This window comes from Lytechinus variegatus, chromosome 5 (genome assembly GCF_018143015.1).
Source record: "Lytechinus variegatus isolate NC3 chromosome 5, Lvar_3.0, whole genome shotgun sequence".
Lineage (NCBI taxonomy): Eukaryota > Metazoa > Echinodermata > Echinoidea > Temnopleuroida > Toxopneustidae > Lytechinus > Lytechinus variegatus.
In genome coordinates this window covers 40,427,949-40,555,676 of record NC_054744.1, presented here as the reverse complement: position 1 = coordinate 40,555,676, position 127,728 = coordinate 40,427,949, and the positions used below count along the sequence as shown (strand labels likewise).

At 36.2% G+C, this 127,728-nt stretch overlaps 6 protein-coding genes and 1 long non-coding RNA gene across 9 annotated transcripts; 4 read left to right on the top strand and 3 right to left on the bottom strand.

Annotated features, from left to right (window-relative positions):
- Positions 1–8,765: 8,765 nt before the first annotated feature.
- On the bottom strand, positions 8,766–21,801 carry LOC121416147 (lysosomal acid glucosylceramidase-like). Its single transcript, XM_041609624.1, has 12 exons — positions 21,712–21,801; positions 20,955–21,057; positions 20,265–20,462; positions 18,208–18,359; position 17,722; positions 17,283–17,416; positions 16,495–16,667; positions 15,755–15,992; positions 14,900–15,106; positions 13,620–13,783; positions 12,506–12,625; positions 8,766–9,317 (listed from the first exon to the last, which is right to left on the bottom strand). The coding sequence occupies exons 1-12, from the start codon at positions 21,730–21,732 to the stop codon at positions 9,212–9,214; spliced, it is 1,617 nt and encodes a 538-aa protein (XP_041465558.1). The 5' UTR covers positions 21,733–21,801; the 3' UTR covers positions 8,766–9,211.
- A 9,190-nt stretch (positions 21,802–30,991) lies between these two features.
- LOC121416144 (protein misato homolog 1-like) lies at positions 30,992–48,494 on the top strand. The gene is made up of 13 exons (XM_041609620.1): positions 30,992–31,163; positions 40,411–40,503; positions 41,082–41,194; positions 41,599–41,674; positions 42,407–42,630; positions 43,206–43,323; positions 44,124–44,258; positions 44,617–44,769; positions 45,587–45,718; positions 46,126–46,304; positions 46,778–46,873; positions 47,542–47,657; positions 47,988–48,494. The coding sequence occupies exons 1-13, from the start codon at positions 31,080–31,082 to the stop codon at positions 48,227–48,229; spliced, it is 1,761 nt and encodes a 586-aa protein (XP_041465554.1). The 5' UTR covers positions 30,992–31,079; the 3' UTR covers positions 48,230–48,494.
- Positions 31,419–34,192, top strand: LOC121416145. Of its 2 annotated transcripts, XM_041609622.1 has the most exons (3): positions 31,419–31,883; positions 32,294–32,370; positions 32,650–34,192. In XM_041609622.1, the coding sequence occupies exon 3, from the start codon at positions 33,032–33,034 to the stop codon at positions 34,106–34,108; it is 1,077 nt and encodes a 358-aa protein (XP_041465556.1). In that variant the 5' UTR covers positions 31,419–31,883; positions 32,294–32,370; positions 32,650–33,031; the 3' UTR covers positions 34,109–34,192. The 2 variants fall into 2 exon arrangements, with proteins under 2 accessions (XP_041465556.1, XP_041465555.1); XM_041609621.1 differs by having other exon boundaries at positions 32,294–34,192.
- LOC121416146 lies at positions 38,594–40,045 on the top strand. Its single transcript, XR_005970104.1, has 3 exons — positions 38,594–39,186; positions 39,597–39,673; positions 39,953–40,045. It is a non-coding gene; the product is annotated as an uncharacterized LOC121416146 (long non-coding RNA).
- A 7,568-nt stretch (positions 48,495–56,062) lies between the features above and the next one.
- Positions 56,063–63,995, bottom strand: LOC121416143 (synaptotagmin-5-like). 2 transcript variants are annotated; one of them, XM_041609618.1, is made up of 4 exons: positions 63,702–63,995; positions 58,114–59,024; positions 57,487–57,667; positions 56,063–56,911 (listed from the first exon to the last, which is right to left on the bottom strand). In XM_041609618.1, the coding sequence occupies exons 1-4, from the start codon at positions 63,721–63,723 to the stop codon at positions 56,601–56,603; spliced, it is 1,425 nt and encodes a 474-aa protein (XP_041465552.1). In that variant the 5' UTR covers positions 63,724–63,995; the 3' UTR covers positions 56,063–56,600. The 2 variants fall into 2 exon arrangements, with proteins under 2 accessions (XP_041465552.1, XP_041465553.1); XM_041609619.1 differs by having other exon boundaries at positions 56,064–56,911; positions 57,487–57,643.
- A 5,094-nt stretch (positions 63,996–69,089) lies between these two features.
- LOC121416142 (probable isocitrate dehydrogenase [NAD] subunit alpha, mitochondrial) lies at positions 69,090–95,219 on the bottom strand. Its single transcript, XM_041609617.1, has 11 exons — positions 95,152–95,219; positions 81,923–81,970; positions 79,801–79,884; positions 78,167–78,339; positions 77,740–77,869; positions 75,876–76,009; positions 75,035–75,137; positions 73,752–73,816; positions 72,908–72,992; positions 72,199–72,351; positions 69,090–70,846 (listed from the first exon to the last, which is right to left on the bottom strand). The coding sequence occupies exons 1-11, from the start codon at positions 95,176–95,178 to the stop codon at positions 70,763–70,765; spliced, it is 1,086 nt and encodes a 361-aa protein (XP_041465551.1). The 5' UTR covers positions 95,179–95,219; the 3' UTR covers positions 69,090–70,762.
- Positions 95,220–107,728: 12,509 nt separating this feature from the next.
- LOC121414949 (hyalin-like) lies at positions 107,729–121,022 on the top strand. Its single transcript, XM_041607995.1, has 6 exons — positions 107,729–107,773; positions 109,186–109,434; positions 110,293–110,541; positions 119,429–119,631; positions 120,008–120,166; positions 120,809–121,022. The coding sequence occupies exons 1-6, from the start codon at positions 107,734–107,736 to the stop codon at positions 120,992–120,994; spliced, it is 1,086 nt and encodes a 361-aa protein (XP_041463929.1). The 5' UTR covers positions 107,729–107,733; the 3' UTR covers positions 120,995–121,022.
- Positions 121,023–127,728: the final 6,706 nt, after the last annotated feature.

Genomic DNA, 127,728 nt, shown 5'->3' with positions numbered 1-127,728 from the left:
GTATAATCTGGCGAATAATGCTACTTTTTCTCTTTTTTTTCTGTCGGTTCCCGATGCGTGAGAAAAATGGGTGCTATGCGTGAGATCGTGAGACGGACACTGAATGCGTGAGTCTCACGCACAATGCGTGAGACTTGGTAGCTCTGATTTTGCAAGACTGACATTTGTCTTCCATTGTTTTAAATGGATTGTTTAACTTCATTCAGGATGTGAAGATATTTTTTCCCTTACTGCTAATGGTATAGTCATAATTGGAAATCTATAGGTCAGGAAGGAATCACCAGAGATTTTTAAGCTAATTAGTTTTTCAATTGCTAATAGTTCTTTGACTTCTTAAAATTCTTCCACAGAAGAATTACAATTTCATGTTTGTTTGAATATTTTAAATTCTGGGTAATCATGATAATGTTTTTTACTATATCTGCCATTTTGTTTTTATAATCCAAGTTATTTAAGTGTGCTTGAGCTGCTTGTTCTGTTCACTCAGATATGTCTTGTGCATATTCCTGTATTATGAGCAATTTGAATGTTAAATAGAGCGAGGAATTACTACTTAATCTCTGTGATAATGATGACTGCATCAATAAGTGTCTATATAAATGATAATACAATAATTACATTAATATGGCGCTTAATATTACATGTATATGGTGCTTAATACTACATTTATATGGGGCTTAATACTACATTTATATGGCGCTTAACCCTAAAAAGACTGGGGGCTGATTCAGCCCCCCCTCGACATTTTTCGCGATAAATCTGCCGCGCAAAATTTTTTGACCGCGTCGCTCGCTGACTTTTTACTTTCAAGTCTCGCGCAACTTTTGAGACCACAATTGTGACCCCCCCCGGGTACGCGGTTCCAAAATAATGCAACATTTCCTAAGTGCACGCAGACCCAAAATTACTCAAAAACGTGAATTTGTGTACAAATCCAATGCAAATAGTGTTCTTAGCCAAAATTCATAAATGTATCATTATTTTTCCTTTTACTGCTTAAAATCAATTAATATTATCTTGTTTATGGTCAAAATAAAGTCCCCGACAATTTCCATTGAAAAAACAATAAAAAACAAAAAGTCGAAAAACAAAGAAATACATAAGAAATTTAGAAAACAATAGAATACATAAGAAAATAAATGTGATGTTGATTTTTTTTAAATAAATTTGATCAGATGCCTATCTAGAGTATGTAAAACAAAAATGAGCTTTTCAGGGGCATTATTGTATTAATTAGAGCAAACTTATGATTTTACGCATAAATTAGCATAATTTATGAGACATGAGATTTTTTGCAGAATTTGATGTTATAGTTTTGTAGATAATGCCATGGGTAACGCGTGTGCCAATTTTCGTCGCGATTGCGCGATCGACGGCCGAGATCATAAGGGGGGGCTGAATCAGCCCCCCCCCCCGTCTTCTTAGGCATCGAAATAGCCAAGTCTATTTAGGGTTAATACTGCATGTAGTGGCACTTAATACTACATTTATATAGCGCTTAATACTACATGTATATGGCGCTTAATACTACGTGTATATGGCGCTTAATTCTACATTTATATAGCGCTTAATACTACATGTATATAGCACTTAATATTACATTTATATGGCGCTTAATACTACGTTTATATGGGGGTTAATGCTCAGTGTTTGAAAGAGGTTTACATTTTGATTATCATTACCCTGCCTGCACACAGTAAATGCACTTTCTCCTTCCCTGAGGAGCATTCCAACAAGAGTTCCAAAACTGGATTGCTAGGCATACTACATCCTGGTGGGTGTATCATAAAGCTGTTCGTAAGGTTACGAACGACTTAACGCACGACTGGAACATGTTCTCAGGTCATATCTCAATTACATAGGGATATCACATAGCACAAGAAAGGATCACCAGTCGTGCGTAAAGTCATTCGTATCTTACGAACGGCTTTATGAAACTCCCACCAGGGTGCCCATTTAACACCTGTGTGAATTGACACCTTGCCAAAGGTTGCTCGGTTACAGGGGATTTGAACACACGACCCTCTGATTTACAATGCGAGAGTTAACACTGTAGGCTAAGGAGGGAAAATAATGACTTCTTAACTTATTATGAAGATTGTGAATACGGTAATGCTTATGAAATTAAATTTTAAGGGTTTTCTCTTAAAATATTGTAATATGCACTGAGAGCAGGAATATATATATACAGGAATATATATATATATATGTGTATATATATATATATTCATACAATGTATCTGATATAAGTTCTCCAATTCTCCTATCAGGTTAAATAAATAGAAAGGTAAGCAGAGGCATACTATATGTTTTATGGTACCGAATACCATTTTCAAAGTGTTTAAAAAATGTTGTTTAAATGTGTCAGTGTGATTTATAAGCCAATTTCTACCTCATAATATTTTATCGTTTTCTATGCAAATTTCTTTGTGAGGTACATGTACCTCAAAGGAGTCAATTAAAGTGCACTCTGCACTTAAAGATCTATAAAACAGGCTATATGTACTTTTATTATTCAGTAGGGTATGATAGTTCTTCATCATGAATAGAACAGAATTATTTATTTTCATTAATTTCTCCTTGAGAGATCAATAGATGAAATATACTTAAAAAAAACAATGTTTAACAATGTCTATAAAATTTATTGATTTACTCTCTGCCAAAAATCTAATCCTGCCAATTTACTTTTCATGTATAAATGGTATGGGTAGACATGGTTTGGTTTTTCACAACCAAGAAGTTTGCCCAAGGCATGCCTGACATATCAATTAGTATGGAAACTAGAGTCCAGGCACAGAGGAGCAAATTAATTAAGAATACATGACTGACTGTGTATATGTACATGTGTTTCATGATTGGATTAAAGATTCTTCACTGGTTGTACCATGTGCTGTAAGAAAAATCATTAGTTTTCAGATTCTTTAATAGAAGCAACCAATGTAGGAGACTGGCACCCTGATTGTGGGAGCCAATTTCACAATCATGAAGCAGTCAAGCGACATTTGCTCCTCCACTGATTTCTCTGAAGAAGAAATGTATAAGGTGATCATGAGGGTTGTGATGGGTATTTGGTTCAGAATCGTATGAGGACCCGGATTAAGGTGAAGGTATTAACTCAAGTTTATTATTTGGCTTAATGAGCACATGTAGGAGCAACTATTGCAGGAGGAAATGTTATGAAACCAATGTACAGGTAACAACCATAAAACATGTGCTCTGAGAAGAAATGTGCAATAATTCAAATTAAGTAATTTACAAACTGGTCTACTCCATTTTATCCTGAATTGCTGGAGGCACAAAATCGTAGGTTATTCATTGCCAAATTCTATACACAGAGATGAAAATGCGAGGTATGGGTGATGTATATGGATTTACAAAACTGCTGGAAGAATGAAATGTTGAGAACAAAATCACATGCTACAAATTTAATTACTGCCTCTGACATTTTTTACCCTCGACACTTTTACTTCCTGATATTTTTACCTTTGATATTTTTTCTGTCTTTTTTTTTACACCAAACTGATCCCATCACCACCTATTTGCTAGGTAAAAAATTAGAAAAATTGTGAAGAATCTGGAGGAATCCCTTGGTGAATAGTTCTTATATTATCATGGTAGTACTTTGTATAATTTGTAAGTAACTCTGTAATGTTCATGGAATGATATTTCTGTAACAAATAATTTGTACATAATTGAAAGTGGATGAAGAGATGATTGCCGAATAAATATTTAAATGAAATTGTGTGTGGCATTTTGTTTTGATTGGTATACATGTATTTACTTTTTTTCTTTATTATTATTGAAAGCAAAGTCTGTAGTGTTAAGCTTTGCAATAGACCACCCATTTTGAGCTCTCCACCCTTAAAAAGTGCAATTAAAAAAAATGTTTTTCTGAATCTTTAAACAGACAATATCTTAGCAATAAAAAGTATTGTCATGAAATTGGTATCATTTGAAAGCTGGATGAATCCTTTGCCTGTATGATTCAGACCAGGATTCATTTATTGGTCCATGAAATAAACAGAAATTTGTCCTCCAGTTTCAGTACAGACAACAGTACACACATAATACATATATAAGTATGTAAATAAACACTAAAGACGTAATTTTGACAATATTTAGCCATTGAAAGAAATATAAATAAACATGTATGGCAATACAACATGAAAAGGAATTGTCAAATAATTATTAAAGTCAAAGCATGAAAAATAGGTGATAAGAGATACAGAGCTTAAAGTTAACTGAAGAGAGGATGTCCAATTCCATATTAAAGAGAATCCATGCATGATAGTATCTACAGTCGAATGGAGAGAGAGACAGAAAGTGGGCTCAGTGAAGACAGTGAAAGGAAATAGATGGAAAGAGAGAGGAAGAGGGGGTACATGAAGCTAAAAAGGAAAAAAACGTGCATGTACATGAGCAACTTATGTTCATGAAATTGGTGGAGATAGAATTCAAAATGGTAAGGGTGAGTGAGAGTTTGGATGGTATTTTCATGAAATTAAGGTCATTTCAAGAGTTTTTTTCAGTTCTGGAAATCATTAATTTGAAATAAATATTTCAAGGGCGGTTATAGAGTGGGATAAGTGACATGCTTTATACATGTATATGACTCTGTGGAAGATATTATTCTTGTTTTAAAAGGGAGTACATCTAACTTGGACTTACAATGGGCTAGAGATATAAATTTGGTGTTGATTTGTAGCTACATGCATGTATGCTTGTGACCATTTCCTTCCTGATACAATATAGGTATGCAATATTAGATTTAGGGGACTCGAGTCTGAATTTAGCTTTGGTAAAAGGTCAGTACTTTGAACTATACTCAAATATCACAGAACATGAGAATTATATCTTTAAAAAGCGTAGTTTGACTGCATTTTTACCGGTACTCATTGTCACAAGAATTTAATATGGCATTTTTCCGGCTGTAAGGATGTGAATTGAAATCTAGCTCCCTCTCTCTAAAGTTTTTATCTTAAAATAGCTGTTTGAGCACTTATTTTACATATTTAGTAATCGGACATAAGACAAATACTGACAAAGGTTACATCCTAAAATTTTCAGCCCATTTGATTTCATGCATGAGAAGTTGTTACATAATTAAACCAGACAAATAGTTTGATAAAGTACCTGATTGAATCACAAAGAATTACAATGTGATGTAAAATCATTAAATTTATCCATTGAGACTCATGTTTACTTTATATCCTTCACACCACAACTGTTTTGAGGCACTTGCATTGATACAATCTAGAAATAAAATGGAATAGTGACATGCTCTTTTCGGGGAATTTACCACAACTAAAGCTAGGCTTTAACATGGGGGGGGGGTAAGTTCAAAATACATGACAAATAGTTTTAGTTATGATACAAGGAAGATCATACAAAAAAATATTTGTTGTCATTTATGAAAATAAACAAAGTAGCAACTCCTTTTTCAAGACATACCAGGGTATGCTCTGTCCAAATTTGAATGTCACAAAGTATATACCGTTACTGTATACAGATTTGTGAATGATCCAATTAATCTAAACTATGATACGACATCATCATAAAAAATGTGTAAGTTCAAAAAGTTCTCCAACTATGATAAACACTTGTTTTATTAACACTTTATTTATTTTAGTTTTGATAATATTGCATCTATTTTGATTAAAAAAGAAAGGATGAATATATCTTAGACTAAGAATTTATAAATGACTTCTTATATTGAAACTGATTTGATCAATTGCTATTTTTTGTAATATAAAACCAGGAGAGTCACAGTGTAAAAGTTTTGATATGTTTTTTTTAATGCTGCAATAATATATTTGTCACGTTGGGTCAGTTGGTTTCTGAGAACTTCCAAACTAATCAGGTATATATGAAAACGGTAACTACTTCTAGTTTCTGTTTTTTATTGTTTTCTGGTCACATATTTCCTTATTAGACTGTGTCAATTTAGCATGATTGAAACCGAGAGTGTTCTGATCTATTAAAAGAAATCTAAACAAAGAAGAACATGACTATATAGAAGAAAAGCAAGAGAAATATGCTTGACATTGTTCATTTTCAAAATAAAATATTTATTCATATCATGATGACACAGTGCTTATTTCATTATTTAAATGATGTTTAATATTCAATATTGACTATTTTCCTGAGATTTTGAGTTGCAGTTATAAGTAATAAAACTAGACATAAACATATTACTTATAGTTTCAAATACATGTAGATTCATTCAAATTAAAATGAATCAAATGCAAATGAATTCATATTCATTCATGACATATGAACTTATTTAGTTAATGTGATACATATAAAACAAAAAAGGGAGAAATATAGTCATAAATTATAGTAAGTACAAAATTATATTTTCAATCGGACTTCCCATTAAATTACTCAAAAAGATACATGCTTTACATGTAATTTAGAACATTAATCACAAACAATAAAAAGATGTAAACCCATAACAAATATGAAACTGTATAGAAACATTCTTCAATTTAGAATATTAATCACAACCAATATATTAATCTATAATGTATAAAAGTGCAAAGAAACATAAATATGATGATAAATCAATAAAAAATTCAGCAATTCAAGGGAAAATGTCATGTATTAAAAATATACATTATCACCAATGCTTCATTCCGAAGTCAACAGATTTTGGGGGATGAAAGACATGATTGAAATAATTTTTTGGTCAGCATACGCTGTTCTATAACATAAAAAATAATTACCAAAGCCAATGGAAAAGTAGACATGTAGGGAAAATTTCAGAATCAAATTCCCAATTACCCTTCATAACCAATTTCCAAGAGCGAAAGTATCACAGAAATCAATCTAGATACATATGATAAAAAGTGGATTTAGAAAATCAGCTCACCGAAGCCTTGCTCACCTGTGAATATGTATTCATCTGTACACATGTATTTATCTGTATCACTGTTTCACATATTAATTTAAAATATTAACCCTGTAATAATTGTGCATGCTAATCAATTCATTTTCATTGATACAATACAATCTAATCTAGAAATATCATAGAAATATATGTATCATATCTCTAGATTAAAAATGAAGTATGATATATACATTGTACAGTAAAAATATTAACTAAAGTGTAAGTACAAAATTATACTTTCAATCGTACATTCCATTAGATTCCTCATAAAGATACATTCTTCGATAAAGTACAATCACAACGAAATGAACCAATCTTATGGTATATAAAAATTGAGATAAAAAATAAACATACATGTAAGCTGTATTTTGAGTTGATTGGAACACCATTATTAATCATTTACCAGCTACAAAGGAATCAAAAATCGTCACCAACAGAGCTGCCAAGATTTATTTTACAATTTCAGAATTCTTCCACCTAAAAATTAGTACTTTGGCAAAAAAATCTGCATTTTTCCACATGGTCCCCCTAAAACCCTATTTCATTAGCGCAGCGCGGCTGGGCTATGGTGGCAGCTAGGCCACATTCCTGTCTTGTATTCAAATAGAGATGAAGGCAAGAAATGAAACAGTCTTTTGGAAAAATATTAAAACACAGAAGGTAACACTTCACGATCACAACATAAATGAATAACATGGACGTTACACAAGTCGCAAAATAAAATGTTTCTATCTCCATATTTTTACGTGTAAAACAGTACTCCGGTATTTTGATTACTGTACGAAATACAGAAAATCAGTATTACTAGGCACATATGGTTTGCTTTTTCATTGGGGTAGAGAGATTTTGAGTTGACTGGAACACCAATATTTTGAGTTGACTGGAACACCAATATTTTGAGTTGACTGGAACACCCAACATTTTGAGTTAACTGGAACACCAACATTTGGAGTTGACTGGAACACCAATATTTTGAGTTGACTGGAACACCAACATTTTGAGTTGACTGGAGTACCCAACATTTGGAGTTGACTGGAACACCAACATTTGGAGTTGACTGGAACACCAACATTTTGAGTTGACTGGAACACCCAACATTTTGAGTTGACTGGAACACCAACATTTTGAGTTGACTGGAACACCAATATTTTGAGTTGACTGGAACACCAGCATTTGGAGTTGACTGGAACACCAACATTTGGAGTTGACTGGAACACCCAACATTTTGAGTTGACTGGAACACCCAACATTTGGAGTTGACTGGAACACCCAGCATTTTGAGTTGACTGGAACACCCAACATTTTGAGTTGACTGGAAATCCAACATTTGGAGTTGAATGGAACACCAATATTTTGAGTTGACTGGAACACCCAACATTTTGAGTTGACTGGAACACCCAACATTTTGAGCTAACTGGAACAACCAACATTTTGAGTTGACTGGAACACCCAATATTTTGAGTTGACTGGAACACCCAACATTTTTAGTTAACTGGAACACCAAACATCTTGGGTTGACTGGAACACCCAACATTTTGAGTTGACTGGAACACCCAATAATTTGAGTTGCTTGAAATCCTGCCATTAATAATTTACCAGCTAGAATGGACTACTTTGAACAATGCAGACTTGCTTTTGTCTGGAATAAAAATGTTGTGAGTTGATGGGAATACTATTACCACCATTTACCAGTTGAATTCAATTATCATCAATGCTGATTCACCTTTGTTAGTGAATAGAAACACTTTAAGTCGATTGGAAATACACCCATTAAATTTTGGTCAGCTTCAATGGACTGCTGTCACCAATGATGGCATGCATTTATCGACAAGAGACGACACATGAACAAAAGAAATAAGTGCCTATCTAGTTGGAATGATCTCATGTGCTTGAATCCTTTTCTGAGCATTCTAACACCATGTTTGTTTTCCTTACTACTTTTCACATTCTGATTTAGATTTAAAGGTGATCCCCATCATTTCATGGTTGATGTCACCGCCTTGGAACGTTATCTTGCAGTCTTGGGTTACATAATGCACAGGACAAACAGACAAATATGACCCTACAATAATTTACAAATAATTTTGTCCTAACATTGGGACATTATGACTGATAAAGTAGTTGTCTGTAATAGGAAACCCTCGCAGCATAAAATCACTTGGGAGGGCTAGGAATTTCGAGAAATCACCTTAGAATCACAGTCAGTAAAGAGAGAATTTGGAGGGCAGCCAGATAACTGAGCGTATGGACAGCGAAGACAATTTCTTTTATGGCCCTGGGTTTGATGCAAACCCTGGTGCAAGGTTGGATCCTGCAATGATTTTAGTTGTCACTCCAGAGGTAGGTCTGGATAGATTGTCCTGGTATCCTAGCATTGATGTACCCAACATCAGGGTCAGATATCGTCACATCCACACCTTGATCTTCCCTAATAATACACATGGAAACAACAGAACAGGATAACAATATGAATATAATAGAAGAAAAGTTACACTCATCCACAGTGTACATTAATAGTCCTAAGTGTGTCCAAAGAAAACAGGTTTTTATTGAAATGAGGTTTGTAATCACTTTGGATAAGAAGCACAGTGATTAATTCATAGTGTTGAGTACACTATTTTCGACAAATCTCAAGATTAACCCTAAAAAGACTGGGGGGGGGGGGCCTTTTAGGCCCTTCCTGTACATAAATCGCGATAACTTTTTTGCGCATGAAGCGTTCGCGCCGCCATTTGATGACTTTTTTCTCTTTGAGTTTTGCGCAACTTTTGATACCAAATTTGTATACCCCCATGCCGCGGTTGTGGAGTTACGTAACATTTTCGTATCACATGTCACGTAAGAAATTGAAATTTGTATTCGTTTGTGTGTAAAGTGTATGGTATTTGAATGAATGTTATACACATTGTTTTCTAACTACATTTTTATTTGTTTCTTTCTATATTATGTCACTTGTGAATTCAAGTAGCAGTTCTAGGATATGAAAATAATGAAAAACATTGCATAAAAAAATAAAGAAATACATAAGAAATGCAAAATAAAGAAATACATAAGAAATTAAAATCAAAGAAAAACATAAGAAAAGTAGTGCAAAATACCAGAATCGCTTGCACAACTATATTCTTGGGTGCAGGAAACACTTTGCATAAGCATATCTAATAATTCAAGCATGAAACAACACAATTCCATGATAAACAATCTCTTCTTACAGCTGAAAACCTTGAAACAGGAATTTATGGACCGCAATAGGTACCAAAATATGAAAAATTCAATTTTTTGATAAAAATTTGCATATTCGCATAATTAATTATGAATATAATTTGCATAAATTATGTGATATCTCCTATGCTTTGTTTTCACCAGCTAGTGTACATGTAACACATCACTTGTGTATCTTCCAAGATTGCTTTGTCTCATTGCAAGAGAGTGTAATGCAATAAAACATGCCAATTATTGTATTTCTCTACATAACGCATGCGGAGTACTTATTTGCATATTTAGTAATTACTAATTTGCATAAGCATATCTAATAATTCAAGCATGAAACAACACAATTCCATGATAAACAACCTCTTCTTACAGCTGAAAACCTTGAAACAGGAATTTATGGACCGCAATAAGTACCAAAATATGAAAAATTCAATTTTTTGATAAAAATTTGCATATTCACATAATTAATTATGAATATAATTTGCATAAATTATGTGATATCTCTTATGCTTTGTTTTCACCAGCTAGTGTACATGTAACACATCACTTGTTTATCTTCCAAGATTGCTTTGGCTCATTGCAAGAGAGTGTAATGCAATAAAACATGCCAAATGTTGTATTTCTCTACATAACGCGTGCAGAGTACTTATTTGCATATTTAGTAATTACTAATTTGCATAAGCATATCTCATAATTCAAGGACGAAATAACACAATTCCATGATAAACAACCTCTTCTTACAGCTGAAAACCTTGAAACGGGAATTTATGGACCGCAATAGGTACCAAAGTATGAAAAATTCAATTTTTTGATAAAAATTTGCATATTCGCATAATTAATTATGCATATATTAAAAAATACAATGAATATCAGTATTTTGACTATGTTTTCTTTTAGAGAACATGACAAAGGATGTGTGTGCCAAATTTGGTTGCGATCGGACGACCAACGGCCGAGATCTTAGAGAGGCTCCCCCCCCCCCCAGTTTTTCTAGCCTCCAAAATAGCCCAGTCTTTTTAGGGTTAAAGGTAAAAGAAAGTAGTTGCAGCAAACAATTATTTCATGAAAAATTAAGTCTTAAAAATCAAGATTAACTGCCACCCTATTATCATAGATCTACTTCTGGTTAATGGAAATAAATAAATCTTTGTGAAATCATGAAATCTTAGCTGAAAACTGATAATTATGATTACTAACACAGAAAGGCATATGGGCTTTAGTGTATTAATATTATTTGGAAAAATATGCAACATTTTATGAAATTTCATGCTTATTTTGCTCATTTCTCAGCAATTACACTTTTTTTCCTGAGCCATTTGGCACATATTTTTTATTTATACAATACAAACAGTTGGGTAGTCACTTTATTGGATTCTGCATGTTCAAACTTGTTTTGAAATCTTTACAACTGGTCCAGTCTTTTTAGGGTTAAAGGTAAAAGAAAGTAGTTGCAGCAAACAATTATTTCATGAAAAATTAAGTCTTAAAAATCAAGATTAACTGCCACCCTATTATCATAGATCTACTTCTGGTTAATGGAAATAAATAAATCTTTGTGAAATCATGAAATCTTAGCTGAAAACTGATAATTATGATTACTAACACAGAAAGGCATATGGGCTTTAGTGTATTAATATTATTTGGAAAAATATGCAACATTTTATGAAATTTCATGCTTATTTTGCTCATTTCTCAGCAATTACACTTTTTTTCCTGAGCCATTTGGCACATATTTTTTATTTATACAATACAAACAGTTGGGTAGTCACTTTATTGGATTCTGCATGTTCAAACTTGTTTTGAAATCTTTACAACTGGTCCAGTCTTTTTAGGGTTAAAGGTAAAAGAAAGTAGTTGCAGCAAACAATTATTTCATGAAAAATTAAGTCTTAAAAATCAAGATTAACTGCCACCCTATTATCATAGATCTACTTCTGGTTAATGGAAATAAATAAATCTTTGTGAAATCATGAAATCTTAGCTGAAAACTGATAATTATGATTACTAACACAGAAAGGCATATGGGCTTTAGTGTATTAATATAATTTGGAAAAATATGCAACATTTTATGAAATTCCATGCTTATTTTGCTCATTTCTCAGCAATTACACATTTTTTTCCTGAGCCATTTGGCACATATTTTTTTATTTATACAATACAAACACTTGGGTAGTCACTTTATTGGATTCTGCATGTTCGAACTTGTTTTGAAATCTTTACAACTGGTATTTATTTATCTTTAATGAGGAGCAGCGGTTCAACGATAGGGGCATAAACTTGTGCACATGAAATACAAAATGCACAATTCTCACAAAATCCCAACTCCTCTCCTTAGTACCCCTAACCACAAACATATAAGATCATCAATTCCATTGCATGAACACCCTAACCTCAGATAGCACTTACTGGTTTAGAAGGATTACTGCATAGGTGTGCTTATCTGGTAGCTGGAATGCAATGCTTAATACCTCTGTGTCTGAATCCACCGTGTGGTGTATACGATGAGAGTCAGGAACAATAAATTTGCTAAAATAGAAGAGAACATGGCAGAACAAAGATTCTAATTCATATATAATTATGATTTGTTACCTTAATTATACTGCTGCAGGGGATTGGCAGCAATATATTATGTAATACACCTATCCAATCAAGCTTCAGTGTTAAGACCTAAGCCCCGATACCTTGATTGCCTTGTCACACATTGCTAAAATATCAAATCTTCATTACTTCAGATCTTGACGAGGCAAGGTACATCCCTCCACAGTTCTATTTCATGATGCAAATTTCACAGAGAGAGCTACTCTTTACAAGCCATAAAAAATGAATCTGTATGGGATACATTGCATGGTGCCAATTTGCAACAATTTGTGTGATAAAAAGAACAATGGGCCTTTGTATAGCACCATCTATCAAGATACAATCTATTCTGAGACACATTAATGATTTCCACCCCAGCATTAGCTTGAGCTGCAATTACGTTCAACTGCTTCCCTTCAATGGCCAATCATCAGTGCTGGCTTATTTAGTCCACACTCTTCATCAACAGTGCTTTATGTACATGTATGTACCACTGGTCTCCTGTACGTGGGACCTTTTTCGAATGACTTGTCACTGTTTTCTTGTTCATATGAAGAGAGATGTCGTGCTATCTAATCATCATGGCTGGAGCAGTTTGTTAATTGCAAGGACAAATTGAGCAAAATGAAGGGTTGGATACAGAAAACAAGGTTGAAAATTTCATGGAATTTCCCTATTGTTGTTTATTGCTGCTCACCGTGGACTGTTATTAAAAACTTATGGTTGACCACACCCCCTTTGAAAAAAAACATCCAACAGCCCAGCCTAATTTCAAATATTACAGAGTGCCAATGCATAACTTAATACATTGGTAACTACCATGGTAACAATGCTCGTCAGCCAATCAGAATTCAATGATTCTATAATAGTTTTGATTGGATAGCAAAGTTACCATAATAGTAGCTTTTATGCAACAGGGTCCAGCACAGTGTAATAAACATACCTGAAGTGTCCAAGGTGATAGAATGTGGGTTGTTTGTAGAAGACATCTTTCTCTGCATCCACAATGATAGGAGCATTGAGGAAATTTCCAATGAAGGTTGGTCCACCTTGAAGATTAAGAGCCATGTTCCAATCAACCCACCCTGACACCCAATGGTTCATGTTCTGGTAAAAAAACAAAATCAGATTTTATATATATAAATAAATAAATAGTTATCTTAATAAACAATGTATTATAAAAGGCCATCAATCATTATTTCCAAACTAGGATAGTTATGTTTTGATCACAGTGTAATCTAGGAGGGATTTCTTTAATTCATACAAATATGGAGACTAGTAATAAGGGAAATTTCATGTTAATACTGTCACTTTCAATCCTATGCTGTATAATTGCTTCAATTTTTAAACAAGTTTCGTGAATTAGTGCTAAAGAGTAAAATTTTGAAATCTTACATGGATATAGCCACCATTTTCTTGATCATCAGACAGTCTTGTAGATAAAGAACTTTGAGAAGGTATGGAATCAGTCGTGTGTCACTTATTACTCAACATGATGAGCTAGGAACGGGCCATCCAACATGGTAAATTGCTCTGTGGTCTATATCCGCTTTGTCTACTTCCCATTTCATCTATTCCACCATGGTCTAATCCTAGTTCATCTACAAAATTCTTTTGATCTCACTACCATGTAGCCTATTTACCATTTTAAATCTTTGTGCACTGGGCCATGGACCCCTCTGTGCTGAATGATTTTGAGGGAGGGAAAAACTGGATTGTTTGTTTGAGCATGAAATGCGAGGTTTGCATGGCACCAAGTGTGCATTGGTGCGAAGTACGCATGGAAAGGGTTAATAAGTAATGTAGGTAAAGTGGAAATTAGTCTAACTGGGCAACAGACTAAATGATAATTAGACTAATGGGGTGTTGCAAGAAACTTGCGACCAATTGCAAGTCGATTTTCGTTCCCAAAATCAAGCATATGCCGTGCAATTAATTGCAAATTTGCGATTTATTGCTAATCTGCTCCATGAAACAAGTGTAATCTGATTTTCTAAAGTTCAAAGTGATCAATCAACTGCAAAATTGCAACGGAATATTTGAGATTGATTGCAAATATTTTCTTGCAACACCCCCTAAGTGGGTTTTAGACCAAGTGCATTGTGGACCAAAGAACAATTGAATCGAACTGATAGTAGACCAAATAGACCATGTGGTATCAAACTATCTGAGAAACAGACCAGCTGCTTGCATACCAAGTGAATATAAACCTTCAATACTTACCTCAATGATACTCTGACTGTAGCCCTGACCTTGTGCCCAGGTGCCTAAGATGGGATGCCCTCCATAGCAGGACTCTGTGTAGAGCATGAAGTAATCTGGGTAGTACATGTGTGTCAGGTCTAGCTTGAGAGGAGGAATGTCCTTATCCCAATACCAATGGATACCTATACCCGAGACATAGGCCTTGGCATCATCATCAGACAGTACCTATAGGTAACGAGAGAGAAGGGGGAGGGGAATGAGTTTGATCAATTAAATCAAATTTAAGCACTTTTATTGCCAAACTGAGATGGTACAGACACGTCACAAGATCATCAGGTTTGGAAAAAATGGTCCTCCAGGTAACCATGTAGGTAAGGAGATGCAGAAGAAAGAAATAATACATAATATCCAGGAGAGGGTAGGCTTCATGCTAAGTGACACTGCAAGGAAGGCAGAGGAACAAGGATAGCAAAATTGGTTTCAGGTCATGCCCCTCCTAAACTTACAACATGTGGTCAACCAGGAACCTTTGATCATCCTCTGCCAGGGTCGTACAACATTGTTCTTTTCTCCCAACCACAATGGCAAGTTGTGTTTTTGTATTCCCCCCTAAAACGTAGATTCATACATACATGAGATACAGCAAAGGCCTCAGTGTGGGTAAACATGTACCAAACCATATCACATCACTCACAGAACAATTAGCTGTTCTGGTAATTGTTTTTTTTTTATCTTGCCAAAGCTATTTGCATCTCTTCAGAAAAGCATACAGAAAATTCTTTTCCATTTTTTAATGAACCATTTTACCTGACCATATTTGGTATGTATGTACCCTACGAATAAGTAATGGCATACATGTACATGTATACTCACAACTTCAGGCCATCCAGGTAATTCAAATCTCTGATCATCAAGCATCATTATCTTGAGGTCTTCGAAGCCATTGGCGTGTAAAGTAGGTCCAAGGTCGAGCTTGATGAAATCCCTTTCCATCTCAGGGGTAAAAAAACAGGATGGAATATGGTAATCCTTGATTCCTCCTGCCATCGGTTCATTCTCCACCGTCACACCCCAGAAAGTCACATTGTGCTTACCGTATTCCTGCAGAAACCTAATTCAATCAATTGCATCTATTAGGAGTCACTTTCTGTTACTTTTCAGTTCACTGATACTTCAATTTAGCAAATGTCTATATATAATCTTTGAAATGCAAAAAATATCTTTTTTGCTCATGTGATATTGGAAAATACATCTTGATCTTGATCCTTACTTAAATCTAGATTTAGATGCAGCTATTGACCTGAGTCATAATCTAATGTATGAGCAATTCTGCATTATTTCATACACATACCTTCAATGTTTAAAGGTGTATAAATATATGTAGGAACAATGGATTGACCAACATTTACCAAATTGTAAATCTAGAACTATTCTGAGCACAGCCAAACATTTTCATATCAATAGAAAACAAGAAATGGCAATGCTTTTTTCCTACTTATTTCCAGCCACCTTGAGGAAACAAACCTTGTCTGTATTAATGTTACTAAGATAAATCAGAATCATCCGAATTTGCAACAGCACAAATGTACTTCTCAAAACTTCTAAATTCCTACCTGACAAAATAGTTTGCCCAAGTTTTGAAGTATTTTTCCCCGGGATTGCCAATGATCTGACCTGCTCCATGGTAATCGTTATTGGTTTTCATCCACACAGGAGGGGACCAGGGGCTCCCATAGAACTTGATATCACGACCAGATACATTCATCGCTTCTTGAAGGAAAGGGATCTGAAGACAAAGTAAAAAAACAAAATCACAATAAAATATGAAAGGTACCTTTCAATTTCAGTGTTGGTACTATTATTTATCTTAGAAAAACAATTTCAATTGCTTAATACCAAACTCCAAATTGATTCAAATGACTTTATTGACATCTCACCCCCTTGTGAGGTATAAATGTCAGACCAGGTTCATTTTAAATTTCATACTACTATAATTTTTGAAAATCTTAATTCAATAAATACCTTGGTAGAATATTTTATACAACTACTCTAAATTAGACCTCCAATAAAACTAGTTTTTGTTTTACAGCTGATTATGCACATGGGCAAAGTAATTTAGGGGACTATTTTAAAAAGGCTACGAAAATAGAACAAGAAAAGGCAGACAAGAAAATTATCATGTCACAATTTTTAATATTATTTCTATTTTAGATTTTTATACCAAACAATAACAAAATCAGTGTGTGTTAAGAATGCAAAATATTGGATTAATTTGGTGAAGAGTACTACCAGTACAATTGAATAGGCAACGTTTCTTTTATTCATGTGGTCTTAACCCAAGTCAACCGAAATGAGTTAGGCAAAAAACACTGGATAAGGTAAGGAAAATGAAAAATCCAACCTTGTAACTGAGATCCTCCTTAGCTAGTGAAAAGTTGAGAAGATTAAAGTCTCCTGGGTGATCATCATAAGTGTAGTAATGAGTAGATAAATCTGTACAGCCAATGGGAACACGGCTTACAGTATACTCAATACCTGGATATGATATAATCACAGAAGATGTTCCTAGTAAGGCGTTGGCAAATATTTTTACATAATTTTTATTCACAATTAATCCCTCCATAAATAGATTACTTCAAATATGGAAAGAATACAGAGCTGTGATTGAATCATAATAATATTGATAATAAAACAATATTTATGCGAAAGCAATTACATGATATTACAACTTTTTGTATGAGGTAAAAAGGGCGGAATTATTATTTACCCATGGTAGCCATTTCAGCTCTTATTAACTGTTCTCCAGGCAAGCCCTGCATAACATAATTTGTTAAAATTACCCTTCGCAATTCAAATATGTAAAGCACCTGACAAGAAGACAGTAGGTCCCAATTAAAGTCTTTTGTATGACTAGGCCAGGGATTGAACTCATGAACTTCATGAGACAGACACTCTACCACTGAGCCAACATGTCCAGGTAAGTAAAGGTTCATTATTTTAATCAGTATTATGAGCCTTAATTCTCCACCCCTGAGGAATAAAGATGAAAGAAATACTTGGTATGGATTTTACAAATAAATAAAAAAAAATCTAGCTATTTCCTTCGGAGAGAGTGAAACATTGTTCGCAACGTATAGGTCCTGCAAAAACAACCTAATAATAATCATAATACTCAGCACAAGTGTGTGAAAATCTGAACACAAGTCAAGTCTAAGATCATATCAATGCAATTGACCAGAGGATTTGTGTGACAGAATTAGCTCACATTTCTATGAAATGTACTTTAGGTTTGTAATGATTTTGTGAAATTCACTCTAGGTTCCTACCATTTGGGAGAAGTATGACTTGATGAGGTTCTGTCTGCTACTTTGAGAGAGGTTGAATGCATTGATTGCTGCAGCATCAGTAGTAGCTCCTCCAAACCCGATCACTGACTGGTATAAGGTGGATTTATCAATCTTGATCGTAATGGCTGAACCTGAATGATAAAAAGTTGAATCATTAAAAGAAATTTATTTTTTACAAATTGGAATTTCTATGTTTCCAAGTAGCACAAAACACTACCTACTTTTCTGTATTAATCAAATAACATCCACAAATATGTAAGCCTACACATTCTCAGCTAAGCATTTCATTAACATTTTTCAGATCTGACAACTTTCCTTCATCTTGAGTAACTGTCTGCAGTATTTTGGGTTTTTGGATGTGTACCACTGATATTCATATCTTGGGAGTGACCAACCTTTATAGATAAATGCCAGTTGTGGTAATGATCTCAAAATGACTTTTTACAGAATCCAATGACCACCCAAGTGTCTGCTTGTATGAATAAAAAAATATGTGCCAAAAGATTCTGGAAGAAATTGTGTAATTGCTGAGAAATAAGCGAGGATTCAGGCACTTCCGTCAGGTCTGCATTCCGGCAACAATAACATACACTGTCCCATGTGTGCCTATCTGTGTTGGCGATCTTCAGTGTGATAGTAATACTCAACCTTGGTTTTACAGACTTTCTCATGAAATCAGTGTTTTACTGCAACTACTTATTTAGCTTTAAGATCACCATCTGAAATCATGATTCTGAGCTCAAAGTCCCCTCAAACGATCACAAAATTATTTTTTTTACTAAGACAGCATGTAACAGGATTGTTGGTGCAGAACATAATTCCAAAATAAAAAGTTTTGAAGCATAAAGGAAACAAAGAATAACATTTAGAGACATGTTTGTGTTACATGACACTGAACACCAAGGTTTGTCTCATTCAAGATCTTGGCAAGAGAGTGTGGATGCATCACAATCACAAGTCAATGTAAAGTTTGTAAACATTACAAGCAATTTGCAAACATTTCATCCTGTATGTTGAATAATTATTAAAATTTATTTATATGTTTTCAAGTAATCTGTGATCATATCTCTTTAATGCTGCCTGCATGGCCATAAAGGATGCTATATATAATTATACTGTTGATATATTGCAAACAATGATCAAGATCAATTTTATCATGTACTCTACACTGATAAGTATGTGTACTATATCTAGATTTATTGAGTAAACAAGGTCTGTTTTATTGAACTTCAGCTCTTATCTTGAATAGTTGACCTGTACACTTATATCATGTACACAGATATGTATAAGGACAATGAATCGTGCAATGCAAGAGATCAAAGTATTTGGAATTGGTGAATCCTTGAACATTTGATAAGAAATATCTAGATAAAAACTCATGACCTACCATTGTGCATACTACTTAGTTTACACTACAGACACTGTACACTTGATTGATTTGTATTGATGCTACTTAATAATTACTATTTATATTCAAGGTTGCCTGCTAGATATTTGGAGACAAATCCCATTAAAGAGGTCTGAACTTTTAGACCAAGAGGCAAATTGGGATAATATACTAATTTACAGTATCCAAACCAAACCAAGGTGTAACTTGTCAGATCCAATTGGTGATTAAAGTGTCAATAAGGGTCTGTTCCTACAGACTATCCATATGTAGCTCAATCTCAAGGATAGTGCAACCTCTATCACAATAAAAACAATAGGCCAGGAAGATGATTTCACATTGTCTTAGACTCTCATAGCAGGTGAAAAGTATATTTATTAGCTTTGTAAAATTAAAAAAAAAGAAAAGGAAAGAAAACTTCAATATATCTCTGCTAAAGGCATTTTTAATTTTGAAATTACATACAAGTACTCACTGGTAATGAACATGTAGAACAGCTGGCTCTGACCCCCCCCCCCTACGTAGACCTATCCCTGTCCATTAAAATTCAAATCAAGGATAAACTCTGCAAGGAACATCCTCTTAGAGAGCATAAGCCCTGGACTGAAACACATCTAGAAGACCATATGTCATATTTTCTGACACTGACCTGAAGAGTTGGATGACTTTGAGATTGGATACGTCCTCTTTGCCAGACGATCTCCTGTTGTATTACTAGAGGTATAGACCGTATAGAAGCCAGACTGGAGTGGCTCATAGTTGTCTACCGTGTCGCAGTAGGTGGAGTTACAAACACATACAAAAGTATCCCCTCCTGGAAAGCGCTGTTCATGACATGGTGTGGCAGCTACAGAGGAAATGGGTCAGAGAAAAATCATAGCCAAAAGTTGTCAAACAGAGCATAAGTTTCTTAAAAATCATGATAAAACATTTAATCTGCATTAATTTCTCTATTTGATTGTCTATAGGTTAACCCTCTCAGCTCAACTATAAAGAGGGGTCGTGATTCATGCACCTGCAATAGTGTCCTGGGACTTCACAGTATTGAACTCAGAACACAGTGAAATAAAAGAAATTAGCTAGGTTAATAACCAATTAGTACAGAACTTTGCATTTCTGCCTAATTAAATAATCACACTTACTTACACTCGATTTATAATAAGAATTATTGATTTATAATAAGATTAACAATTACTCAATATTCAACAAAGAACAATCGGTGATTGAAGTAAAAGGTAACTCAAGTACTAAATTTTATATTCACCTTGGATTTTATTTTGTTTGCTTAACAGTTCTGCATGAATTTGATTGGAAAAATATCCTTAAAAAATCTACTCACCTTTGCAAAATGATAAATGTAGAGTTAGTAGAAGCAGGACACAAGTGGTTGTAATACAGTGGCAAGATTCCATGGTGAAGACACAGGGTCTGAAAAGCAAGTGCTGAAGGAAGAAAGAAAAAAAGGAGAATATCAGATGAATGAAAAAGTGTCAGAATGCAGAAAAGTTAATGATGATGAAGAGATAATGAATAAGGAAAAGGCAAGTCATCAAGAAATCATAAAGTATTAAACTATCATGAAAGAAGAATAAGATTATTAAAAAAGATGATAAAGGTAAACACAAAGACAGAGGAGAAAAAAAAAGAAGAAAAGGAAGCAGAAGAATCAACATTCAAAATTAAAAATATTTTTTTTGAATTGTTATGTCACAGACATCGGTTTTACCTTTACCTACATGGACATCATCGGGTTTAGTATGGCCGCACGTCGCGCAAAAATCAGACCCTAACAGTTAAACACGTAGTGTCGACTGTTGGGCAAAAAAAAGAACATCCTTTTAATAAAGGCTTTATAAAACAGTTTTTAATATTTTCACACCCTCGTACATTGTCATTGACCCTAAACATGTAGCTTTCGATCCTAGCAAAATAGATAGCCTTTTTTTTTTACCTAGAGTTATATTAATCATTAGTGTTTTTGACACCCTTGTAATGTTACGTACGTAACATGCCCTTTCTCAAGTTTCTGGTCGCACATGGTATCCACTTGTCAATGTAAGTGCCCCCCCCCCCGGTGTTAAACTCAGTCAACTCACAGTGCAGTGTCTGTGTGTCATCGCTGACTCAGACTCAGTCAGTCTCAGAGAATTTAAGAACAGAACGTCAGCGTGTCACACTTAGCCTGGGGCGTTTTGGGGAGTGAAAGTTATATACTGTACGTATGGAGTCACTCCCCACTAACGCCTGGGTTTCCTCCCTATACTTCCCCACATACGGGTACAAAACAGAAACTTTTGCCCCCGAGAATTCTACTTTCCATCTAAAAGATCTAGCCCTAAAACATGTACATGGGGTCCAACTTCATTTCCAACATTTCAGCGATATTGATTTCATTTTTAAAGAAGAATTCATTAAAAAAACGAGAGATTTGTTTTGAAAAGATGGAAAGAGCTTACTTCCGTGTTTACGTCGCCATCTTGATTTCTTTGTCTTCCGCTTGGCGACAGCACGCAAATCGCTGGATTTGCGTGCTGTCGCCAAGCGGAAGACAAAGAAATCAAGATGGCGACGTAAACACGGAAGTAAGCTCTTTCCATCTTTTCAAAACAAATCTCTCGTTTTTTTAATGAATTCTTCTTTAAAAATGAAATCAATATCGCTGAAATGTTGGAAATGAAGTTGGACCCCATGTACATGTTTTAGGGCTAGATCTTTTAGATGGAAAGTAGAATTCTCGGGGGCAAAAGTTTCTGGTTTTGTACCCGTATGTGGGGAAGTATAGGGAGGAAACCCAGGCGTTAGTGGGGAGTGACTCCATACGTACAGTATATAACTTTCACTCCCCAAAACGCCCCAGGCTAGTCACACTCACCATGCTCACACTCACAGACGCCAAATTTCGTCTTGACTTCGAACGGCAAGAATTACGTATCACCCTGGCCCTGCTGAAGTCGAAGCCTGTATACAACAACTAGCCCGAAACACATTTGCGACAGAGTCGGCCGGGCAGACATGAAATACAATCAATTGTCAAGAAGAGCGTTTGCCAAATGAATTACGATGTTTATGTTGTCGATCAATTCATTCAGCTGCGCTAGCCTGCCTCAGCTCAACCATAACAAAGATCAGTCACGTCACATGACAAGCCCGCGCGTGTCGAGTGATTTGCGGGAAATTCCCTGCGCACGTTCGCATTCTGCTCACGGGCGCTCGCTCTGTTGAAGAAGCGGCGCAGAGTGAAGAAGTGGGGGAATAAATAAAGATCGAGGAAGGCAACCCCCGGGAGGCACCCGGAGGGGCACTTTCATTCACGAGTGGATACCATGCGCGACCATGGGGTCTCGAAAAGCACCCTAAACACGTAATTTCCATATCCTTAAAATGCAACCCTTAACAAGTATTGGCGTGTGAAACCCTACCCTTAACAAGTTTTGGAAACAAAACGATACTCTTGGCAAATATTCCCTAACTTTGAACCCCTAAACAAGTACAGGAATGTTACGGCCGGGTCCTTCGGTCGTCGGCTTTACAGTAGTTTGGTTTAGTACGATCCCACCTTCTACACCTCGCGCAAATCGGACTCTAAACACGAAGTGTTAGGGCAAAAAGGACATCCTTTATAAAACATTTTAATTTTGTTTCATCATCCCCGCAAATTCGACCCTAAACACGTAATTTTCCTAGCGAAATGGATACCCTTTTTTCATTATTTTTTTGTTTTTGACACCCTTATCACGTTACGTACGTAATGCCCTATCGTGAAAAAGACATCCTTTTTACGTGTTTTTTGGTCGCGTATGGTATCCACTCGTCGATGTAAGTCCTCCCCCCGGGGGGGGGAAGGCAGGGGCAGATCCAGCCTTCGCCAATGGCCATTATGGGGGCGTTATTTTTCAGCTGTATTTTCCCCGATATACCGATCAAAGATGATTTTTGGTTTCTTTAAAGGGTAGTCCTAATAATCGCTTCTTAGCTTTATTCGTATATAAATCAAAATATATCTTTTCTAATGCGAGCGCGAAGCGCGAGCTAATTAATTTTTGGGGAAAATTTAATGTACTTTTTCCCTAAAATTTGAAAATTCTGGGCAATGTTTGTTATCCTGAAAAAGATGTGTATTCCTATGCAACTGAATAATTACTACGAACGCGAGGCGCGAGCAGAACATTGAAATGATGGAAAAGCTATAGGTACCTAGCTGTTAAAGACTGCATGCAGTTAGCTATGAATACGTTACATATTTTAAAATTCAAATAATGCAAGTGAAATTTTTGACATTTACCTATAGAATGGAAATTCTAAGCACTTTTTAAAAACTTAAACAGAATATCGGTATATAACTATACAAATTGATGCGAGCGGAAAATTTCGAGATTTAGACCCACTGAACGAGACACTCTATTCATGCTTTGTAAAGGATGAGTGATTAACGGACCTTCATTAATAATGCGAGCAGAAAAATTATTTATATACGTTTTGAACTGATCAAAAAGGTACCTGTTATAGGATTGTTTGCACTTAGCCATGAACTATGAAGACGTATACAGTGGCGGATCCAGAGGGGGGCGCCCCGGGCGCGCGCCCCCCTATTTTCGCCGGATTTTTTTTTGGGGGGGATGGTTATATTTACTGGATTGGTACAATGTAGTCAATTTCAAGGGCTAGATCTAGTCAAAACTATATTTTAACTTACGCTCATGGCCTTTGTGTTCGCACAAATGCACCTCTGTCATACTGTATTGCAATATGTAAATTCCGGAATTCCAGGGCGCGCAAGTCGATTGGTTGGAAAGTTGCACCACTTGTAATCGGGAGTTGCAGTGCAGTGAGTCACTAACCAGTGTGAAGATGTTGGATTGGATATCATTTTTTCCCGAAATTTTGTGTTTTTTGTAACTGTAAGTAACAGATCGCGAGAGAAAGTGTCAACGATGCGAATGATAATGTCTATCCCCGAGATTATTCTTCACTCAAAGATGAAGCCCTATATAGGGCGCCACGTGCGCAGCATTATCATTCTGCCTTGGTTATGTACGTTTTCACTGAAATGTATAGGTCAGACATATTTGTATTTAATGTAAACTAACTTTTACACTTTCTGGTAGATTCAGAGGCATATTATCCAGGGCGCCCCAACTAAGTTTCGATGGAGCAATCATTCCAACGAATTATCAAGGAGCAAAATTGTATATTCTCGATCACCAGTCGACCCCACTCCGCGTTTGCTGTGTATAGGCAGCTATATGTCAGCGTAACTTGGAGCGAAGACTTTATGTGACGGGGGGGGGGGGGGGGGGAGAATAAAAATATTTTCGTGCTGGGGAAAAACGTCCCGAGGACACATTGTGTATTGTTAAAAAGTAGAAATTGTGACATTAACCCCCCCCCCCCCCTTACCCCATTTTTAATGTTTGATAATCTATAGGTTTGCTGATTACAATATATCTTTAAAAAAAAAATTGCCAGCAAAATCGAAAACGTAAACAATAAAAATGATGAGAATCCCCTTAAGAAGCATTATATTACTTTGAGGTTGTGCAGAATGACTGGATTATTGAAGATGATTTGAAAATAATACGAGGGAAAAGGTTGATTACCAGAAGATGATGTCGTTTTTTTCTGTAGTTTGTAACAATTTACTGTGCATTTTGGGGGAAAAAGAACCAAATTTTATGCATGTTGCCATACGACTAAACAATTCTCGTTTGAAACACACAATGTAAATACACAAATGACAATAAACAGAATGGATTATTCGGAACTTATCGATTACAAGTCTCAGTTTCGTATCATTTGAATTTGACGTTTCAATCACACGATGCAAGCAAGTGAAGAGCCTTTGCCAAATGTATGTTTTGAATGACCGCTTATACGGTGTGTGACTGGAAACCAGCTCCTAAATGAGTCAGTATGTGTATTTTATTCATGAAGTTACAGTGATTTAAGTGTGCATTTTTCTTCTAAAGGTGCTCTCAAAATACGACTTTTGGACATGATTTTTTGAAAAAGTCCTTGCCGTGGGAGGGGGTATCCCCCTCCCACACCCTCCCCCGCTCGGTCGCTTCGCTCTCTCGCCGCTGGCGCCCCCCTATTTCAAAATCCTGGATCCGCCCCTGGTATATGTCAACAATATACAATGCGAGCGCAAAGCGCGAGCTGAAAATTTTTGACATTTCTACATCATGAAAGAATGGAAACTTTTAATCATTTTTTGTAATCATGAACAGGATAACAGGGGAGCGTTTCATAAAAGGACTTGTCGGACTTTTTATCCGACAAGTCCCATTTTATCCGACAGTTACTATAGTAACAGTGCCTCTCAGCCAATCAGAATCAAGGAAAGATGTCAGATCTGACAACTTGTCAGACAAAAATGTTAGTGAAACGGTCCCCAGGATAAAACAAATCTGACACAAGTCTTTCTCAGATGTGCTCGGCATTGAACCTCATACATTATTGTGTCTATCCTCTCCTCTATTTTCTCTTTCTCTCCTGTCCGCCTATCCGCCTTCCTACCGGTTATTTGTTTACGGCATCAATCACATTTTTCGTGCATTATATTCTTTCCAGGTCATTGTATGCATTTTTTCTCCTTTTATACACATCATTGAATCTCCAATTTGCTTGAGTCCACGATGGCATGTTTTATGAATTTATTCATGTAAGTTTGAGTGCCTTTTACTTTGCCACATTTTATTAATGGCACGGCCCCGGGGGGGGGCACTTACATTGGCGAGTGGATACCATGCGCGACCAAAAAAAAAACACGTAAAAAGGATGTCTTTTTCACGATAGGGCACGTTACGTACGTAACGTGATAAGGGTGTCAAAAACACAAAAATAATGAAAAATGGGTATCTATTTCACTAGGAAAATTACGTGTTTAGGGTCTAATTTGAGGAGATGATAAAACAAAATTAAAATGTTTTATAAAGGATGTCCTTTTTGCCCCAGCACTACGTGTTTAGAGTCCGATTTGCGCGAGGTGTAAAAGGTGGGGTCGTAAACCAAATAAGGTAAAGCCGACGACCGAAGGACCCGTAACAATAAAACATTCCTGTACTTGTTTAGGGGTTCATTTCAGGGAAGTTTGCCAAGAGTATCGTTTTGTTTCCAATACTTGTTAAGGGTAGGGTTTCACATGCCAATACTTGTTAAGGGGTGCATTTTCAGAATATGGAAATTACGTGTTTAGGGTGCTTTTCGAGACCTCATGGTCGCGCATGGTATCCACTTGTGAATGGAAGTGCCCCCCCCCCCCGGGGCACGGCCCCAATGTAAATCAGACTTTGTATCTGTTTGGGTTTTTTACCGTGTGAAAATAAAATTTATCTATCTATCTTCTCCAAAAAAATCCAATCCAAAATTTATTGTTCGAAATAGACATGAAATAAAATACTCCGAAAATTTGCTTTGCCCAATTGATCGTAGGCCCGGCAGCCACCGTGCAACGCCAGATCGACGAGGCTCTATCCCTTTAATTGTTGAACGCCAAACAGGGAAGCAGCAACCATCTTTTAACGTCTTTTAGTCTGACGCGGCCGGGATTTGAACCCCGACCTCCCGGTTGTGAGACAGACGCTCTACCAACTGAGCCAACACACCGGTTCTACCTATACGATCAGCAGCCCCCATCCATCTTCTCTGGGCATTCTCCCCTTTTTCTTCTCTTTTTCTGGGGGAGGGGTGGGGAAGGGTCGATACATTTTAGGACGGGTTGTTTTGTCCTATACAACTATATTTTTTTATAACTTCGTATTGATTTTGTGAGTATTATTTCTCTCTCATTAATTTTTTCTTTCCATTTGATTAAGTTTCTGTATTTGTACTTTGTTATTTGTTGTGTTATCTATTTTTTTAGGGGCCCACATTGTTTGCTTTTGAGTGGGTCCCTCCATTTCCATCTTAATTTAATTTCTATTTAAAAATAGTATACTTTCCTCCAATGTGTTGCCCAAATTGTCTTAGTGCTTTTTTTCACAACATATGTATTATTATTTTTTTTGCAACGGATACAAATATTATGTTCATATATGGTATACAATTTGTTTTTTTTTTCTGATGGAAGTGAAATAAATAAATTTGAATTTGAAAACTGTTTGTATTTCTGTAAGTTATTTGTGATGTGTATGTCGAAAATGATAAAGATATTAAATAAACCAATTCATTATAATTGATGCGAGCGGAAAAAAAATCAAGATTTAGACCTAAAAACGTATATTATATTAATTATATTTGTAATTATAAATATGATGCATCAGTTAATCTATTTAAACCATTAATGAGAGCACAAATTGCGAGCCAGTTTTGTTTATAAACTGTCATGAAAAGGGGACTTTAAGTAGTTTGTTGTATAATCAATATGGAGACATACATGACTCGTTAATCCAAATGCGAGCGTGCAGCGCTAGCTGATACGTTTTGACAATCAGACCAGTCCTGAAAAGGGATATTTTGAAAACTTTATAGAATACACGAAAATAATAGGTACATGATAAATCAAAATTTGCGGGCGCGCAGCGCGAGCAGAAAATGTTAATATTCAGAACATAAAACTGACGTTGTTACAGAGCACTTTTAAAAATCAATTTGTAAATCACATAAAATAATGAAAGTTCGATTTCCGAGGTGAAATATGTTTTGTATATTGACTTCCAAACTTGATATCTAAACTCCATATTGAACAAGATATGAAAATCACCTAACAGGCAATGCGAGCGCGAAGTGCGAGCGAAAATTTTATAGTGACATGAATGAGATTCTTTTTATTTTCCAATGCAAGTCTTTTTATCTTATTCACTCGTCTTCCTCCTCTTTTTCCCCTCTCTTTTCTCTCCCTATTCCTTTTTTCTGTCTGTCCTTTTTCCCCCTTTTTTTGCTCCGCCAATAGGGGGGGGGGCGGCGCCCTCGGCCCCACTGGATCCGCCTATGTAAGGGGGAGGGGGGGGGATCTGCCGACTGGAAGAAAGGGGCTCGATTGTCTTCTCGAAAAGCTAAAGTACTTAATCTTTCATATTTTCTCTGCTATCTTTTTTTCATTTTAGCCAAGCGCATACACTGTTGGCCCTATATTTGCAAATTTTCCAAAGAAATTTGAGTCCCACTTTTGGTGAGGATCCCCCTCCAAATCGACACCCATCGGAGTTAGATAACTAGGCATTACAATGCCTACAAAAAGATTATCAATCATGATAATGTTTCCCATATTGGTTTAGAAATCAATATTCCCTACTGAGCAAAATGGGAGTATATCTATGAAGTCTGCATATGCATGAAATTTTAAGTATCTACATCGATCCTCTATAGCTCTTATGTTTATAATCGGTCAAAGATGATTGAACTTTGGTAAACAAATTTCTCCATAGGCCACCTCTATTATGAAATTAAGCACTACTAAATTGAGGCATTCGTTAAAACTATTAACATTCAAGAACAATATGATCGATGCCGGCGGCGAACTCCTTAATGAGAGGCAGAATTCAGTGGGGCAAAAAAAAAAAAAAAAAAAAGCGAGGCGAGGCGAGGCGAGGCGAGGCGAGCAAGCTAAAATGCCAATAAATGTTTCACTTCTTAAAGGAAATATTCACCCTGAAGAGAATTTTTGTCAAAATTTACCCGTGCAGAAAAAAATAATTAAGAATATCTAGGCCGGGTGCAGAAAATACATTAAAGATTATTTTTGTGACATATATTTCATGCATAAATTTCAAAGTTTTAAATGGTGCTAATGATGACTATCGATTTTGTCGGGAGCTGATGTTACAAACTATAATACAGGAAAAACAACTTCCATGTCTTTTTTTTGTGTGGGGGGGGGGTGAAAATATTTTGATTGATCATTTTATTACATTGAAATAAAGTGCATTGAATTGATTGAAATTGAGTTGAGCTGAATTGAAGGTGCTCGGCGCACATAATAACGTCATGAAATTCTAATAATTTTTTTTTAATCATGGTTCATACGTTTTTGTTCCTAAAACGCATTCTCCAGTACATTTGAAAACCCAATTTCAAAATTGTGGAAGACTTTCAAGTTTCAAGTGGCAATGGCATTATCCTTTCCTTTTCTCATTTTGTTCTTTGGTTACAGGGGCACCTAACTTTGCCACCATCTAAGTATAGGGCATGAAGGCCTTATAATAAAATGATGAAAATGATTTCGAAATCTATAAGAGATCGTAACCACTGAGGGGGCATTCATATTAAGAGGATGATGGGTGAAATGGTTGATTATGAAAATTTTAGGCCAGACAAAAAAGTCAAAGATTGAAGGTAGAAATAATCAGAATTCAGAGACCGAGAATACTTCAAAAAAGGAATTGTTTTGAACTAAATATTGTAGGCCTACTTAAACTGGGAAAAATCATACCAATTAAAAACGGAAATATGCCATGATTCTGAGATGTGGGGGTGCTGGGTTCTGCATGTGTTATCCTCCATGTCATACGCAGTGACACCTGGAAATCAGTATGACTTGTAAAACATGAAAAAAGGGCATGAATGATCTACATGCTAGTGAAAACCCCTTTTAAATGATAGTGAAAACCTTTTTTTCAAATTCAAATCAGCAAATCCTGTTAAATATTCAATCGTTCCCGTCTACATAACTGAACAAAAAAAAACGAATGAATTTAAAGGGGAAGTTCACCCTGAAGAAAACTTTGTTGTAAAAATAGCAGAAAAAATAGTAAAAAATATTGGTGAAGGTTTGAGGAAAATCCGTTAAAGAGTAAGAAAGTTATTAGAGTTCAAAATTTTGGATTTGTGACGTCATAAACGAGCAGCTGTCCCATGTGTTATGTAATATAAAATGTATGAATTTCAAATTTGGTATGGTTCCTGATGACTTAATTTTGTTTTCTTTTCATGATCGGGTGTGAAACGATTTGTCTATTGATATACAAAAGTTACAGTAAAAACCATTGTCAATTTTCTGAGAAAATGACATTTATTTGATTTTTTACCATTCGCTATGTAGGGATGCTGCTCGCATATGACGTCACAAATCAAATAATTGAAATTCTAATAACTTTTTAATTATTTGATGAATTTTTCTCAAACCTTCGGCAATATTTTTTATTATTTTTTCTGCTATTTTTACAATAAACTTTTTGTCAGGGTGAACTTCCCCTTTAAAAAGGGGCGTTTCATCCGTATGAAATTGCTCATAGTTATCAAATTTCAAGGGAATTGGGAGAAAGCTAGGGGCATCACATGATTTTCTAAAGCAATGAAAAGGTTCTCATCTTATTGATTAAATTGTCACATTTTTGTAGACAATAACAAAGATAAGAGGGGCTCTTTATTTCAACTAACTCCAAAGTCGTGATGCTCGAAGTAGAACCAGAACCAGAATTGCCGGTACTATTTTCTATTTGGAGCTACCATATCAGGAGATCACAGAAAGAGCCCCTGTTCCAATTTTTTCCAACAAGGTTTCATGGTAAAAATAGCAAAATAAATCATGGATGGAAGGACTAGAGAGATAATTACTCTTCAATGCGGTCACTATGCTAATTTTGTCGGAACACATTTATGGAATATACAGGTAAGAAATAAACTCCGGAAAAGTGCAGTCTCGTATATATGCCAGTCCCATGTAATAATGATGTACCGGTACTGGCGAGGGAGGCCGGAGCCAGAGGCGCGGCGGGCGTGGAGCGGTGGAGCTCAGGCGCGGTGCGCACCCTGGAGGCCTGGACCCAGGCTGAGTGCGGAAGAAAAGGAAGAGAGAGAGAGGGTGATTAAAAGGAGGGGAAAATGAAAGAAAGGCATGAAAGGGGAGAGTAGAATACTGTTGTAAATTGGATTTTCCTTGTGTAATATTTCTCTAAAAAAAATCTAGTTAAAATGATACTATGTTTTATTATTTCAATTCAGTACATGTAGCATTTGAATATAAAGTGTATAATGAACTTATATTGCACATTATATCTGCCAACTTTATCTTTAGTACTCTTTCTTCCTCTCTGTACTTCTATCAGCTTTGACTTACTCTCTCCCTCTCTGCTCATTGGCTAATTCTTTCCCGCCTTTTTTGCTCATTGGCTAATTCTTTCCCGCCTTTTTTGGAGTAGCAGTAATGCCAATTCATGTACCCCCTTTAGGGATGCTTTTGTACTATGATGTGCACCATTGCACTTTTATTATTAGCTAGGGAGAGAGTCCAGTGACTCATGACACTGGCAGTAGCCAGGGCATTCCCACTGCTTGTTGTTGAGGAGGAGACTTGTCCCTACAGAAGGAAGTTTAATTTTGAAGTAGAGAAGTAAGTTGATTTATATATTCTTATTTTAGTAAATTGAATGTTTATTTCATTGATATGTTATACTTACTGTGATATATATAAATGCATGTTATATTATTTACCCAATTTTTGAATATTTAAATTGACAGAAAGCTCACCTGATGGTGATATGTTATGTGCTGAGTTTTGATTATTATATTCTAAATATATATGTATATATTGCATTACCAATTGCCACATGTATAATATTCATTTTGATGTGATGATTTTAGTTTATTTGTGTAATTCTTGCACAGCTTTGAATAAAAGATATGAGTAAAAAAGTCAGTGTCAATAGACCAATTAGAAAATCTAATGTTACCATAGCTATGTATTGCTTATAACTTGGATGTGTATATTTGTAAGTGACATTTTCAATTTCTATGTTGTAGGACTTCTGCAAGGACTTCCCTTGATGTACAATTTTACTTTAGATGTTGAAGCAAAATGCAGAATTAGTGTCTGACCGGTGAGTGTATGGTCTAGGGAGAGTGGTTCAATTTATATCATGTTGTGATTTTCTGAATACGAACATATTGTTGACATATTTTATATCTAATGAAGAAAAAGATATACTTTTTGATTTACTTTCGCTTTAATGGTCACTGGAGAAAATGTAGTTTATTGTCTTGATTGATAATGTAAATCAGTATTTGTTATGTTTAGAACTGTACTATTCATACCGCTATTATGTAATGTGTGGTAATTATATTAATCATGTGCTTGTTTATATTTTGTTATTATGCAGAGGCTGTTTTCCTTTGGTGAATAAAAGAGTTCAATGAAACCGCAGCCCTCGTGAGTCGTGTCAGTGTTGTGGTCGTCGGCGCGAACCCTTTCAATGGTGTCAGAAGTGGGATCATCAGCAACAAGGGACCATCTGGTGCGGGCTCTGCAGATATCGGACTTAGAAGAAATCTTGAGAACTTACATTGTACGTGGTCTTATCCTGGTGTCATCGTGCACAACGTAAAATTGAAATGACTTTAGACTGGTTCTAAACAGCCTCGGTCAGACTGTATGTAATGGACAACATATGCTTTTTTTACTGATTTTTGCAGTGATTGTATTGTGGTTTCGCTATTCTGTATGCAAAATTCTTTTTATGTTCCAAATTGAAATCTAGGATCATGGAAACCAGTTCGAGTTCATCATCAGCTACAACTGAGAGTATGGATGTTTTGTCCCAATTCTTCCGCCGTTCAATTGGATTACAGAGTATATTACAGAGCAACTTACCAAAATTCCGAGGGATGCCACATCATGCGGATGATATGTCCTTGTCAGAATGGCTTGAAGAATTTAATGGAGTAACTGCTAACCAAAATATGGAAATGAGTAGCAAAGCTCGACTGTTGCTAGATCACCTTTCAGGACCAGCACGAGAGGAAATAATGTGTCTCAGTGAATCAAAGAGACAGGATTTTGATGAAATAGTAAGTCGTCTGAAATTGTGCTTTGGCTATCAGGAAACCACACAGACCCTCAGTAGTCAGTTTCATAATCGCATACAGAGAGATGGAGAATCACTTTGTGACTTCAGCCGTGCCCTGATTCGCACCTACAACAAGATGGAAAAAGCTGCCACTACACAAGCTCAAGGAGAAGCTTTAAGTCAGTTGAAAAACAAGACCTTAAGTGATCAATTTGTCAATGGTGCCCGGGAGGCTTGGGTGAGGAGAGAGTTGAGGCGAATACAGATGATGCATGAAATCGATGGATTTGCCAAGATTCGTGAGGAAGCCCTCAAACTCTTTCAGGAGACTGCCACCACTCAGAGGCCCAGAGTTCGAGAAGCAGATATTGAAGTTGGAAGGGCAGTCATGAAAGATTCCATGCTTGTGCAACAGGTAGTAGAACAACAGAAAGCTATAATGACGGAGTTGGAGCAACTTAGGGGAGAAGTCGCCAAGCTGAAAGGAGGAAAACCTCAGAGAAAGAGGACTGATGGACGATGCTTCAGCTGTGGCCATAAAGGACATCTACGACGTGACTGCCCCAACATACCCACCGGTTCACCTGCACATGAATATAATTACTCTGCTGGCAACTGGCATCAGGAGAATCAAAGCTTCCCCACTTGGAGCACGGAATCAGGTACCATGCAGAATCATGGCAGTTTCAACAGGCCAACAGTCTTCCAGTCCTCATCACAAGGAGCTGCCAGTATTCCTCACCAACATATCGCATCCCAGGAGGAAAACTAGACCCCTCTGTTGTTGAGGGCCAAACGGCAGAGGACAATAGAAAGCAATATCATACAGAAGAGCCCATAGAAGGAACTGTAACCAATCCACAAACTGATATGTCATTTGGTGGTAATTCAGAGGATGTAAATGAATCCAGTGGGGCACAAGGCAGACAAACTTCAGTGGCAGAGGTTGTGCCAGCAATGGATGAGATAGTCAACACAGCTGATTTGATTTCCGAAAGCCCAGCTGTCATAGCAGAAGTTGCTGGTGTACCCATTGGCTGCATCCTCGACACTGGGGCAGAGGCGTCCATTATACCATCAGACGTGTTTCATCGACAGTTGGAAGCAGCGGTAGGAGAAGTGAGCCCATTTAATAAACCTTTGAAAATTGTTGGTGTGGGGCCAACCAAAGTACCAGTGGAAGGCTTCATCCGAACCCATGTCTCTGTAAACGATCAAAAAGCTACAATAGGATTTCTAATCGTACAACGAGAGTCATGTGGGGAAAGACAAAGAGACTTCCCTATTCTGCTGGGATGCAATGCCCTTCGAGCACTATTTCCTTTGGAGAGAGCGAAAGGGGAATTTCAGATGGTGAAGGATTGCTTCGACATTGAGACTGCAGGTAGTGCACATGTACGAGAGGTTGTTACTGGGGCAACAAGAGTAGTTTTGCCTGCCAGGACGATACAACACATAGAGTGCGCAATGAGGCCTTTCCAAGGTGGGGAAGATGCTGAGTCAAGTGTCTGGCTTATCCAGGGTAACAGCCAGTTTGGAGATTCCCAGGTTGAAGTCATTGAAGGCTGTTGTGCTGAAAATGGGGACATGTATGTTCTACTGATGAATTCTGGAGACAGAGATTTCATAGTACCACCCCATTCAACTATTGCTTCTGCCAAACAAGTGGAAGAACATTGTGAAATTTGTCTACAAGCTAAAGATGACCAGTTAGAGGTTAATATCTGTGATGTATTGATTGCCAAGACAGAGCCGGGAGTTGATGACGACGGACATGAGCCAGAGCAAGCAATGGATACCAAGCCTCCCCGTCGGACAGCATCAGCATCACAGGAGAGATTCTCTTTCACTGATGGTACGGAAATACTGCTTCCTCAGGGCATCAGCCTAGATGGGATGGCTTATGAAGATGCATCTAGGATTGCTAAACTCCTACATGATCATGAAGCAGCATTCTCTAAAGATGAATTCGACCTGGGATGTTGTGATATAGTACCACATGAAATCAGAGTGACCTCTGACAAGCCAGTGCGTCTGCCCTATCGAAGGATAGCTCCTCACGTGACTTCAGAGGTTCGTGATCTATTACAAGACATGCTGGAACGTAAGATTATAAAGAGGTCAACTAGCCCCTATGCCAGTCCGATCGTTCTTGTGAGGAAGAAATCAGGGGCATTACGCTTATGTATTGATTATAGACAATTGAACAAATTAACAGTCAAAGACTCCTTTCCACTACCCAGAATAGACGAATCATTAGAAGTAATGAATGGAGCCAAATACTTCTCTTCCCTTGACTTGTCTCATGGATATTTCCAGATCACTATGCACACAGAATCGGTGCCCCTGACTGCTTTCCGTGTACCCTGGGGACTCTATGAATTTGAAAGAATGCCTCAGGGTCTATGCAACAGCCCAAGCACATTTCAGAGAGTAATGGAGGCAATTTTTGGTGACATGAACTTTTCAAAAGTCATACTCTACCTTGATGATGTTTTGGTCTTTTCCAGAACGTTTGAGGAGCACCTCGAAACACTCAGAGAAGTCTTTGACCGCCTAACAACACATGGCCTGAAGTTGAAAGGAGGAAAGTGCCAGCTCTTCAAGAAAGAAGTAGCCCACCTAGGGCACATTGTCACTGAGAAGGGTGTCATGGTAGACCCAAGCAAGGTATCAAGGATCAAGTCATGGCCTGTACCTCAAAACGGATCAGAATTATGCTCCTTCCTCGGTCTTGCTTCATATTACAGAAGGTTTGTCCCTGACTTCACCAGAATAACAGCACCACTCCATGCACTAACTGGACAGAAGTGTAAGAAAAGGAGAAGGAAGACAGGGGACATCACTCCAGACACAAGCTTTGTGTGGACCAAAGAGGCCGAAGAGTCATTTCATGAGCTTAAGGAGAGACTGTCTTCAACACCAGTTCTTGCCTATCCCAAGTTTGGAGAAGAATTCATACTCGAGGTTGATGCATCTCTAAAGGGACTTGGTGCCTGCTTGTCGCAGAAAGATGACAATGGACATTTACACCCTATCTCGTTTGCAAGCCGTAGCCTACGTGGAGCCGAGAAGAATTATCCAGATTTCTCAAGCTTCAAGATAGAACTTCTTGCCCTTAAATGGGCAGTAGTCGAGAAGTTCAAAGGGTATTTGTTGGGTGCTAAGTGTATTGTATACACGGATAACAACCCTCTAGCCCACCTTCAAACTGCACAGTTGGGGGCCACTGAACAGAGGTGGGTAGCACAGTTGGCAGCCTTTCAGCTGGATATCCGATACCGTCCTGGAAAACTTAACAGATGTGCCGATGCACTCAGCAGGTGCCCTGGAAATGATGAAGGCGAGGTGAAGGAGATGATCGGAGCACTGACGGTGACCACTGTCCTCCCGGCAGAAGTTGTGGTTTCAGGAGACCAGTTGGTAGATGAGGAGCCGCCGAGAGTTCCTGGCGTGTACCCGTCATACTCAGTAGAAGAACTTGAAACTCTTCAACAGAGTGACAATGCACTCTCTGTGTGCAGACGTTATCTCAGGTGTGAATGGAAGTCCGAGGATGAAATCAAACAAGAGAATGCAGAAATAAAGTCCTGGTTGAAGGAGCGAGCTAGCATTATAGAATACAAGGGAGTCCTGTATAGGCAACCACCAGAATCAAAACATCCTCAAAGAAGACAGCTTCTTGTACCAAAGAGTCTCCAAGAAAAGATGATAGAAATGGCCCACGACCAATGGGGCCACCAAGGCATCAATAGAACTTTAGCAATCCTGCGGGAAAGATGCTTTTGGCCCGGTATGTGCAATGATGTGAGAGGACACATCAGGAAGTGTTTTGCCTGTGTTGCATCCAAGACTCCAACGCCAGCTATACGGACCCCAAGACGGCATCTGTTGGCATTCAGACCCCTCGAGTTGATCGCGATAGACTTCCTCAAGCTTGACAAAGGCCAAGGTGGATATGAGGATGTCTTAGTAATCACAGACGCCTTCACCAAATTTGCTCAAGCCATTCCTTGCAAGAACCAAACTGCCGCAGTAGTAGCACATGCTTTGATTGATGGTTGGATCGTTCACTACGGTGCTCCACTTCGAATTCACTCAGATCAGGGGCGAAATTTCGAAAGTTTGTTGGTACGAGAGTTGTGCAAGCTATATGGCATTGAAAAGACACATACCACTCCTTACTATCCCCAAGGAAACGGGCAGACAGAGAGATTTAACCGAACCTTGTGTGGTATGATTCGCTCCCTTGATCCTGACCGTCGAAAGAAGTGGCCTGGGCTTATTGGCCAGTTGGTATTCTTGTACAATTGTACTCCACATGGTACAACTGGATTGTCACCGTACCGACTTCTGTATGGACGAGAGCCCAACACCCCACTGGACCAACTCATAGGGAATGGAAATGCAGATTGGGATGAAGACTTTGTGTCAGAACACTCTAAGTCACTCCAACAGGCCCACATGTTAGCGCAGCAGAATATGGAAATGATACAGAATAGTGAGAAGATGAGGCATGATGCCCTCCCTATGAGTTCACCTCTCAACATCGGCGCAAGGGTACTACTGAAGAAATGCGCATTTGAAGGACGTCATAAACTTGAAGACAAGGTCTTAAGGGATCCCTTCATTGTGACAGCAGTGAATGAGATGGGTGACGTGTATAAAATCCGACCCATGTTTGGAGGACCAACAAAGGTGGTCAACAGGAGATTGTTGATTCCTGACCCGCGGGAGGAAATGGCAATTCCTACTCCACAGGATAAGCCAGAGGACAGAGTGAAGTCACAACCATTGCCCACTTCAGAGAATACTACCCCCTACTTCACCTTCTTGTGGGAACCCTCAGAGCCTGATAGGCTTACATCTGGTGAAGAGAGACCTGTCACCCTTAATCAAAATGGCTCTTGCGGAGAGAATGAGCCCACTGGTAGAAATGTTCCTAGTGAAGAAACCAATGTGGCGGAAGATGCCATACCGCAGAATGAACCCCTTGAAGACGACAGATCTCGACATGATAACATGAATCATGAGGTCGAGCGTCGGAGGTCCCGTCGGGTGAACAAGGGACAACACAGAAATCGACTACATCTCCCAGTGTCGGTATTACCAAAGTGAAGTGAAAAGATTATTTCTTTTAGAGAGACTTTTCATCTTATATGCATTTGATATAGAGTGTGATTAATATTCTATAATGTTTGACATATTTTTTTCTGCATGTTAAGCTTACTGTAGTAAGCTTAACTTTGATACTTCATTTTGAATTTCATGCAATTACCGCAGATAGCAACTATTATTGCATGGAATGTGGGGAAGATATTGTATTTTTTGTGTTTTATCTTTGTTTCAAACATTATGACATTAATCGTGGGGAAGATGTTGTAAATTGGATTTTCCTTGTGTAATATTTCTCTAAAAAAAATCTAGTTAAAATGATACTATGTTTTATTATTTCAATTCAGTACATGTAGCATTTGAATATACAGTGTATAATGAACTTATATTGCACATTATATCTGCCAACTTTATCTTTAGTACTCTTTCTTCCTCTCTGTACTTCTATCAGCTTTGACTTACTCTCTCCCTCTCTGCTCATTGGCTAATTCTTTCCCGCCTTTTTTGCTCATTGGCTAATTCTTTCCCGCCTTTTTTGGAGTAGCAGTAATGCCAATTCATGTACCCCCTTTAGGGATGCTTTTGTACTATGATGTGCACCATTGCACTTTTATTATTAGCTAGGGAGAGAGTCCAGTGACTCATGACACTGGCAGTAGCCAGGGCATTCCCACTGCTTGTTGTTGAGGAGGAGACTTGTCCCTACAGAAGGAAGTTTAATTTTGAAGTAGAGAAGTAAGTTGATTTATATATTCTTATTTTAGTAAATTGAATGTTTATTTCCTTGATATGTTATACTTACTGTGATATATATAAATGCATGTTATATTATTTACCCAATTTTTGAATATTTAAATTGACAGAAAGCTCACCTGATGGTGATATGTTATGTGCTGAGTTTTGATTATTATATTCTAAATATATATGTATATATTGCATTACCAATTGCCACATGTATAATATTCATTTTGATGTGATGATTTTAGTTTATTTGTGTAATTCTTGCACAGCTTTGAATAAAAGATATGAGTAAAAAAGTCAGTGTCAATAGACCAATTAGAAAATCTAATGTTACCATAGCTATGTATTGCTTATAACTTGGATGTGTATATTTGTAAGTGACATTTTCAATTTCTATGTTGTAGGACTTCTGCAAGGACTTCCCTTGATGTACAATTTTACTTTAGATGTTGAAGCAAAATGCAGAATTAGTGTCTGACCGGTGAGTGTATGGTCTAGGGAGAGTGGTTCAATTTATATCATGTTGTGATTTTCTGAATACGAACATATTGTTGACATATTTTATATCTAATGAAGAAAAAGATATACTTTTTGATTTACTTTCGCTTTAATGGTCACTGGAGAAAATGTAGTTTATTGTCTTGATTGATAATGTAAATCAGTATTTGTTATGTTTAGAACTGTACTATTCATACCGCTATTATGTAATGTGTGGTAATTATATTAATCATGTGCTTGTTTATATTTTGTTATTATGCAGAGGCTGTTTTCCTTTGGTGAATAAAAGAGTTCAATGAAACCGCAGCCCTCGTGAGTCGTGTCAGTGTTGTGGTCGTCGGCGCGAACCCTTTCAATACAAAGGGGAAAACGAGGCTGAGGCCAAAGATGGCAAGGGAAATTACGTGTAAAAGATGAAAGAAATGGTAAAAATCAAGTAAAGACTCGGACGAGAGTCAAGACAGTTGAGAAGAAAAGAAACCATTACAAGGAATAGGCAGAGGCCAGGCCCAGGCTGACAGGGGAAGAAAAAAAGCAGAAAGGGAGAGAAACGAGAGAAGAAAAAGAAGATCTAAGAGTAAGACTCTAAGTGGAAATGATGGTAAAACATCAAAAGAATGGAAAGGGACAGCACAGTGCTGCAGTCGGTGCAGAGAAGAGATGAAGGGAGGAAAAAAATATATAAAATTGTTTTTACCGGTATTTTATTTTTTGTTTCAGGAATCAACATTCTCTTACGAAAAGTGCCCTGCACAGATTATACCAAAAGAAATAAACAACGATGTTCTATTCAGAGAGGGGCGAACATTGCAGGTCTGTATTATATTATGTTAATCTATTCTAAGAGAGTCAAAAGGGGCCTAAGCTTTCGATCCTAGCAGAATCTTCTTCGGAGGCAAAATTACAAACATTGATCCTAGCAGAATCTTCTTCGGAGGCAAAATTACAAACATATGTTTGTAATTTTGCCTCCGAAGAAGATTCTGCTAGGATCGAAAGCTTAGGCCCCTTTTGACTCTCTTAATTTATTTACTCCATTGGCTCTTTTTTAGATAAGCAGTTTTCAGCAGCTTCTTTTTGGCGTTAATCTATTCTAATGAATATAGAAATCGCCAGATTAATATTTCTTGGTATAACTATAAGAGTATATGTGAGATTGGTAGATCTACATGTACATGAGAACATTTCTCAAAGCAACAATGTAGAATAATAGACTCCATGTCTATTAGTAGAATCATTAAGAGTATTGTGTATCATTGACAAGATTGCAAGAAAATGATTGTTATGAAGGAATGGCTCTTTACCAGCCTATACTGACTGTCTTGGTTGTGTATTCTTCATGACACAGTACAAAGAATATACATGCTCTGTTCTTACTTCCTCACAAACAGGGTGAAGAGACATATACTCCAAGACTGGTATGTCTTGATCTGAAGGGCAGTCTGAACACACTGCGGGCTGAAGGAATCTTGTATGACTTAAAAACTGAAGAGGATGTGCATTGGTATGTAAAACTAAAACTTAAATGATAATTTATGACCTCAAAGTAATTAATGCAGTACAAAAGAATTAATAATTAGTTTGATACCTAAGAAGTACATTTTATTTATTTTTTTAAATTGGTATACACACATATAAATATACATGTAAATATTGGCCAACAGCACAGCTGAAAGGGCCAATTTACAATCTCATTACAGTACAGTCTATTTTTAGGATTTAATGTAAGAATATGATGGATGAAAAAGCTATGAACTATTTCTTGTAGCCTGTGTCATGATGATGATCTTATTATTTTTTATATTTTGTTTAAATTGTTTAATGAATATTGATAATGACATGGTAATATGACATGATTAGAATTCATGCTTTCTTTCTCCTTTCTATCATTGATGTATATACATGTAGGGGTGGTGATATCACTCTCCATAAGAGTAGTCCAGCACACAAAAATCAGTTTCTGGCTGATCTTGAGGCTCAAGATGTAAGTATGTTTGGTTCTTATTGTCAAAGGGTTCTTGTGTAATAACTTCATAAAGCTGTTCATAAGTTATGCAACTGGTGACCTGTTCTTGGATACCAGTTTAACGTCTGCTTTATGTTTTCATATTTGTTGATTAAAGTTCTAAATGTAAACTATCACTATTATTACATGCAAGAAACAGTCACCAGTTTCTTGTGTGTAGCTTATGAATCAGCATTATGAAAATATTGTATTTATTTGCTCACTTTCCTGATTTTGTTCATGTATGCCCACAGTCACATATAACCCCCCCCCCCTTCTCTCTTATAATTTTGCAAGAGTGTTATTTTAAAGACATGTCGCACTACAAGTATTATTAGTAGTACTATTTTAATAGATGGCTTCAAGCCATGAATGAGAGAAAAGACAATTTCTGAAATATAGATACGCAGGAAAGTAAGACTATTCCATGACTGTTGATCATAGTGAAAAAATTGTTCTCTTGACAATAAGATATTGGTATAAATTTCATATTAACATAAATCTAAGCATAAAAACTAGGTGAAAATTCTGCAAGCTGTGTAGTTGTCCTTCTGAAGTGTAGCATCATACTTTACTCTCTGAAATCCAGATGTTAGAAAAAATGTTAAAAATTAGTGTTTAGAAGGCGATCACCCCATCTCAGTTTGGAATAAGTGCAGATAGTGAAGAAGTAGTACTCTAGGGTGAATAAATTTATTTCAATCCTGTCAGGAGTATTACCTCCAGGGAGAGCCAAGAGTTGGAGATGATGAAGATAACCTTTCAACCCCTGACATGGATACCTCAGAGGTCAATGCAGGTGACCCGAAGGCTGATGACCCTCCATCGTTGAAGCACTATTATCTTGATGACGATGTTCATGTGTGGTCTGATTATCTACGTAGTCATCTTCATCCCAAAAGCGTATCCATCATTAAAGAGTATTCACATGACAGGTACAATCAATGATGCCCATGATTCATAACTTTTAAGTGTTAATTAAAAGTGTTATCTCCTGTTGGCATCAGTTCATTCCTTAATCAACTCTTTGACATACGAAAGATGCAAATTTGCACCACTCATACACATGAATCACAAGAAGATTAGTTTTCACTTTTCAGTCATGATTTGAATATGTTATGATTGTTTTATGTATGTTGATTCATTTGTTGTATTTCATTATACAATGTAAATTTCACCCAATTCAGCCTTGGGTTGCCATGTAATTTCTAATCAATACCTTTTCAAATTAAAATTCAAAGTGCAATTTTCGGAGATATTTCTTCACTGATAGCAGAAGTGATTAATTTCATACATGCACCATTTATTTTCAAGCAGATTTTCAAACTACATATTTCTTAATGACAATGTGGAATATTTATTTTGATGTAGTCGATAGTTATAAATGGAAATTGATGTTGGAAACCAAACATTACAAATCACATAATGGTTCCTCTTCATACAGAATACTCGTCCATAAACACAGGTAGATTTTACACTACATCTTTTTCCCCTCTCTTCTGTTAAGCAGCAGTGTTGGTGGATTTGACTTGTTCACACAAGGACAGAATGTCTTCAGTAGAAAGGATGTTTCAGATGAAATCGAGGACAAGATCCACTTTTTTGTAGAAGAGTGTGATCACCTTCAGGTAAGATTTTTAGGTAACAAGACATTAGCTCCTGCAACAATAGCTCCTCCTCAAATTTCTCTGAAGATAATATTAATAGGAAATTTAAGATAGTTTGAGAGTTTCTGGTTCAGAATGAAGTAACAATTAAGGTTAAGTTTTAAGATATTACTGAAGTTTGGGTTTCTGTTTGGCCAGTATGAGAAAATGTCGCAGGAGATATTGTCATGGGACGGATTATTCAACATTTCTCTCCGTTAACATTTCCAAAATTACTTACTTTGACAAGATTCAGGCTCATAGAAAGCCCATTGTCCAGAGCTTTCTTTTCATGGAAACTGAAAATTTCAGATTTTGTTGAACACCCTTTTAAAAAAAATATTAAGCCTTTTTATATCAAATTTGAATCCTTTCTCAGAGTGCTCAGAATGGTGAACTTAGAATAAAGAATAAAGCAATACTTCTCTTCGTGCTGCGATAGTGCTATCCTTTTTTTTGTAGTTAACTGTAGATGAAAGAATTATGCCTTAAAATTTTGTTTAAATTATTCTGTATCCTTTGCTTCTTTAATGAAAAAACGGTGGAGGATAGGCGATGTTGTTCCATTCATTGAGTGTTATACACTAAATGTGCAATTACAAGCTTTCCTTCGGGTCTATGAAAGGACAAGCTAACTTGGTCTGTAGATTAGAGAAGATTAAGGAGAAGCGATTAAAACAGATGAATTAATTTAGCTTCAAAAATAGGTTTTGTTTTCTATTTTTTCTGCATTTGAAGCTATTGGAAAAAAAAATCAATAGTGATATTTTCTCTTTGTTTAGGGATTCCAAGTCTACCTAGATTTTTGTGATGGATTTTCTGGTCTTGGTTGTGGCATGTTACAAGGGTTAGGTGATGAGTACCATGGGAAAGGGATCTTTGCTGCTGGAGTTGCCCCTGCTGTCTTTGATGATGAGGTGAGTTACAATAGTAATATTTTTTTTTCTTGTAAGACCAGGTCCATTTAAGTATCTGGCCCATGTGATAAGAAATAAAGAAGCCACTTTTCAGGCTCCAATCCTGAAATCTAATATGTAATAAAATACGTAATGCAGTACCTGGCATAACTTTTTTTTTCATTTGTGTTCCATTTAATTGGATATCAAGTCAGTGATGATGATTATTATTGAACAGTAACTTGGTGATGAAACCATTAGTAATTATTTACTGTTGTTAATAATGTTGTAAGAAGAGTAATTGCAGTGTGTAAAAAGATTTTGAAATCACAATTTGACTGATCTAATTCTCTTTCTTTCTTTTTGACCCACTTCACAGAATCCATTATTAGATTCCTATAGGATCCTGAATTCTGTCTTGTCATTTAGCAGACTGGTTACTCACAGTTCATTCTTTGTACCTCTATCACTTGCATCTACTCTATGGAGGAAAGTAGGGCCACCACTTTCTTTTCCTCATCTTAACTACAAGGTATGCTCTTTTGTAAATTAGATTTCAGTACTATGATTGGTAAAAAAAAGAATTGGGAATCATTTTCCTGTAGCAGCTATTCATTCTGCAACACCTGAATCCATCCAATAAAATCCATTTCTGCTAACTTTTTTCCTTTTTCGGGTGTCCCAATGAAACAAGTGACACTTCATGCTGATAAATTCTTTGAAACATTTGGTTTTCTTATAATTCCAGCTTTTTCACAATAATTTTGAGTTTATATACTAGTAATCTAAATCAAACAATGAAAGTGGGAATGGAATGTCTTCATATTCTTGTCTGGATTTTGTAGTCTCTTATTTCTTTGATGGTGGTCTCACTTGGCAGAGCAATGGATCAACTGCACAGAGAGATTTCTGTCTGTTCAGTACAGAAAAACAAGTTTATCATGCCATAAATTTGAGATTTCCAAGCACCCTCTGCAGTGACATTTTGTTCATGAGATATGACCTTCATTGTGAGAGATATTGGTGATTTTTAAATGGGAAAATGAAGAGGTGCAACATGCTAATCCAGCTTTCGATTTCTTTGATTATGGTTCAGATATCAATGTTGATATATACAAAGATCATAGAAAAAGCATATAATTGGTTGGAACATGAAATTCTATGATCTTTTACTACTAATATGAATATTGTGGTATTATTTACCTGTATATGTGTTGATAGTATATATCCCTTGGCACTCAATCATTGCAAAGTTTCACAAAGATGAATAGGTGATGCCATAATTTATAATCATTTTTACAATCCAAGTTTCTTCTTTCATTTCACCCTCTGTTTCTCTCTCTTGATAGCCATCAATGTCCTATCATACATCAGCTATCCTTGCTAGTGTTTTGGACACAGCAACTCTGCCTCTAAGAACAGTAGATAGTTCGGTAACTCTCTCCATGATGACTGATGCATTAGGGGCCAGAGGACGAAAGGTAACACTAAAAATCATTTTTACATGCTTTTAAATGACCTCATTGAATGTATTCATCGAACTTGTTCAGACTTATTTAACAAAGTATTTTGTAATAATTTCTTTTTTTGTATTTGATAATTCCTTATTTCTAAAGAACTCAAAGTCATTGTATTTCAATTTTGTGTGTAACATTGATTCTATAAATTTATTATTTTCTTCAGTCCATCTTATTTATTTTATCTGAGATTCCTTATTTCATCACAGAGTGTAGTTTTCTAGGCATATTAACTGACCTTATTGTAGATACTAAAAGCAAGTATGTATAATGTTGATAATCACAACCCTTATTTTATACTGTAATTGAAATAACAGTTTGCAAAAAAACAAATTCATTGATCAATCAACTTCACATTTCACAATTTTCAGATTGGAAGTCTTCTCACCAACTTCCCCCTTTCCTTCCATTCTTCATCAATGCTCGCCGATACACTGGGTGGATCAATGTTGCCATGCCAACCAATAATGCCTCACTTTGGGCAAGAGATCATTCCCCCGTTCGCCCAGTCTGTGGTCCTCCGGGGGACACCACTGGATAGGGTCAAGAGGTACTTCAAAGTTTTTTAGAGCTATGTAACGAAGACCTAGGGCAGTTTTGATGCATGTCTTTACAAATGATCATTTCTTGTGCTTCATTGGATACCCCAAATTTACTCTGTTTTAACATAAACTTTCTATAATTCTAAACAAATCTTGATAAACAATAATCTTTAGGGTCATGGTCTAGTGGTTACGACTCTCATCTTTCAATCAGGAGGACGTGTGTTCAATCCCAGCCATGTCATGTTTTCCTACAGCAAGATATTTAACCACATTGTGCTGTACTCATCCCAGGTATGGTGAATGAATACCAAGCAGAAATAATTCCTTGAATGCTCTGAGCACTTGAAGGCAGCTCAAGTTGAAGCTAGGGAAATGATAGTGATAATAACAATGCCCCTCCGAATAGATTATTTCTAGATAGATGGCGCTAAATGAAAATGCCCATTATTATTATTAATTTTCTTATTTTCTTATCAAGGCCACCACAGCCAGACTTGAACTTGTATCACCAGTGTTACGATGAGGAAGAAATGCTCAGGAATTACTTATTATCAAACTATCCAAGAACACTAAGGTTAGTAAAATGAACAGGGGTGTGAGTATGGCCCATTTTCTGAACTCAGGGTTTAAATTAAACCCTGGTTTCAAGTTGTGGTTTAACTGTGGATAGCCGATTGGGGCACAAATTCCTAAGAGTACACATCCATTTTATTAACTCATTTGACATTCAAATTGTTCAATTTTCTTGGAATGATAACTGATTTTTTTTTTCATTATGAAAGCAACAGGACAAAAAATAGTAAACATAAGAGACATACAGTATAAACAGAATTTATGAATTTTTGGCTCCCCATAACTGTAGCACAGAGTTAGACCGTAGTCTAAGTTAAACCTGACTTCAGAATATGGGCCTGAATCCAAATTCAACCATTGTGCATTTGTTCAATTGTGTTTCCATTTGCTATAATCTTGTATTTGTTGTGTTTGTATGCAGATAAGTTTATGTGATATTTTGTTTACAAGTCCCCTTTGCACATCTGAATTCAAGTGGATTTAGCAACATGCAATCCCATATTGTTATCATTAGTCATTAACACCAAATACTCAGCAAAATATGAAATAGTTTATCGCCTAATCACTTTCAGATTTGAATTGGCCTTAGTATGTAGTGATAAAGTGCTCTTAAACTCTGAAATATTTACATAGAAGTGACTTAGGCTATCTTTTTTATATTCCTGCTAGTTCTGGTCGATGTGTCCAACAGCCATGTAAAACCATAGCACCATTTCCACACCTTTTTAATGCTGAGGTGAATAGAGATGGATTTCTTTGTGATGAAGAGAGAAAGAAGGAACAAGGTATGATATTTTTTCCTTATATTCTTATCGCAAGTCCTTGTTTTATCTTTTCTCCATGTTCCTTTCTGCCTATATTCCTATCTACAGTAGTCTTTGTTTTCTATGGGGAGAAAGAAAAAAAAGTGAATGATACAAATGAATTCATGAATGAAGGATAAAATGAACGAATGAAAAGAATGAATGAATGACTAAATGAATGAATACTGAGTGTGTGAGTGAATGAGTGCGTGAATGAGTAAGTGGGAAGTTTGGAAGGAAGGAATAAATTGAATGAATGAAAAACAAAAGCAATGAAGAGAAGGCTAAACATCTGATTTTATTGTTTTCTAGGTGTTGAGAGTATCCCATTGATGACTAGTCTACAATCTAGTCCTGCTGTCAAAAATCTTCTCAGTTGCCTACTCACTGAAGCACGTAAACTGGACATTCATAAATTCCATGGGTATCTGGAGGAAGGTTTAGAGGAGGATGAGTATAAGGAACATCTGAATGACTTGGAGCAACTTATACCATGCTACTTGACTGAATTAGAAAAGGAAGTCGATGATGACGATGATGATGAAGATGACTGAGCTGATACTGACAAGTATGTCGCAACATGGACAAATCTTGCCAAACTCCTTTACAATTATTGATAATAGGGAGGCTTGTGACAATGTTTGTCATGTTTTTAACCGAAGTTGGTATAAAGGGATCTGTGATCATAGAGGTGCTGTTGTCAGTCAATGAGTGCCCTGATTACGTGCCATAAAGTTAGGGTTTGATTTCCACTACAGTACCCTTTGGCAAGATGAAAGGGAATTTAGGCTTTATGTTGACATAATAATAATGCCATTCCAGGGCTCGAATTAAGAATTTTAAGGGGCAAGGCCATTTTTTAAAAGGGCACTTAAGGGAAAGGGCAGGCAGTTTTCACTTTATGGGACATCCAAGGCCACCAAAAAAAGGGCATTAATAATAAATGCACTTTTCAATGGGGCACATGCTCTGGATTACTGCAGGGCACCAAAGCCACAGCAAAAAAGGGCAGTTATTTTGGCCTTAAGTCTACAAATATTTGAAAGGGCATCAAGGCCATTTCTGAGGGCATCTAAGGCCATGGCCTTGGATGGCCTTGGATTAATTCTAGTCCTGCCATTCCAAGGCACCGCGCATCTTTCATGCTCTCTCTCTTCCTCATCAAGAATGTGAAAACTGATTACCTTGTCAGATCTGGGATGTCATGCATGTGTATATGTCCATTGTTTTTCACATAGGTCATGTCATCAAAAGCGGACTTTCCTTGGCCTTATGTGCCCAGTGTAACCTTTAAGGTTTTTAGTCAAAATTTGACAATATTGACATGATCAGTGGACTGGGATACAGTTTTTGTCTACATCTACATTTGCCCCTCTCCACCTAGGTGATAAATTGGTGTCTGTAAAGATTTGAAAGTTGATGTAACTTCTTGATGTTTCCAAGGCGAAGAAGAATAGTGTAGTATATAGGTTTCATGGAACACCATGTATCTTTCTTTGGCAAATGTTGGTCCTGAAAAAGACAACATAAGGAAAAATGATCATAAATCATAGATCATAAATATCTAAACTACGTCAACTTTAGTGTAGTAGGTTTCGTGGAACAGCATGTATTCATTCTCCTGAAGACGACAAGAATACACTTGTCAAAACGTCAAGTTTGGGTTGTCTTTTTCAGGACCAACATTTGCCAAAGAAAGATACATGGTGTTCCATGAAACCTACTACACTAAAGTTGACGTAGTTTACATATTTCAATATGTCCAATAATTTGGAGAATGTACAAACATATGTTAACAGGCATGTCAGAATCTGTTTAATTTGGATAATTATTTGTTGAGAGCTTGATAGACTCTCAAGCTCTATTATTCATATATGTCAGCAGATATAGAAAAGATGAAGGGTATTAGTAATAAAGATCTGTCTCTGAAAGAGTTATAACAGACAGAATGTAAATGACTTTGATCAAACCATGCCATGATCCTATTCCTTGAAGAAAGGGATATGATTATAAAGAGTATTTGACATTGTTCTGTTATAACTGAAATACGAAACGGTGCAGTTCTCATTATTTACCTTCCATCAGAGGAAATCGTGTGCAATTTCCACTCCATTTCCATTTCCATCTCAAGAATTTCATTCATACTGTGCTGCACTCCATTCGGATGGGATGAATGGAAAACTGGAGAAATTTATTCCTTGAAATGAAGAGTTCATTACAGCTACTCTTAAAAGGTGAGGTTATTCATGCTGCATTGTTGTATCAAAGTTATCAAAATTGGTTGCTGTATCTAAAAATTATGACAATTTGTATTATGAGAAGCTCATGAATTGGTGGACTTAGGAAATGGATGCATGGTAATGCAAAATGACTGTTTGTAAAGTTACTTTTAACATTTTGAGCAGCTGAAAATGAAGTGCCAACTGAAATGCCCCAAATTCCCTTTTCCCCATTGATTTATGAAAAGTATTATGGTATTCCCCATAATTTCAGTTAAGTAAGGGCATAAAAGTACACCTATGATAAGAATCTTTATTGAGATAGATCACAGTTTGACTCAATGAAACTTAAAGCTGATGGACTTTAAAGGGCTGCTCCGGGCTGAAGATATTTATATCTCAATAAATAGAGTAAACTTCACAGAGCAAAATGCTGAAAATTTCATCAAAATCAGATAACAAATAATGAAGTTAATGAATTTCAAAGATTTACATTATTCTTGTGAAAAATTTCTAGGCATGTCTTCATCAATATTCATTTGGTGGGCTGATGATGACATATCCCCACTTGTTCTTTTGTATTGTATTATATGAAATTAGGTTTATTTAAAATTTTCCTACCAAGGACTAAAACAGTTGGATTGACAACTGACTAAGTGCATTAGTTATTACTTACTGCAACTTATTTCATAAAAATGGTGACACATCACATGCACATATGATTTCATGTAATAACATAAGAAAGAGGAAAGTGGGGATGTGACGTCATCAGCCCACCTAATGAATATCCATAATGACATGCCTAGAACTGTTTCACCGGAATAATAAAAATGTTTAAAATTCAATAACTTCATTGGTTGTCCAATTTTGATGAAATTTTCAGCATTTTTCTGTGTGAATTTTACTCTCTATATTGCTATAAATATTTCAAGCCGGGAGCATCCCTTTAAAATTGTTAGAAATCATATCTGGCTTGTCATATTACAGTCACATTTAGGAGCAATTGTATGAAACCCTCACCCCTGGAAGAGCATACTCAACTCACATCATCTCATCATAATAGGACTATGATGAGAGAGACAAAAAGAAAAAAAAAGATTTATGAAGGATGAACTATGATAATCAAAGTAGATGCTAAATGGCTGTCGCATGACGTCGCCGATTCCACAAAGTGGCACAAGCGACTGTTGATGCACGAAATCACTTTTCAAGATAAACGCGAATAAAGATTTTTACATATTCAACTACCCGTTGCTATATGATTGTGAGGTTGTTGCTATACGATTGTGAAGTTTAACAGAATGAAGAATGCACAAACCAAGAGCCAGGTATCTACTGCTGCATTCCATGATAAAAATTTATCAAATCTTGACGTAGCAGTGATTAAAACACAAGTGTTGTTTTGTGTGTGGAAATGGAGCGCACCTGTGTGCCACTTAGTGAATTTTTTACAAAGGATTTTGAGGCTAGTGTCGCTTTTTCACTTTGATTTTCAAATTAATTAGAAAAAATTGAGTTTTAAATTTTGGTGAAATGATTGAACATAGCTAGAGAATACTAAAACTGAAAAGAAACATAAAATTGTCTTTTCACATGATTTTGGAACTTTGTGCCACTTCGTGGATTCAGCGATGATAGAGGCCCATGTTTCATAAAACAATCCTGCAATAACATGGTATAAGCTTCTGAAATCATTGAATGTGATTGGCCGAAAGCAAATTTATGTTTAGTGTTATGTTACCAGGTCTAGGTTCTTGCTGTATGATGGTTGTCTCTTAATACTCAATTTCAAATGTGATCACTCCAATTGTTTTTAGTAATGAAATTCAGATATCAGACTGAAAATTACTTGATTTGTGATATGAGAGGCTGGAGTTTCAGTCCTTTGATTATGATTCAAGGCGTTGAGAAAGTATTAGAGTTTTGGTAGGCCCTCTGAAATGTTATGGAATAGTGATTTTTTTATCGAGTCAGTAAGAAGATGAAAGCAATAAAATACTGTTGAAAATTTCCTTCTTAAGTTGAATAGTGAACAGACAAAATGACTAGTATCTTGTATATGCTTTGACAAAGATGATCAAGAAATATTCATCTTGGCCATTGAATTTGCACACGTAAATGTGAATTCCATTTGATATGTAAGAGACTTAACAAAAAAAAATTTGCAGCAGATTCTTACTGCAGCAACTCTAAGTACTGTGGGTAAAATGCAGCAATAGACATTCTACTTACAAATCCAACAAATATAAGATCATCATCAGATGATCAGCATACAATTATGATTCTATTGATATATCCAGTACTATTCTCACAAGTTCTGCCAATTCTAAATCCAGTCTAAATAAGGATTTCAGTCCACAGTTTTCTGAACGGGCTATTTTCATCTGTTTTCTTGATGAATGTATTGTATGAGATGAATCTTCTAGGAGTGTAATAATGAGAGCAAATTTTTTTAAATTTCTGGGTCATTCCATGCCAATTCACCCAATGAATGTGCAATTTTGCACTGACCTTCTCAGAATTCGTTGTAATTTGGTATACATAAAATTCACCATGGCCCAAGCACAAAACAAAAAATTAGTCCAATCGGTTCGTCGGTTCTCGTATCGGTTCGTCGGTTCATGGTATCTTTGGAAGAGTTTTTAAAGGCGAAGAAATAAAATGTCATCATTGATTTTAACATATTTTGTCAATATCATACCAATAATTATCATACACGAAAATCAAGTTAAAAAATTATTTGTCCGGGGGTCAAACTCAAGGTCAAAGTTAAGGTCAAAGGTCATGACCTTATAAATTGCTCCAATACATTATTCGATGCATGTTTTGGATTCCTCTCTGAATTTCCTATCAAATGGTACCAGTTTCATGAAAATTGGTCAACACGTAATGACGCAGTGGCCATTGAAAGTTGAAGGTCACGCCCGTTTTTGTCAAAACAAGGAGACAAGGGCGGGCCGTAGCGAGAGAACCGACGGACCGATTGGACTAATTTTTTTGTTTTGTGCTTGGGCCATGGTGAATTTTATGTATACCAAATTACAATGAATTCTGAGACGGTCGGGTGCAACCACTGGGTGAATCTAGATGGAATGACCCTTCTAGACCTTTTGTTGGTCTTGCTCAGCCGCATGGACACACCTCCAGGCTTCTCTATGTTGCACTTTGTACCATGTGACAAAAAGCAGTAAATGAATCCAGTTATTATTGTTATCATTATCATTATTATTAACCATGCAATGCCATTGAGCTTTAACATGTCAAACTAGATCAAAAAATTGAATTAATGGTAAATTTTCTATAAAACATATTCAAGTTACTAGAGGAAATGACAAAATTTGATGGAAGTTGATGCATTTCAGCAGCAATCATGGGATTCTGTAAGTCACATATTAAGGGACTTTGTTTTTCAAGTGTGCTTTTTATACTTTTTGTCTATTTATTAATATGATTGATGAGGTGATGAAAATAAATTTGACATTGAGTCAAATTATGACATAAGTCATAGTATCACAATTATCATTAGAGTTACATGATTTTTGATGGCGGACCCTTATAATATTCTTATATGTACAGTAGATACTGCCATAGATCCTCTCTGGTTAATTCAAATTGACATTATTTAAGTACTGTATCTTGTCATAAAAGATACATTGTGGCGACAAGAGAAAATCAGATGTCACACAGCATGACAATGCAGGAAAAGATGGTATGGCATCATTTGCTGTATTTTGTGTTACATCTGATTACTCGCTCTTTTATTAATTCTTGCCACAATGATCAACCTTTCCCTTTCCAACACAAATGCATGTACTTTCAATGATCTCCATTGATGTGTTTATGTTTTTAGTGTGTTTTGAAACTGAAATATGCAAATGATGAAAAATCAAAGAGAGGAATAAGATATTTATGGAAGGGGGGGATAGTAGATATGGAGAGAGAGAGGTGTAGAAAGATAGGGAAAGAGGTAGAAATATAGAGAAAGAGAGGGGAGAGAGAGGGAGATAGGCAGGGGCAGGGTGAAGGAGTGAGGAGAGAAGGGGAAGGAGGGGGAGGAGAGAGAAAACTTTCAGTATTGTCTATTGTAGCTTAAAATCTTTCAAGAATAAATCATATCAAAGTACACCGTACATATTTATTCGACCATAGAGTCCTAAAGATACCTTGCATACTTTAGGAATCAAGTTTATGTTACTACATGGCGGTGACTTCCATGTCAGAACCAAATCTAGCCTTCCCCTTCAACCTTAGGCCTCCAAATTTTGAAACAGAATACAACAAATACCGAATACACTTATGAATATATCACATGAGATTACCTCACCTGGGTTGAGTGCAGCAAAATGTGGTTAAATTTCTTGCCGAGGGAAATTACGCCATGGCTGGGATTTGAACCCACGACCCTCTGTTTAAAAGTCAGAAGACTAATCCACTGGGCCACAACGCTCCGTGTAAAGTAGGGACACTAGCGTGTCGCAGGAGAATGTTACATAGGCCTACTATAGAAATGATTCCTAAAAGTATGATCTATACATATACATAATTTATGATCTATACATATATATAATTCATTTCGAAATGAAATACTTCATCCTGGTACCTCATCTACCATGATATAATTGTTTTGCAAATCTTACCCTCTACTTGATGTGTGTGTGTATGTATGTGTGTATTAATGAGATATCTACAGTAGATGTCGAATAATTTACGTTATTCTCTATTGAATATACCTGCAAAGGAAAAATCGACAGTACAATAATAAGCATTCATGGCTCTTTTCTTTGAGACAATGGAACTTACGTCCCTTTTACTGAAATGTGTGTGTGTGTGTGGGGGGGGGGGGGTTCAAACGTAAAGAAAAAGATAATAACTCACTATAAATGGTAAGACATTGGAGAAGGGGAGAACTGACCTATTGGTTGAAACGTGTTGATTCGACAAGAGAGAAAAGGTTTCACTACTAAATGAAGATTATTTTGATCCTGAGAACTTTGACAAGCAAGCAAAGAACCCCCTAAAACTACTAAATGAAGGTTTTGTCACAACTACCAGAATTCCAGGGGGTCTTGCCTGAGGAAAACACACGCCGCACCCCAAAGGGAAACCAACACCCCCGTTTCACAGGGCCATGTCCGTCCAAGCAAAAGTAGATCTTCCTTAGAAATATATATTTTAGTCGCCCTCCTTTCCATTCATTCACTAGTTGTCTTCACACCTTCCGCTCTTCTTCCCATCTTTTTGATGCGGGGAGGGGGGAAGGTGTCATCCGTTATCACGCACATGATTGTAATTTGCATGAGGTCCGCTAAAAGCCTAACTCGTGATGTGCAATATGGTATAAGTACTTTACCTCATTGTAGACGTTCTTGTATGCAATAGAGTCTATTGATCATAATGAAGTTATGAATGAGAAAAAAATGTGGTGAAAGTAATGTTATAATATTCACGTACTACTCAGCTATGGTTAATCATGGCTTGCTTTAATGTTATTTTACAATCCACATTATTGTTATGTAGTATGAATATAACTTCCTGTTATCCTTTCAGTCATTCACCCTCACTTGTTTACAAACTCCCCAATGTCATCTTAGAATCCCAAACCCCCAATACCATTTAACTGCTAAGCCTTGACCATAAAAAGACAAACCCTCAGTGACGTCAGCCAACTTCATGGAAGAAGTATGACTCACACTCCAGCCCCAGTCACTTGCACAGAGCATCACCACAACCCTTATACCAGAGAAAGTTTGATAAACAGTTACCTGTAGACCAATCAGATCAAGTTTAGATCACCCCTTCCTTAAATTGTTACACCCCCAAAGCAAATGATATAAATAAGACTTCTTGATTATTAGAGAATAGAGAAGACCAACGATAGAATACTAGACCCACACTCATCCAGAATTCCAGATAGACCGACTGACTTCAAGACTTAGACGTCCATCCAGTATTATTTTAACTTCACTCTGAATTTTAATCTTATACTTCGAAACTATTATATTCATCGTTTCCTATTATATATGAATCTTCATGTACTTCAAACTGTAGCTGAATATTGATGATTAAATACTTTGTGATTTGAACTGTCTAACTTTCTGCAAAGTTTCCTTATTACGCTTCCCTTCAATAATCACCGATCCCATTCCCCAACACAACATTATATGAGCCTGTATTTCTATATACACCGTATTACATCGTAATACATCATTTACAATAAAGTAATTGCGAGATTATAGAAAACTGTTATAGTTTTGTATACGAGCTCTGACGCATGGCGTCAAATAGTGATGAGATATTTGTACCACTTTATCGTCGTCATGGTCGTACAAAAAAAAAACAGCATTAACATATTCAATGTCCAAATAATGCATTTCAATAACCCCAAAAGAGTTTTCTTTGCTATCAGACTCCACAATAATTGAAGCAAGTAACGAATGGCGTCATTCTAAGACAACGTTGTCTTGCAGGTCTTAAAGTTCCTCTGAAGCCGAATCAGAATAATTTATCCTTCAAAAGGGCAATTTGTTACAAATACCAAACTAGACTTGAAGGCATGGGGACCGTTTCATCAACATTTTTGTCCGACATGTTTTCCTTGACTATGATTGGCTGAGAGGCACTGTTCCCATGGTAACTGTCAGTTAAAATGGGACTTGTTGGATAAAACATCCGACAAGTCCTATCACGAAACGCCCCCTTATTACTCTTAACTGAAAGGTGGCTTGATTCGATGCCACTTAGCGACCTCCAATCCGCGTGGTTGCAGCATCTCCGTCCAATGCGCCACGCCCGTCTCTCCGAATTGCCTTCCGATTTCAACCTTCCCCACCATCACGTCGGTTGCTAGTCGTCGACCACGGTTGATGGCAAGGAGGATGGAATGTTGTTCGATCTCATCTTGTTTAGGATGGAAGAGGAATGGCTGGTTCCAGATCGGACTGGTTCCAGAACGACGTTGCGTGCTGTATTCATCTATTATCTCACCGTGCTTCATGAGGCGCACAGTGACGTAGATATCTGAAATTTAAAGTTTGATTTGATTTGAAAATTAAGATACATTGGATGTTTCGTTTCTTTTTAATCAGGATGCAGATATGTTCAATTTACTTTCCTAAGATTTAAAAGTGAATTGCGAGGAGCCATTCTGAGTGCGAAAAATAACGAAAAGATTCCCATTTCTTGGGCAGAGTGCATGACTTTTGCGATTTATCAAGTTCAGGAAAAAAGGGGGACGCGTTATTTCATCAACTGATTAAGTGTTATGCAGAAACATTATTGACATTGAAATAAACAGCGCAAAACGGAGAAGATGGTAGATGTGCAGGCAAGGAGAAGAATGATAGTTCCCCGCTCCTGCAAAAAAAATAAGGAATATGAAAAGTTGTTCCTTCCACAGAGAAAAAATTGATGTATCAAATTTGATAGATAAGGTATTTCGTGTAAGATTTTGTACTGCTGAAAAAATGATGAAAAAGCACCTTTTCTCCCTTCGCTTCTCATTTTCTTTTTTTTTTTGAGAGGGGGCGTTTGGGGCACCATCCCACTGCCCAATGGCTACGCGACTGCACACCCGCCCAAAATCCTAAACTCACCTCCAGAACCAGGAAGGACGCTGTCAACCAATAGATTCTCAGCCTTCCTCACCATCACCTTCAGTCGATCTGCTTGAGGTTGATATTGTAAGGCTACAAAGAGATCTCCAAGGTATGGCCGATTGGATGTAGCTTCTGATGTGGATTTAGATCTCATCTGTTTCATGCATGGAAGTGAGGGCTGGTATAGTATGAAGTGAATCAATCTTGGGAAAATGAAGCTGGACATCAGTTTCGAAGTGATAATATTTGGTAGAACATTATTGTCGATAGATGTTAATGGTATGTTTATGTTTTCCTTGACTGGTTTATGAACTTGGATGAGAAGTGGAACTCACATCGACAAATAAAATATGTATATAATAACTATAACCACAGCCCCTATACATATCTGTTCCCAATTACATCTTTTCATCCCCCCCCCAAAAAAGGCAACGGTTAAAGTGTTTATCACCTTTCAATACGAGAGATCGGAGCAAAAGAGTTTGGAAGGGGTATTAACTTCCTCACCAACTTACGAAATATGAGTATTTTTCATCGCTGCAGCTCAGGGCCACATTCTATATAAGACTACTGTTATTTTGACCCATATGCTTCAACCATCCCCTTGAGTCATGTTAAACTTACCCTTTTAAGATTTTTCTTCGGAAGCTTGGTTCTTTTCACACTGAATGTCCTCTGAAATTCTAGAAGGCTGTCGCTCTTTGTTAGAAGTTGATGGCACTCCGCAAAGACCTCTCCACTAAAGCGATCCTTCCTGTTCCACTTCTCCCTCACATACAGTTTAATCTTCAGGAAGCTGCCTTGGACCTCTGCGGGAGTCAACTTACAGAACTGGAAGGATTCATTGAAATGAGGATTCAGCGATTTACGGACCATCTCTGTGCGAAATCCATCTCTGTACTTTGGCAGGAGGCTGACCTTGAGAAACGAAGTGCATCCTGGGTAGTATTTCCTCGCCAATCCAGAAACAGACTTGAGGCAGACGAAGAGAGTACGGTCCTGTGTCGAGTGATATAGAGAAAAGTTTACAACCGGCTTTTCGTTGCCTCCTTGGTAAACTGTCCACTCGGAATCACGCCCGAGCTGTTCAAGGTCATTCTCTGAGCTGCACGAAGCCAGTGATGAATCAGAAGAAGAAGGAGAGAGTGAAACCACGGCCAAAGTCTGTCTTCTTTGAGGATCTACTGCAATCAAGTTCGTCGAGGTCATCGGCGCCCATGACTGGGAGCGTCCGTAGTTATCACAATCAGCCTGGTCAGTCGCTTCAATCCCCTGATCATCGGTCGGTACATCACTGAAAGGGCTATCATCGACCGGATCCTGTCGAGGCACTTGGATTGTCTTCGGGTAATCTTCGTCTCCTTTCTTGAAGAAGTCCGATCTCAAGGGTGTGACGGCCAGAGCTCGCTCTAGTTTTTCTCGACGTTTCTGTCGTCTCTGTGTCCTCCGAGCTCGCATGCAACAACAAATAAAGATGAAAAGACTGACTGAAATGGCAACTGCTATTGCGGTAGAAATGGCAAACAGCAACGTTACTGTGAATAAAAGAAAAGATAATTATGTTATCAGTGTCAATTTCATAAAAAGGTTCCATTTCGAAATTTTATGTTATTTGATATTGACTAAGATTTCAATACAGAAATTCTAAACCCTTGACTGAAACCATTTTACATTCTATCCAAGCGAAAGTCCTTATTCAAACAAAATTAATGTTCGCTTGGTTTGTTTACATTTTGTAATTAGGAGATGAAGAAACATGTGAACTTTATATATTGGTGATGATGGTGACGATGATGGTGGTGGTATAGTGATGATAATGATCACACATCAAGTATAGTCACAATGTATAAAGTGACGGTGATGATCGTAATCATGATCATAAAAAAATAATCAACATCATTATCATCACTATCATCATCACCATCATCATCATCATCATCACCACCGCCACCACTACTAGGCTGGCACGTCAGACGCCAATTATTCATTGTTTCGTCACCCTGCAATAATAATAACCCCCATTCTCTTTTGTTGAATTATAATTGTTTTGTTTTTATAATCTGAACAAAGGTGAAAAGGGTCGGCAAACTGTGTATGACGTAAAACTGGCGTTGCCTATAGCAACGTAACATGATAAAGCAAATATTAAGTTTTCAGTAGAAATCATGAACTCCCATTACAGAATAGGAGCTTTAATTTGAAGGAGACAACAGATCCCAAACAAAATGAATAGTTATCCACCAACGTTTGGAAATATCATGAATGTATTGTATTCACGCACCCCCACTCATGTATGTTTTCATAAATCAGCATCAAAATAATGAGAATGGCATTTTAGAAACTATATATTATTGGCAATGAAATGGAACGTTCACGAGGACGACATACATGCTGATTACATTTCAAATCGATCAGAATGAGGATCCCGCAACAACAGGGGCAATGCCTCATCTTGGTGAAGTTGGCTGCCCCTATGATTTTGAAAGCATTGAAGTAAAAAAAAAAGATTCAAGTGAGAAAAAATATGATATCACATAATGTATAAGACATCTCCCCCCCCCTAGCAAATAAAACATCCTGGTGCCGCACCGCACTTGCACTATATATACTCTTCCCCGATAATTTTCAAGCCTTGACAAAACAGGAGAGCAGATTTTTGTTTAAAGGATAGGAGAGGGAAACAAAGGTTATGCATCCTCATCTTAAAACTTATGTTGATTGATCAAGCCTTCAACTGTTAAAATCAACATTGATTTTACTTCTGATGCGTGCTTGCTGGATATACGATGATTTTGTGAGAGAGCGAGGCGATTGAGCTAAAACAGATGAAATTGATAGACCTACTGAAATTGATTTTGTACAAAACTCTTGTGGGAACGTTTATAATTAGTCATGAAACTGACTCCAATTTTTCTAATCTATAACGCAAATCATTTAGCATGTTTAGCGTTTAGATCATGACAACCTCCACCCGACCCGCGGCCCTGCCCTCGTCGACAACACACTCTGGCATAACCCGTGCGTGATATCCTCTAAAATAGGTGCCGAGCCTTTAAAAAAGCAATCCTTCTTTAGTCATTTCAAATTCAAAAGAAAATCAATTTAATCAGCAGGGCCCTGGAACGATTTTTTAGTGTGGGGGTGCTGAAGTGAATTTGAAAAGCAAAAAAAAAAAGATAAAAAACAACAATAACAATGAAAATGGAGATCAAATGGGTCCCGAGAAACTTGTAAAGCAAAATACTAAAAAAAAAGTTTCACTACGAAATAAAGGTCGTTTTGGTTCATTTTTACATGCATCTTGCAGAATACCTGGGCGTGCTGTACACAAAATAACCCGGGGGACACGGCCGCGCATGCACTCGTTAAGGATATTTAAAAACACCGATAAAAAAGGGGTGGTTTTGTAAAACTTAATGGTCAATATAGCGGGGTCAAACGCATCGGCGGCGGAAGCCAGAAAATTTAGGGGGTGTCCACCTGAAATTTTGGGATGGACACAGGTAAAAAATTTGACTAGCGCCCACAAAAAAGGTTTTGAACTTAAATTTTATGAGTTGCTAACCCAAAATTTTTTGACAAGCAAAAAAAAAAAAAAAAGATCATCATAAATTTTAGGACTTGCTAACCCAAAATTGAAAAAAAAGGTCATCAACCTAAATTTTAGGGGGGACAACACACGTTTCAGGGGGGTCCACGTCGATTTAGGAGGGGATGCAGGAAAAAAAGTTGACAAGCAAAAAAAAAAAAAAAAAAAGGTTACCAAAGCAAAATTTTTAGGGGGACACGTCCCCCCCCCGTTCCCCCCGCTTCCGCCGCCTATGGTCAAACGTGTTTAGGGTATGCCCCCCAGCTTTGTTTAAAGAATAGCCAGTCGCGTTTCGGGTATTTTTTCCCCAAGCTGTCCCCTGGAGACAACTTGTTTAGGGGCCAAAATGTGTAAATGAAGCCCGCGAAAAAAACGTGTTTGGGGGGTATTTTTCACACACAGAGAAAAAAAAACACGTTTGGGGGGTGTTTGGAAATTATTTAGTCACGCATGTGTATAGCAATGCATTCGACCGCCCCCCTCCCAGGGAATAATACACGCAGCATCCTCATAGTCTGCAGGCACAGACCCTCATTGGAACTTTGATCAACAAGTGTGCCTCCACGCAAGGACTAGCACATAGAAAACTTGCTGTTCCAATACAGGCCTTCAGTACACAAGGCATGAGTAGGCTGCACATTCAGACCCTTATTTCGAGTGAAGGGTTTGCCCAGCAGACTAGCATCCTCACGACAGTTTTGGGGGTGCTTCATCACCCCAGCACCCCTGCTTTTCAGGGCCATGCTAATCAGTTAATTAGAAATTTATTAATGCGTCAATAAAAACATGCAGTAGCAGTACAAGGGTCAATATTCTTGTTAGGAAATTATAATGGTTTGCATTATAATACAGTGTATTTCTTTCCTCTTATATCCCTTGGTCGAATCTATCAAAATAAGGAAAATTCAAAGGTTCTATAAATGACTTTAAATAAACAACTCCTCAATGCAACTCCTACTACCAGTACCAAGCGATCTTATAATGGGAACATAACCACCTGTGATTTCGGAACATGGCAGATAATAATATTTGTTTAATACACGTAATGACTTGGCATTGTATGTATAGGCAAGGAGTCACAACCAAGAATGAAATATCCCCGGCTATATAAAATCTAAATTTAATTGCATTATTCAACCATTCAAAATTCCGTTAGCACTGTACAAATTGATAAAGCTGAGGGTCTTGAATTTAATGAAAGAATCCAAGTGGGAGAAATGGCAGTCGTTACAAAATCATAACTTCACGACCGGCTCTTGATTAATCCAATGAATCTTTTTTACAATTGCAGAAAGTGATAATTACAAAGTAATACTTCAAGCCATGATTGTAATGCGCATTTTGACCCATATTTATTGTCACGGAATCTTGAATTCTAAACAGTTTTTAATCAATGGTTGAAAACAATTCACCTTAAAGTAATTGTTTGTTAGGATTTTATGGTACTTCAATCCTTGCGTGCTTTCAATTGCTTTCACGCATCCCGGCCCAATCCTCTTCAAATTGTCGGAAGTAGATAAACAATGAGTTGAAACGAAATGGCACAAAATGGTGAATGGGTGGATTCGATGATTTGTGATAAAGGGGAAGAGTGGAGAATCATGTAATTTCTAAATTGTGATGAAACTAAGGTCTAGATCATATTTTGGATCTTTTGTGATCAAACAAACTCCATTTGGTATGAAATTGATAACAGTATAAGGATTAAGTTTACAAATCTTAATAAAACAATACAATGATATACGACAGTAATGCTTAAGATGAAATAAAACGAAATCCCGAATAGAAATAATCCTTCTATAGAATTCTTCTTCTCTTTCTTCATCTCCTCGTTTGCCTTTAATTTTCGAATTCTACTTAGTCTATTTTTCTCAGTATTTTGGCCTTTCCCCTTCTTTTAATTCACCCTCTCCCTCCTCTTTAACACCTTCTCCTCCTCCTCCTCCACTTTTAATTGGCATTTTCTGTCCACGATACAACAAATTTGCAGAATATTCATCATCCCCGAATGGAAATTACTCTCATGGTCTATCTGGGAACGTCAAGTAATTACCAATCTACAACAGACAAAGATTCAATGAATCAAGAATGTGAACATGCATGGTTAGTTTCTTACAACAAAGCAAGCCAAGGATCGTTCACTTTGTGTCCAATTAGCTTGTGAAATGCAAAACACCTGTCGCTTTGTCCATATTGAATAGGATAAGGAACTTGGTCATTAACATTTACATTCTTTCAAAGAAATGGAATATAACGAACATACAAATTACACAGGAGTGAAGCTTAGTGTTATCAAATAAGGTCATTGTGAATATCTTAACACGTATCTCATAGCGTAATGATGCAAGTAGAGCAACACAATTTTAATAAACGAAACGGCACCATAGTTTTCTCATCTAAATATCATTAATGATCAATCACCGAATGACAAACTTGACATCTTTCATATATCTCTAATGTAAGGTATAAAATAATGAAATGGGTTGATTAATTTGATTGGCAAATCTATACCACATCCCAAGACATCAGTGGCGCCATGTCGAACTTGAAACAGTGAGGATAATAATTGGTACCCTCAACTTAAGGCAATATTTAGGAAATATAAAGGAGTATTTAAACTTACGTGACACCATGTTTATCCTCATATAAATTTATTTTCAAGCAAAACTGAATTTTGGATTATCCGATTCAAGTCTAGATCTCGTGGCAGGCTGAAATCGTCATCAGACCATTGTAACAGTTCTCCAGCATTGTGGTTGGCATGCAGCGGTCGGCGAGGTCTCATTCTGCACGATACCGGACAATGGCGCGTCAACATTGCAGGATCGAGATGTCAAGATATGCTGGTGTCACAAATGGCAGCAAATTCAAGCAGATCATCATGTCCATTTCCAGAGTGTGATGTTTGCCTTGGACGTCCGATTCTATCTACACGTACATTTGGGGATTTTTATATTTTTAAATAAATAAAATTTGTCCACAATTATGATCGTCGAAAAGAATACACAAGAAAAGGCGGCGCCACGGTGGAAGGGGACAAGGCATGACTGCCCCTATCATTTGTCATGTAAAAATTAAGAATAAACAAATGGAAAGACATATATTAAAGATAAGGAGAAAAGAATGAAAGTGTTTAAATAAAAATACAGCGGTTTGGGGGTTACCGAATACTACCCCTATTATTTAATCCCCTCTCTATTTCAGTTTCTCTCATCCCCGCCCAATAATATTGTTTTTAAAAATATATTATTCATTCTTTCTATGATTATGTTGCTACATCGATCCCTCCCCTCACCCTGTCGCATTCTATTTTATTATTCTACTCCCATCTCACTTGCTATATCCTCTTCTGAACCTCTTTCTATCTATTGCCCTTGTAGTCCAGTCAATATAGGGTTTGACCCACCACTAATTGCAACACTTGATATTCCACTGCAGTGCTTTCCAGGAAGGTCCCCTGAACAACATATTAAAAGTCCCAAAAAATCCAAGGTGTGGAAATTTATGAAATTTGCATATTATGCAAATTAGCCATAAAAAGTTAGAAAAATAAGGAAAATAGTCCAAAAATTACAAATTAAGTGTCCAAAACAAATTTATTTGAGCGGAAATTTATGATAAATAACTTTAATCAATGTTTTTAATCAAAAATGCAAACAAATCTACCTCATTTGCATAATATGCAAATAAGCATCCATATATGGAAAAAAAATGTCAAGATATTGTGATTTTTCTCTCATTGACTGCTTGAAAATTTGAATAATGTTGAAATTACTATGCTGCTATCACTAAGGACGTTGAAAACATTAATATTAAGCTCAGTGTCTGTAGTGTCATTTGCATATTATGCAAATAAGTATCTAACACGTAATAAATATTCAAGAAAACACACTGGTGACATATTCCTCAAACATTGCAAGTAGATTATCTATTGAAATCGGAATATGGAAATGCCTTACAGGAAACTAATACCATATTAAAAGTCATTAAATAGACAATCATATGAAAATCACAAAATTTGCATTTTATGCAAATTAGCCATAATAATTTGCAAATGAGGAAAATAATCAAAAATATGGAAATCAAGTGCGGAAAACAATATAAATTGAACGGAAGCTCATGGTAATCTTTACAAATTCAATAATTCTTCAAATAAGAAAATTGTAAATAAATCTACATCATTTGCATATATAATTATGAGCATCCCTGTATGAAAAAACCCCCAGAAATTTTGATTTTTCTCACACAAACAGTTAAACCCCCATTCAACAGAGAACAAGACCTCTGAAAGACTGCTATAAGACGATAAAACTTGCTTGATCTTTCAAGGGTCTTTCAATGAACTTTCAAAGATCTCCGATGTCTTTCACGATTCATGATAGATCTTTCAATGGTCTTTATGTTCCTCGTGAGTCCCAAAACTTTTGAAACGCCAAAACAGTCTTTCAGTGGTCTTACAGTAAAATTATTTTTTGATGATTTTTCAATGGTCTTTCAATGAACTTTCAAAGTTCTTATTAGTCTTTCTATGATCTTTCGGCAGTCTCTCGAGCTTTTTACGGAGATTACTGTAAGACTCATGAGAGATCATTGAAATATCATCGAAAGATAAATGAAAGATCAGTGAAAGATCAGGCAAAGTCTATGGAAAGAATTTTGAAAGATCACTTAAAGCATAAACATCTCTGAAAGACCATTGAAAGATCTCTATAGGACAGGTGTCTTTCAGAGTTCTTTGAGGGGTCTTTCTGAGTCATTCCACAACAGAGATGACAAATTTCAGTGATATTGGAGACTGCTGTATAAATTAAGACCTTGCCAATTTTTGGTCTTTGAAAGGTCCTTCTATAAGGTCTCCCCTCTGTGGATCTATATCTGAAGTGGAATGTACATGTTATGCAAATAAGCATCCGGCATGTTATAAATAACAAAGGAAACTTGTGATATTTTCCTCTAAAATTCCACGTAGATTATGTGTAACCTTGATGACCTTGCTTGGTTGATATTGACTTTTTTCATGAGCAGTTACCACCGGAGCAGATACCCCACTCATATTGTGCAATGATGAGTCAGTTCTACATGGGTCCCACTGTTTGAATGCTTGAATGCTTCATCCAAGTCTTGCTCTCTCTTTGACTTGGTAGAGTCTTTGCATTTCTTGCTAGTATAGTCCACGCTAGCATTCTCCTTGATTGCCAAGTGATCAGCACAAGATGTCACACCCAGTACAAATAAAAGCTTGTTAGCTTCGAATATTTGGTCCTTGTAGCACACCACTTGTGGTGGTGAATATGAGTACTTGCTCGAATCACGAGATCTCTGGGCATGGTTTATAAGAGTACAATAGAGCATTTGCCCATACGAGCAACATGAAAGCCATTCATAAAGTCATGATAAATGATTAAAGTGTATATAGACATCTTTCCCAGATACACGAATCATGATTAGACGTTCTTGCTGAATCCAGTTGCTGCTTCAGGATGAAGCATCCATTTTCTGTTCTTTCCTCTTTGATGAATGTCTTAAGAATGGCAACTATCTCCAAATATTGTAGCTATAGTTTCTAAGCAAATCGTATGCAAATAATATCAATTTCCTGATATTTATGGCAAATGGAAATTCCTCAGTGAGACAATGAACAACCAAGTAGACGTTAACAGATGAAGGACTAAACCAGATGATTGCCTTTCCAACAAGAGGGCACAACATAACGAAACACCCTTAACATCCCCATCAAATACCATCCAACAATGATTAAACAGTGTGTACCCATTCCAGGATTTGTTTGCCACTTTGTGTTACTCATTGGTATACTGTGAGTATACAGAGGAATAAACCTGTCAGAAATTATGGTACGACTGAGGATGTTAGTCTGAAGGAATGCTGACATTCATAGTGTCATGCACATGTACTTTGGACAATCATACAACTCTCTGTACTGAAATCCGACAAGTCAAGCATAGGAGATTGAATGTTAATCAAGAGGACTTTGGCAAGAACCAAACCATTACCCATGTCTTCTTCCGACACAAGATGCCTCAATTTAATAGACGCTGGACATAAGTTGTGTCGGAAGAAGAGTTTTATAGGAAGGCTTGCGCATGTTGAGCTCCTAAAGCATCTCGTGAAGTTCAGAATTGCTACACTAGGACCATAGAATGGTTTTAGACAAGCCTATAATACACCATTTGTTGACCGGATTGGAAATGATCCAGGCTGTAACAACTAGCATGTTGAAAGCCCTTAATATCATGTTATCATGCTATGACTACATTGGAAGACAACTGATTATTAGTCTTAGTATTTACCACTGATCATGATGATGATGACGCTGCTCTGCAAGTCCTGGAACCCTGTTCTGACCCAGACATGGCCAGAAAACATATTTTTTAGTCAAGCGGGTGTAGCCAAACTACTGAAGAAATTGTTAAAGAAACCAACCTGCATGAAGCTACTAGACCAGATGGAATCTCTGCTACACTTCTTAATGAGACTACTCATCAGATCTCACCTGCCATAAGTTTGCTTTTCTTGGCCTTCCTTCTGTCGTTCCCATCCATATAAGAAACGGACGTCAGCTCTAACAAACTACTCACCAATTTCAAATACTGTGCTTTGTTCTTGCCAATCCCATCATCTTGTCAGACTAACAACATGGCTTTAGGACGTGAAGAACACATTTGCAGTATTTTACCTTAAATACAAATTACATTAGGATAAATATGCATGCTTAGTGATAGCAGCATATTGATTTGAACAACAGTCAATGTGAGAAAATCAAATTTTCTTGACATTTTCCATATATGGATACTTATTTGCATAATATGCAAATGAGGCAGATTGGCTAGCTTTTTAAAATAAAAACACTGTACTTATTTATTCATCGTGAAAGTTTGTTCAAATTGCTTGCTTCTGACATTTAATTTATAATATTTGTGTTATTTTCCCTATTTGTTATTTTTAATGGCTAATTTGCATAATATGCAAATTAATTGTCAGGCATTGTGATGAATTGTAGTGATAGTAGCAAGTGTCCAAAACAAAAAAAAACAAAAAAATGTCTACATAAATGAAATGTTTTCGAGCAGTCTAAATGAGAACAAGCACAATATCTTGACATTTTTTCCATGCAAGGATGCTTATTTGCATAATATGCAAATTAGGTAGATTCGCTGGCGCTTTTTAATAAAAACATTGAATACAGTTATTTATCATTACTTTTCGCTCAAATTAAATTGTTTTGGACACTTAATTTGTAATTTTTGGACTATTTTCCTTATTTTTCTAAATTTTTATGGCTAATTTGCATAATATGCAAATTTCATAAATTTCCACTGCTTGGATTTTTTGGGACTTTTAGTATGTTGTTAAGGGGACCTTGATGGAAAGCATTGCAGTGGAAAATCAAGTGTTGCAATTAGTGGCGGGTCACCCCCCTATTCTGGCTAGATTGACTGGACTATTGAGTCTCTATCCTCCCAGCCCATGTCTCATTTCAAGTACTGCCGATTTCTATTTTTTCCCCTCGCTCTGTCTGTTTCCCTCCATCTCTCCCCCTCCCTATCCTTAATATAGATCTCGCTCCTAGTCTCTTTCTAGTTATATCCCACTCCTCTTTCGAATTTCTCTCGTTATCTTCCCTCGCTCTCTCCACCCGTTTCCCTCCTGCATCTCACTCCCCTCCATTCCCAAATCCCCTCTTCTATATCTCAATTCCATTTCTCTCTCACACACCACTGTTCTTCTGTCTCTTTCCTTCTTACCCCCCCCCTCTCTATTTCAGTATTTCCTCATTCCCTTTCCTCCTTTTTTTAAAAATTATATTGCCATGTTCATTATCTTCTCTATATTTCTCTTAAACATATTACTCCCCTTCATCCTAATTCCCCTCTCTCATGATCTCTTACTATCTCTCCCTCAATGTCTCTCACCTTCTCTCTTCCCTCCCTCCAGTTCACATGCTTCTTTCAAAACATCAAAACAGGACCACTTGCAACAATTCTAAAATTGATATTTCAACTCTGGCAGCAACAATATACTACGCTTTAATTTCAACATACAATAAATCCCTGACTTTGTCTTTCAAATAAACTATGACATTAAAGATGCAAGGAAGGCAAACCAAACACATCTTCCTTGAGCACTTAAAAAATCTGCTTCAGCAAAGTCAAACATTGTCCATTTTATATTACTGTTCATGAAGTATTATATACCACACATATATACTGTACATGCCATAAATTCAACACTCCCTTTATTCATACAGCAAGACCAACCCCAATCAACTCAAAACCAACAATTATAGCAGTATGTGGTACTGCTAGAGTTGGTTTAGTCTGGAGCCAAAATTGGCCGACTGAGGCAACTATTTGTAATATTCACAACCTAAAATCATACAACTTCACAAAAAAAATCCTTCTTTCTCTAATTGCACATATCACACTACATCCCAATAAATGACCCAATGCATATAAAAGGTAACTTGTAAATATATAGTTCATGCAATACAAATAATAAATATGTTGTGGTTTAAACAAAGCAAAATTCAAATCGATTCACACACATATTTGTACTCCCAATCATTCTCCCCAATCACAGTACAGCTCTTTTAACATTAATTCATTACGTTACCATTGTGTAGTTTGTACATAGTTGTAGAAAATTCAAGTCTGCCATACAAAATTGTACAAAGTAAAAAAAAAAAGGATAATGCAAATTTGTGCGAAACATGCTAGTAATGGGAGGGGGTGGGAATGCTACCTTTTTGCATACAAGAGTATTGATCATAGCATTGGAATTATATAATAGGAGGAATCTATTTACATAGAGTGGAGCCAATACCTACAAGTAAAATGAAAACATAAGTGGTCATTTAGGAAAGGAAGAGACAATAAATTATCCTTTCTCAAGATAAATATATATGAATATGAATCAAATGTAAATAATGTCTTTGTTCAAGGATTATCAACAAACAAGAAATTAGGACATTTCTTTCAAGAAATTTCATTTTTAAAAATAATTTTTAAAAAAATTCATATATGTTTGTTGGGGTGCACGCATGAACTGAATTAAAAAAAGAAACGTACATGTACTACAATTATATTGATGCAAATTTGATTTTACATTGTACAAACCAAAACACAGCCTGCGAAAAAATTAAAGTTGTAATATCAAGGTACCATTGGGATGAAAATGATAAATACTCAATAAATATATAATTTAAAGACAAGAAAATCAATATAAATCTATATTAATCTCATTAAAAGTGGAAAACTGTAATGTTGACCTTAGGCCCAAACTCATAAACATTTGAACAATTGTTAAAATACAATATCAATAAACATCCAGAACTTGTTGGTTGCATTTAATATTCAGTACTCAAAATAGAATTAGCCTGAGTTGACATTCCTACTGCCAATGCAATGGTTCTAAACAGGATATTTCAAATAAATCTAATAAATGACAATTGTATCATATTTCGAATCAAATGATTATTAAATTGTTTCTGCATCAAACTGATTCTATATAGTTAGTATACATGAAGATAAAACAGATTTTGTCACAGATATTTTAGTCAGTTGCATACATTCATAAACACTGAGTGAAGATAAATTGGAGAATATATAGAACATGTGATGAATAATCAGAGATGAACTGTTGATGAGTTGAAAGCAGGCTTAGTTTCTATTCTAACTCCTGAACTCTTTCACATATGGCTTGTGTAAACTCTGAGCAAGTTGCCGTTCCACCTAAATCACCAGTAAGATGCTACAGCAATGAAACAAAATACAGAGAAAATCATTTTGCATGTGGATATGTTAGGCTGGCCATACATATACAAATTTTACAAATTAAGAATTGATTATTTGTACTCTACAGACTAAAGACACATCAAAACAGCCACTTAAAAAAATGAAGATTTGCTTCCATGGTAGTTACCATTAACTTTAAGGTCAAGTCCACCCCAGGAAAATGCTGACTAGAATAAATAGAGAAAAATCAAACTAGCATAGTGCTGAAAATTTCATCAAAATCAGATGTAAAATAAGAAAGTTATGACATTTTAAAGTTTCGCTTATTTTTCACAAAACAGTGATATGCACAACTAGGTGAGTCAGTCGATGATGTCCATCACTCACTATTTCTTTTGTTTTTTATTGTTTGAATTATACAATATTTCATTTTTTTATAGATTTGACAATAAGGACCAACTTGACTGAACCATATAGTATTAAACAATGCTAATTCCACATGTTCAGGGAGGAATTAATCGTTGTATCACTTGACAATGAGGAGAAAATTAGAATATTTCATATTTCCTATAATAAAATACAAAAGAAATAGTGAGTGGATGACATCATCAGTCTCCTCATTTGCATACAGACCAGGATGTGCAAACAAATGTTTTGTGAAATTAAGCGAAACTTTAAAATATCATAACTTTCTCATTTTACATCTGATTTTGATGAAATTTCAGTGTTATGCTTGTTGGATTTTTCTCTTTTTATTCAAATCAACTTTTTGCTGGGGTGGACCTGTCCTTTGAAGGCCCGTATTCTGAAGTCAGGTTGAACATAGACCACGGTCTAACTATGTGTTAAAACTATGGGGAGCCGAAATTTCAAAAATCCTTTTAACATTGTATATATCTTATGTTTACTATTTTGTTTCCCTTTGCTTTCATAATGAAGAAAATTACTTCAGTTATAATTCCCAGACAATTATGAACAACTTGAGCATCAAATAAGTTAATTAAGTGGTTTTTTACTGTTCGGAATTTGTGCCCCAATTGACTATCCATAGTTATACCACAACTTAAAACCAGAGTTTGATTTAACCACAAGTTCTGAATGCAGGCCAAAGTCTTTATGACAGGCTATCATTGAAAGTTACAAGAAAGATTAAAACTAATTGAAAAAAGGGGCCTACTATCCTGACCTCAAATGTAAAATTCACATTTTTAAAATGAATCCATGAAAAAGATTGATTGATTGGATAAAGGAGTGACACTAAACATTTGTAAGATTGAAATGATAGACACTCCAATGCAATTCACATAAAAGAACTTTTACAGAATTTAAAATCCAACTCCTTACAAAAACAGCTGTTGATGTACTCACCTTTCTTTCCCCTATGACCTCTAGACATGCCTTCTCAATTCGACCAGCATGTCCCATTAGTTCCATATGCCTCAGCATCATAACAGCACTAAGGAGGAGAGCTGTAGGGTTTGCCTTGTCTTCACCTGCTATGTCAGGAGCCGTACCATGAACCTTTTATGAAAACAAAAAAGACAAATAAAATTACCAGCCTATTTTTCATACAGAATACTACTCTGAATTCTTGAATTAGTGGAGGCGTTATTTGCTTGAAAGATATCTTGCAACAAGAAATACGAAAAAAAATCCCCAAAATTCTTTCGAATTGTCAACTGTCAAATTTGCCACCTCTCGATATACCAACATATATGCAAATGGGAAGAATCATACAACCATAATATCACAAATTTCATTCTTGAATAGCATACAGAGTACCCTACCCTAACAGCGTAACCCAGGCATCTCTGATAACCATACTGTGATTTCCAAAATATGATCAATGATTCATAAAATGAGAACACAAAATCAAAATATATTAGCCACAATACTTATCCAGGGAATGATCGGCATTCACAAGACGAACAATCAGCATTAATGTTGATTCGTGAAAGAAAGTGATTTAGCAATCAAGTGAATGGTGTGTTCTTATTTCATTTGGTTTACACTTCCTGTGGTTTGACCAAGAAATCAAGAATCATGAAATACATCGTAAATACCTAGTAATACTTACTGATTCAAAGATTGCGACACCTCCTGCTCCAATGTTACCACTAGGTGTTACACCAAGACCCCCTACAAGACCAGCACAAAGATCACTAACAAAAAAAAAGAAGATTAAATTCAATCTCTCTGGTACATTTAGAGCTTTATCATGTGCATGAAAGGAATGCTGGGTTTTTTTTAATCTCTTATTTCATGTTTTAAAGAATTCTGCATGAGATTGGTAGAGAATTAATTGAGTGATAAAGTGTGGTTTCCAATCAATCGACATTGCCCCATAATTTCTTTCGATCACATGCAGTGATGTCATGTGTAACTTGCTCAAGCATGATCTAGAGATGCGTGCATGCAGTTTACATACACAACAACAAAAAATAAAGTACACTGCCCCATGATTTCTTATTTTACCCACTTATTGCAACACATGCAGGGACAGTAAATTCTATAGTGATGTCCCAATTACCTTGCTAAAGTAAGATCTAGATGGATGCATGTAATTTCCAAGAGGGCAAAACATGCATTGACTCAATTGCATTATTTTTTTTAAAGGAGATCTTAATATTTCTACTCCAAAATTCTCCCCCCCCCCATATTGCTTTTGCCCAATGTAGTTATGGATTAAGATGTGGAATATTGGAATATAAAACAAACAATCAACTCTAAATTTCAGGCAAAGAGATAAATTACAACTTCCTATGTGAGCTGCATGTCTTTCCTCATCTCAACAGTATTAAATACTTTTTGTGTCATCCTTGCAAAGGGTGATTATTTGCTTATTATCTACATGGGTACATGGGACAGGGACAAGGAAATCTACTCTTCATATGAGACAGAAGACATGGATGCAAACATACCTGAGGATGTCACCGTATAAGTTAGGCATGACCAACACATCATACTGGGAGGGATCTTGTACCATCTACAAAAACAAAACAAACAAAAATAATGAATGGCCAAGTAGTCAAGAAAACTAATTAATTCCCAGACACTTATCACAGCTTCAATGCCAAAATGTTAAAATGAAACATTTCCTGCTTGAATTATTGTCACTTTAGCAACCCATGGTTAAAACACTGAACTATAAAGGCAGTATACCACAGCCATTTAGAAAAAAAACCACCAGCTCGAGACACAAACACTCACAGAGTGTTCATGAATCAGGGTGCAATATTCTGTGTCTAGCCCTATAAGACATAACTGCCAAGAAAATAAAACATTTTCCACTACTTTACTGTTTGTCATTCATATTTGCCAAGAAATCACATATTTTTATATACTTCCAATCATTCATTCACAACCCATTTTTTTGTTACCCAGGGTGGCCACCTTAACCATTAGCTGATCTTCAAGCGGGCCCACCTAACATTGTCATTACCCTTCTCCATTCTCAGAAGCCAAGCCCTTGCAAGAAGGCAGAAGGTCCCACATTTCAAGACTTTGGTATGAGCTTGCCGGGGATCAGCCCAATGACCTCCCGTTCATGTTGTAGGCACTCTACCACTGAACCACCATGCCCTGTTTCCTAGTTATTAATATAGATTTAAACCAAAATATTTCCGATTGTTTTGTGAAAGGGTCTTCACATTGAATACAATGCCAATACACATGACCCTATGGCAGATGATTTACTATGTTTTGAAGCTCCTTGGTGTTCAGTTCCCCTTTAAAACTTGATCAAGAAATTTAGTAATTCCCTTGGATTTGTACAGGAAACATATGCCTCTAGTAGGCCCTAATATCAATATGGTACACATTTTATTCTTCAAGAGGACATCAGTTGCAGACCTACCAACCTGTAACCATACAAAATAGGAATGATTCATTTAAAAAATGGGAGTCACAGCATATTTCCCATAGATGAACGTACATTATATCTGGACAAAAAAAAGGTTTCTTTCCCTATATGATATAATGTATATTAACACCCCCCCCAAAAAAAACACAAAGGAGTAGTTGGCAGGCCTGTAGTTGAATGGTGAGTGCCATTTCCATTGCAGTCTTTGAAAAAAAACAAGACTTCAGAAGTGAAGCATGTTTTACTAATGACCTTACTAGTCAACCTTAGTGGCATACAGGAATCCTGAGTATACCAACACAACCCATACAGATACAGATATACCTTTGTGAGCTTACTTACATTGAGACAGACTGTATCTAGATAGACCTCATTGAATCGGATATCCCTGTGTTTCTCTGCTACCTCTCTACAACAGCTCAGGAACAGGCCATCAGACATTCTCCTGTAGTTACACAGGAAACAACAACAAAGGATTGTTTACACATGGTACAACAAACGTATTCAATTAAAAAAGGCAATTTGTGTTCTGGGGAAGATGAAAAATAATTGGTGAGCTTTATCAATCTTTTCATTTAGGAATAATATTATAGTAAAAAGTGCTCATCATGAAGAGTTGCTCCCAAAATGACTCTATATGAGAAATAGGACAAGATATACCTCAAAAGTCTGGACTGTAATTCATCTTTGTGTGCGGTACATCTTATTTGTTTTGTGAGAAGTGAGTCAATTTCTTTTTCCCCATGACTCAAAATTGACATTCTTGTCTACATGTATGCAGAGATGCCAAGTTCAAAGACCAGCTATGCCTATGCGTGAGATTTTCTGTGAATCTGAGTAAGATCACAGACATTGTGTACAATGTATATGGGGATAGGCTGTGATATTTGCGTGAGACAGAGATTTGAGGGGATGAACAAGAGTCCAAAATGCTTGAGTCTTACGCATAATGCGTGAGACTTGGTAGCTCTGATGTATGTAAATATACAGTAATATAAGTTTCCAAGTTGTTATAAGACATCTTACTTTAAAACAAAACAAAACTATCAATACTGGACTTACTTTTAAGATATCTCTTTACCCTTTCTAGGTAATCTGTTTTTTTTCTTAATTTTAATATAAAAATTATCCGAAAATGCATTTGCTTGAGCAAATCTATGTGTATGAAACATTCGTCTCTTACATAATGTTAGCTTTGTGAACAGCTGTGACCGTGTGTCTGTTGTTGGCCTTGGCATACTCAAAGGCAAATTCAGCTACTCTCATAGAAGCCTCCTTTGTAATCAATTTGATACTCTGTACCACACCATCAACAATCTGTAATAACAAACAATAGATTAGGAAGTAGTAAAAAACATGTAGTTGAACTGTAGCAACAACTACAGTAGTAGCAGCAGCAATAGCAACAGCATCAAGATCATCATAATCAACATCACAACCACCACGTTCATCATCATCATCATCACCACCACCACCAAAACCACCATCATCATCATCATCATCACCATCAATGCCATCATCATCAACAGCAGTTGTAGTCATAGAAAAAGAACATATAACAAACTTTTTTTTTAAGTTTTAGAATTATATAAGTACCATGCAAGCAGTGACGGCCTCTGGGCAACTTTTTGTTTAAACATAATACAGGACTTCCATGGATTCTTGGAAGACATTTAATTTGTATAGAATGATTTACAATACTCCAACATTTATTAAGACTTCTCTAAGCCACATGAAAGCCAGAAGAACAGTATGATTGCATGTTGATGTCAAGGTCCCCTTTTCTCTCTGGGTATACATGTAGCATCACCAGAATAGATATTTATTTGTTCTACATCTCAGATAGTATAATACCATAATATACAAATAATGCGCGTAAGTGAGTGCATGCAGGACCAAATAATAAACGATGTGCATGCAGGGCCAAATAATGAACAATGTGCGAGAAGAGCCAATGGATATACCGCCCGATGTCTGCAGGACTGAGTGCGGTATATCCATTTGGCAAGTCGAGCACAGAGTTCTGTGCACAAGAAATGCATGTATTGTTTGTTTTATACAACTCCCCCCCCCTCAAGTTACTGAGTTGCCCTGAATGCTACATTTGATCTAAATTCTAGATAATTCCAGACCTCGCACTATCTTGCACTCTGACGTCAGAGTGCAGGATAGTGCATTTGGTATGACGTCAGAGTGCAAGATTACAGAACATTCTTGGGAGTTGTATAATAGAAGTTAAACCCATTGGCCTGTATTCTGAAGTCGGGTTTAATTTAAACTCAGGTTTAAAGTTGTGGTTTAAGTATGGGAAGCTAAAAGTATCAAAGTTTTTATAAAGTTGTATGTTCCTTACATTGTATGTTTACTTTCATCGATGGTGAAGACAATCATCTATTTATACTTCCTAGACAATTATGAATGATTTCAGAGCCAAATGAGCTGAAGTATGATATCTCTACTGTTAGTGATTTATGTAACAATTGGCTATCCATACTTAAACCACAACTTTAGACCTGCTATCAGAATACAGGCCATTCCGTTTACTATCAATTTGGTTTGATATCCATTTAGTCTACACCACTCTTCCCTCAATGCCCAGAGGGATAAATATCTACTTCATTATACTAATCATTTTTCAGTTTGTCAAATGAAAAGTCAAGAACCTCTCCCATTGCGTGCTGCAGAAAATTCAAAGGGTCCGGGATGGGAGGGGTGGACCGAATTGTTGTCCATGAATCCAAGAGGTATTAGACCAAAAGGGTATTTAATATAGGAAATAGGCTCAGTCTAATTTGAAGGGAAAAAAGAGACAAATGGTATATGCGCTAAATGTTAATTAGACTAAATTTTCAGTTTAATGAATGGTCGCAAGGCTATAGACAAGATTCATATTTGATTGTTTATCAATATGTTATGGATGGCATGAAATTTTGGAGGAGAGATTTATCTTTCAGCTATTTCAATTTGGTTATCATAAAAGCTACATTCATAAAAATTAATTCACAGCTTATCGAGGTATCCCATCATGACCTACAATGATTACTTACTGTATGTTCAATTCCACTGTACTCTCCTTCCGTGTTTTCTCTGATTGTGACCAGATCTACATCATCGTAAGCAGTCTTGTAGCCTTCTAGTGACTTGCAAGGTCGGACATTAGCATAGAGATTGAATTCCCTTCACAAAAATAAGGACAAATAAAATTAATCAAATACAATCAACTATATGGTTATGAATAGCTTTTCCTTGTTTATTTCAAACTTCGAAGAAAACAATCCATCATACATTGATAAAATATGAGTACTTTTGTGATGTTATATCATAACCAAATCAGCCACATATTATTTCAGATGTCACCTTCAGATTTAGTTGTGCAAGTTGTGCATCTGAAACTGAATGAATAATATATCCTTGACCCTTGTTAACATCTTGTTTATATCTGGAAGATAATTCCTGGATTCCAATGCAACTTACTTTCGGAGGGCAAGATTGAGGCTCATGTGTCCTTTACCGATGGGCGTGGCTAGGGGTCCTTTCAGTCCAATTTTATTCTGATTCATGGAGTGCACAGCAGCAGGAGGGATACGGGTCCGCCCATCTGGACCCTTTTCTGGGGTTACATCAACAGCCTCCCACTCAACAGGCACCTAGATAGGAGTGTTATGACAGGTGATAATTGAAAATACAGTATTATTATTGGTGTTGAGCATGTGGATCAGAATGCCAAACCAAGCACTAAGCAGTGTCTAATGCTCTTTTTTAAATTACACCACAAAATAATACCTTGATACCAACAACCAATAACAGCAGTGCAAAGTTATGACAATAATTCTGTATATGATTCAACTTCCTTTGCAAAATGAACATTTTACATTGATATTGAAAATGTCCCTGAAAGCTACAAGGTGTATGAGGCCGTTCTCATTATGCTTTCTAAAACTAGTTTACTGGAAACCGATTCAGGAAACCACTTTGGAAGATCGCTTTGCTAGCGTTCCCACTTGATCACACGAAAGTGGTTTTCAAAATCACTTCACGTAAAGCGCTCTTGTTGCTATGGAAACACTCTCAGTGGGGTGACACGTTTCGCGCGAAATTCGAAACCGCAGAATAGGCATTCTACACCTGTCGTGTGGAGTAGCGTGCTCAAAATGTGTGAAGATCGCTTCTCGAAGAACGGTTGTGTCCTCACTTACGCTAAAACCACTTTAACGAGGCAAAGCGATCATGAAAACTACATCGTGAGGTGGTTTTCCAAACTGATTTGGAAGATCGCTTCCAAGACCGCTTTTACCGTTCTCACTACGTGTTAAACTAGTTTTCACTAAACTAGTTTCCAGTAAACTAGTTTTAGGAATGTAGTGAGAACAGCCTCTATGGTCATGGACATGGACATTGGTGGATGATAGAGGATGACTCTTAAGAGAGCAAAATGAAAACCTACATCCGGTAATCTTTACAGGAGATAATAATAATAGCTATTTTTTACATAGTGCTTTTCCCGTAATGGCCCAAAGCGCTTTACAGCATATTATTACCCCAGTCATCAGATCCTTTCATGCCTGCATACACCTTCTCCACTCCCTGGGGAGTATTCCAACATGAGTTCCAAGACTAAATTGCTAGGCTTACTACCAAGGATTTTGCATCCTACCAGGTACCCATTTGGCACCTGGGTCGAGAGTGGCAAAGTGTGGATAAATGCCTTGCCAAAGGACACTAGACCGCCGTGGGATTTGAACACGACTCTCTTCTCTAAAGGCAAACAATGATTAGTTTTACAATAAATAATTTTTAACATTAGATCTTTTAAAATAAGACTGCAAATACTTTTCTACATGTACGTCAAATTAAAAAAAAAATCCATTGGTCCAGCAGACTTGGTTCCATAATGAAGTTCTACAGAAAGAAAATCAAGGCAAACTGCAATATCACAAGCACAAACAATAATTTAATTGGCTAGGTAAACTGTATCTGTCAGTCTTAGTGTAAACATTTATCAGTGCATACATGTATGTTTCTGTGACAATTCTCTGGAAAAATGGAATAAAGTCTTTTGAGATCAGGGGTATTAATTAATTATTTCATGACATGAGCCAAAGACTTACATCGGCAGCTCTGAAAATCTGCTGCACCGAGGCAGAAATTTCAGGTCCTATCCCATCTCCTGGAATTAATGTGACTTTCCTCACCTGGATTTAAAAAAAATAAATATTAAAACATATTCTTTATGAACAAATTTATTTTTCCTGTCAATAGAACACACAACCCTGCTATAAACACACAAATGTAAAATGTGTGATTAAATGCTAATATGAGAAATGTACATGAATGTAAAAAACTAATAGTTTTTAAATTGTATCATGCATATAAATTTTGCCCTTGACTGCCCCAAAAATATATTTTAATATATTAGACTATATCCCTCCCCCTTCATTAAAAATATTTCATCCATTAGAGGGTCCTTTTAAGGTGAGAGAACTAAAACTGAGGGAAAGGAGAGCATAAATTAGTATAAACACATTTTATGCGATCTGACTTTGATATGTACATGTAACAATATAAAGAATAAGGGTTAGAGGAAAAGGAGGAAATATAGAATGTGAATTCAACCCTCTGCGTGGTGTTGAAGTCTTGCATAACATCCATATAATAATACGTATTTTCTTCCCAAAGAAAATAACATGGAAACAATTGTCATTATTATCCCCCCCCCAAAAAAAAAAAATCGAATTCAGCGTGCAGAGTTAAAAGATTAAAAACTAGGCACATCAATAATGTGGAGCTCATCCGGCATCTCGCAACGAAATTTAACACAATTTTAATTTCAGCCCAGTTGACAGTGTAGTGAATTACATTGGTGACATAAATTGTGGATATAGAATTGAAATTGATGAAGAAATGACATAGAAGCATTTTTGTGATCTATGAATAAATTTCATATAAATTAAGCATAAATAACTTTCTAGTCAAAATTTCTTAACTCTATGTAGAACCTTGGTGAACCTCATGTAGCTCTCAGATGGAACAAAAATAACCAAAGTCAATCAACAAATAAATAAGTAATTTTTGTGAGTTTTGAAAATATATGAATAAATTAGCATATTTAATGAGTTTCAAAATTCTATGTTTAAATTTTGTATCACCACCTCCAGCTATTATATAAAGCAAACAAAATTGATCAGCAAATGAAGAAGAAAAAACATTTCTTTGTAATTCTGTGTAGAAGTTTGGTGAACCTCATAAAGTTCTACAAAATGGAAGAAGAAAAAAAGTAAAAATCGGTCAACAATTAAAGAAGAAAAAGCATTTTATGTGAATTTTTAAAAATATGAATAAATTAATTTCCCATAAATTAGCATAAAAATTGTTCTAGTCAAAATTTCAAAATTCTGTGAAGAAGATTGGTGAACCTCATGAAGCTCTACCAGATGGAAGAAAAAAAAATCAAAATCGGTCAACATATAAAGAAGAAGCATTTTATGTGAATTTTTCAAAATATGCATAAATTAATTTCGCATAAATTAGCATAAAAATTGTTCTGGTCAAAATTTCAAAATTCTGTGTAGAAGTTTGGTGGACCTCATGAAGCTCTACCAGATGGAAGCAAAAAATTCAAAATCGGTCAACAAATAAAGTAGCATTTTTTGTGAATTTTGAAAAATGCGCATAAATTAGCATATTTAATGAATTTCAAAATTCTGTGTAGAAGTTTTAAATTCCCCACCTAGCGCTATCATATGAAGCAAACAGAATTAAAATCGGACTTGAAATGGCGAAGTAATAATATTTTGAAATTGTGGACGGACGACAGACAACGGACGCCACGCTACGGCATAAGCTCATCTTGCCCTTCGGGCCTGATGAGCTAAAAAATGTTCTGGTCAAAATTTCTAAATTCTTAGAAGTTTGGTGAACCTCATGAAGCTCTACCAGATGGAAGCAAAAATTCAAAATCGGTCAACAAATAAAGAAGCATTTTTTTGTGAATTTTGAAAAATGCGCATAAATTAGCATATTTAATATTTCAAAATTCTGCGTAGAAGTTTTGAATCCCCACCTAGTGCTATCATATAAAGCAAACAGAATTAGAATCGGACTTGAAATGGCAAAGAAGTAGACAAGTAGTCATTTTGAAATTGTGGACGGACGACACGGCATAAGCTCATTAGGCCCTTCGGGGTTATGTTGGTTGATACTTGATAGATATTATTTTATCAAAATACTTACATTTTGAGAATAAAATCTCTTGTTGAGGCTCCTGCTCAGACCAGTTCTCTAAAAAAACACAAGAATTATTAAAATGCATCATTTCAGTAATTCAAATACCTCAATGGAGCTCAAATAAACTTCCCACTTTTTAATTGCAGCGGCTTGTAAACTATTTTCTCCAAGATCTTAGAAAGTATTGGCAAAATAGCTATAGGTATTCCTATTGTCATCTTTTTGAAAACAGGAAGAACTTTGGCAACCTTTAACTTCGATGGAACTATTCAATGAGTGGAGCGCCTCTGGCAATCTCACCTGCATTCAAAACAGCAGCAGTGCTGAATTTGAAAACTACTATAAAATTGGAGATGATGGAGGCAACTTTTGATTATTTCGCCACATAAGCTTGTACGCTTTGCGTGCATTTACATGTACCGCCCCTCCAAAATGAGTTCCTGGACATACGGTTTAAGAGTGAATAAGAGTGGAGATTCTTGATAAAGAACTCATCTGAAAATGCCTTTTAGGTTTTAGGTGCAAACTGCTTAAAAGTCCTGACAGGGGATTTTTTTAAATTTGATTTCACGCCAATAGAGAGGTATTTCATCATCATTGCGACACATGATTTTTATTATTTTTGTGAGCATATTTCATAGAGGAATAATCATTTTAAGGCAAGGTGAAAAATAATCAGACTTAACATAACATTTAGGCATCGACTCTGCACTGGATCTTATCCCCACCATATTTTTTATTTAGTGTTAAACTTTACACCCTGTGATGAGTTAAACAACAAACGGTGATAGGAGCATATCGATTACCGGGATATCTTGATATTTCTTTTTTAATGCAAGCAATATTGATTTTCAGTATTTTGGGGTTTCAAAATCATATTCATTTCTACCTCATTATAATATGATGTGAAAATATTTGAATAACATGAAATCATTCAACATAAACTGAATCAAAATTACATGAAAAAAATAAATTCATTAATCAAAATGTAAACTTAGCATCAATCTGAAGATATTTCTTTAATGAATTATTATTACAAAGGGAACAGTGATACAAAATAAAATTTTCTACATGTTCTAGAAATCTCTATGAATTTATATAACATAAACAGAAGTTTATATATTCTAATGATAAATAAAACACATAGACGTACATGTAACTAAGAATACACTCAGCCATGCTTCACTCACTCACCCCCCCACCGATAAACAACGCACATAAGAGGAATGAAAAGGAGAGAGAATTAATCCAGGGGGGGGGCACTCACATATATTGGTGGTATGGGGACGTGCCGCTTTGAAGACCCCCCTTTTCAGACCTAAATTTCAGTTCTCTAGCATCTACATTTTACAAAAGTTCCGTTCATAAGCCACCCCAACCAGCTCCCAGGCCCGTTACGAAACACCTCCGTTACCAAGCCCTGCCAAAATTGTCCACCGCTAGCCATGAAAATCTACCGTACCCCGGATCTGAGAGCAAGCTACACGCACAGCTCCATCAAGCCAAAAGTCCTCAGCTACAATACAGAGCCAGCTATAGAGCGCGCGCGATCGCAGTCGTTACGGTACAATGTGACGTTCCCATGACCTCATTTTCCCCCGCCCTGTTTGATTTAGTTCCGTAGACCGTTTTTCACACGGCCAGGTACATTTTTAGTTCCCAAGACCCCGTATTTCACCCTTGTAGTCAGTTCCTTAGACTCCCATTTCAGGCCAGGTTTCGCGAGGCACACCCCCATCAAAAAATAATTTGAGTGCCCCCCCCGGGGAATTAATAAACACATGACAAAAAAAAAACCTTTAAAAATAAAGTTATAATGAAATTTTAAAAATTCAAAAGTATGCCCTAGATCTATATAATTTTGTCTAAGTAAATATAAAAAAATAGTATTGAATTATATGTGCAAAAAAATCATGATTTAATTGAATATATATCGAAGCAACTTGCGATTTGCCTAAAGTTTTCATCTCTTCTTGCTATGCACATTTATTAAAGGACAAGTCTACCCCAGCAAAAAGTTGATTTGAATAAAAAGAGAAATATCCAACAAGCATAACACTGAAAATTTCATCAAAATCAGATGTAAAATAAGAAAGGTATGACATTTTAAATTTTTGCTTGATCGGTATGCAAATTTCTTTTGTATTTTATTGTATGAAATATTCTAATTTTCTCCTCATTGTCAAGCAAAGCAACGATTATGTCCTCTCTGAACATGTGGAATTAGCATTGTTTAAATGGTTCAGTCAAGTTGGTCCTTGTCAAATCTGTAAAAATTGAAATATTGTATAATTCAAACAATAGAAAACAAAAGAAATAGTGAGTGATGGACATCATCAACTGACTCAATTTGCATGTCACTGTCCGAGTTGTGCATGTCACTGTTTAGTGAAAAATAAGCAAAACTTTAAAATGCCATAACTTTCTTATTTTACATGATTAGGCCTAGATCTACATCTGATTTTGATGAAATTTTAGCATTATGCACGTTTGATTTTTCTCTAAATATTCAAATCAACATTTTTCAGGGGTGAACTTGACCTTTAAACTAAAGTGTATTGTGAAACAAATCAGTGAATCTTTTATTGAAATTTAAATTCTTTTTTGTTAGTGTTAAGCCAGGACAGTAGAGGCGCATGGCCAATATGGGAGACTCTCTCCAATAGGGGAGACAATCTCCCACATTGGAGACTTGCTTTGCAAAAGGACAAAAGAAACAACACAAACAAAAGCATGATTTTTTCCACCCAAAATTTTGTCTCACTGAGGTCACTTGTTCACTGCTACCACCCTGCCTGTGGGGAATCTACAGGTAGGACTATGGTATGCCAATGTTGTACAGAGCACACACTTTAAAAAATCATTAAAATATCACTTTTGTGACCAAAATTACTAATTTCCATACAGTTGCAATTTATTTTTCATTAGTAACTTGTGAATAATTTTTGTATTCACCAGAGCGCTCAAAAACTTGAATTTGGGGCATATTTTTTGGTACGCCCTCTATTGGTGGAAAGTAATATGGCAAGAAAATTTTCATTTTTTGATCTCTATTTTTAATTAAGAAAAAAATAATTTAAAGAATCAAATTTAAATGAGAGTCAAGTTGTATGAATAATAGGTGTAATGGAGACTGTCAGTGTAAAAAAATCAAGCATTTGCCCCAAAGAAAAAGTGAAAATAAGTCAAACATTGCCACCCTTACTTTGCCACACATGGAGATATAAGTGAGAACAAGGTCTCTAATAGCTCTATGGTTATATCATAACCTTGTTCATTGAATGAGTGACTGAGGTCAGAACTCAGAAGCCCATTTGTTCCGTGTGTGATTGACAATAAAAATCCTTATCAAAACAAAAGTAGACGGTGAATTTTTAAAGTAGACGGTGAAAAGGGGTAATTTTTTACGAGGAATCTGCTTATCACATATTTATTTGCCGCGAAGGTAATCCTTTTGCCGCAAATGTAAACAAAGGATATTGGTCTCCAAAACTGGAGACAGTCTCCAATATTGGCCGTGCGCCTCTACTGCAGGATATTGATTTTATCACTCCTAGTACCAATGAGGTCCAAATATTACATGTATGGACCTCATAGGCGACATCAGTGGAATTGCGGGGTTAGAAATCTTTGAGTACAGGATATTTCGATATTATTTCACAAGTACGCGCTCTATTTCTTTTTTTGGCCAATATTATAATTAAGGATCGTAAATACATTGCTAGCAACAAAAATAAAATGAAAGATATTAAGGGAAACTTACATTTTGACGACTTTTTCCTGATTTATTTGGCAGTTGCTCTTCACTTCTGACTCGCGATCGAAGCTGTTATGCAGATCACGTGATACGCTTTCTCGTCAGGTGATCGGTTGGTTATTCTTTTCGCCAGACGTTGATAATGATATATTTCATAACGCTAGCATTCATCGCAAATTCAGGTGAAAGCAATTGGAGTTAACAGCGCAAGCTTTAAATTTTTCAAAAAATAAAGTGTAATTCATTGCATAAGTTTCGCGCCGGACATGAAGGATCATTTGGTCCCATATTGGCATAATGCATAACAACGGGGGGGGGGGGGGGGGGGGTTGTCCCTACCATTTCAACGACTATAGCCAGAAATTATGATTTTTTTTTTCTCTCCTAGCTTTTTTAACCAAAATCCCCCCCCCCAAAAAAAAAGGGAGCTAGTGTTAAAGAGAAAGAGAATTATGATAGAGGAACACAAAATACATTATTTTTTCAGCTTTTATTTATTCGACTTATAATCCCATACTCAAATATTAAATGGGGCTTCCACAGTTTTTTAAGCCCGGGGGCCACTTACATGAGTGGATACCATATGCGCGACCAAAAAAAACATCTTTTTCACTATAGGGCATGTTACGTACGTAACGTGATAAGGGTGTCAAAAACACAAAAATAATGAAAAAGGGGTATATCTATTTCGCTAGGAAAATTACGTGTTTTAGGGTCGAATTTGAGGGGATGATAAAACAAGATTAAAATGTTTTATAAAGGATGTCCTTGTTTTCCCCAACACTTCGTGTTTAGAGTCCAATTTGCGCAAGGTGTAGAAGCTAGGTGGGGTCGTACTAAGCCAATTAAAGGTAAAAAAAGCCGAAGACCGAAGAACCCGTAACAATAAACATTCCTGTACTTGTGCATTTCAGGGAATATTTAAAGAGTATCGTTTTGTTTCCAATTCTTGTCAAGGGTACGGTACACGTCAATACTTGTTAAGGGGTGCATTTTCAGAATCAGGAAATTACGTGTTTAGGGTGCTTTTTGAGACCCCATGATCGCGCATGGTATCCACTCGTGAATGGAAGTGGCCCCCGGCTTTTAAAGTCAATTCATAAAAATATTCCTCCTCGGGATTTGAGCTTTCTTTCATGAAATATCAATCTTTTTCGTGATTACCAAAAATACTTAAAATGTCATTTTTTTTATCTTTGTATAAAGCTTTAGCTCATGCGTTGCGCCTGCAATATTTTAATGTTGAGATACAACTTTATGCTTTTAATGAATTCCTAAAAACACTAAATTCTCAGATCATTTGTCGCAATCGAATGATTGGAAATGAATGATTAATAAGTTTCATGAATAATGTTTAAAATGCGTCTCTCTATCAGTTTTGAATATTTAAAAAAAAATGTCAGCTCGTGCTTTTTGCTCGCAATATTTTGATTAGTAAGAAGTTCTTGTATATGCGAGTTTGATAGATAAATAAATAGAGAGAGAGGGGGAGGGTCCCTCAGCTACTTGTCCTCGCTTATTCCATTTTTTTTTATTATGCTCGTACGTGTTGTGAGGTTTTCAAAGTCTTCTTTTTCTCACCCTTTTTATTGTCTCGGAGCTTCCCTCTATTTCTTTGCTACGATGTATAGCCCTTCTTACTTGTTTCAATTCTTTATGTTCTCATTTCACTGAAAACATAATTATTAAACTGACGTAGAAGACTTTACAACAAAATTTTGATATTGTTTTTTCTTGTTTGTTTGGCTTTCTTTTTTCTTCTCCTCATTTCTTGTTTTTCTTCTTAGTTTCCCTTTCCTTATTTTCTCTTATTTCATTTCATGAGGCATCCGCCAACTTATATACAACAAACATATTTAGAGGCCGATATCCAGTGAGGGGGCGTGGTGGTATGCCCCTCTAAAAAAGGAGGAAAATAGGAAGGAAAAAAAGAAGGGAAGGGGAAAAAATAAGAAAAAAAGAAAGACGATGATGGCAATGATGATGATGATGAAAATTATCTTGGTGAAGATGATAGTGGTGGTGATGGTGGCGGTGATGATGATGATGATGATAATGATGGTGGTAGTGGTGATGAAGATGAGAATGAAGTTGGTGACGATGCTATGATGATGATGACGAGATGTAATTTTGTTATTTTGTCTTTAAAAAAATAATAGTGCACAGGCGAAATCATTTAAAGTTTATTATGAAAATAGCAGAAAAAAATAATTTGAAAAATTGTACCGTTGCGTATCCAGTGGAAAATCCATCCCCCACCAAAAAAGAAAAAAAGTGAGATTTTGTTTTGTTATTTGTGACGGCGTAGGTCTATGCGAGCAGCTATGGGATGGGAAAAAAAGTAAATGAAATGTCAAGAAATACATAATGACTTTTATTGTACATTCAGTATATCAGTAGATAACTTCATACTCTTTCCAAAAAAGAAAAAAGTGGGTATATTATGGACCATTAAAAATGGGCAGTTGCTCTGTATATTATATTACATAGAATATATAGAGCAACTGCTCGTGTGTAGCGGTAAGTTATTCACTGATCTACATAATTCATGCGGCGCACGGCGCGTGCGCAATGTTTAATAATTATTGCTGTGAACACAATGAATGTCATCAAAAACATAATCTCACAGATCAAATAATGCCAGCTCGACGCGCAAAATCAGAAAAAAAATATATTTTCTGCCCTGATAATTTGGTAACCCTAACCTAACCCAATTTCTAAGTATTTTAAACATAAACAGGATAACTACAGACAATGATTTAAATTAACTTTATATTCTTTTGCGAAAATGAATATGAAGGACAGCTTTTTGATAAAGAACACAGTTTTAGAGTGTTAGAGCGTGATTTATACCTACAACCGCTAAATCCTGTCACTGTCGGTATGAAGCAGTGATTCCATCAGCTTACGGTAATAATTTTTGCAACACGGGCGCCAGTCCGAGAAACAGATAGGCATTTGCCCAAACGGACAACATCTTAACCTCTGCTCATTTCTTTTTGCACGGGCACATAAATCTCGACGTAACCCATCACATTTCTCCCTATTTTCTCCTCCCTTTTATTTTCCATTAATTTTTCTTTCGTTCACTTTTTTCTGTCTTCTTTCCCCAATTTTTTTTACCCATCACATTTCTCCCTATTTTCTCTTCCCTTTTATTTTCCATTAATTTTTCTTTCTTTCACTTTTTTCTGTCCTCTTTTCCCTTCTATTTTTGTTCTCGTCTCACCACTTTTCCTCATCCCCCAGCCTCCGACGCCCGTGCAGATTCGCAAACAATATCAAGAGTATGTCTACTTGCAAGGGCGGAAATCTCTCCCCAAAGGTAGGGGGACCAGGGGCTGGAAAATTTGACAAACAAACAAACAAAAAAAAAGAAGGTTTATCACCCCCTAAAGAAGGTCATCTTAACCAAAAGAAATTTGACAAGCAAACAAGCAAAAAAAGGGGGCATCCCAAAAGTAAGATCGTCTCTTCCAAATGTTTTATTTCGATTTTGAATGAAATGACCAAAAATAGTAGGGGGATATTTCATAATGTGCCCCCTACTATTTTGGGTGAGGGTACATGTCCCCCGGCCCTGGGATTTGCGCCCATGTGGGTGGGGGTGTTGCGCCTCCCTATCGGGATCATATCACAGCGAGTATACACTCTTCCATATGGAAGAGTGTTTACTCGCTGTGATTTCGATCTCACACATATGAAAAAAAATAGAACAGCTAAGCCTTGATCACAGGCCAAAATGCCTAACGATTTCTCCGCGGCATTAACAACTCTCGTAAGGGGCGCTCCATTTATAAATAAAGTTGCATGAACAGCTGTCTATGGCGACGGAATCATAGGCAGAATTGTTGCCAGAAGCGTGGGAATTTGGCAGAAAATTCAAGAAAAGAACCGGTGAGTACCGATTTAAGAGTAATTATATATTCATTAACATTTATTGAATCATAAGAATAAAGATTTTTTACGGAAAGAAAGCTTAGTTCTAAGCTAGGGCTGCCCAAATGCGCGTGAGTGGAGTCCCAGTTTCTTAACACGGGTAAGTATTGCGGTGTCGCCTAGAGTGGATTTTATTGGGGTCGGGTAGTTAATTTAGTTATAAAATCGCAATTGTCGTATTTTCAGGGTTATTTTCATCATCCATGTTTTTGTAATTTCAATATTAAATACTGGATCGGTGTACTCTGATGGGAATGATAAGATTCATTCAGTCTCGAGGTCCCCGGAGCAAGAATACGGCCAAATCGTGGTTTTGCACTTTTGGGAACCACTCGTATAATTTGTGTACGCCACTCCTAGTACCAATGAGGTCCAAACATTACATGTATGGACCTCATAGGCGACATCAGTGGAATTGCGGGGTTAGAAATCTTTGAGTACAGGATATTTCGATATTATTTCACAAGTACGCTCTCTATTTCTTTTTTTGGCCAATATTATAATTAAGGATCGTAAATTCATTGTAAGCAACAAAAATAAAATGAAAGATATTAAGGGAAACTTACATTTTGACGACTTTTTCCTGATTTTCTTGGCAGTTGCTCTTCACTTCTGACTCGCGATCGAAGCTGTTATGCAGATCACGTGATACGCTTTCTCGTCAGGTGATCGGTTGGTTATTCTTTTCGCCAGACGTTGATAATGATATATTTCATAACGCTAGCATTCATCGCAAATTCAGGTGAAAGCGATTGGAGTTAACAGCGCAAGCTTTAAATTTTTCAAAAAATAAAGTTTAATTTATTGCATAAGTTTCGCGCCGGACACGAAGGATCATTTGGTCCCATATTGGCGTAATGCATAACAACGGGGGGGGGGGGGGGGGGGGGGGGGGGGGGGGGGGGATCTGGGGGGTGGGGGGGTATCCCTACCACTTCAACGACTATAGCCAGAAATTATGATTTTTTTTTCTCTCCTAGCTTTTTTAACCAAAATACCCCCCCCAAAAAAAAAGGAACTAGTGTTAAAGAGAAAGAGAATTATGATAGAGGAACACAAAATACTTTATTTTTTCAGCTTTTATTTATTCGACTTATAATCCCATAATCAAATATTAAATGGGGCTTCCACAGTTTTTTAAGCCCGGGGGCCACTTACATGAGTGGATACCATATGCGCGACCAAAAAAAAAATCTTTTTCACTATAGGGCACGTTACGTACGTAACGTGATAAGGGTGTCAAAAACACAAAAATAATGAAAAAGGGGTATATCTATTTCGCTAGGAAAATTACGTGTTTAGGGTCGAATTTGAGGGGATGATAAAACAAGATTAAAATGTTTTATAAAGGATGTCCTTGTTTTCCCCAACACCTCGTGTTTAGAGTCCAATTTGCGCAAGGTGTAGAAGCTAGGTGGGGTCGTACTAAGCCAATTAAAGGTAAAAAAGCCGAAGACCGAAGGACCCGTAACAATAAACATTCCTGTACTTGTGCATTTCAGGGAATATTTAAAGAGTATCGTTTTGTTTCCAATTCTTGTCAAGGGTACGGTACACGTCAATACTTGTTAAGGGGTGCATTTTCAGAATCAGGAAATTACGTGTTTAGGTTGCTTTTTGAGACCCCATGATCGCGCATGGTATCCACTCGTGAATGGAAGTGGCCCCCGGCTTTTAAAGTCAATTCATAAAAATATTCCTCCTCGGGATTTGAGCTTTCTTTCATGAAATATCAATCTTTTTCGTGATTACCAAAAATACTTAAAATGTCATTTTTTTAAATCTTTGTATAAAGCTTTAGCTCATGCGTTGCGCCTGCAATATTTTAATGTTGAGATACAACTTTATGCTTTTAATGAATTCCTAAAAACACTAAATTCTCAGATCATTTGTCGCAATCGAATGATTGGAAATGAATGATTAATAAGTTTCATGAATAATGTTTAAAATGCGTCTCTCTATAAGTTTTGAATATTTAAAAAAAAATGTCAGCTCGTGCTTTTTGCTCGCAATATTTTGATTAGTAAGAAGTTCTTGTATATGCGAGTTTGATAGATAAATAGAGAGAGAGGGGGAGGGTCCCTCAGCTACTTGTCCTCGCTTATTCCAGTTTTTTTTATTATGCTCGTACGTGTTTTGAGATTTTCAAAGTCATCTTTTTCTCACCCTTTTTATTGTCTCGGAGCTTCCCTCTATTTCTTTGCTACGATGTATAGCCCTTCTTACTTGTTTCAATTCTTTTATGTTCTCATTTCACTGAAAACATAATTATTAAACTGACGTAGAAGACTTTACAACAAAATTTTGATATTGTTTTTTCTTGTTTGTTTGGCTTTCTTTTTTCTTCTCCTCATTTCTTGTTTTTTTTCTTCTTAGTTTCCTTTTCCTTATTTTCTCTTATTTCATTTCATGAGGCATCCGCCAACTTATATACAACAACAAACATATTTAGAGGCCGATATCCAGTGAGGGGGCGTGGTGGTATGCCCCTCTAAAAAAGGAGGAAAATAGAAAGGAAAAAAAGAAGGGAAGGGGAAAAAATAAGAAAAAAAGAAAGACGATGATGGCAATGATGATGATGATGAAAATTATCTTGGTGAAGATGATAGTGGTGGTGATGGTGGCGGTGATGATGATGATAATGATAATGATGGTGGTAGTGGTGATGAAGATGAGAATGAAGTTGGTGACGATGCTATGATGATGATGACGAGATGTAATTTTGTTAAGTTGTCTTAAAAAAAATAATAGTGCACAGGCGAAATCATTTAAAGTTTATTATGAAAATAGCAGAAAAAAATAATTTGAAAAATTGTACCGTTGCGTATCCAGTGGAAAATCCATCCCCCACCAAAAAAGAAAAAAAAGTGAGATTTTGTTTTGTTATTTGTGACGGCGTAGGTCTATGCGAGCAGCTATGGGATGGGAAAAAAAGTAAATGAAATGTCAAGAAATACATGATAATGACTTTTATTGTACATTCAGTATATCAGTAGATAACTTCATACTCTTTCCAAAAAAGAAAAAAGTCGGTATATTATGGACCATTAAACATGGGCAGTTGCTCTGTATATATTATGCAACTGCCGCGTGTAGCGGTAAGTTATTCACTGATCTACATAATTCATGCGGCGCACGGCGCGTGCGCAATGTTTAATAATTATTGCTGTGAACACAATGAATGTCATCAAAAACATAATCTCACAGATCAAAGAATGCCAGCTCGACGCGCAAAATCAGAAAAAATATATATTTTCTGCCCTGATAATTTGGTAACCTTATAACCTAACCCAATTTCTAAGTATTTTAAACATAAACAGGATAACTACAGACAATGATTTAAATTAACTTTATATTCTTTTGCGAAAATGAATATGAAGGACAGCTTTTTGATAAAGAACAGTTTTAGAGTGTTAGAGCGCGATTTATACCTACAACCGCTAAATCCTGTCACTGTCGGTATGAAGCAGTGATTCCATCAGCTTACGGTAATAATTTTTGCAACACGGGCGCCAGTCCGAGAAACAGACAGGCATTTGCCCAAACGGACAACATCTCAACCTCTGCTCATTTCTTTTTGCACGGGCACATAAATCTCGACGTAACCCATCACATTTCTCCCTATTTTCTCCTCCCTTTTACTTTCCATTAATTTTTCTTTCGTTCACTTTTTTCTGTCTTCTTTCCCCAATTTTTTTTACCCATCACATTTCTCCCTATTTTCTCTTCCCTTTTATTTTCCATTAATTTTTCTTTCTTTCACTTTTTTCTGTCCTCTTTTCCGCTTCTATTTTTGTTCTCGTCTCACCGCTTTTCCTCATCCCCCAGCCTCCGACGCCCGTGCAGATTCGCAAACAATATCAAGAGTATGTCTACTTGCAAGGGCGGAAATCTCTCCCCAAAGGTAGGGGGACCAGGGGCTGGAAAATTTGACAAACAAACAAACAAAAAAAAGAAGGTTTATCACCCCCTAAAGAAGGTCATCTTAACCAAAAGAAATTTGACAAGCAAACAAGCAAAAAAAGGGGGGCATCCCAAAAGTAAGATCGTCTCTTCCAAATGTTTTATTTCGATTTTGAATGAAATGACCAAAAATAGTAGGGGGATATTTCATAATGTGCCCCTACTATTTTGGGTGAGGGTTACATGTCCCCCGGCCCTGGGATTTGCGCCCATGTGGGTGGGGGTGTTGCGCCTCCCTATCGGGATCATATCACAGCGAGTATACACTCTTCCATATGGAAGAGTGTTTACTCTCTGTGATTTCGATCTCACACATATGAAAAAAAATAGAACAGCTAAGCCTTGATCACAGGCCAAAATGCCTTACGATTTCTCCGCGGCATTAACAACTCTCGTAAGGGGCGCTCTATTTATACATAGAGTTGCATGAACAGCTGTCTATGGCGACAGAATCGTAGGCAGAATTGTTGCCAGAAGCGTGGGAATTTGGCAGAAAATTCAAGAAAAGAATGGTGAGTACCGATTTAAGAGTAATTATATATTCATTAACGTTTATTGAATCATAAGAATAAAGAATCTTTTACGTAAAGAAAGCTTAGTTCTAAGCTAGGGCTGCCCAAATGCGCGTGAGTGGAGTCCCAGTTTCTTAACACGGGTATTATTAGTATTGCGGTGTCGCCTACATGTACCACTTGTTCACTGCTACCACCCTGCCTGTGGGGAATCTACAGGTAGGTCTATGGTATGCCAATGTTGTACAGAGCACACACTTTAAAAAAATCATTAAAATATCACTTTTGTGACCAAAATTACTAATTTCCATACAGTTGCAATTTATTTTACATTAGTAACTTGGGAATAATTTTTGTATTCACTAGAGCGCTCAAAAACTTGAATTTTGGGCATATTTTTGTGTACGCCCTCTATTGGTGGAAAGTAATATGGCAAGAAATTTTTCTTTTTTTGATCTCTATTTTTAATTAAGAAAAAAATTATTTAAAGTGTCAAATTTAAATAAGAGCCAAGTTGTATGAATAATAGGTGTAATGGAAACTGTGAGTGTAAAAAAATCAGGCATTTGCCCCAAACAAAAAGAGAAAATAAGCCAAACATTGCCACCCTTATTTTGCCACACATGGAGATATAACTGAGAACAAGGTTATATTATAACCTTGTTCATTGAATGAGTGCCTAGAGTGGTGTACGCGCACTTGTGTAAAAGTGAATGGAGGTGGAAATAGGGAACCGTGCGTGTGACTGAACAAAGCGCTGCTGTATGAAGTGAACGGTGGTTCCCAAAATCACGATAATGCCAAGAATACTGGATGGATAGGACAGTCCAGCCAGGCCCAGGCCAGGTGTAGACTCTACTCGGCCTACACAAACTTGCACGAATGGGACTGAGATTTTTTAATTTCTCTTTATTCCCGTTTAAACTAACAAAAATCATTGATATTTGTCAAGTATGGATCACAAATACTAAATATCTACCGTCAGAGAGATTAATATGTACATTTTAAAATATCGATAATGACATCAGGTAAGACTTTGATCGAATATCAGAAAAATTCCTTACCAAACTCGACCACACTTTGCTCGCCATGATTTACGTTACGGGAAGAAGTTAATGCACCGAAACACGAAGGGGCCGGGGAGGACCGCGAGGCCTGACCATATAGGGCCTGGCGATCCAAAACGGCTAGCCGATTAGTCCCACCAGTGCGCGTACCTGCTACGAGCAGTCGATCCGGTGCCTGCCCTACCAGATCCAAATCCCCTGGTTTAAATTTTGGCCGATACGCTTACGAAAGGAGGGCTGCCGTCGGCCTTTTTGTTCCACATGCCGTTAACATACGTAAAATTTACCCCCCGGAACTGACCCTCCTCAGGTGCAAGGGGCACAGAATCCCTGAACACGTTCGCGTGGGCACTATATAGTACTTTTCTTGGGTAAGGGGGGGGGGGCGGGGGCTGATGCGAGATAGGGCACTTCCCGGGGGGGGGGGCACTTCCATCCACGAGTGGATACAATGCGCGATCATGTGGTCTCGAAAATCACCCTTAACACGTATTTTCCATATACTGAAAATGCACCCCATAACAAGTATTGGCGCGTAAAAATTTCCCTTAACAAGTATTGGAAACAAAACGATACTCTTGGCAAGTATTACCTGAAATGAACCCATAAACAAGTACAGCCATTAAATATATGTCACGGGTCCTTCGGTCGTCGGTTTTACCTTTACACATCAATTGATTTAGTACGACCCCACCTTCCACACCTCGCGCAAATTGGACTCTAGTAAACAAGTAGTCTTGTGGCAAAAAGGACATCCTTTATAAGACATTTTAATTTGTTTTATCATCCCCACAAATTTGACTCTAAGCACGTAACTTTAGTCCTAGCGAAATTTCATTATTTTTGTGTTTTTGACACCCTTATCACGTTACATACGTAACGTGCCCTATCTTGAAAAAGACTTACACGATAAGGCAAGGAGGCACTTGCATGCTCACACATAAAACGGGTCCTTCTCAAGGGGCACTGCAGAACATGTTCGTGAGGGGCACCTTTCTTGGATAAATAGAGGCACTGATTCGAGGAAAGGCACACACATAAAACGGATCCTTCTCAGGTGAAAGGGGCACAGTACACGTTCGTGAGGGGCATTTTTCTTGCGTAAGATAGGGCACTTTTTCGGTGCTTCAAAAATTTTGGGGCACGTGCCCCACTCCCGGGATCGCCGCCCCTGATATGAAACTATCATTTTCTTATCATCAAGGCACATTGATTTTTAAAAGTCTTCAAATTCATGCCAAATTTTACATTTCAATCATTCCAAAGTTAGTGCAAATTTGCCACACATTATTTAGTGCCTTTTAAGCAATTTTTGTACTGGAAACAGCCAACATTTCCACACTGTGGGGAGGGGGTGGGGGTGGTATGTGCAATTAAAGAATTGTCTAGTTTTTATTCAATTTTTATTTTATCTGTATACTAATAAATTGTAGTATTACTTGATTGTATCTCAGATAATTTCACACTTCTTTATTTTCATACCACTATGATATCACTATGATATCACTCTGATATCACTATTGCATATTTCATTTTATTTAAATCACTCTATGTATCTATACACGACAAAAGGTAAGTCCCCCCTAAATAAAAATGCTGTTACTTTAAACGGAATAATTTTTAGATATGATATTCCGTAGGTAATTTTCTACACTCATTAAGCAACGCCTGTGAAAAAATGAAATTGATCGGTTGGGTCATACATGAGTAATAAAAATCACTTGTAAATATTGTAATTTGTTCTTGATTATATACATATTAAATTTAAAAAAAGATTTTTGATAGTCACTATTCGTTTTTCAGATTGTGTAAGTACAGGGTTAGGAGATTGTTTTGGGCGAATTTATGGTTCTATGGTTCTATGGTTCCATTCACCATTTAACCACTTCTCACTGATAAAGTATGTTCATGGTTGAGCACAATTTTTTGTGACGTATCATCATAGGGGTTTATGATAACACCCTCTTTAAACTAAAAACACATGCTAAATTTGAAAATGTTAGTGGCACCCCTCCCCAATTTCTCAGTGCCCCTCCCCAATTTTTAATTCTGGATGCACAAATGATTTGTGTTGTCCATAAATTCAACTGATTCTGATAATTGTAAAGAAAAGAATGCATTTATGCATTGCTCAACCATGAAAGTGTAAGAGTTCGGAGAGTGTGTGTGGTGGTAAAATACGGATGTTTAAAAGCAACAAATAACGTCATAGTTGAAACAGAATTTGCTACTCATTAACCCTTGAAAATAAGTCTGTGACTTTGAAAATGTCATTTCCCTCCCCCTTTGATGGGTGCTCACTCATCCATAAAGAAACAAAACAATTTCATATTTGCTCAGAATTCCGCCTATAGTTCTATTAATAATACTGCCAAATGATATTCTCAAGACTTTTCGAAAAAGAATGTTCCAATACATCGATTTTATGCATCCAATTTTACACAATGTCTATGAGAGAGGAAATCAAAATTTGAGCAAAAAGTGAGATGATGGTTGGTTTTAGGGACGATTTTTGTCTTGCAAAGAGTCTTTTCATGAAACTTAGCACATGGATTCAGAGTGACACTATCCAAAAGGTGCCCAAACCAAAATAATCATTCGATACGGCACAAAGTGGGGCCAGGGCCTTGAACTTTTTTCTCACTTGCATAATTTTCGAATATTGTGTGCTCACTGAAGCATTAGACATCAGGATTTTCATAGAAATCGAATCAAATAAACTATGAAAGAAAGTTAGTGACATGTATCATAGTAAGCAATTGCATTTTTCCAACAACGTAAAAATAGGAGCTATTCACCTTCCAAATGTTCATTCATGCGTGAATGTTTGATTAAAGCCATAAGGAAAAAAAATTGATGAGATAATTTCAGGTTTCAAAATTAAACAATACGTGCCTAGGATAGGGCCATTTGAGAATCGTATTTTTTTGTTTTCATTAAATGTTCACTGAACCGTGAATGGTGAATATTGTAGATGTAGGAGATACTCTTCGCAAAAATATCTGTCATCAAGGGCGCCGGAAGCGGGGGGGGCAGGGGGGGCACTTGCCCCCCAACGAAAATTTTGGGGGGGCAAAACGAGATTTTGCCCCCCCCCCCCCCCCAATGTGCCCCCCTAAAAGTAAAAAAATCATATTATTTAAGGACAAAAGTAAACGATGAAGGCACTTTCCTGCCTAAGAATTGTCATTTCCATTGTCAAAAATGAAAAAATTTCGCCCCTGACGGGGCAATTACACATCATAGTATAAGCCTTATGTCTTTTGACGAATATGTCCCTCTGTGAAACATACCTTTGATAAGCGCCTTTTCCATCTTATTACAGTGTGATAACGTGTAACCTTTTAATGAATACATTTCAGACTAAAACCGAATGGCAAATTGAAAGTGGTTCACCAATGCTGTGTCGGCTAACAAACGCGCGGTCGCCCAGAAACGCTCAGACCGGGGTGGTGTTTCATCAATATTTTCGTCTGACAAATTGTCAGATCTGACAACTTTCGTCTCCTATATTCTGATTGGTTGAGAAGCATTGTTACCCAACTGTCGGATAAAACAGGGGAGCGTTTTATGAAAGGACTTGTCGGACGTTTTATCTGACAAGTCCCATTTTATCCGACAGTTACTATAGTAACAGTGCCTCTCAGCCAATCAGAATCACGAAAAGATGTCAGATCTGACAACTTGTCAGACAAAAATGTTGATGAAACGGTCCCCCGGACTTGGCGGATAAAGTACGTCCGACAAGTCCTTTCATGAAATGCTCCCCGGACCCGATATCACTAACGCGCGTGAACGCTATATAGTTACTCGAGCAACATATACATGGAATCGGAAAATAGCTGTAAAACCGAAAAGTTTAAAGAGTTATATGAGGCTTGAGTAGTTGCTTATTGGATAAATGAGAAGATGCTAGCTTGAGTCGGCGAATGGAGTACTCATCTATCAACTAATCAAGCCTCTTCAAGTCTTCAACCTTTTCTGGTTTACTGTCTTTATCAGGACTACGCTCATTTGAACAAAAAATTACTCGACTATCAACTGTCCACTTCCTCCTATCAATTTCACTTCTTCCTCTATCCACTTTTTCGAAAACTCCACTTGGTGTTCCGACAACCATATTCGCTATTGGAATGTAATTGTTTTCTTCTAAATAATGTACATTATTAACTGCCGTAGTTTGTTAATTCATGATTATTTACTAATGAATATTTCCTGGAATTTGATATTCATCATTTCCTAGTTATGGTCACATTTTCCCCAGAAAATATGTAAAGAAAAAAGAAGATTTTGAAGGGGTCATCCAAAAGTGCTTCCCAGCCATACAAAACATGCCAAAGGAAACACATAAATCGAGTAATGTTATAAATTTTCAGAAAAGTTTAAAATTGTTAGACAATAATTAAGCAGGTCATATTTATTTTTTCCTCCAGTTACAGAATATGAAACGTTTTGCCTATGCATGGATAATCATGGGACTGACTATCTCCAATGCTCAGTTCAGAAATGATTTGCATAAAGTGGGGATATAAGTGCTTATCGACGTCTGCCACGTCAGAACAGTATGACATTTTGAATTTGAAAAGACATTCATTAGAATGTATGTTGTTTCTGTTGTTACGCTTCTTCTGCTTAATACACTCCTTGAAACTTATGATAATTGTGCTCTCTCGCGTCGTCCGTGTATGTAAATGTTCATAAATAATATTTCTGAAAGGATAATGCTGAAAAATTTCTGGTATTTTGAGTCAATATTAGCGTATTACGTAATTTAATTGATCAGACACAAAAAACACATTTTGCGCGTAGATTTTATAGGTTCTCATAAACTCTAAGTATAGTCTTTCGTAGTGAATTCTATGTTTAATTCTCAAGAAATTTATTTTTGAATTCTCTTAGAAACGCAACTTTTATACTCTATTTTTACACAAAGTCCTTACAACCCCCTCTCCCGCACGATCGCTTCGGTATCTCACGCTGTCAAATATATTGTGCCCCCTTCGGGATTTTGCCCCCCAAAACTGAAAGTGTTCCGGCGCGCCTGTCTGTCATAATATTCGATCATTGTTATCGATAGAAATAAGTAAAAAAACAAATTGTAGCAAATTTTTACTTGTGTTTATTCAACCGTGAAATTTAGCCAAAAAGTTGTTTTTTAGGAAGTACCTTTTACGAGCGTTCTGACGATTTTCCATGATGAGAATGTGCAAGTCATTCCAATAAAATGGAATCAAAGTCATGATATTAAGCTTGTGACTTTCTAAAAAATGACGATTTTGCCTTCTTGCGGTGCTCACCGGAGCATGACATAAAATACGTCTGTAATATTCACTCAGAGGGTAGCTTATAGAATTACCCATACGCTCATGTCAAACGATTTTTAAAACTCTTCCTGGTTCAGATATTATGGAGAATTCTTAAGGGGGACTTGTTCGTTATGCCTATGTTATGTATTGTTGATTTGATATGAATGCTTTTGAATTTCATTTCAATTACATTGCATGTAGTTGTTCTTTTAATTGATTCTGTAATAGTTTATCACTGTATCATAATTGTTATATGTACAGGACTCTCTAGAAAAGCAGGGTTTATGTACAGAAGAGACCACCCTGTCTGCAGAAAATAGAAATAAATAAATAATAAATAGTTATGACATTTATTTCGTCACAATTATACCGGACGAAATGTTGTTATATTTCTCTGAATGCCATCATTTAATGATATCTCCAGAACACCGTCGTGGATGCACTGAGGGCTTAAACATATCGGAAGCTAAGAAAAAAACCCCTAAGAATTAGCATTGTAAAAAAAAATCATTTAAATTCACCAAGGCCAAATTAGGATTATTACAAACCAATTATGAAATTAAAATTCGCATTTCGAATTCGATGATTATATTGAGTCTTTTGTATCCACAATACTAATTTGGTTAATTATGGTTAAAGCAAAGAAACGACAAATGTGAAAACAAACCTTTCCTGTCGAACATTATGTTGCTGATAATGCTGTCCATTATTACAGAACATATTAGTGGAGAACTCGTACTTGAGGCGTATTTCGGCTGTCACGAACCTATATTAAGTCTTTCTTCTTTTTCTTTTTCTCGTGACAATACAGACTACGTAACACTTGTATAGTTGATATAGCAACCGGTTACACTTCGTAATTCTGAAGGTTCGTAATTACGAAGGTTTTTTTTTTTCGAAGGTTCGTAGTTCCGAAACACGTAAATTGCCTATACCTCGATGTTCGTTAATCCGAAAACGTTAAAGAGTCCGTTAATCCGAACATTTTGGCGTTATTCCAAAGGTTTGATAATCCGAAAACGAAATAAGATTCGATGTTCCGAAGGTTCGTTAATCCGTAAACGAAATAAGGTTTGTTGTTCCGAAGGTTCGTTAGTCCGAAAACGAAATAAGGTTCGTTAATCATTACGTTTTCGGACTAACGAACCTTCGGAATTACGAACCTCATTTCGTTTTCGGATTAACGAACCTTCGGAATTACGTACCTCATTTCGATTTCGGACTTACGAACCTTCGGAATTTCGAACTTTCGGAAATACGAACCTTCGGAATAACGAACCTTCGAAATATCCGAACTTCGGAATAACGAAGCTTCGGAATTACGAATGTATGCGATAGCAACCGTTCCCTTCCCTCCCCAGTTACTTTATGGAGCATGTTCATTTCATATATATCTATGCATTAAATGGAAATTTTGAAAGGGTCTTTTCTGTTCTTAATGGGCACTCCACTGATCTTTACCATTACGATTTAAATGGCATAGAAATACTATTATGGTAACTTTTTCACCCAATGGTAACTACCATTGCATGCACGCTTAAAAAAAAATGTTGGGCAACATACTGTCCACACTACATCGGTTAAAACTTTATCCAATGCTGGGTAGTTTTAAACCAATAAATTGTTGTATGGACAGTATGTTGCCCACCATTTTAAGAGTGTGGTAACAATACTCATCAGCGAATCATCAAGTATTTCACGGCAGGAATTCCTGGATGGCAAAGTTACCATAATACTAACTCTCATACAACCAACGGGACTCATATCTTTCTTTTGTGTTCATTATTCTGAAGACATGACACAGATAGTATTTAAATTGTGGTATGGGTAGAAAAGGGGCTGAAGGCGTGAACAAGGCGTCGAGCTATATACCTAGGCAACTGTATATAATTCCAAGTCCGGGGATAAGTATTTTTTATACGGACTTTATAATTTGAAATTCGTTAGCCGAGGGAAATCAAGAGTTAATATAAGTCAAAAGGAACTGTGAATGCACAACCATCAGATTCTCTTCTCTATGATTCTTGTAATGTTTTGTCTGTGAGTTGTTGCGTAGTTATTATCCTGCACTTATTATTGTTTCGTACAAAATATTAGATTCAAGTTAGGTCGGCTGTTTATTTTTGCTTTTTAGCTCATTGTTTTCAATGTTTTTGCTCTGTGTTATGTTTTGTACCGTATTATGCATTAGTTGTTTTAATGCTGAGAAAAAAAACATGAAAAGGGAATATTGCTATCACTGATTAGCATCAATATTATCTATTAACTATACTACACTATCATAGGAGGTTCAGCACTACTGAATATAATAAAACTTACAAAAGCTTTTCCACACAGGATTTGCATTAAACTCATTGCATGTGTCCACCAAGTTTGTCATTTACACATATTGAAACAATACAGCGGCATATAATCCGTCTATTTTGTATCTATGGTAATGGCATATCCAATCAAATTACTATATATGATTGGTAATTCTTTCGCAGTACTAGTCAAATAAGTCGTGTGCAATTACATTTCTCTGACTGCGATCAGTTTGTTCGTTGATTGGTAGAAAGCATCCACGGGCTCTTGGCCTAAGTCTACAGCTATTCTTTGTCCTCTCTGAGGGAAGCGGTACAGCAGATAATTGTCTCTCAACACCGATACTGCATGGACTTGGGTGAAATATGTCGGTTAAACCAATTGGTTGCTCTTCCCTGGTGCCATTATTTCACCATGTTCACCTTGTTAATATCTTACTTGGATCGAGCAAGTTAAATAAAATTTTCTGAGCTTTTAATCAAACTAGAGACCCGAATCGGAAGCTGTATAGACTGAACAAAATGATCTTTCAGAACTGTCTTCTCATGGTTTAACGAACTCTACCAGTTTTTTTTTCCACTTGAGAAATTAATTGTATAGCTCTAATCAGCTTTTGTCATCGATTCAAATTTTACCACTGTATGTAAACGAGGTTGAAATTGCTCCATGACAATGGTAAGTTCCTAAAAGCATAAATAATAAAATATCCGCACAGCCATTATTCATTTTTATTCAAAGACGTAAATTTTAAAATATATTTCAAACGGGAGAAGAAGAAAAAAAGGTAAAATCATATAATATGAACTATTATGATCATTCCAAGATTATGCCAACGTATTATTTCAGTATTATATTGTGGTACCTGGTAAAATAATGTAAATGAAAAGATAAACAAGATAACATTTCTCATTTTTTAACACAGGATTTTAACGTAATGATGAGCTTCATATCAGGCCTTCTTATCTGCTGGTCAAACGGTAAGTATTACCTGTATTAACAGGATTAAATCATCTTTATCATCATTATCATCAACATTATCTTTGTCATCAACACAATCATTTTCATCAGCATCATCACCGCATGTAAGCAACATCATCAACAATATCATCGTCATTATAATCAGTATATTCGATTTCTTCATCATTATCATCGTCATTATCACGAGTATCAACATCATTCTCCTCTTCCTCATCATTACTATTCATGATCAACAGTATCATCAACGCCATCCTCCTCCTCCTCATCATCATCACATAAGACAATTCAATTTTATCCTAGTTGCAGTAATTTCATTAATCAGGTTGATTTGCCCTATAGGCCTACATTGTGGGCAAGATTTAATCACCGTTTAATGATAAATATTAAATAATAACAATAATAATAGTGATAATGATTATAATAATGAATCTTGAAAAATATGTTGTAAAAGTCTACCCCTGCCAGCGTCATATTCATTATACAGGGCATTGGGCACTATACACAGATATTTACACACACATATATATGCTCATAGTAATACATTATTTTGTTTTTTCACCATTTCCCTGATAAATATATAACATTGGTGGAAGTAAAAGCATATCCCCTTAAACATGTTAAAGTACATTTTGTTTGATATTTACATTTATTCATTTCAGCGACAACTTGATGGTGTTTCTAGGACGGTGTTGTGCTAAATAAGCTAGTTCGGAGTTCCATACTGCACATGATCAGAAGAAGGTCATTTGTACTATATGGTTGTTTAATATCCGATGAGATAAGCAACGACTTTGATGTCTTGATTATTCATTCTTTTGAATTGTGTTTTGTTTTAATAGGTCCACAAAACAGCAATGCGCCCACAAGCGACTGGTATTTAACAAGTGACCAAGTATTATTTTACAGTAATATACAATAAGTATACACTATGTTGTAAAGCTTTCGGCTCTTGCCTTCTTCAGTTTTTAAAAGGGGACCATGAAATAGCAATAGCTGCTCGGGTGTGGCACCCATTACATATAGCCTACTGTATAAACTCTTCAAAATAAATGGATACATAATAAAGGTAGTATCTACGTCAACACTCAATATTCTGACAACTAATTCAATAAGATAACAATGGGCACAAAAGAATAATAAAACTAAATATTGAAAAACATATTTACATTTAACATGCATATACAGTATAAAAACATCTTAGTCATTTTCTTTAAACTCTTGCATTATTTTCTTCTTTAGTGGTTTTTGTCTCACCTGCGAAGCAAAGTGAGACTATAGGCGCCGCTTTTCCGGCGGCGACGGCGACGGCGGCGGTGGCGGCGGCGGCGGCGTCAACATCAAATCTTAACCTGAGGTTAAGTTTTTGAAATGACGTCATAACTTAGAAAGTATATAGACCTAGTTAATAAAACTTGGCCATAAGGTTAATCAGGTATTACTAAACATCCTATTAGAGTTTCATGTCACATGGCCAAGGTCAAAGGTCATTTAGGGTCAATGAACTTAGACCATGTTGGAGGAATCAACATCGAAATCTTAACCTGAGGTTAAGTTTTTGAAATGTCATCATAACTTAGAAAATATATGGACCTAGTTCATGAAACTTGGACATAAGGTTAATCAAGTATCACTGAACATCCTGCATGAGTTTCACGTCACATGACCAAGGTCAAAGGTCATTTAGGGTCAATGAACTTTGGCCGAATTGGGGATATCTGTTGAATTCCCATCGTAACTTTGAAAGTTTATGGATCTGATTCATGAAACTTGGACATAATAGTAATCAAGCATCACTGAACATTTTGTGCAAGTTTCAGGTCTCATGATTAAGGTCAAAGGTCATTTAGGGTCAATGAACTTTGGCCGAATCGGGGGTATCTGTTGAATTACCATCATAACTTTGAAAGTTTATTTGTCTAGTTCATTAAACTTGGACATTAGAGTAATCAAGTATCACTGAACATCCTGTGCGCGTTTCAGGTCACATACCAAGGTCAAAGGTCAATGAACTTTGGCCGAATTGGGTGTATCTGTTGAATTACTATCCTAACTTTGAAATTTTATGGATCTGATTCATGAAACTTGTAGTTAAGAGTAATCAAGTATCACTGAACATCCTGTTCAAGTTTCAGGTCACATGATCAAGGTCAAAGGTCATGTAAGGTCAATGAACTTTGGCCATGTTGGGGTTTTTTGTTGAATAACCATCATATCTCTGTAAGTTTATTGGTCTAGTTCATAAAAAGTGGACATAAGAGTAACCATGTATCACTGAACATCTTGTGCGAGTTAGAGTAGTATTCAAAGTCAGCACTGCTGCTATATTGAACCGCGTGATGCAGGTGAGACGGCCAGAGGCATTCCACTTGTTTTGTAAATGAATTAACTGATTCTTACATAACTATTAGGTATAGGAACAGCACCAGACCTCAAGGCCGTATGATAAGTGTGGCTGAAGAAAAGCGTTATCAAGCATTATTAACAGACATTGTGATACATAAAGCCATATAGTCTATGAAACTAAAAAAAATCAAATAGTGATGTATTAATATAATATTCTATTTTATTCTTTTCTTTTCTCTTATCTTTCTTCTTTTTTAATTAATGTACTTGAATTTAAAGCCGAGTAGGTGTGTCTCAAAATTAAAGCCGGGGCGTTTACGTAGATGAAGGCTAGTTAACTTAAAAGGGAGATAGAGAAAGAAATGAGGAAATCAAAGCTCCAATAAATGTTAACATAAACACTTGGGTTTCGTAGTTAAATACTATTTACGTTTAAAGGTAACGAATTCCAATCATAAAGACCTTGAAATCTTACTGTTTCTTAGGTCAACCATATACGTACAGAAGAAAGAAGATTTTCTTAATGTGTTTCTGGTCTCTTAAGGATGATAAAAGGGTTTTGTTTTAGATTATGGTAATATGAGTTCTTCGATTGTTTGCCTACATAAACACTTAATTGTTAACTGTAACTTGATCAAAAATTGGCAGACGTTTCAGCTCATTACCCAGACATTTAATTTTGGCCCTTAGGGCTGCCGAAAGTAAACTTACGCGCACCTTACACGGCTTTTTACCAAGCTGAAAACACTTTGTTCAGAGCTTACATTATACCCAGTGAATTCATTCCGCGATTTTATACCTTCCGTCTTTATAAGTCTGTATATCTAATACCGAATCTCTATTTTGGAATGTATGAACATATTGGATGGTATTCTGTTAATTAAACCTAGGTTTAACCCTAGTCTAAACTAGAATTTTACATCACACTTCTATGGAATGCCAGGCTAGAAGGAGCTTCAATTTTTTTCCATATTCATTGCAACTACATGTACAATGTATCAAGAATAACAGAATTTAGAATATTTTTGCATTTTCCTATCCTCCCAATTTCACGACTCAGTTATTCAATATTGAAGTAATCGCACAATCATTTATCGCACAACTTGAAAACCCTATAATTACCAGATATCGATTATTTAGGTCTTAGTTATAGTGTATGATAATCTAGCAAACGAATTATACATGATAGCGATATTCGATAAATGGATGATGTGTGAGATAAGAGAGTGCAAGAATATTCATAATGGAACAAAAAAAAAAGAAAAAGGGGCAGTACAAGCAACTTATTAATAAGAGATGTTAAAGGGGCGTCATTTCACGCACATTAATGCCTTTTTATCTTTGGCTTAAAGCACATGAAATGGGGATTAATAGCTCAAATAAAAACTTTGTTAAGGGCTGAAATACATAATGTTTTTCCGATAAAATCCTACACAAGAAAATGAAATAAAGTCAATGCAAGTAATATGAAATCATTCTAAAATTAATTCATTTGATTCTTCTAGTTCTTGCAGATCATGCATATAATGACGTCTCTTGCTCGAGGAGGATCTCTTGTCCTTTAATTAAAGCACCGGGTTCTGATGACGTCATCCAGTTGGTGCTTAAAAGGGTACCACGTGATCATCCATTGACAATTCGTCAAAAGATGAAAGGATTCGATGTAAATATTATATGCTCCATACCAGGTACCACTAGCTAATATATAATATATATATATATATATATATATATAACCTCTCAAAAAAAGTTTGGAAATCTGTGTTTGGCCATTAATTCTCCCTTCTTCCAATTTTAAACAATGCATATTTTACATCGATCGAAAGATAATTTAATTTTCTTTAAAATGATACCGTGCTTTTTATGATCATGTCATCACGAAAAGAGCAGGATTCAAGTGTGTTGGATGAGGTCTGAATTGAAAAGCTGCAAAACGAGCAAAAAGGGTTTGGAAATCTGAGTTTGACCATTCCTTTTTCCCAACTCCCAATGTCACACAATGCATATTTGATATCATTCAAAAGATCATTTAATTCTCTTTAAGATGATAACATGCTTGTTGTAATCATGCCATCACGAAAAGAGTAGGATTCAAAAGTGTTGGATGAGGTCTGAATTGAAAAGCTGCAAAACGAGCAGAAATAGTCATGAAGGGTCAATACAGAACATGGTTCTTTTGTCTGTGTCAGTAGAGATGAAAATCCATTTAAACCAAGCCCCTGCTTCTGTAGTAATGGTTCTGTGAGATAACATGGTTTGTGTCGTTGTTTGCATGTTTGTTTGTTATGTTTTTGCTTGTGCAGAGGTGTGTCTGATTCCATGTTAATGTTGTAAAGGTGCATGAAAACAATTAAAAGAAGTTACTGAAAAACTCACTCATCACCACGGAAAAAAGGAACAGTGACTTTCAATATTGCGTCATTTTGCAACTTTTGAATTTTGACCTTGCCCCACATTTCAAGGCACTGCACCTCCATGTGAACCATATCATGTAGGGTATCATCTTAAAGAGAATTAAATGCCCTATTTATTGTTATTAATTACACATTGATATTTACTAAAACCCAAGAGGGATTATCGATCAAAGTCAGATTTCCAAACTTTTTTGAGGAGTTTATATATACTTGGAGAACGTGTTTATATGGGCGATTCCAAGCCGCAAAAGCAGACATTTTACAAAAATTTATATCGGCTCATTTCAATTTTTCTATCAAAATTCATACAGAACTTCATGAATAGTAAATGGGAGCATAATCATCCACGATTTTTGTTCTTACGCATTTCCTTATAGGAGACTTTGAACCACGTAAACAATATATACATGGGCAGTGGCGTAAAAAAACGGGGAAAAGGAGGAAGGAATAGAAACGTAGTGGGAAAGAAGAAATAAATGGCTGTAATGACAAACAATTCTTCATAGGAGCATATTTTACATTCAACTTAAGAAGAGGTTTACATTACTAGTAAGTCTGAAAAAAAGAAAACCATGGATACGTCATGAGGGAAATGTCATCGAGACCATGTCCCTGTACATATGATCTTTTCTTTTTGACATCTTATTGCCACGAATAAATATCCTGTATATTGTGGAAACTTCCAGATGACATAAACCCTCCTGATGTTTCATGCCCTGGTGATGTCTCCAAAACTGTTGAGCTTGGTATTCCTCAAGTGCCCATCAACTTTACCGAACCATCAGCTACTGATATGTCGGGCAATGTTACATTGGTTTCGAGGAACCACAACCCTGGTGATGAATTTCCGGTTGGATCTACACGAGTGGAATATGTCTTTTCTGATGGGAGCGGAAATCAAGCATCGTGCAACTTCAATGTGGTTGTCAATACAAGTAAGAATTGTAATTGTATTTTAATCAAGTCAAATTATTAAGAGCTGTCAGCTAGCACTTCTGTACTGACATAGAACGATTTCCCTTCATGTTGGACAGCGCTTAAAATGTTCCTTTCCGGATAAGGAAATCAAAATTTCAGTTCGTGGTTCGCGCTTTCATCAATATTTGATAATGTAATTTTATAATTAAAATAAGAACATAATTTCGTGATCTTCCTTTCAAAATTTCATTAGGGAAAATTAGATGTTGATTGGACTGTTCTTATTATTTCCTCGACTTTTCAATTTAATACTGATACTAGTAATATTTCAGTATAGTTAGATGTTAATGTTACATGTCCTGCGAATGTCTCGATAACCATCGAGCTTGGAACTCTTGAAGCGTCCGTCAACTTTACCAAGCCATCAGCTACTGATATATCGGGCAATGCTACATTGGTCTCCAGGAACTACGGCACTGGTGATTTATTTCCGATTGGATCAAATCTTGTGGAACATGTCTTTGTTGATAGGAGTGGGAATCAAGCATCGTGCAACTTCAATGTGGTTGTCAATACAAGTAACCATTTTATAATCATTTGAAAAAAATTTGGGGTACATTGTATAGTTTCGTTTAAAAATAGGTGACAAGGACTTGCCTTGATCATATAAATGCATGGAAACATATTCCGGTTTTTTCCTACTTTCAAATTTAAATTAAATGTTACCTTTAAACTTGTTTGAACTTCTTTTAAAGATCAATATGATTGAGCTTATGATCAATAAATGCTCATATAATTTGAGGCTCATTCTGTGTTAAGTAGTCATCTGAGAAAACCACATCACCTCTTCATTCTGCTTTTTATTGTTTTACAAGTTGACACAACCCCTCCAAATGTAAAATGCATTGATGATGTCAACACTACTACAGAGCTTGGTACTTCGGAATTGACTATCACCTTTAGTGAGCCATCAGCCACTGATCTGTCGGGCAATGTTACATTGTTCTCAAGCAGCCACCTCTCTGGTGATGAATTTCCGATTGGATCAACTCTCTTAGAGTATGTCTTTTCTGATGGGAGCGGAAATCAAGAATCGTGCGAATTCTCGATTAATATCGAAACATGTGAGTGTCAGAAGACGCTAAAAACAATATTTTGTTACATTATTTTTTTTAGATACTTTTCAGAATATTGAAAAGAGCAGAATGAATTATCGCATAATGTTGTTTCAAAACAGATAAGTTTTGTGGATTTTTCTGAGCCAAATTTGGCAAATTTAGCAGTCTAACAAACTAGAGTAATCAAACATAATATTTGGGCAGTCGTTTTCAGCATATTGCTAGTCTTTCTGTTTGAATCAATGCATGCACGACCAGTTGCTTGCAACATGGACCTATGTCAGAGATGGACATTCAACGGTTAGTTAATTAATTCACGAACATTTGACTGTCATTGTCATCTCTTCATATTTAGCTATTATTATGGTCGCCGTCCATGAGGCCATGAGTTAACAGAAGCATTCAGTGATTTACAAAATGATATTGCACAAAGAAAATAAATCATTAATATCCAAGAAAATCAATATGCAGCTCTGATTTGCATCTACTAATGTTAATTCAATGAGTTTTATTAGGAAATATAATAGTAGACCGGCCAAAACGATTTTTTATACTTTGGACGGCAAAATTTGTTAATGCTTGCTAATGCTTGGCGTCCGAGCTAAAAGTTTTGCAAAAATACCCAGGAATAGCGTACGGGCGGATGCCAAGCGCAATTTTGCGTGAAAGTGTCATTTTTAGCGTAAAATCTGAAAGACTGTCGAAAATCACGCATTTTGATATTTTGACGGATTATCATCATATTTTTGATTATCTTTGATATGAAATTATTTTCATTCAGAATTTCAAATTATAAGTCTACTAAATATGCATTTCAAATTTGAATATTACACACACACATATGGCACATTGAAACATAAAACCGCGATTTCCTCGAAATAAAAGTTTGTGAAAACTATCAATAGTTTGAAGTTTTTTTACGCAACATGAATTCTTCGATTTAAATGCGTTTATCCATCGAATGTATAGTAAATGTCCTAGTGCCACAAATATTAAAAGAATTTTCAAGTAAGATGCTAGATATCTCATTTTATGTTATCCGAAAGGAGACAATGTGCATTTTACCAGGTGCGCATTTTGAAAGAAAAATTGAAAATACCGTACATTATGTACATAATTACATGTATAAGTACATACTAAAGCGAGTTTATATTTACATGTATAAGTCCATAATAAAGCGAGTTTTTAATTGGATAGCACAATTTGTCAATTCCTTGCATCCCAGCTAAAAGTCTTTCGGAAATACTGAGGAATAGCGTACGGGCGGATGCCAAGTGCACTTTTGCGTGAAAGTATCATTTTTAGCGTAAAATCTGAAAGACTGTCGAAAATCACGCATTTTGATATTTTGACGGATTATCATCATATTTTTGATTATCTTTGATATGGAATTATTTTCATTCAGAGTTTCAAATTATAAGTCTACTAAATATGCATTTCAAATTTGAATATTACACACACATATATGGCAATATGAAATATAAAATCGTGATTTACTCAAAATAAAGGTTTGTAAAAATTATTAATGGTATAATGTTTGTGTTCCGCATCTCAATTTCGTCAAGATTTAGTGCTAACCGAATAAATACTTAATAATTGTTGTCATGTCACATATAGTGAAAACAAATACTGAAATAAGGTGCAAGATATATATCATTTTATAGTTATATATGCGAAATATAACAATGCAAATTATTTTATCAGATGCGCATTTCTGATAAAATAAATAAACAGCGCACAATATTACATCGATATTGCACATCTTATATCAGTGCGATACTCGTCATGATATTATATAGGATTATGTTTGCTTTTGTAGAGTTCGATCTTCTTGCTATTTCCACGAATGAATTGGTGCTGAACTTAAATCTACCTGTGGCGATATTCAGAAATAGGTCTGATATTTAATTTGCCGTTATCATGGTAGCATTAATTTTACATGAATATCTATATCCAAAATCATAAAAAACATACATGTATGAATAAAGCGATTGAATTAGCATTTTTAAACCAGTGTCATGCAATTTTCGGTGTGATGCTTATCGGATTTTTTTTCTCTTTTCAATCAAATCAATTTTATGTTGTGGTGGACTTGTCCTTTAAAGTTCACATTTCAAATCTTAAAGCTCATTTCATCACAGTGTATTGCCATTTTGGGAAATGCCATCGCACGACCATTATGACAAACAAATCTAAAGGCTAATGACCAGCGTCCAGCGCCTATATTATATAGATGGTCGTACAACTGCATTTCCCAAAAGGGCATTGGTATGTCCAGGGCTGCCCAGGGTCGGACTGTCCGGCCCCCGTCTTAGACCAGGATGTATTACAACATGGACCTGTGATAATAGCAAATGCAAAAACTTTATTGAAGTAAAATGAATTGAATGACAATTATAATTTGCAATGCAAAAGACCAAATAACATTTATTATTCAAATTTTAAAAATAATAATTATAGCAGCGGGACATGGAAACAATTGAAATCAATAATTAAAAAAAAACGCCATCCATATAGCTCATCGAACCAAAATAACGTATGACCTTGATCATGTGAACTGAAATATGTGCAAAATGATCGATGATACTTAAATACCCTTATGTTCAAGTGTAATCTTTAACTGGATCAATAAAAATAAAAAGTTATGATGACATTTAAAAAAATATCCCCATATGGCCAAAGTTCAGTGACTCTAAATGACTTTTGACCTTAATCATGTGATCTAAAACTTGTGCAAGACGATCAGTAATACATGAATATTAAAGTGTCATTAAAATTAAAGTGTCATTAATTTTTTTTTCTATACGTTCAAAGTTATAATGAAATTTTGAAGATGTAACTTTGGTTAAGATTTCAAGGTTGATATGACGCTGTTATATCAAAACTACCGTCACCTCCACCGGAGAAGAGGCTCCTTTAATCCTGCTCTGCTATGCCGGCGAGACAAAAAATAGGTACTGCCGTGCAACGGCCATTTTTTAAAATATACTTTGATAATCAAATAACTGAAGTAAAATGTAGATTGACAGAGTGGTTTAAAAATGCTAATTCAATCGCTTTATTCATACATATGTATGTTTTCTATGATTTTGGATATAGATATTCATGTAAAATTAATGCTACCATGGTAACGGCAAATTAAATATCAGACCTATTTCTGAATATCGCCACAGGTAGATTTAAGTTCAGCACCAATTCATTCGTGGAAATAGCAAGAAGATCGAACTCTACAAAAGCAAACATAATCCTATATAATATCATGACGAGTATCGCACTGATATAAGATGTGCAATATCGATGTAATATTGTGCGCTGTTTATTTTTTTATCAGAAATGCGCATCTGATAAAATAATGTGCATTGTTATATTTCGCATATATGTATAACATAAAATGATATATATCTTGCATCTTATTTCAGTGTTTGTTTTCACTATATGTGACATGACAACAATTATTAAGTATTTATTCGGTTAGCACTAAATCTTGACGAAATTGAGATGCGGAACACAAACATTATACCATTAATAATTTTTACAAACCTTTATTTTGAGTAAATCACGATTTTATATTTCATATTGCCATATATGTGTGTGTAATATTCAAATTTGAAATGCATATTTAGTAGACTTATAATTTGACACTCTGAATGAAAATAATTCCATATCAAAGATAATCAAAAATATGATGATAATCCGTCAAAATATCAAAATGCGTGATTTTCGACAGTCTTTCAGATTTTACGCTAAAAATGATACTTTCACGCAAAAGTGCACTTGGCATCCGCCCGTACGCTATTCCTCAGTATTTCCGAAAGACTTTTAGCTGGGATGCAAGGAATTGACAAATTGTGCTATCCAATTAAAAACTCGCTTTATTATGGACTTATACATGTAAATATAAACTCGCTTTAGTATGTACTTATACATGTAATTATGTACATAATGTACGGTATTTTCAATTTTTCTTTCAAAATGCGCACCTGGTAAAATGCACATTGTCTCCTTTCGGATAACATAAAATGAGATATCTAGCATCTTACTTGAAAATTCTTTTAATATTTGTGGCACTAGGACATTTACTATACATTCGATGGATAAACGCATTTAAATCGAAGAATTCATGTTGCGTAAAAAAACTTCAAACTATTGATAGTTTTCACAAACTTTTATTTCGAGGAAATCGCGGTTTTATGTTTCAATGTGCCATATGTGTGTGTGTAATATTCAAATTTGAAATGCATATTTAGTAGACTTATAATTTGAAATTCTGAATGAAAATAATTTCATATCAAAGATAATCAAAAATATGATGATAATCCGTCAAAATATCAAAATGCGTGATTTTCGACAGTCTTTCAGATTTTACGCTAAAAATGACACTTTCACGCAAAATTGCGCTTGGCATCCGCCCGTACGCTATTCCTGGGTATTTTTGCAAGACTATTAGCTGGGATGCCAAGCATTAACAAATTTTGCCGTCGAATCCTTATCTAGAGCACTTTTTGAGGTTTGGCCGGTCTACTATAATGCGATTTTCAAGATCGAGGCCGAATTGATATTGACTGGTTATTCATTATAATTCCAGGTTTTTTTAGGTTTCCTCATAATATTCCAAAGAAACATGACAGGTACAGAGCTTGTAGAGGACGTTTCTCACTCGTGGTTACCATTGCCATTATGTATGTGTGGAGAAGTGGGTAAATCGATAATAACATATGTTATACCACAAAAATCTCCTAATTCTTAATTTTGCTGCTCTAAATCTGAAGCATGTTGATTGAAATGTATGTTCTGCTACAGGACACCAGCCAACAATGCCAACAAAGTCAAAAGGATAAGGGAAAGGGTTCCTGTGTTTAGTGATCAGATATGCCTTCGTATACACGCCATTGTCAAACACCTGTATATTCTCATTAAAGAGAAATTCCAGTAGTTGCAGTAAACACTGATTTCATGAGAAAGTCTGTAAAACAAGGCTTAATTGTCAGTATATCATCGAGGATCTAGATCTGGTACAGTTACATTAACTGAACTTTGTGAAATCTTGAAATCTACGCTGAAAAATGTTCACGCCGAAGATCCCCAACACAGATAAGCGCACGTGGGACAATGTATAATTATTGCTTAGGGCGTCGGCCCGACGCCCTACCCGATTCCTGTGCTTATTTGCTGATTTCTCAGCAATTACACAATTTCTTCCAGAATTCTTTGGCACATGCGTTTTATTTATACAAACAGACACTTTGGTGGTCATTTCATTGGATTCTGTACGAACTCATTTTGATATCGTTACCAAAACTAGCATTTACCTTTAAGATGCACATTATCAGGCTTCGGTGACTATAGACCAGTTCGAAATAACCTCAGGGGTATTTTGATCAATATGATAGGCAGATTTCGTAAAAGATACTATTTAAGTATGCCTTATAATAATCAAGATGCAGATATTGCATAGACCAGGTGGGTGTTTCATAAAGCTGTTCGTAAGTTAAGAGCGACTTTAAGAACGACTGGTGATCCCTTCTTGTGGTAAATGGTATATTCATTGGCGATGGTTTAGCGCGTAAGAAATGATCACCAGTCGTCCTTAAAGTCGCTCTTAACTACGAACAGCTTTATGAAACGGCCCCCGGGTGACAATAGACACTCTAAGATTTTTGTTGCATTTCTACTTTGAATGCATTAGCATGTTCTTACAACAATGTACTTGGCCATCTCTGACAGGTAAATTGCCAGTTCGTCTAATCCCAAATCGTCCACTCACCACATGGTCTAAGTTAGTCCAATGCCATTCCGTCCATAAACACTTCGTCTAAAAACCATTTGGTCTAATAACCCTTTGGTCCAATCATCACTTCGTCTAATCACCATTTCGTCTATGACCATTTCGTCTCATAACCAGTTGGTCTAATCTCCCCTTCATTTTCATTCACTTTGCACAATTAACACTTAGTCTAATTAGACCTAAATGGTATATGGAATAAATGGCTATTGAAATAACTGATTAGACGAAATGGTGGGTGGACAAATTGGCAATTAGACATATTATGGACAAACAGTGGACAAACTAATGACGGTGGACCAAGAGTTGGCAATTTGACGAATTGGTATAAGACGAATTGAAAATAAATAACTCTGAATACCAGTCGATATAGTTGACGCATCGTTTTTTTTTGTGGATCTAATAAAAAAAAAAAAAAAATTCAAAAGAATATATTAATAATCAAGACATCAAAGTTTAGAGCTTATCTCATTAAAATTTAAACCGCTATGTCTCTTTTGTACAAATGACCTTCTTCTCATCATGTGCAGAATCGAACTCCGAACTGGCTTATTACTGCTTTCACATCAAGGCACGGTCGCAGGTCACTCGAAGCGACCGTAACATCAGCGACCGATGAAATCGTGATGTGAATGGTGCTCAGCGACCAATCATTCGGGTAAAACCCGATCGGTCGCTGAGTACGGACTGACATGTACTTCAGCGACTGGCTTATTACTGCTTTCACATCAAGCAGGGGTCGCAGAAGCTGGGGATGGGGGGGGGGGGAGCTTCAGCCCCCCCCCCACTTTTTTTTCTAAAATCGAATGGCGCCGACATGCACACGCACTATCTCTACTTCCGCTATACTTCCGGATAGATAGCTATTGGCATGACCAAATTTTGATGTCGGTGTGAAAGCATGTCCAATCGGTCGCTGGGGCCGATGCGACCGTACCCAGCGACTGTACCTTGATGTGAAAGCAGTATTTCTGTGCAAAGAAGGCTCACGTTAATCGTCAATTTCTTTTTTAGGTCCATGCTTGTAAGAAAACTATTGTTAGCCATTAAAATTATAAGGTTCACATACCTTTGATGTGATTCACATCAACATGACTGATGGTGCTACATCTAAACACACATCCGGGAGGGGCAGGGTGACCAGATTTCACAAAATGAAATACGGGACAATTGACAAAAGATCAACAAAGAAGCCTACACAAAGTGTTAGACTTGTGAAAAAAAAAATATTAAGAATTAGAAGGGAATGTGAACGAAAGAATGAAGGAGAAAAAGAAAAGAGATGAATTGAGAAGGAAAGAAAAAGGAAAACATAACAAAATAACAGAAGGTTAGTATAAAAGAAGGATGGAAGAAAGAATAAAGAGATGAAAAAAAAGTTTTCCGTCATTCCTTTAAATGAATAAAGAAAGAGAAAGAAGGGAATTAAGGGAAGATGAATATGTGAAAGACAAAATAAAGGAGAGCATTAGAGGAAATAAAAGGTAAGAAAATGAAAAAGGAAAGAAATAATGAAGGAAAGAAACATGTTTAGTTCATTTTCGAAAGAAAAAAAGAAAACAGGAAGGAAGGGAAAGAAAGAAAGAATAAGGGGGAAAATAAGGACAAAAAACAAAGAAAGAAACAAAGAGAGGGAGGGAAGGATGAAGGGAGGAGAGAACGAAAACAGAAAATAATGGAAGGAGAGAAAGAACGAAAATAAACATGAGAGGCAGAGAGAAGGAAGCCAAGGTAATTATAAGGAAAGAAGGAAATAAGAATAAGGATGTTTGATAAAGAGGAAAGCAAGAGAAAGAAGGAAAGAAAGAAAAATGAACAGAGAGAGAAAAAAGCAAAATGCTTAGGAAAGAAAGATAGGAAATAAAGTTAGATGGATCAAAAAAGGGCATGCAGGAAGGCTAAGGTGGAAAAGAAAGAAAAGGGAAAAGTTCAAACTTCAAGTAAACAAAAAATCCAATAATTTTATAAAAATCATAATTTTATTTGGTGTTTTTTTAAAATGTATTTTAAAAATTTCAAAAAGTAAATGTTTTAGAAATGAATAAAATTTTTCAAATTGAAACATTATTGTCAAACTTAAAAATTAGATGAAACATCGCGGCATCGTACACACCAAGACCCGAAACGAAAGCTGAAACAACTAGATCTAGATTCTAGTTATGAAAACTCAATAACTTGTTCCTCCGATTACATCTCCAAATAATTAATCTGAGAATCCATAGTACAATTATAAGAATATTCCCCCGATTTTATTATTTTGGTGGAAAAACTATTTATCATGTGAGATTGTTTGCACCACTGAGAATTTGCTCCGATCCTACATGCCTAGCTATTATAGCCTGTCACACACAGGCAGGAGGCCAGATCGTTTGCAATGTATTGGGTTAGCAAGAAAATCACCGCAGAACTTGCAAAAGTTTACAGTTATCGATTTAATTGTTGTCCCTGCTTCGTCATCTGTTGCTTATTTAATTGAAATTCGTCACTTGTCAATGTATTTACTACATTTTTTATTTCAATATTCTGAAATACGGGACAAATAGGCGTCCCGGGAAGGGTTTGTCGGGACGCCGGGACAAAGGAGCAAAATACGGGACAATCCCGGGAAATACGGGACGTCTGGTCATCCTGGGGAGGGGGCACTTCCATTTACGACTGGAAACCATGAGCGACCATGGGGTCCTGAAAAGCACCCTTAAACAAGTATTTTCTGTATTTCCATTTTCCATTAATATTATTATTTTTAGGCCTATCATTATCATTTATTATTATTATTATTATCATTATTATTATTATTGTTATCATTATTATTATCATTGTTATTATTATTGTTATTACTATTATTATTATCATCATCATCATTATCATTCTTTATTAATTTATTTGTTTATTTCAAGGGGTGTTGAACTGAAAATGTCACCGCTCTCCCTCCTGGTGGAACACTTTTTGACTTTGCGAATTACAATAGGATGATAAAATGCTTTAAATACGATAACCGGATGAAATCGTGTTCACTTAAAATAATGCATTTATTATTTTCTTATTTGATAGATGATAACAAATTTTTGTCTACTGAATGCTACTAAAAAATTCCTTCTTATCTTTCACCAGATGACTTCCGTGACCCGTTGGGCCTTGAGAGTGGAAGCATTCCTGATTCAAGTTTAACGGCTTCAAGTTCATTGGCGAACCCTATCCGTAGCTGTTCACCTCAGAGGGTGCGTTTATTCACCGTCGCGGAAATTAGAAGTGATGGTACCTCTTTTGGTGGAGCTTGGGTATCGGCTGTTACCAGCATGAATGAATGGATACAGGTGAGTTTTAAGTATTCTTTATCTTTTTCATACTTCCATTTGTTCTGAAGTTGTCATCATGTGCCTCTTTATATGTTAAACATATAGTTTGATACAATTGGCTGATTGGAGATGACGCTTTGGATATGTAGGCCTATAATTATTGTATACTTCGTCAGCTATCATAAACAAGAGTGCCATGAGATGTTGGATCATGCATTACAATCCAAGCAACATTTATTTGTGTGAATTAGTTCTCAGAAGCAGAAAAGGTAAAAGTTACACATGAAAATTAGGCCTTGTGTGTGAGCGTTTCACTGAGTACAAGATTAATCCACCTTCGTAAAATTTGTGTTATGAATTTGTCCTTATTTCATCTTGACTTTGCAATATTCAGGTTGATCTGTTAACCCTGTACCGGGTACGAGGAGTGGCAACACAAGGTCGCCAGGAGTATGGCCAACAGTGGGTGACGAGCTACAAGATCAACTGCAGTAGAGATAACATGGTGTTTGATACAGTACAAGATAGGAGCAGGTATCCATCAACTGACAAGGTACTTTCAAATTATTAACAAATCATACACCACGAGATGGTAGCAGTCTGGTTGCTATAATACCCACGATGTAAATATCATTGTGTACAGATTGAAGGGGGCTGGGCCATTCTAGAAAATGTTGATAAAGATTATAAAAAGAAAGCATTACGCTGAAAAATTCATCAGAATCGGATAGAAAAGACAAGAAAGTATATGACATTCTGAAATTCGCAAATTAACAAAACATGTATGTTCTGCACGTAAATGAGAGTAGATGATAATCACTCATTCTCTACTGATTCGTAATTTGTTGTATAAAGTCAATACAATGATTTAATTTGTACTGATCCGGCAATAAGAAAACTTTTCTATGATTACACAAAAAAGTTGCAACAAAGATAATTCTACATTTTAGGAAAATGGAATTATTATTCCATATGATACAATAAAAAAGATGTAGTGAATGTGTGATCATGTTTCATTTTTTTATATTATTATTTGTATTCATTGGCTGATACCAAAAGTTTGCAAAGCATTACAACATAAAATTCGAATCTGGCAATTTGGTTTCTCTTTCAACCAGTAACTAATTGGAAGATAGAATTCATTCTCCTTACTATTACTTTTGTACTATAATTTATCTGTTAACTTTCATTTTAGATCTTTCATGGCAATGAAGATATGAACTCTGTTGTGAAGAACGCCTTCCCACAGCCCATGGTATGTCGCTTTATCCGTCTCCTACCCTATGCATGGAATGAGCGGATTGCTCTTCGAATGGAGCTCTATGGCGATCTTGCTCCTGTTACGGGTGAGAACGAGCACGTCATGTTTATGATTTTATAATTTGGTTGCTTCAAATCTTTTGAAAATGTCAAAAGAATCCTTTGTCATGCACACAACTTCCAAATATGTGTAACACTATATAATTCAAAGATGGTACTCTCAGTGGAACAAATTTACTTTCTCTTGGTAGAAAAATCAACCAATGATGTACACAACCTTCTGTGAACAGAAAATCTGATCTGAAAAAGAAATATTTCAATTTCCCCCTTTTAAATGGAATGGAATGCTAAATGCCCGTCATCTTCAATTTTTACTACGTGAACTGTGACCTGAATTTCGAAGAGAGACTGGGGAATTTTTCTGGATTAATTGTTGGTGTCTGCACATACGTGTTAGCGTGGAGAATTAAGACTACTGAGTCACGCCCAAAACTCTATGGTGACGCCAATTTGGAGTAGGTATGGTCACTTATTAAATTTTACGAGCGTCTTCATAGCTCAAAGTCAAAATTAGAATTTCACATTTTGTGCAAATTCTCTGCAGGTCGTTTCCATCATTAATATATTGGTTGAATTTCATTCATGATTGGATTCTGTTATTTTTGTTTATTCCGAGACGATTACCGCCAGAATTTTGACATCTGCCTTGGATTTTAAGCACTGATGCGGGCGCGCAGAGTTCTTGCATCGAAAATTTAAGTGACTGTCAAATTGCCAAAATGCTTGGGGCCAAAAGTTTATAAATATGGAGGTTTTATGGGAGTTGTTTTTTGCGCCTGCAAGCTTTCTTGTGTAAAGTTCGCTACCACAGTCACACACACACACACACACACATACACACACTTTCTCTCGATTCACTCTTCCCATTCAACATCGTACAGTGTATTCTTCTGTGAGTTCATTACCCCATTATTTGAAAGTAATTTCCATTCAGGGAGTTCAGCAAGATTAATGGTAAATTTGGCATACAAATCTGAAATTATCCGTCACCTTTATTGCAACTAATACTGTGTTACAGAGTCAGCAGTCGGGCAGATGTTAGTGTGGAGCGGAATTTGATCGATTTGTCAGGTCTACGAATAAATTGTTTGTTTAAAATATCTAGAGAAGATATGAATGCATTTCTTGGTGCGTATTTTGTGCTGTTTCGCATGAAAACACGTTTGGAAAAGCTAAAAATTAATAGATAGTCATGACAGTGGTCAAGAATGCTGACTGTTAATTTATGCTTCTGGAATCTCCTGAATGGATGATTTAATTTTTTTTAAAGAAATTTATTCATGTATGCATTAAAAGTTTTGACTTGACAATCTTATGGCAGTCGTTTTTAATATCAAGTCAGAGAAATGAAATACTGTATTCAAGAAAATATTCTTCAACGTGGAAAAGGCTAATGCTAGACAGTGGCGTAATGAGCCAACATTTTTTAGGGGACTATAGATATGGCGTATCAGGCAAATTTATTATTTTCTTGAAGTTGCAACCGAGCGAGGCGAACAGAATTGACATTTTTATCAAAAATGTAATATATTTCGTGATAGATTTTCACATGATATTCAGAAAACAATATAATTTACTATTCTCTCTTTCCTTTCCTCATCTTTTTTGCTGGTCATGAAACATTGGGGGGGGGGCAAGCCCCCAATCTGTACGCCACTAATGTCAGATGTTCAGTTTCTAAACATTGATTATCTTTTGGTCAGTAACATTTGGCATAAAAGACTGTCAAGTTGTTCAGGAATGTGTGTCGTTTTGGTATTGCTTTGTTTATTGTTCTGACTTTCTGATGATTCCACATTGGTCGCTTTAAAAGATGTGAATACATTTCTAGAGTCGTTTTCTTGGTTATAACTTCAGGATCAATAACTTTCATTACCTATTTATGTTTCTTAAATGATACACAAACAGGAAGTTAACAAAGCTAGTCGTCATGAGTGTTCGGATGTTAATATCATGTGGTACATAGGTGTCAAGCATGCTATTCCCATAGTTAATCAGAATATCAATTCTGATATTATGATTACAACGCTATCAGAATGATTACTACCTATGTAAATAATCAATGAAATGTAACATTGTAAATATATGATTATCAATGTGTGAATGACTGTGCAGACATTCACATGTATGCATGATGTTTATAGATTGGAGTAAACTCAGATACATGAAGCTGGATTCTATCGGCACTGTATTTACAGATGGTTGATTTAGTTAGCATTTTTTTCAGTGAGATATGATAAACTTGTTTTCGCTTTGACAGATGTATTCTCAGACAGCAGTGACGAGGTTAAATTTCCGGTAAACACAACGTACTTTGTGCGTCTATACTTGAGCCTGTGAATACTACTCTGTAGTATATACTACTTACATTGTTTAGCTACAATTAGAATTCATACCAATTATTTTTAGTGTAACAAAACAGTGGATACACATAGGATTCAATAAATTGAAAATCAATTCTTGCACTATTTATCATTCTATCAAATTAAGAGTGTCATGCACACACTTTAATACATTTTAATTTTAACTGCGTAGAGTAACTGATCCAATCTGATATTGCTCATTCCATAATTAATGAATTTTTATAGACATACTTGTGCAAACTGATGTAGCTATACAAATTTGTATTCTTTTATGTTTCAAAAGAATTGTTAATTTCAAGTGGGGCTTAAATTTACTTGATTTGTCTTGATATTTCTTAAGAATATATTATTGGAATTGTACACTTATATAAAAGGGAGGTGATTAGAGCTGCAGTGTCTGTTGAGAATGATAAATCAATTGCTATTTCATGTAATGATTTGTTATATGACTGATATCTAATTACCTAATGTTGTACACTTATAATTCATGCTTGGTTTTATCTAGATATATCACGTTGTACTTGTATTATTTACTTTCTGTTTAAATTGTAAAGAGCTTAGAAACTGTATTTTATTTAGCGCTATATAAAAGTTCCATATTATCATTCTATTATTATTTTAAGCATTATTGAAATTTAGTATCTAAGATTAATTGTTTTAGATCAACGTTGTAGATTGCAAGGAAAGATATTTCTTCACCGAGCTCATTAAACTGGGCTTCCCTGGGGTCCCAAGTGGGTTTGAGAACTAGAATACACTTATTTTATTGATTGCGAACCCTATTGTCAATTCGTCTATCGCCAACTCGTCCCAGGGAAGGATATCTCCAGATGAGAGCAAATGCGATCTTTCTTCAAATTATCGAAGCTCCTTCAACATCCACCGGTCCATGGTTCTAGTGGTACGGAGAGGAGTTGGCGGTCGATGCGGGAAATGCACCAATCACGAACTTGGGATCAAGATACGGCTATTTTGATTGGCGCAAGGAGCTTGAAGGTCCTTGATTGGAGGTTCACTAGCCCTTTCATTGAATAAAGTTCTTGTTGAAAAAAGTTCTTCAGTGTTTGGTCGAGAGCTCGATAACTCTCTAAACTTTGAGGTAACACCATACTATTTTAAAGGGTTATTTTGACAGGGTCTTTACCGTTACATGATTGATGGCAGCGGTATCTGACGCTGGTGGTCTATTTGTCGATTTCAGCACCACAAACCTACATTTTTGGTGGCAATGGGTGGAATGGTCTGTTGGTCAATCATTGCACCAAGAGTTCTTTTATCATTATGTATAATTGTGTACGGTACTAGTAGATCTTTCAAGAAAATATTGTGTATGTTTTTGTTTTACAAGTGTGCATAAGTTATGGTTGAATATGGAATCTGAGCATCAATGTGTCAATGGACGTAATGACAGTGAATCGATCAGTGTAAATAATTAGGAAATCTATTTCTCTTACAGTATATAAAGGTGGGTACGTGTGCTTGACATGATAAAAAAGTATATAAATACTTATACACAAAAATAAAACAAACATCCACATAACACTCAATATGGTGGAACCAAGCCTTTCGGGTTACAGTCTGAATCGGCAGGAGGATCCAGAGATTACATTCGCTGAATGGTTGAAAATATGGCCAAAGCTTGAAAATTTCTCGTCATGAGGCTCGTAGCTGCATCACTGGATGTCTTAAACCAGCGCTTCTCAACCCTTAGACTGAATTTGTACAATATTGTGATTTAGCTGAAAGTATTGTTTAAACTATATGATGACATTATTTTAGACTAACCTCGATTGACATCTTGCTATTATGTAAGCTCAAATGTTTTATGTGATGAACTATTCTATGTAATTGTACCTGACAGTGATATTTGGTGATAAATTCAATTCAATTACTTAAAAAATAAACTGGGGTCGTGAATTGATTCCTCGTCACAGGAGCTCCTAGAATGGTATCATTCATGTATTCAGCCTTTCATGTTGCAGATTAGTAGTATATTACTTACAAAACTGTATGGTAATTATAAGTGATTACGCTCATTAGGCAAATTAAAACAATTTTCTAAGGTGGCAACTACGCTGAATTTACCTTTAAAAAAAACATAAAGAGCACGAATCAACAAAAAGCCTTTTACTTACATCTTTTCCAGGCATGAAAGTTCTACTTGACTATAGGGTTATTTCTTTGCAAAACTCGCATCATTTGGCAAGGCGTTTGTTTAATTTTTCCTCTTTCCATCCAGGTACAGTTGATGGGTATAGTAGAAAGAAAAAGATGATGAAAATATTGATGATAACCTGGATGATAATTATGGCAATGGTTTTGACGACGGTATGATGACAATTATAATAATGATAAATAATAAATAATAAAGGGTATTTAAATTGCGCACATATCCACCTTGTTAGGCGCTCAAGGCGCCCCTATATTACCCTGCTATGCTAGGCGTTCATATAGTGCAAGCAGCTTTTTAAGGAATTACTTCCTACCGGTACCCATTTACCTCACCTGGGTTGAGTGCAGCACATTGTGGATCGGTTTCTTGCTGAAGGAAATAAATGAGGATGATGAGGATAGTAAGAATGATGATGACGATGGTGATGATCATCATGATCATGGTGATTAATAATGTTGATACTGATGATGGCGATGAAGATGACGATAACGATGACAGCAATGTTGATGACGAGGGGAGGAGAATTATGATGATGGTGATGATTAGTGATGAGGATGAGGATGACAATGATTATGATCATGACGATGATGATGAGGAGGAGGAAGATTATGATGATGGTGATGATGATGATGATGGAGGAGGTAGTCTGCAGGTACAGGCCTGCCCTGATAAAAACAAGTGGGTCTCATTCACGCAAAGACTAGCACACAAAACTTGCTGTTTCAATGTAGAGAGCAAAATCCTTACACATGACATCATAGGCTGCACACTCAGACCCATAACTCGCGTGAAGGGGATGCACATCAGTCGGGTAAGGAGGGGGGGGGGGGTGACAAGATGTCGAACTCCGGCTCATTGACTACTGTACGAATTTCTAAGTCGGGGGGGGGGTAAGCAAACTTATCAAATCCGCATTCAAACACGGTTTGCCTAAGACCGTGTTCATTTCTCAAATCTGGACCGGACTATAATGCAAGCCAAGAGAACTGTAAATGCTCAACCATCGCATTCGCGCCTTTATGGTTTTGCAATATTTTCTTTGTGAGTTGATGATTGGGTAGTTCTTCCTGCACTTATCCACGGACTTTTAGTATTTACTACGGGAAAACTATCTTCGACGAACGAATTTCTTTGAAAATGCAAGTCAAATCAATGGACAGCTGAGAGGCTTTTGTCGAAATTTGGTGGACTAGGATAGGAAATTATTTTTCCCACCACAGTTCCAGACCCCAATATGAATATTCATGACTTTCGTCTTCGGAATAAGAATACGCATGCGCGTGAATCTTAAAAAATGAACGAATCAACACCCTCAAATTGAATCGTTATCTGGATCCAATTATTAAACACTTATGAAAGTGCCATTAATGGCAAGACCAAATGCTAGGTTAGGCTATGACATCTCAAATCTTGACCTGTCTAATGCCTGCAGCCGACTAATGCCATGGTTAGCTTACGACTGGTTAATTCCAAACGTTATACGTTTGCTTGCTTCAAACCAATGAGCTTGGTTGCCTAATAGGTCTAGTCCTTATATAGAATTAGTAACACAATTATTGCCTATTTCGAGCACGGGAAATAAATTGAAAACTTAATAATTTGATAAGAAAATGCTAATCGATCAATTACATTTTCTTGATCAAGAGAATTTACTCGGCGATTGCAATAGCTATGCAGAGCCGCGCGTTTACTTTTATATGCATAATCTGCACAATGACGTTATTTTGTGCCTGACGTTATACGTAAACTAAACCCCTCAAAAAAAGTTCCGCAACTCAAGTTTGAGTGCTAATAAATTTCTTAGTGTGCCATCATATGTAAAAGTGGTATCATTGGAAAGTATGATTATTCCTCTTTACGATCATGTGTCATTTGTAATGCTAGTGTTATCATGAAATACACAGACATGATAATACGCAGCAATGTTAGACATGAAATGTTGCAAAATGCGTCGTTTGCAATAGCGAATTTCCAATTGTTTCGAGGATGGACCGAGTGCATTCACTGTCGCCTGCATGGTAGAAATTCTATAGAAATGGAGACTCTTGTTGGAAATCAATGCATTTTGCAACATTTCACTTCTGACTTTTCTCGATGTTCAGGGTGATTGCATATTCATGATTACATAATCACAGCAAATGGCATGTCATTGTAAAGAATAATTCAGCTTTCCAATGATACCAGTTTCATCTTTTATACTTCATTAACCAAAAAGATATCATCCCCAAAACTGAGTTGCAAAACTTTTTTTGAGGGGTT

Excerpts from the sequence above, each read along its gene's own strand:
- LOC121416147 (XM_041609624.1), bottom strand. The coding sequence starts at position 21,732 with ATGACACACAGACACTGCACT. Across the intron at positions 21,058-21,711 it reads TGACACACAGACACTGCACT|CACTTGCTTTTCAGACCCTG; the intron begins GTGAGTTGACTG and ends TTCTTCCTTCAG. Across the intron at positions 9,318-12,505 it reads GCAGTAATCCTTCTAAACCA|GGAAGATCAAGGTGTGGATG; the intron begins GTAAGTGCTATC and ends GTGTATTATTAG.
- LOC121416144 (XM_041609620.1), top strand. The coding sequence starts at position 31,080 with ATGGATGGAAGGACTAGAGAGATAATTACTCTTCAATGCGGTCACTAT. Across the intron at positions 41,195-41,598 it reads ACTGAAGAGGATGTGCATTG|GGGTGGTGATATCACTCTCC; the intron begins GTATGTAAAACT and ends ATATACATGTAG. Across the intron at positions 47,658-47,987 it reads AGAGAGAAAGAAGGAACAAG|GTGTTGAGAGTATCCCATTG; the intron begins GTATGATATTTT and ends ATTGTTTTCTAG.
- LOC121416145 (XM_041609622.1), top strand. The coding sequence starts at position 33,032 with ATGGAAACCAGTTCGAGTTCATCATCAGCTACAACTGAGAGTATGGAT.
- LOC121416143 (XM_041609618.1), bottom strand. The coding sequence starts at position 63,723 with ATGAGGATAAACATGGTGTCAC. Across the intron at positions 59,025-63,701 it reads GAGGATAAACATGGTGTCAC|TAACGTTGCTGTTTGCCATT; the intron begins GTAAGTTTAAAT and ends TTTTATTCACAG. Across the intron at positions 57,668-58,113 it reads CGAAGAAAAATCTTAAAAGG|CCCTCACTTCCATGCATGAA; the intron begins GTAAGTTTAACA and ends ATACTATACCAG.
- LOC121416142 (XM_041609617.1), bottom strand. The coding sequence starts at position 95,178 with ATGGCGAGCAAAGTGTGGTCGAGTTTG. Across the intron at positions 77,870-78,166 it reads CTCAATCTTGCCCTCCGAAA|GGAATTCAATCTCTATGCTA; the intron begins GTAAGTTGCATT and ends ATTTTTGTGAAG. Across the intron at positions 76,010-77,739 it reads ACAGTGGAATTGAACATACA|ATTGTTGATGGTGTGGTACA; the intron begins GTAAGTAATCAT and ends TTGTTATTACAG.
- LOC121414949 (XM_041607995.1), top strand. The coding sequence starts at position 107,734 with ATGAAAGGATTCGATGTAAATATTATATGCTCCATACCAG. Across the intron at positions 119,632-120,007 it reads GCATGAATGAATGGATACAG|GTTGATCTGTTAACCCTGTA; the intron begins GTGAGTTTTAAG and ends TGCAATATTCAG. Across the intron at positions 120,167-120,808 it reads GGTATCCATCAACTGACAAG|ATCTTTCATGGCAATGAAGA; the intron begins GTACTTTCAAAT and ends CTTTCATTTTAG.